General features: G+C 38.4%; 2 protein-coding genes across 3 annotated transcripts; both read left to right on the top strand.

The window, feature by feature from the left end:
• The first annotated feature begins 15,357 nt into the window (after positions 1–15,357).
• On the top strand, positions 15,358–17,354 carry LOC149159978 (uncharacterized). The gene is given in 3 exon segments (XM_089434484.1): positions 15,358–15,777; positions 16,308–16,433; positions 17,307–17,354. Coding segments are annotated over 3 exon segments (594 nt in total).
• A 9,475-nt stretch (positions 17,355–26,829) lies between these two features.
• LOC149159977 (uncharacterized) lies at positions 26,830–118,732 on the top strand. 2 transcript variants are annotated; one of them, XM_089436597.1, is made up of 4 exons: positions 26,830–27,523; positions 28,245–28,386; positions 117,162–117,241; positions 117,871–118,732. In XM_089436597.1, the coding sequence occupies exons 1-4, from the start codon at positions 27,326–27,328 to the stop codon at positions 118,531–118,533; spliced, it is 1,083 nt and encodes a 360-aa protein (XP_089292723.1). In that variant the 5' UTR covers positions 26,830–27,325; the 3' UTR covers positions 118,534–118,732. The 2 variants fall into 2 exon arrangements, with proteins under 2 accessions (XP_089292723.1, XP_089292722.1); XM_089436596.1 differs by having other exon boundaries at positions 26,832–27,523; positions 28,245–28,382; positions 117,158–117,241.
• The last annotated feature ends 25,447 nt before the right edge of the window (positions 118,733–144,179 follow it).

Below are 144,179 nucleotides of genomic sequence, written 5' to 3'. Positions count from 1 at the left end.
CTTGAAATCTTATTTTGCACTTTTGCACATGTGCCTAATTTCAAAAAGATAACCATAAACAAAACTTCTGCTCAATGGTGCGAGAATTCATGCAGTTGCAAGTTCTTTGCATAGGCCTAAGAGGAGGGGGTGCAAAGGGGCTAAACAAATCTCCAAATAATATTATTATGTTATTTTGTTGGGTCCCTATAATACTAGTGATTACCCCATTACTATTGTAGTTGTATCCCTTATTAATATTGTTGTGCCCCTATTGTCCCCATATTGTTATTACTGTGCCCCATAGAATCCCTCTATTGCTATTTTTGTGGCTTTATATTATTATTGTGACTCCTTAGACTCCTATATATAGAAAGGAGGTTTTGTCATTTGAATCATCCAAGAATTGTTCATTTATGTAATGTAAAGGAGGTTGCCCCCTCGAAGAGGCTAAATTCTAAGGCGTTGATCTATCTTTTCTATCTTTTTTTGAGTTGGTTTCATAACATTTGGTATCAGAGCATTGGATTCTAGGTTTCGCTGCTCCAAATAGGGCATCGTGGCATTTTCGCTATAACTTTTTTTCTGCGACGTTTCAGAAGCTAAAAAAAAAAAAAACCCATTTGAGAAGAAATCATGTTGAACCTAGGGTCCGAATTTCAGAACTTTTCGCGCTATATTTGCGGAGATATGATCTGAGGAAGTTGGTATTTTTGTAGACTCCCGAATTACATTCCAAATAGGGGACTTGGGAAAAATCGTCATAACTTTCTCTCTGAGCATCAGATTGAAATTTCGTAAGAAGGTACAGAAAGAGGACGGACTGTAGTTTCTTGTATATATTTTTCAGAGCCAAAGGTTGAAATAGTGATTCGTGGCACGTTGTACAAGTTCGCTCTACTGAACTAGTCTATAATCAGGTCACTGTGGGAGATTTCGCATAACTCTTCCTTGGAGAATCCAATTTGGATCAGACTGGTGGCATTGGAAAGAGGACATAGAGGGCTACTACAGGTCATAATTTCAGAACTGGATGATCTGAAATTACAAAGATACATTAGAGGCAATATCGAGCTCCTACAAAGTGAAAAAAGGTGTGTAGATTTTTTCAAATTTTTGCGTTGAGAGGGATCAAATAACTTGGGGTGAAAAACTTCTTTTTGGAGTGTAGAATAAGGAAAGGTTTGCACCTCGAGTGCATGACAGATCTAGAGTGAGATGGATCTTTCAAAATTAATATTGGATTTAATGATGTTTTTTACAACTTTGACGTGGAAATATTTGTCTTTGAATATTTTAATATATCCATAGGATATGGTTTTTCATTTTAAAGATTTATTTTACAAATATTTAATTAAAATAAATATTAAAATATTTTGGAGCAAGATTTTACATTCTTTATGTTGAAATGTATTGTAGTCTTTTTATCTATATGGTTATTTTCAATTATTTTTTTGGGCCAACATTAATTCTTTTACTTTTTTTATTTTTTTATTGAAGACTTGACATACTTGCACATCACCCTCATACTGGGTTGTAGAACGCACCTCTCGGTGCAATGATAATGAAAAATAAATTGATGAATATTTATGAATACATTTGCACCAAATAAGGTGTTCAAGCACAAATCTAGATGTTCCGTGGGGATTATGAAGGCAATCTGTCCAAGCCTCATGTCCCTATCAACATTTTAGGCTAGGAACAAAACCCATGAACCAGAATTATGGGATGGAACGGCCATGATTTCAAATTGTAGATAATCGTGAATTATTGTTCATGGGTTCATTTCATGCATGATTTGAATGCAAGGTGTGAATGTAATTTTTTCCTGTGAAAGAGATTAAAATGTTTCAAGATAATCATTTCCTTAACCAATACACTTAACCCAAAGGGTGCATGATGGAGAAAAAGGTTTGCCACAGGTAACCTCCAAAATGGTTGCATGAGCTAAACACTGGAGAGATTTTAACACCAAGTGATGGAGTTGTGACAACATGTAAAGCATGATCATGAGAAGAGGCCTTATGGAGAAAGAAGAAAGGTTAGATTTAGGTGCAGTATTGCAACGATATACAATACTTTGGATTAGAACATGGAGCACAATTTCATAATGCAAGCCATATCTCTATGATAAATTGTTCACAACACAAATAACTATTAGTTCACATCAATTAGAATGAAAGAAATGGAGGTGCCAAGGACTACATAGAGAAGCATAAAATATGCATTCATAGTCTATGTGTTGAGAACAAGGTGAAAAAGGGAGTTTGTGATGAAAAACTACAAAGGTCTTAAAACAACCGTCAATTTGGTCCCATATTTTAGTTTTGGTAGTGGACAAATAAACATTTATAATGACATGGTTATTATCTAATTGGTACTTGTGAATAATGTTTTTTCTATTTTTTGAATTTTGCATGTAATTCACTTACCATTCATTATTTTACCTCTGACAAGCATATCATACATTTAGTGCAGAGGAAATTATGGTTTATAAGCTATCTTAGATTTTGTCATATGAACATAGAAAGAGACGGAGGTGAAAGAACAAATGTATACAACATCTGATGTAGGGAACGATAAGTTTATGAAGAATTTGTTATTGAATGAGAATATGTACAAAGAGTGGTTTTGGACATGTATATTCATAACCTGGAGAACAAGCCAGAAACCAGAAGTTTGTGATTACAAACTGCAAAAGTATTGAAATTGTTGTCAATCTAGTCCCACATTCTATTTTTGGCACTGGACAAATATAAACTTATATAGTGATTGATCTATTGTCTAATCGGTTTTTATGAGCAATGTTTTCTTGTTTTTTGCCTTTTGCATGTCATTCACTTATTATGGTATTGGGCACACAGACCAAATTTATTGCAAAGGTAACTATGGTTTATAAGTTATATTAGGTATCTTATACAAACATGGAAGGAAAGATAGATGAAGGAACAAATGTACACAACTTCTCATGTAGGAAACATGGAGAATCTATTGTTGAGTGGGCATCTGTCCAAATAATGGTTTTGGACATGATTGTTGTTGTTTCTTAGATAATATAAGTCAATGGAAGGAAGTATGTACTTCTACATAAAACTTTGTAATATTTGGCTCTCTTCAAATGCAGTGAAGAAATATTTGTTTTGTAGGCAAACTTAGTGGCCAAGGCATCTAATTTATCAACCACTAACAATAGAAAGATCATGCATGTTATTGCACAATCACTAGCATGTTGGTGAACCCCATTTTAATTAGTTATTGAGTTGAAGGAAATCGAGGATCACCTGTTGAATGCCCTATGATTAAACTGACGATGCCTCTTGCAACAAGTATCATAGGATATTGCTTTATTCTCCTCTTTCTCCAATATTTCTTACCCTAATACCATTCCATTCTCTTCTCTCTAGAATATGAAACAATAAGCCTAACAATGACAATGTTATATGCAATATTTTTCCTTTTTAAAGAGCTTGTAGGTTCTAAGAGAAAAGTGGGCTCTCAATTATTAAAACATAATACCATTTCCTTGTCAGTGACTCTACTAATTATCATAATTTATATGGATGGATACTTTTCTCTTATGTTCACTAGTAGTGATATAATAAAACCAACCTAAATCTATCTTAACTTGAGATCTACTAAACACAAAGAGGGATCAAATATTTTTTACTGTAAAAAGAGTTTGCATCTCAAGAGATTTGATACCTCTCAATGCATGGTAGATCGGGATTTAAAATGGATCTAGGCTAGTTTAATTATTAGTTATAAATATAATTATTAATTTTATGTCCTTTATTTTATTTTATTTTTTAATTTAATTTAATTTTAGTTTTGTTTTATTTTGACCAAGTCAAAATGTTAAACAGGAAATTACATTACATCTCTACCATACTCAACTAGAGAGAGTCTCCCAACACAAAGGCAACTATCACTTTCTAAATAAAGGGTTTGTCCTCTTAGTATTTTATCCCACTTAAATAATTAATATGGTGTTGTGTTTCTAGGTAAGTCTTTAAGTAGTGTTTGAGAAAGTACGTCTTAAGTAACCTTTGAGTTCAAGAAGGATCTCTTTAATGTGTTGACTATAAAGAGAAATGGTAACTCCATAGTAGACAAAGTATATATATATATATATATATATATATATATATATATATATATATATTTTTTAAGTAATGACTCATATCAGTGAGTTTGGTTACATTGGGTCCATTTGATGCATATGTACAAAGAGTGGTTTTGGACATGTATATTCATAACTTGGAGAACAAGCCAGAATTATGAGAATTATGAGATGGATAGGCCATGAATTCAAACTGTAGATAATCATGAATTATGGTTCATGGGTGAATTAAATATAAATACAATTATTAATTTTATGTCCTTTATTTTATTTTATTTTTTTAATTTAATTTAATTTTAGTTTTGTTTTATTTTGACCAAGTCAAAACATTAAACAGGACATTACATTACATCTCTACCATACTCGACTAGAGAGAGTCTCCCAACACAAAGAAAACATCACTTTCTAAATAAAATGTTTGTCCTCCTAGTATTTTATCCCACTTAAATAATTCATATGGTGTTGTGTTTCCATGCAAGTCTTTAAGTAGGATTTGACTAGTTAGCCTTGAGTAACCTTTGAGTTCAAGAAGGATCTCTTTGATGTGTTGACTATAAAGAGAAACAATAACTCCATAGTAGACAAAGTATCTCTTTTAAAAAAAAGTAAAGTAATGACTCATATCAATGAGTTTGGTTATAGTGGGTCCATTTGATGCTCTTTCACATGTACCAACAGTGCTTACAGAGACAATGATTTCTTTCACATGTACCACTAGTGCTTGCAGAGACAATGATTTATTTTTTGCATCACATAATATCAACAGTGTTCATGTCATCATGTTCCTCTTATTGCCATGTTGTTTACTGTCATTGTTGTCACACAGGTATCTTCTCAAACATTGTTTGGACATCAATAATGGTGACTCTCAATGAAAATGCAAGGAGATGACAGAAGTAAATGGACATAAATTCTAGCAGACTGGAGCAGATTGTCTTTTGAGACACTAGCAAAAGTGTGGATGCAAAAAGAGCATTGCAAGAAGACTAAAAGCAACACATTCTTACTCAAAGATAATAACAGAGGAAATTGAGGGAAGCAAAGAGAACCACAAGGAGATAGAGACCATTGGTGGGAAATAGACCCATTTCGTTCCATTCAAAGAACCATGAGCAACATAACCACAATTTAGTGATATGTTAGAGCACATTTTTTGTGTGGAACAATGTCATATACATTGCATCACAACAAAAACATGAAAAGAAATGCACATTATGTATAATATGATCAACTAGATGTACAATATTTTTTGGTGTCTTTATGAAAATTACTAAATGTATGATCAATAACTAGATGTATGTACAATATTTTGGTGGGAAATAGACCCATTTCATTCCATTCAAAGAAACATGAGAAGCATAAACACAGTTCAATGATATGTTAGAGCACATTTATGAGTAGAACAATGCCATATACATTGCATCACAACAAAAATGTGAAGAGAAACACATACAATATGATCAACTAGATATACAATATTTTTTCCCTCTCTATTTTTGGGTGTCTTTTTGAAAATTATTGTGTGAAAACTTTAGAATATGCTTGCTTCTTGATGTAAACATTGATTTCAAAGAAAGTTTCATGTGAGAAAGCATAGTGAGCAAAACATACACCTTATCGTGGGAAGCTAAACTCAAGGAACAACAAGTTACACAAGCATGGCAAGAGGAAATATTTTGGTCACAAAAATTAAGAATAAGGTGGCTTTAGATAGAAGATAGTAACACCATTTTCTCAAGTAATACAATGAACAAAGGTAGCTGGACAAAATTTGAATAAACAACAATACAATAATATTTGGAAATATATTGCTTAATAACATATAAAACCATTGTCATAATAAAAAATGTAACTCAAACAACTTTGGTTCCAAATATAGGCCAAACATAGGACTGCATTAAACTAATAGGTATTGGACTACCAAAGGGACCCGCATGCAAACAAATGAATAGGCCTGTAGGAAAGATAGTGTCGGTTAGAAATAGATTACAAGTATCCACTACAACATTATATGGAATTTCCTCGCTAAGATGTAGGGACCAGAGAGTAGAACAAATCCCATTTCATTCTCATTTCTAGATCCACTGGCAGGAGTATACCTAGTAGCAGACCCACACCAATAATAAAAAAAGCAGCAAGCAATACAATCCTCCATTTTTCTCTTGTTTCTCATACCGTTTAGGACTATTAGGAACTAACAAAGTGCACATATACTAGGTTTTAACATATATTTGCATACTTGTTGAATTATCACACTACGCACAACTGAACAACATTCTCTGGGCATCAAAATATGCAAAACTGAATGAATTCTCCAGGTGCAATTTATATCATCGCAAATGCTCTATGAAATTATACATATATAACAAACTATAGGGTACTAGAACAAATAGGTTAGGCATACCAAGTGTGCTAACTTTAATTCAGAAACATGTAGTGCCTCCACTTTTTCGTGGAAGCTCTAGGTACACAGCCTTTTGAAAGAGCCTCCCTATTGGATCCTGGTAGATACATGTTTGAGCCAATGCCTAATCCATAGTGAAGGGTTCCATCAATATCAATCACATATATACTACGTGTAAACCCATGAAGAATACACTCAAGTTCTGGCAGCTCATCCAATAAAGATTATGCAAGTGCTCTAGGACGGGTTTGTAACTTGAATTTTAGTTTTAATAATGTTTTTCAATCCAATAAAGTTGAATCCTGAGAATCAAATGCACCACCCAATCTAGAAAAGACTTTTTCTTGCACTTCTTCATTTGCAAGTAAACCAATCGAGAATCATTGTTATATAATCTAATCATAAACTTCCATTTTTGTCCTACATGTTGCACTTACTAGAAATAATTGTGGTGCAATGAAATAGAGTTGAAAGGAAACAAAAACTAGACATTTTAACATCTTGTAAACTTATTGTCTTGTATTTTTCATCTTTCATCATCATTTATCTATGTCAATAATAACCCTCGTCCTCTATTATACCATTTTGAGATCTATTATTGCATGTCAAAGGTTTAGGACTCAGTTTCAGAAGTTCTATCAATGACCTCATGTGTGATACCATAAGGACTTTACTAGAAACAATATATTAGCACCAATATATCCTCATAATATACCTAGACAACAACTGAAACTGAAGCCAATCAAAATTTAAATCATGGCAAGCATGACTTGTCAAATAATTTAAACTTAAGTTACATTGGCAATAGAGAAGTCTATTTTTCCTAAAATCAAATCAATCCACCATTGTCACTGAGGCTTTTATTCCATGTGCATGTAATGAGTCCAAAACACTCAAATGATAGTCAAATTATTATTTTTTAAATTGCTTCAAAAAATATGCCTTAAGGAGTTGCCCAACAAAGAGTGGATTGCATTAAACTAATAGGTATTAGACTACTAATGGACCCGCGTGCAAGCAAATGAATGGCCTATAGGAAAGATAGTGTCAATTAGAGATAGATTACACGTATCCATTAAAGAATTATATGGAATGTCCTTGCTAAGATGAAGGGACTAGAGAGAATACCAAAGCCTGTTTCATTTTCATTTCAAGATCCAGTAGTAGGAGTATACCTAGTAGTAGACCCTCGTCAATGACAGGACAAGCAACAAGCAATACAGTCTTCCATTTTTTTCTTCTTTCTCATAGCATTTAAGAATGTTAGGAACTAACAAAGTGCAAATGTACTAGGTTTTAACATATATTTGTATACTTGTTGAATTATCACAATATGCACAACTGAACAACATTCTCTAGGTTTGAAAATATGAAAAACTAAATAAATTCTCCATGTACAATTTATATCATCCTACATGCTCTATGACATTATACATATATAACAAATTGCAGGGTACTGGAAAAAATGGGCTAAGCATAACAAGAATGCTCCAATGTAACTTCAAGTTGGCAACATGTAGTACTTCCTCTATTTCGTGGGAGCTCTGGATACATAGCCTTTTGAAAGAGCCTCCTTATTTGATTTTGGTAGCGACATGTTTGCGCCAATGCATAATACATAATGAAGGGTTCCATCAATCTCAACCACATATATACTTTGTATAAACCCATGAAGACTACACTCAAGTTATGGTAGTTCATCCAATAAAGATTTTGCAAGTGCCCTAGGATGGGTCTATAATCTAAATTTTAGTTTTAATAATGCTTTGCAATCCAATAAAGTTGAATCCTTAGAATCAAATGCACCACCCGATCTAGAAAAGACATTTTCCTGCACTTCTTCATCTGCAAGTAAACTAGTGGAGAATCATTGTTAGATAATCTAATCATAAGCTTCCATTTTTGTCCCACATGTTGCACTTGTTATAATTAAATGTGGTGCACTGAAATAGAGTTGGAAAGGAAACAAAAATTGAACATTTTAACCTCTTGTAAACTTATTATCTTGTATTTTTCATCTTTTCATCATCATTTATCTATGTCAATACTAACCCTCGTCCTCTATTATACCATTTTGATATCTATTATTGCATGTTGAAGGTTTAGGACTCCATTTCAAAAGTTCTATCAATGACCTCATGTGTGATACCATCTGGAATTTACTAGAGACAATATGTTGGCACCAATATATCCTCATAATATACCTAGAAAATAGCAGAAATTGAAGCCAATCAAAATTTTAATCATGGAAAAAATGACTAGTCAAATAGGTTAAATTGCATAGGCAATAGAGAAGTCTATTTTCCCTAAAATCAAATCAATCCACCAATGTCGCATGAGGCTTATATTCCATGTAAATGTAATGACTCCAAAACACTAAAAGGATAATCAAATTTATTTATTTTAAAATGCTTCAAGAAACATGCCCCGAGGAGCTGCCCAACAAAGAGTGGGTTGCAATACTCTAATAGGTATTAGACTACTAGTGGGACCCTTGTACAAACAAATGAATTGTCTGTAAGAAATATAGTGTCAGTTAGAGATAGATTCTACGTATTCACTACAACATTATATGGAATGTCCTTGCTAAGATGAAGGGACCAGAGAGTAGAACAAAGCTCATTTCATTTTCATTTCTAGATCCACTAGCAGGAGTATACCTAGTAGTAAACACACACCAATGATAGGACAAGCAACAAGCCATACAATCCTCCATTTTTTGCTTGTTGCTCATAGAGTTTAGGACTATTAGGAACTAACATAGCGCACATATACTAGGTTTTAACATATATTTCCATACTTGTTGAATTATCACACTACACACAGTTGAACAACATTCTCTAAGCATCAAAATATGCAACCCTGAATAAATTCTCCATGTGAAATTTATATCATCTCACATGATCTATTACATTATACATATATAACAAACTGCAGGGTAATAGAACAAATAGGATAAGCATACAAAGCATGCTTCGGTGTAAGTTCAAGTTGGCAACATATAGTGCCTCCTCTATTTTCATGGAAGCTCTGGATACAAAACCATTTGAAAGAGCCTCCATATTGGATCCTAGTAGGAACATGTTTGAGCCAATGCCTAATCCATAGTGAAGGGTTCCATCAATCTCAACCACATATATACTATGTGTAAACCCATGAAGACTGCACTCAAGTTCTGGCAACTCATCCAATAAAGATTATGCATGTGCTCTAGGATGGGTTTGTAATCTGAATTATAGTTTTAATAATGCTTTTCAATCCAATAAAGTTGAATCCTAAGAATCAAATTCACCACCCGGTCTAGAAAATACTTTTTTCCTACACTTCGTCATCTGCAAGTAAACCAATTTAGAATCATTGTTAAACAATCTAATCATAAACTTCCATTTTTGTCCCACATGCTGCACTTACTAGAATTAACTGTGGTGCACTAAAATAGAGTTGGAAAGGAAAAAACAAACTGAACATTTTAACCTCTTGTAAACTTATCATCTTGTATTTTTCATCTTTGCATCATGATTTAACTATGTCAATACTAACCCTCCTTTCAGTCCTCTATTATACCATTTTGAGATATATTATTGCATTCCGAAGGTTTAGGACTTAGATTTAGAGGTTCTATCAATGACCTCATGTGTGATACCATCTGGACTTTACTAGAGACAATATATTGGCACCAGTATATCCTCATAATATACCTAGACAACAGTAAAGTGAAACCAATCAAAATTTAAATAATGGAAAACATGACTTGTCAAATAATTTAATCAAAAAAGCACCATAGATTAAGTTGAATAGAGAAATCTATTTTTGCTAAAATCAAATCAATCCACCAGTGTTGCATGAGGCTTATATTCCATGTGCACGTAATGACTCCAAAGCACTGCTTCAAGAAACACGCCCTGAGGAGCTGCCCAACAAAGAGTGAGTTGCATTAAACTAATAGGTATTAGACTACTAATGGGACCTGCATGCAAATAAATGAATGGCCCATGGGAAATATAGTGCAAGTTAGAGATAGATTCTATGTATCCAATATAGCATTATATGGAATGTCTTCGCTAAGATTAAGGGACCAAAAAGTAGAACAAAGCCCATTTCATTTTCATTTCTAGATCCACTAACAGGAGTATACCTAGTAGCAGACCCATGCTAATGACAAGACAAGAAGCAAGCAATACAATCGTCCATTTTTTGCTTGTTTCTCATAGCGTTTAGGAATGTTAGGAACTAACAAAGTGCACATATACTAGGTTTTAACATATATTTGCATACTTATTGAATTATCACACTACACATAGCTGAACAACATTCTCTGGGCATCAAAATATGCAGAACTGAATAAATTCTCCATGTGCAATTTATATCATCTCACATCTCTATGAAATTATACATATATAACAAACTATAAGGTACTAGAACAAATAGGTTAAGCATGCCAAGCATGCTTTGGTGTAACTTCAAGTCAGCGACGTTTAGTGCCTCATCTATTTTCGTGGAAGCTCTAGATACACAACCTTTTGAAAGAGCCTCCCTATTGGATCCTGGTAGATACATGTTCGAGCCAAAGCCTAATCCATAGTGAAGGGTTCCATCAATCTCAACCACATATATACTTTGTGTAAACCCATGAAGACTACACTCAAGTTCTAGTAGCTCATCCAATAAAGATTCTACAAGTGCTCTAGGATGGGTTTGTAATCTGAATTTTAGTTTTAATAATTCTTTACAATTCGAAAAAGTTGAATCCTCGGAATCAAATGCACCACCCAATCTAGAAACTTTTTTTCCTGCACTTCTTCATCTGCAAGTAAACCAGTGGAGAACCATTGTTAGACAATCTAATCATAAACTTCCTTTTTTGTCACCCTTGTTGCACTTACTATAATTAATTGTGGTGCAATGAAACAGAGTTAGAAAGGAAACAAAAATTGAACATGTTAACCTCTTGTAAACTTAACATCTTGTATTTTTCATCTTTGTGTCAACATTTATCTATGTCAATACTAACCCTCCTCTGAGTCCTCTATTATAACATTTTGAGATCTATTATTGGATGGCGAATATTTAGGACTCAAATTTAGAAGTTTTATCAATGACCTCATGTGTGACACCATCCAGACTTACTAGAGACGATACATTGGCACCATTATATCATCATAATATACCTAGACAATAGTAGAAAGTGAAGCCAATCAAAATTTGAATCATAGCAAACATGACTTGTCTAATAATTTAAACAAAAAACCACCATAGGTTAAGTTGCATAGGTAATAGATAAGTCTATTATCCCTAAAATCAAATCAATCCACCAATGTTGCATGAGACTTATATTCCATGTGCATGTAGTGACTCAAAAACACTAAAAGGATAGTCAAATTTATCTTTTTTAAACTGCTTCAAGAAACATGCCCCGAGGAGCTTCCCTGCAAAGAGTGGGTTGCATTGAACTGATAGGTATTGGACTACTAGTGGGACCCACGTGCAAACAAATGAATGGCCTGTAGGAAATATATTGTCGGTTATATATTGATTCTAAATATCCATTATAACTTTATATGGAATGTCCTCACTAAGATGAAGGGACCAAAGAGCAGAACAAATCCCATTTCATTTTCATTTCTAGATCCAATAGCAAGAGTATACCTAGTAGCATGACAAGCAACAAGCAATAAAATCGTCCATTTTTTTTTATTATTGCTCATAGTATTTAGGACTATTAGGAACTAACAAAGCACACATATACTAGGTTTTAACATATATTTGCATACTTGTTGAATTATCACACCAAGCACAGCTAAACAACATTCTCTTGGCATCAAAATATGCAGAACTAAATAAATTCTCCATGTGCAATTTATATAAGGTACTAGAACAAATAGGTTAAGCATATCAAGCATGCTTCGGTGTAACTTCAAGTCGACAACATGTAGTTCCTCCTCTATTTTCGTGGAAGCTTTAGATACACAACCCTTTGGAAGAGACTCCCTATTAGATCCTGGTAGATCCATGTTTGAGCCAATACGTAATCCATAGTGAAGGGTTCCATCAATCTCAACCACATATATATTGTGTGTATACCCGTGAACACTGCACTCAAGTTCCGGAAGCTCAACCAATAAAGATTCTGCAAGTGCTCTAGGGTGGGTCTGTAATATGAATTTTAGTTTTAATAGTGCTTTGCAATCCAATAAAGTTGAATCCTGAAAATCAAATGCACCATCCGATCTAGAAAATACTTTTTCTTGCACTTCTTCATTTGTAAGTAAACCATTGAAGAATCATTGTTAGACAATTTAATCATAAACTTCCATTTTTGTCCCACATGTTGCACTTACCATAATTAATTGTGGTGCATTGAAATAAAGCTGGAAAGGAAACAAAATTTGAACATTTTAACCTCTTGTAAACTTATCATCTTGTATTTTTCATCTTTATGTCATCATTTATCTATGCTAATAATAACCCTCCTCCCAGTCCTCTATTATACCATTTTGAGATCTATTATTGCATGCCAAAGGTTTAGGACTCAGATTCAAAAGTTCTATCAATGACCTCATGTGTGATACCATTTGGACTTTACTATAGACAATATATTGGCACCAGTATATCCTCATAATATACTTGGACAATAGCAAAAAGTGAAGCCAATCAAAATTTGAATCATGGAAAACATGACTTGTCAAATAATTTAAACAAAAAAGCACCATAGGTTAAGTTACATAGGCAATAGAGAAGTCTATTTCCTTGAAATCAAATCAATCTGCCAGTGTCGCATGAGGCTTGTGTTCCATGTGCATGTAATGACTCCAAAACACTGAAAGGATAGTAAATTTATTTGTTTTTAAACTGCTTTTAGAAACATGCCCGAAGGAGCTTCCCTACAAAGAGTGAACTTTCCTCAGGTTAGATGCGAGGTCCATGTTGTCGTTATTTAACCAAAATTGTAGGGAAGAAAATATTAGCCATCCTTTGAAACTCATACATTAAATGACGACCTAACACTCCATTGATCTCACTAATGAACTAATGCCCCATGTGGTAGGATAACCATGGTTGAAATTTTATAAAACTAGATCAAAGTTATGCTCGTGAGATTAAAAAACATGCATACTAACACATTGGAAGTTGTTCAAACTCTAAGGACTTATCCAATGGCTGCCACTGAAAATGCCAACCATCAATATCAAAACCATGGAAGGAGAGCATGATTGTCTTTCACATAAAAATAAAGGTATGGAAAACATAGACATCAGTCACTTGAAACAAAATTTAACCTTACTTGAGGATATCGATAGAATATAAATGGAAAATGGGTCAATTTTCTTCTCCAATAGCAACAAGGTTTTTCAAGAACAACTTGCATTGAAAGAAGGAAACGTATAGATTAAGGACTTGTAAAGATTTCTTTTAGAAAAATATGAACAAATTGCTTTGTTGGAGAGATCAATTTTGGAGAAGAACTCAACAATGTCAGCTTTTCATAGGCAGAATGATGGATTGTTGCAGATAGTACATGTTGTCAGAGATTGTACAAAGAGGGGAGAAACTGAACATCAGGTAGTGCTTAATGATCTTGTGGGAAGATTAGATACAAGAAGTTCTCTGGATTTATCCTTGCCTCAATACAAATGTTATGGGGAAAAGCTGATATCAGAAAATCAGATTTCTAGTTCTCATTAAGAGCTAGGACTATTGAAATTTGAGATGTTAGCAAAAACTTTGAGTAGGAATTCCAATGCCATTTGTTTGCCATATTTTCATGCAGAAGGGAATAAGAAGACATAATCAATGTTCAGAGAAACATTTGGGCAATGGAGGAAAATTCTACCATTAATGGGACAACAAAGATTGTTGAAGACCATGTTACTAAAGACCCATATCTATCAGACAATTTATCTATAGAGATTGCAGATATTATTCTAGAGTCACCATTGAAAAGCGCGTCAAAAGAGAAACTAATATCTCGTTATATAAGGGTGGTGACTACTTTGAGAAGAGATAAAGAGTTACTTTTGTCTGAAAAACAGAAGAGATTTACAGGCTAAAGAGGCAACGCTTGAGAGAAAGATGCAATCGTAGAGAGATAGTTGCACTCAAAATAAAGCTTGGTTATACGACTAAAAAATTGGATGAATTTATTAAGGGGAATGGACAATTGGTTGTGTCAAGAAGATTTTCAGATTAGGAGTCTACCATTACTTCTGAGTTGGATGATGAATTGCAAGATAACAATAAAAGTATGTTGGAGCTTATTGCATGGGAAGAAAAGGAATACAAAGAGTTATTTGATAGGATAGGATCATAATAGTCATCAAGAGAATGTTACTTATTGGTGCAGATAGAAGAGTTGGAAAATGAGAAGGAAGATATCAAACCAACAAACAAGAATGAAATAGATATACTGATTATTTGTTTGAATGGACTATCAAGGACCAAACTATGTCCTTAAATTTGGCCATTAAAGAATCTGTAGAGCTGAGGGAGAAAAAGAATATGCTTGAAGATATTATTTGTGACAAAGACAGGACTTTGAGTTTAGCTCTAAAGGAAAAAGAAAATTATAAGCAACAAATTAGTTTGAGGGAGAAACTGCTAGAAGAGAAGGAAAATGAATTTAAAAAGCAACAAGTTTTGTTACACCAATCCCTAAAATAATGGCAAGAGTTGAAAGAACAAAACAGTATGCTTGAAACTCTAACATAGCAAAAAGAGAGAACCTTGAATTTATTGACAAAAGGAACAGGAGGAGATGAAGAAGTAAGTTGTTTTGTTGGAGGAAGTTGTGCAAGAAAGTAAAAATTGTACAAGGGCAACCTCAAATGATTTGGAAGGGGCAGGGAAGGAGAAAATTATGCTTGAGGAAACTATTAGAGAGAATAAAAGAACATTAGATCAAGTTATGAATGAGGAAGAAAAGAGAATGGAAATTGAGAGAGTCATTGCAGAGCAAGATATTGCCTTGACATTCGCTCAAAAAGAAATTGAAAATCAAACAAATGAAAAAGTTCTACTCAAAGAATGTCTTGAACATAAGGAAGTATCACTTGAGTGGGAATTGATGCAGATAAAGGAAAAAGAGAAACAAAAAGATTTCTTTCATGCAAAGGTGCAAAAGCTTAAGGATTGCATCATAGACTTAGAAATGAATCAAAAGTGTAGTGAAATGAAATTAACAAGGTATGTTAGGAATGTCATGGATGCATCTTTGAAGTTTGAAGAAATGACATTGGAAAAACTCCATCACAACTTCCTAAGGTAATGAAATTTGACTGTCAACATTTCTCAAATCATCAATTTTCCTATCGTCACTTGAAACATGACAACATTCATGGCAACTGAAGTTTGAGTCATCGCTTTACCAAAGTACATATTTATCGTCTATTTGTAGGACATGTTCACTTGCATTAAAAGAAAAGTCTATTTATAATTTTATAACATTTTACTAGCAAATAAGATTATAGTTTTTCTTTTTAGATCAAGATTCTTGAAGTAAATTGTCCATGTTGATCAATATTTTATGACCCAAAAATATTTACACAAGTTGGATTTTCTACATATGGCCAGTATGGGTTGCTAAAGTGGTTATTGGTGTTTAATCTGGTCTTTGTAGATTGCATGAATTTGTTTTTATGCAAATTAGTGGACACTACAACTAATTGTTGAATGTGATGGTTGTGTAAGATTACAGTATGATTATTCTTCCCTTCATTGTCTTGAAGATAAATGTCAGATTGTTCTCTTATCAAGAGTTAAATTAGTTAAGGTTATTTGCATTAGCATTGGTTAATGTTCTTTCTCAAGTTGAAAGAAGTCGAGCAACAACTTGTCATGCTTAGTGGGCTAGTTAATTCATTTGCGGCAAGGGAGTCACATTATATAAAAATGTGTGACAAAAGATATTGCAATCTCCATAAAGCTAAGGAAGAGGTAATAAGAGTTCTATTATCTCTATCATCTTTTGAATATAATGATAATAATTACCTCAACTAGTTACTTTTTTTTCTTCACTTTGAAATGTATTAACTAATGTAGCAACTTGGTAAGGTTTCTCTAATTTTGCGTGCCTTTTGTCCATCTTTCATTATTCTTTGGTTTCTAAAAACATTAATTTGAGTACAAAAACTACATATATATATTGATATGGCTTAGCAATTGATGGGTTTGCTATGCACGTGTACTTACAATTTACACTGAGACTTAACTTGTATTTAGTGTTCCATTGGGATGTGGCTCCCTTGCTTCCCATGCTTCAACTGAATAGATAGAACACACCTTGATTTCAATTTTCAACATCTTTAGAAATGCCTTTAATCCACCAAATCCATCCAATTACCCCCCAGTTCATTGCTTACCATTCATATTAACAGGAAGTGGTAAACTCTATTGCACACATTTCAAATACTAGAAACCAGTTCACTAGCTACTCCAATTACAAGGGGTCTGCCTTGAGAAATGTCTACCCATGCACTCCATTTTTCCAAATGGGAGGAACATTTCCCCAATGTGTAGACTGTGTTTCCCAAAAAAGGGGTTGTCTGAGCAACCCCCCAGGAAAGGGGGACACTTGGGTGCTCACTTCCTCTGTCCCCCACCAATTTTTTGCCCAACAACCCTTTAAGACAAAACAAGGATAGGGGATTGAGCTTTAAGGAGTTCGTGATCTTGGTACTTAATGGTAATATTAAATTCTTAAAGTAAAAGTTGACATTCTCCTTTATCTTACCTTTTCTATCATAGGTAAGATAAAGGAGAATGTCAAATTTTACTTAAATTTTTAACATTGCCATTAATTGTTTCCAGATGTTTGAGAGTGGTTCCAACGTGATTGGTCTTCAATGGAGAGTATAGTTTTACATTCAATTCAGAGTTAATCAAACTTAACATTTTTCAGGATTTTAGGATTGGAAGGATTATAGCATCTCCAGTGGATTCTAGCATACATGAAGGTATGGAATTGGCATTAGCCAAGACCACTAAGCTATGGGATTTTTCATCATGTAATCATGTACAAGAATTAATATAGAGTCTAGACATGGGTCTCCCTCTAAGTTATCATTTATGTATCATTCTTATTTTCTTGCAAGATAATGTGTTATTTAAAAGAAAACTATATATCTATTTTTTATATATTACATTTTTCCCATATACCCATTTTGAAGGGGTTCATGTTTTGAAAACTTGTACACATTTTCGCATTTCATGCAACTTGGTTGGAACCACTCTCAAAATGTTGGAACAAGTGATGGTTAAAAATTTAAGTAAAAGATGGCACTCTACTTTGACTTTTTAGGATGACATTCTCCTTTATCTTGTCTCTCCTATCATTTTGCATTAGGAATTTATTGTTAGCAATAATGACCAGTGTAACAAACTCCTTAGAGCTAAATGCTCTATTTTTGTTTTGTTTTTAAAGGATCCTTGGTGTGATAGGGTGATATTTTCCTATGGATCCCACGCCCCTTATGGGAACTTGGGTGGGCTCATAGAATTCCAAAAAATCACCTTGAACATCACTAGAAATTGTCAAAATGCCTTGGAAATGTGGTAGATTGTTTTATATGAAATTTCCAAATCTAGAAATGTTGTACAATATGGACAATAATGTTTCTAGGGTCTTTCCTACCATTTTAGTATTTCTAAGCATTTTGGGTGCTGGAATGTTGCTTGGGTAGGCATTTCCTGCAATATAGATTCGTATGTAACTTATGCCAGGAGTATGGGCACTTTATCAAAGACTGTTAGGAGAAAAACCATTGAATTAACCCATCCCCCATATTGAAGAAGGAAGTGGCTTCAAAATGGTGTCAAAGTAACAATAAATAAATAAGTACTCCAAAAGTCCATGAGAACAAGAACATTAGCCCCATAAAATCTCAAAACAAGTACAAGGTTGTGAATATTGATGAATAGACAAGCTAGGGTGATCCCTTTTAAGGCATGGTGAGGACAAATCCTCATATTGATCCAATCATATTGGAAACATAGGATAATGAAGAAGGGAAATCCTCGCTAGTCATTTAGACCCTTCATAGAATGAATATGTTCATCCCACGCATGGGGGGTGCTCTAAAAATACAATTGTCTCCAACTCTCCCTCAAAAGAATGGAACGTCCCTCGTTTGACTTTATCTGGTCCTATAAAATTTGTTTGGTAATGGTATCCTTTGTGACCAGATGAATATGGAGGCAACAAAAAACAAGATGGAAATGGGGAAATGATGAAAGGGAGTTGGAAGCAACAAAAGTGAAGCTGTCAAAAAACAAAAAAATAATAAAACAAGATTTTGATATTCGAAATATAGGGAATACATCTCATAAAATAGGATAGACATCTCATGGAATTGTAGGTAGTTGGCTAGCCTAGAAAAAAGGAGAATTCTAAAAGCATTTATAAAATAGGAGAAGTCAGTGATAGTTCTTCTGCAAAAAATCAAGTCACTTAAGTCTTAGTAGGAAAAATATAGAAACAATATGGAAATGACCCAAATGGATCATACAGGAAGCTAAAGGGTTTTTGGAAAGTCTTGCCATCCTTCGGGATCCTAGTATCATTACTATAGAAAATCATTAAATATCTGATTACAGACTCGGGTGGAACAACTCATATTGATCACCATTTTTAGATCATCAATGCTTGGGTGGTAAAAAATATCATGGAAAAAAGAATTTCCATCTCTCTCGAAGAATTCATATCAAGTTTTTTCCCAATTAACAAATTTATTACTAGAGAATTTAATTTGTTTTTGATAAAAAAGGAAAAGAAAGGAAGGAACATCAACAGGTTCCCTTGAGGGAAGATGGTGAAAGGTATAATGCATGGTTGGGGTTTGAAGATGTAAACTCTAAACATGGTGTAGAAATTTTGGATCTCTGAAATTTCCATCTCATAAGAGGTTACAGATCTACACCACAGAGATTTCAACCCTATTGATGAATCTTATTTCTTTGGAACACCTGCAAGGAACTTCAAATTTTCCACAACACTTCACTTCCAAGCAATCTTAATGTGTAGACACCATAAATACATCAAACTTAGATCTATTCAACACCCCTAAGGGTTAGATCTAATTAACAACACAAAACTGGAATCTATAGTGACATGAAACAATAATAAAACAACCATATACCAAATCTAAAATTATAAAATGGCTTGCTAAATTAACAAAAAAAATAGCCTAGGTTGCCCATTAAATCAACCCAAAAACTAAGACATAAACAATAGAACTCATATTTCAAATTAGTTGTATAACATTAGTTTGTGACAATAATCAATTTACTTCTCATTTACAATAATGAAGATTATAGTACAACACCTTTGTGCATCACAAGCTGGTACACATATGTCCTTTCAACTTATCCCAAGAAACGACTCTTAAGGTTTGGGAATCATGCCCAATCACAACAAACCCTAACCAACAATATGTTAACCAAGCAAGGTGTCTCGCTAAGCTCTACAAGCTAACCCTCGTAGCTTGAAAATAAATCAAAATCACATTCACTGATTTACTCCAGCATAAGCAGACAACATATTGTGACTTTGATTGTTATTCAGGGACAGAAAACTGCACTAAACCTTGAAGAAAAGTGCACAAGATATGTTGTTCAAATTCTTGAGCCGATACTCTGCAATTTCACAACAGAACCAAACATGGCCCATTTTATTCTGATTCCATAGAGCCTAATTCCTCTGCACTATCACATAAGTCATTCTCCAGGGAAAAGCATGCAATAACTAAAAAAATGACTTTAATTGAATGATTAATGTGAGATCAACTGTGTTTATTACTCAAAGAAACAAAAACAGACAATGATTGTCAATGGGTATCCATAAGGTTCAAATTCCCCAAAAACATGTTTCACCTTTTGGGTTTTGTCTGTACCCACCAACTGTTTCTTGGATGAAGGGATCTTCCTAAAATGTTGTAAATTGGATGCATTGTAATATTGTCAAATTAGGGTAGGGCACTTGGAAAATCTGATAAAAAATATATACAAATAAAAAGGGCAAATGACAAACCAAACGATAACACAATTCAATCAATTATTACTACTAAACGCAATTCAAGAGAAAAACATGTACACAGGGTTCATAGCTAGAACTACTAAGTGTGAACTGGTTGCTAGTATTGAAGCCAAAAACAATATCATAATAATATGAAATGCATTTGCATGTGCATGTTGTATAGGTATTTTTTGTGCAAAGACGCGGATGGTGTTTTGAACACATGGTAGATAGAAGAAAATAAATGTGAAAACAAAAACAAAAGTTACTCACCACTTCACAGCCATCACACTGAATCATGAAATGGTCTTGATTATAAGGTTGTTCGCATTTATAGAATCTGAAAGAGAAAGATGAAAATAAAAAATTTGGCCTCCAAGGGTTTTGAAACTAAAAGAAGAAGAAGAATGAAGTAGAGCAAAAGGGAGGTAAAGGTCAAAACATAAATAAAGAAATAAAAGAAGCATTCACAACCTCAAATCCAAGTCCATGACAGATGAGGACTATGAACCACAACATATCCAAATCCACACAATTACCCTAACTAGGGTTCACATACTTATAAATGAATTATGTTTCTTATTATTTATGGTCTTTATACTCTTGAAGTTGTCAATTTTGAATCTGCTACGACTTCCTTGAGCCACCACAATTCTTTTCCTACTGCCAGATTACATTCATTCTATTGGAGGATCCAAGTTGCAGAACAATTTTGGATTTCAGTGAATGTTCTCACTAGCCTGTTCAGGGGTTCTCTTCCACAACTCAAATATAACCAGGCTCGATGGTTTTCAGCCATAGTCAAGAACCAAATATAACTAGGCTCAATGGTTTTCAACCACAATCAAGAGCTAAACTTTGGCAACATTGAAACCCTCCTCGCTATGAATAAGTCTTGCTTCAGAAAACTAGGGTTTGGCTATCCCAGAACTCGACATCACAAATGGTATTGTAACTTCGCTGCATGAGGTCTCCAATAGGTTTGGCTTCCTCAAGATGAAACCCTCATTGATTTTCTTAACCCATTTTCCTAATAACACAGAGGAAAATGTTGCGCTTTCATACTCCATGATATTCCGCGTGTTTTTTTCCGCCTACCCCGCTTTTTTTGGCTTCCGCTTGGCCAATATATTGAATAAATAAACCTTATAATACCAATATTATTATATAACATATAAAAGCCCTTTCTCCCTTATTATATAGTTAATATATTATTTTATGTTTTCTTCATTTTTTATGCCCCAATATGAATGCACATGATATGGTATTGCTTTGCTAATGAAGTCCCCGTGATGGAGAGATGCATTATTTATAATTAAAATATTACCAATAATATCGTATGGATCCACCACTTGCCTCAGTTATTGCAAACAACAAATATGGATTATTTAATACTAAAATATTAGCAATAAAAGCCTTTAGTGTAGAGTGTGGCGATCCGCACATGAAAACTTGAAAGCTTCCTCCACATAATGGACTTCCACACTTCTGCACATGTGCCTAATTTCAGAAAGATAACCATAAACAAAGCTTCTGCTCAATGATGCGAGAATTGATGCAGTTACAGGTTCTTTGCATAGGCTCGGGCAAGGAGGGGGTGGGGGGGCTGAACAAACATGCAATTAATATTATTATGTTTCCTTGTGCAACTATGTGCGGGAGAACGATCCAGGACTTTCAGAAAATTCAGATTTTCATTGTAAAGAATTTTGTTTGCACTTTGCACAACCTTTACTCAATTGACTAATGATATTCAGAAATACAAAGATATGCATTATTTATAATTAAATATTACCAATAAATCGTATGGGTTTATCGCCTGCCTCAGTGTTATTTCAAACAAAAAATATGGATTATGTAATACTAAAATATTAGCAATAAAATCCTTTAAAGCGGAGTGTAGAGATTTGCACAATGAAAGCTTGAAAGCTTCCTCCTTTCTTCGCACTTCTACACATGTGCCTAATTTCAGAAAGATAACCATAAACAAAGTTTCTGCTGAATGATGCGAGAATTGATGTGTTGCAGGTTATTTGCATAGGCCTGGAGGGGGTGGGGGGGGGTGCGGGCCTGAACAAATCTCCAATTAATTTTATTATGTTTCCTTGTGCCGCTATCAATGGGAGAATGATCTAGGACTTTCAGAACAATTCGTATTTTCATTGTATATAATTTTGTCCAAACTTTGCACAATCTTTACTCAATTGACTAGTGATATTCAAAAATAAAGAGATATGCATTATTTATAATTAAAATATTACCAATAATATCGTATAGGTCGGTTCTCCCACACATACGTTGTCCTCCACGCAATAAAAACTCCGCACATGGAAACATAATAATATTAATTCGAAATTCAAATCTAGAAGCATGATTTTCAAAGCATTAAAATATTAATACTAACTTAGACTTTCAAAATAGCACAAATGCATATGTGTGGGACTACGAAGGAAATCCATTATGCGGAAGAAGATCTCAAGCTTTCATTGTACGAATCTCTGCACTCTGCACAATCAAAGCTTCCTCTACACAATGGACTTCTTCTGCACTTGCGCACATGTGCTTAATTTTACAAACCTAACCATAAACAAAGCTTTTGCTCAATGATGCGAGATATTCGCAAATACAGGGATATGCATTATTTATAATTAAAATATTACCAATAATATCATATGGGTCTATCGCTTGCCTCAGTGTTATTGTGAATAACAAATATACTAAAATATTAGCAATAAAAATATGTAGTGCGAAGTATGAATATCTACACAATGAAAACTTCCTCTGCATAATGGACTTCCTCCACACTTCCACAAATGTGCCTAATTTCACAAAGAGATATGTCTTTGTTTCTCTAGTTGGAAAAAGAGAAACACATTCTTATATTATAATTACTTTAGCATAAATGTAGATCAGGTGTGTATCAAAACTTCTATGAGCATGTAAACGTCTGCCATTGGGACTATCTAACGCTAGTCTTGCATATACAAAAATACAAAGATATGTATTATTTCTAATTAAAATATTACCAATAATATCATATGCGTCCACTGCTTGCCTTGTTGTTATTGCGAACAACAAATATGGATTACTTAATACTAAAACATTAGCAATAAAAGCCTTTAGTGCAAAGTGTGGTATGGATTGTTCTTTGCATAGGCCTGGATAGGGGGCAAGAGGTTGGGGGAAGGGGTGGCTGAACAAATCTTCAATTAATATTATTATGTTTCCTTGTAGAACTATGTGTGGGAGAACAATCTCGGACTTTCAAAACTGTTTGGATTTGAGAAACGGGAAACCATACAGGGCAATCGACATTTTGCCTTTGTTTCTCCAGTTGGAAAAAGAGAATCACATTGTCGTATTATAATTACTTTAGTATAAAAGCAGTTCAGGTGTGTATCAAAACTTCTATGAGCATGTAAATGCCTACCCTTGGGATTATCTGACATCGGTCCTGCATATACAAATATGGTATTTTTAGTAATTCCCTGTCCCACACACCATACTTCCACTCATATTTGAAAGCGTTATGTTGTCATTTCCAAGCAAGACAACCCATCTCTGACCCCAACTGTAACAATGATTATTTAATAATGTTAAATCTAATGTCTATTATATATAGGATGTTTTTTAATTAAAATATTAAATATACATTTATTATTATTATTATTTAAGAACGTGTTTCACAAGGAATTGTTCTTGCCCACGACATTTGGGACCCACATCAATTAGTAACAACTTCAAATGTTAATGACTGACCGAAAGGCATTATTGAGTACGAAAGTCATTGTGGAGAGGAAGCGTATGCGGAGGAAGTTGTGTTGAGGTGGTTGTGCACGTGCAGAGAAAAATGCATGTGCGGAGAGCTTTCAATGTATGGAAAGCTTTGTGTGGGGAGAGTCAATTAATTAGCGGTAGAAGCAATCAAAGCTTCCTTCGCACAATGGAATTTCTCCACACTTGTGCACATGTGCCTAATCTCACAAACCAAACCATAAAAAAAAGCTTTTGCTCAATGATGCGAGATATTCACAGATACAGAGATATGCATGATTTATAATTTAAATATTACCAATAATATCGTATGGGTCCACCGCTTGCCTTGGTGTTATTGCAAATAACAAAGATACTAAAATATAGCAATAAAAACATGTAGTCCAAAGTGCGGAGATCTGCACAATGAAAAATTCCTCCGCACTTCCACACATGTTCCTAATTTCACAAAGATAACCATAAACAAATAAGAAATACAGAGATATGCCTCTGTTTCTCTAGTTGGAAAAAGAGAATCATGTCTCATATTATAATTACTTTAATATAAAAGCAAATGAGGCATGTATAGAAACTTATATGAACATGTAAACGCCTGCCCTTGGGACTATTTAACGTCGGTCTTGCAGATACAAAAAAATGGAGATATACATTATTTATAATATAAATATTACCAATAATATTGTATGCATCCACTGCTTGCCTCGATGTTATTGTGCACAAGAAATATGGATTATTTAATACTAAAATATTAGCAATAAAAGCCTCTAGTGCGAAGTGTGGTATGAGTTTTCTTTGCATAGGCCCAGGCAAGGGGGGGGGGATGAATAAATCTTCAATTAATATTATTATGTTTCCTCATGCTTTCTGTGCGGGAGAACAACCCGGGACTTTCAGAACAATTCAGATTTGTGAAACGAGAAACAATACTGGCCAACCGACATTTTGCCTCTGTTTCTCCAATTGGAAAAAGAGAATCAAGTTCTCGTATTATAATTAGTTTTGTATAAAAACATATCAGGCATGTATCAAAACTTCTATGAGCATGTAAACACCTGCCCTTGGGACTATCTGATGTCTATCCTACATATATAAATATGGTATTTTTAGCGATTCCTTGTTCAACAAACCATCCTTCTGCACATATTTGAAAGCGTTATGTTGTCATTTCCAAGCAAGACAACCCACCTCTGACCCAATTGTAACAATGATTATTTAATAATGTTAAATCTAATGACTATTATATATAGCATGTTTTTTTATTAAAATAATAAATATACATTTTTTTTTTTTAATTATTATTAGGAACATATTACGCAAGGAATGATTCTTGCCCACGACATGTGGGACCCACATCGATTAGTAACATCTTCGAATGTCAATGACTGACCTAAATATATTATTGAGTACAAAAGTAGTTGTGCGTGTGCGGAGGTGGTTGTTTGAAGGAAGCGTGTGCGGAGAACAAATACATGTGATGATAACTTTTAGTGTGCCGAAAGCTTTGTGTGGGGAGAATAAATTAATTAGCGGTAGAGGTAGGGTCTATGTTGTATGACAATTATTAATCTTGTTTTTTTTTTAGTTTATCAGTGAAATTTGATAAAGAGCTAGGATTTTTCTTTATTATTAATTATTTTTTAAAATCATAATTTTTTGAATATTCAAAAAACAAAGATAATTTTTTTATACTTACTACTTTTTTCATTTTTAATATATTGGGAAAATCTATTATAACATAGTTGTGAAACCAACCATGGAGACAACCATTATTCATTACTATCTGCAAATACAAGTTGACTCATCACCATTATCCAAGAAAAACCACGCCACTTGGAACTACCTGTTGGTGGTCCATAAGGGGGGCAAAATTTCACTCTCGCTAAATGCCTCTAAGTCTTGGCCCATTAACTTTTTTTCTTATGTTCGAAGAAGCTGAGCTCTTACCACCCCTCTCATTTGTATAATATTTTTAATAATAATTTTTGATAAACCTATATTAAACTATATATTATAATTTTTTTCATGAGAAATTTTTTATATCTCATATAAAAAATAAAAAATAAAAATGATTTCTTAATGATTGCGACGCCTAGATCATTTGATTTGAGTGGAGTTTAGTCCCTACTATGTCTTATGTTCAAACTTAATGGAGAGAAATTAAAAATGAAAACTATTTTTGAGAAATTAAACTATCCCAAAATCAATCTAATTACACAAAAAAAAATCCATTTACACTTACTACATTTTTAATATAATCTCATACATATATATATATATTCAACATTTCAAGCTCCACAGCTTTAAACATCAAATGTTTATTATCACCATCACTAAACCACATTCATTTTATCTTTTATTTTTAATAAATCAAAACACATCAAACTTCCACCGATTCCACACTCTTCGCCCTTATTAACACAAATGGAAAAAAATAAATACAATGGTCTTCGCCCTTCTTAACACCAAGGAAAATGAAAATAAAATAAAATACAAAACTCTTTAATATAAATTACCACACTCTTCACCCTTCTTGACACCAATGCAAAAAAATATGAAAAAACATTTGTGAAACACGTTATTATTATTATTCTTCAAATCCATTGCTTTGTGGTTAATATCTCAAGGTTTCAGATCTATATTAGTTTTTTTGGAAAGAACTGTTTAGCACAGACTTCTTCCAGCGTTTGGAACGTTGTCTACTATAGTCTGAAACGTTTTGAGCCTCCTGAAGCATCTTTCAGAGGTTTTCTGAACGTGTTTTTAAGTTCATGAAATTTGTTGAGCTTCTGATCAATCTGATCTCTCAGGGGAGAGGCCTTGATTAATTTACTATTGCGAGCACTGCTTTCTCTGTTTTGGGGCGCTGGGGTTTATGGGTATTCACAGGATTATGCAATGTAGTTATCCCTTGTGATAAGTGTTTTGTGCAGCCATGCTAGCTTCTGGCTCCTAATTTCAATTACCATTGCGAGTTTTGGAGTGATGGTGAACTTTTGACACCTGGTTTGAATCGGGCTTTTGCCAGTGGGGATCTATCTACCCAATGGCAAATCTGTCCCAATACCTATGTGGGCAGTCCTGGGTGTCCCCTCCGCCTGCGATTCTGCATCGTTCAACCAAGGATTCCAGTGTTAAATTGCGGGCAAATTTTGTTGTAATTCAAAAACAGAGGTTGCTTCGAAGACCCTTTTGCCCTGTTAGCTGGTGGCAGAAAGATGGTTCTCCTCCCAAAATAAGACAGGTAGACTTGCAGACCCTCTTCTTTTTAAAATTCAAATAAATTTTGTTTTGGCAACTTTACAAACATTGGCATATCTTCAAAAGAATTGCAATGGGGGCATTTTGTGTCATAATAAGGTTGTTAAACCAGTAACTGGAAACCTCAGGTCTTGTGAAGTGCAATGGGGCATTTGGTTTAAATAATAAGTTTGTTCATTCAGTGACTGTAGGGCTCAGGTCTTGTTCTTGTAGCATGTTTTTCGAGGCGGGTAGCAAAATTGAGGTTGCTCTTTTTAATTTTTATTTTTAGATTTACAATTTAATTTTAATAAGTTTTATCCATTCTTAGATCCCTCGCCAAGTGGCCTCACCGCAAAGAACAGACTTCCGTTGGCTCAGGTGCCAAGTTTGAGGAATAAATATTACAACAGGGAGTTGCACCCGACTTGATCCTTTGGAAACTCATGCCATATGGGTTAGGCTGAACCTTTGCTTGACACTTTTGTTGGTCTCACCTGTGAACGAATGCCCCATTCACTATATCAATTGCTGTTAGAATTTGGTGTCGGGAACCCTTATTTTTTCTCTGATAATTTATCATCTGTAACGATGTTCTTCTCTATGATGTTATGTACCAAGCACAGTAACAAAAAGCACATTTTGTTGGATTTGTTTTCCTTCTTGCTGAATAATATAAGGTATCCTATCTCCACGAACTTAACATTCTTATTATGGCTTGGCAGAAATGGCGATTTTTCTGGTGCAATACACGTGACCCAGCCACCTCCATTACTGATGCCAAGAGCCTTTCACAAGATTCGCACAAAAGCAGTACTGCTTCGTCACACTTAGATTTGGAATGGATTCGAAATCTACGAAAGGCAAGTTCCCAACTTTTGTTTTTCATATAGTTCTCCCGATACTATGTTTTCTTCATTTATATTCGAAAGGGAGAAAGGTAATACATACAATGTCATCAGCTGGCTGTCCAAAACGAAAGTTCTACAGATTGTGCACAACATAAAACATGGCTAAGGACTGTTAGACTAACAGAAACAACTTTAAAATACTGGAAAACCAAAACTAGTCTCATGACTATAGTGCAATCAACTAAACAAAACTCACGTGTTCATCCAAAATGCTAGCTTACCACAACCCACTGGGTGTAGAGCAGATGGTGAGAGGATGTTCTATTAAGGCATTTCATGCTGTAAAAGTCACCGGTTCGAAACTCCGTGGGCAAAAATCTAGCCATGCTAAGGGTGCGATCCCCGGGTGATTTTGATGGCTTAGATGCCCCTGGGTTGCAGCTACACAAACCACAGGTTAGTCGTGCCAGTGCCAGTCATCTTGGGACTCACATAAACTAACAGACAAAAAAAATGCTAACTTACCAGTGCAAGAAGGTTTAAAATGTAAACAGATTAGAAGGAACAGTCCACGTTAGCATTTTGATCAACGTTCTATTCTGCATTTGGTTCCCTAATGTTGCGTTCACATTCTTTCACTGGTTGTCATCTGGGACTGGTTTTTGCTTTAGCTGGGATGTGGGGAAGGCACCAAGTTGGTTCTTGCTAGTAGCGACTTTTCAGCTGTTGGGGACAATCCAGTATGCACTTGCTGGATTGGCCAGCCATCATCATGTCAAATGATTCTGATTTTGAGCTGGCCAAAACTCAGGTCTCAAACATAACTTGGTGCGTGTTAGTCATTCAAGTCCCACGCTCTCACTGTGGGATGTCCATTCCAATCCCTTCCGAAACTGTCAAATTGTTCAATGCCTCAAGAATCGAGATCGGTTTAAATGTACTTAATTTCACAGTTCCAATGCCGGTTCAGATTCATTCCAGATATTCTTGTAAAGAAGAATCTCCGTGTCCCTGTCCTCAAGTTTATTTGCGAAGTCTTCTCTAAAGCTTTCAACGAGGTTCTGCAGTTCAGTATGTATTCTTGGCTTGTTCTCCTAACCTATGCCGAATGGCAATGTATTTCTATCGTTTTGGAACCAGTCCCTTGTGAATTGACAGTTTTTTTGTGAATTTGAGTACGTTTGGAGTTTCTTTCTCAATACCTATGCCTCTAGATGTTGATTATATGAAAGACGGTAGATCCCTTTGAACCTTGCATTTCAAAATATGTAGAAGTAATTTAATTATAATAGCTTTTCAACTGACTTGGAAGAGAGTTTGCCCAAGCTGCCACTAGAATGACTTCTGTCAAGCAGTGAAGCAGAATTCCCAGTTCTATGTACAAGATACTCTGAGAGATCCTACATGAATTGGCAAACTTGAATGCCAGCCTCTCTTGTTTTGTCTAACTCTGACGAGTAACTAGCAATCCGCAGCAGACTAGAATTCTCAAAACTTCCCACAAGCAAGTAGCAATCTACCACAAACTTCAAATAATGTGACCCACGTTTGTTTGCTCTGGATTCGTTGAATGGTAGTTAGTATCTACAGCACAGACTCGTGGGTGTTGTATCAGTTCTCCAACTTCTTCACTATGGTGAGATAAACTACTAATTTCGGAATTGACTTGAATCTGGTTTAAATTGGTCCAATGTAGACGTTTTTGTTGAATAACCTGAACCGTTCTGTGTAGCTTGGTTACCAGAACCAGATGAACCAGACATGCATAGGCATTTTTAGAGTGATTTGTGGGTTTCTGGTTGGAGCAGGTCAACTAAACCAGTTTCGTTTGGGACCTGAACTGTTTGGTTTAGGACAAAACCAGCTGGTTTGACTGGTTATGTACTGATGCAGCTCCACCTCCAAAAAAAGTGAAAGATGAAAAAAAAAACAAAAAACAAAAATGCCACAACTACCATAATACCCAATTTTCATCTATTCACTGATGCCCTCCTTTATCTTGGATGGACTTTTCCTGGATTATCTTGCAGCCACTTCCACTGCCACAGGATGGATGGACTTATCCTGGATTGTCTTGCAGCCTCTTTGCCACAGGGTACAAACATTGGTGTTGGACCAGGGGTCTTGAGTCAAGATTCTGAGCATGCCCATGTGGAGAATGTAGACGATCTAGATTTGGATAATTATGTTGTGTGATTTGAATGTAGACTGTAGGATGATTATTGTGGTATCCCAAGGGGATTTTTCTGCCCTTAGGGTTTCAAACATGGAAAAATATTGCACTAATGTCACAAGAATCCTTACAACTTTCCACAATGATGATTAAAAAATGCAGTAGTGAGAAGTACCATCCATAGAATGCATCAATTGTAACTAAACTATAGATAAAGATAATTAAAAATTCAGTAACCTTTATTGGTTCCACAACCGTTTACTAGGGCTGTTACACCCTGACAGTATTGATCCTTTTAGTACTGATAATGTAGTCACAAGTTAATGCTACCCAATTCAGCAGTTGCTACTATTACCCTACAGCACCATAAATCATCAACTTCAATTAACAACTGATCCCACACAACTTTAATCAATTCACAGAATAATTGGCTAAGAATTCTGTTATACTAGTGTTGCCCTAACTGGGCTGGGTATCTTGCTTCCCTGACAGACTTCCTTTCGAGACCCACTTGCTTATTGTTCACTGCTCTGATCAGACTCCTCTGCCCTGACTGGCCTGCTATTCCAAATCCGAAGTTGAGGTATGATGATGAGCCTGTTTATGATTCACTGCCAGAAGTGGGACCTGCAGCCCTGCTTGTGGCCCTTGGACCCTAGATGAGGGTTTCTCAGGCCTCTGCTGACCCTTGAAGACTGAGTCTATTGACTAGTGAATTAACCAAAGAACTCCTTCCCTGCTAACCTGAACATAAGCCGAGCTGCTACAAGAGAAATAAGTTGTAACATGACAGAAAAGGAGTCTAGCTAGGGTGGGATCACCTTGACCGAAACTAGACAGGAGATTAGCTAGGGTGGGATCATCTCCACTGAAACTAATCAAGAAGGGGTTTTAAAATCCCCAGAGCCTCAGTCTCAAGAAAAACAGAGACAATTCAATTCCAAATCGATGATCCAAAATGATTCCAACTCTCTTTTATTTATAGATTTTCTCATGGGGTTTCCTCCTCCTTAACCTGATGTGTGGGGTTCATGTGCAACCCCCAATTTGGGCTTTTTTCCCCCAACTACCCCAAAATTTACCCAATGTTGCCCCAAAACAATGGATAATGGGTTTCTCCCTTTATCAACTATACCGTACGGGGTTGGATAAGCTAATTTGTCCTCCCTTGGGCATTTATTCCATAGGGAACATTACAGTCCCCACCTTCCCAACATTGCTTGTCCTCAAGCAATTGCATGTTCAGGTGCTGCATAATTTTCCCTTTCATCAAACTTTTCACCCATACATATCCTACACGGCTTTCATCACTTTCAGTTCTACCAGTGCAATGTCTGTCAGCTTCATTGCCCTCATTTCCTAGTTTGCCCTTGGATGTTCATGCTCATCTTCTATGTCTTCTAGATTGGCTGTAGGCTCAGTTTTGAGCTCACAGGAGACAGAACTATCAATAATGCTTTCATTCTTCAAATCTTCAAGCTTCATGGATACTTCAGGAAGTGAGATTACTATATGATTTCCCTTCTCTGCCATACTTGGATCAGTCTCACTGGATTGGAGCACTTCCTCCCATGGGAAACCAAGGGGTTCCCTTCCTTTACCTGTTCCTCAGGTTCCTGATCACCCACCATTTGGATAGGCTGATGATATTCTTTCCCTTTTTGTTCGGGACCTTCAGCTTCTAATTCTTTAAATTTACTCCTAGGCATCAATTCTAATCCAACAGGGGTTGGATTGAAACTGCTTTGATGACTCTCCGTGGCTACATGATTCACTTGTTCCTTGTCTGGCATTATTTTAAATTGTTGTTTCTCCTCCAATGGCGTGTTTGACACAATTTATATAGACCCTTCACCATATTGAATTTGAATAGCATCAACTGATGTCGGATTCTGTTTACACTGAGCAGCTTCTAATAATTCAGAATTGGTTGTGTGTTCAGATTTAACGTCTTTGGAAGTAGAACATGAACTAATATACTGACTCTGCACATTTTCAGGTCCTAAAAAGTATTCATTCACCATCTGCTGGTCATGCAAATTTAAATCAGTCTTATCCAATTTAGATATTTGATCAGTCTGAGATGCTGGAGCATGTTCTTTGATCTCTGCCTCTTCTGACTCCTGTCCACTTGAAGCCATGTCGTGATAGTATGTTCTTGTATTATGTTTGAGTTGATCAGCTTCTAATTCTTCAAGATTGATTTTGATTTAGATTCAAAAGCATTCACTGGACAACTTAAACTAATATACTGATTCTGCATATACTCGGGTTCTCTATGTTCTGTGACTGAATTAGGATTAAACATTTGCTTGCAATCATATTGTGGTTCTGTCTCACTCATTTTAGGCACTTTATCCTTGTTATTTTCATCATTTATGCATTCCTTTCTGTCTGCCCTCATTGAGGGGGCATAGTCCAACCTTTTTTCTGCTACAAAATTCTCATCCTCCTCAAAATTTCGACCATCTTGCCCAGGCCATGAATGCATGTGCACACCCATGTTGTTAAACATTGGTTGGCCCTTTTTTTTTGTCTTCTTGTCATATGCTAAAATAATTTTATCTGGGACTTTACTGTAGGGGTATTTGAATCCTTGGTGCACTCTTGCACTGTCTGGTTTTTCAGAAATGTGTTTTATCCTCCTATATTTGCTTTTAGGTAGGCCAACATAAGCTTCTCCAATAAGGCTGACCCCTTCCCATCGACTCATAGCTTGAGGATAAAGGGGCAGTCTAGATGTTGTTTCATAGCCTTGAATTTTGCTCAAAGGAGTATTATCTTGCTTCATTTGGGATTGTTCATTCCTTAGGATACCCCTTGGAAACTGTTTCCAAACTCCCTTAGGGTCCCCTTTTCTATTTTCTAGATTTCCTTGGATTCCGGCTTTCCAGTGCTGATTTGGGATGGAAAAGGACCCTTAGTGGGTGCCTTTAACTTCAGTACACCTTTACCGACAATTTTTGCAGTAGTTAGATTCTTTTTTGGATAAGGGGATGTAGACAAACTCAGTCACACCTTGACTTTTAAAGGATGTAGCCCTTTTGCTTTGGCTATGAGGGTGGTCACTGAGCCTTACCCATCCTTGAGGATTCAAATTGATGCTTTGAATACAGAAGGGGATCCTGAGGTTCAGCTTGTAAAAATTTCTTCTGATATTTGCTGGAGTACCAAATTCTAAGCCTTTCTTCTACACCTGCCCCTAGAAGACAACTTTTCCAGATCTTATGCATCTCCATAAAGTTATTCACGATATTATTGTGATAATTCTTCAATGAATAGTAATGCAACTTCCTTTGCAAGTACAGCGATCTTTCCATGTAACGAGATACTTCAGGGGGGCACAACCCACTTTTAAGTCTATCAAAGAACTTTGCCAGAAGACTGATAAAATTCCATGTTTCTTCTCCAAGCAGTTGCTTAAAGTTAAGAGTTAGGTGGAATGTTTGCTGGTCCATGTTAGGAAGGTATTGTAATATTGTACCTATCCTCCTCCGTCAAACAAATATTCCATGTTTCCAAATACAAAATTTGCTTCAAGTCTGGTAAGTCAAGGAGTTCATAAGGAACTGAACATGTCTGATCTCCACCCATACATAACTCAACTCCAATTTCTGTAATGTCTGAATCATCTGTAGTGTCAGATTTTGGCCCAGAAGTCTCTTGATATGGAGGGATTTGATGTTCAACATTGGTGGGTGAACTTGAATGAGTTTGGGAGTGGCCGCCATTTCTGGATACCTTCAGATAACTCTCTAAAATAGCCATTTGAATTTGAAGTTCTTGATCAACCACTTGGCCTGGAGTCTGAAGGATACTTGTGCCTTCAATTCCAACTTCCTCATACTTCTTGTCTACACCACTCGAACCACTAGATATAGTTTCACCTTTAGGACTTTCCTCCTCCTGAGATGTTGCAGCTCTTCTGTTCAACTCTCCCAATTTTGCAAGAGCCCTTCTGTTCAACTATTTCAATTTTGCAAAAGTTTTTGCCTTCTGCTTTTCTGTTTTCTCTTCTTATTTTTTCTGTAGCTGTTTTGCATGTTGTGACACAATTTCCTTTATCCTCACACGCAGGGCCTCATAATCCATATTTCTTGTAGTATCCAGCTGATTATTACTGTGCTTAAGTAGATGAATGTTATCCCTCAACTTAAGGGTTTTTTGTGGGGCATTAATTGACCCTGCTTGTTGATCAAGTGCTTTGGGTGATGTCATCTTGGCATTTGCCTTTGGAGTCAACAGAAGTGTTGCCCTGACTTGCATAGGTTTTTCATCAACGGCCAGACTAGATATTCCATATTGAACAAAAGGAGAAGGCTGCCCTATTTGACCAATAGTCATCTAAGGCATTGCCTGAAGAGTGCCAAATGGCTTGGTTCCATGTTGTGATGTAGTGACCAGAAGCTGATTTATCAATTGTTGGTTCTGCTGCATTTAAGCAGCTATAGTTTGCCTGGTTTTTTCATATGTTTGCTTTTGCCAATCCTCCATTGAAACCTTCCCTGAAGATCTTGGTTAGTGACATTAACCCAATTTCTCACAGGTTAGCAGGGTGAGCCAGCTCTGATGCTACTCTAGTATCCCAAGGGGATTTTTCCACCCTTAGGGTTTCAAGCATGGAAAAATATTGCACTAATGTCGCAAGAGTCCTTACAACTTTCCACAATGATGATTAAAAAATCACAAGAGTCCTTACAACTTTCCACAATGATGATTAAAAAATGCAGTAGTGAGAAGTACCATCCACATAATGCATCAATTGTAACTAAGCTATAGATAAACATAATTAAAAATTTAGTAACCTTTATTGGTTCCACAACCGTTTACTAGTGTTGTTATAACCTGACAGTAGTGATCCTTTTAGTACTGATAATGTAGTCACAAGTTAATCCTAGCCAATTCAGCAGTTGCTACTATTACCCTACAACAACATAAATCATCAACTTCAATTAACAACTGATCCCATACAACTTTAATCAACTCACAAAATAATTGGCTAAGAATTCTGTTACACTGGTGTTGCTCTAACTGGGCTAGGTATATCGCTGCCCTGACAGACTTCCTTTCCATACCCGCTTGCTTATTGTTCACTGCTATGGTCAGACTCCTTTGCCCGGACTGGTCCGCTGTTCCAAATCCGAAGCTGAGGTTTGATGGTGACCCTGTTTATGATTTGTTGCCAAAATCAGGATCTCATGCCCTCTGCCCTGCGGCCCTGTGGCCAATAGTCTGCAGCCCTCGGACTGTAGATGTGTCTTGCTGCCTCAGAACTTGCTGTCAGCTTTAAGGGAGATTCGAGAGGGTTTCTCAGGAATAGGCCTCCGCTGGTCCTTGAAGACTGAGTCTGTTGACTAATGAATTAACCACATAACTCCTTACCTACTAACCAGAACATAAACTGAGCTTCTACAAGAGAAATAAGTTGTAATAGGACAGAAATAGTTTAGCCAGGGTGGGATCACCTCCACCGAAACTAGACAGGGGATTAGCTAGGGTGGGATCACCTCCACCAAAACTAATCAAGAAGGGCTCTTAAAACCCTCAGAGCCTCAAGCTCAAGAAAAATAGAGGCAATGCAATTCCAAATTGATGATCCAAACTCATTCCAACTATCCTTTATTTATAGATTTCTCATGGGGTTTTCTCCTCCTTGATCTAATGTGAGGGGTTCATGTGCAATCCCCAATTTGGGCTTGTTTCCATAGCTACTTCAAAATTTAACCAATGTTGCCTCAAAACATTGGATAATGGGTTTCCCCCTTTATCAGTGACTATATCCTATAGGGTTGGATAGGCTAATTTGTCTCCCCTGGGCAATTAATCCATAGGGAACATTGCAATTATGTTTGGACTCTAGCAGCCATTCAGAGCCTCAATGCTTTATGTATATTGGTTCAGATATGTATTGCACTTGGTGCCATTTTGCTATGTTCACCCATAGGTGCTATATACATGAGAACCTTTGCATATTTGGTGTCTAATGGTTTGGATTTACATTTGTGTACATGAATATATATTTTTTTCAAAATAATAATTTTTATGTATTTTTTAGTTGACCAGCTTTTTTACCTTTTTTCTTTGTAAAAAATCAGACGATGGGAAACAGATTCTGCACCCAGGAATTTAATGTAAAACCTTAGATAGCTAGAACTGAACACCAATCAAAATTAAAGCTACAAAATACACTAACCTACAAACACATACTGCCGATATTATGAACAACAAACATGAAAAAATATGAACTCTTAAAACAACTTCAATGGTTTTATATTAAATCCGGAAACATTAAACTAAATGCAATAGCTCAAAAACAAAAACTCTTGAACCACTGTAATGGTGTGCCCTACTTCTTAATAGACTAAGAAGAAGAAAAGGTACAATGAATATGGACACATGCTCAATGATGCCTTAACTAAAATGTTCAAACCCTAACCCTAATCCTAATGTACCTTTCTTGCATGGGTAGATGGGCCAAGTGAAGTATGCCTCTACAAGAGATGAATTGAGGCATGCAAGCATTCCTCCTATCGAGAAATATAGCTTGAGCAAAAGCTTCTTGCATAGGTTAGGTGTGAACATGCGAGAAGTAGTTCAAGACAACTTATAGTAACAGCTTAGTAAAAGTGGGAAATAATATCATCTTATAATTTCACTTAAATACATACAAGTGAAAGTGTTGGGCATGGAATCCCCCCACAGCATGTTTTTGGGGCTCAAAGCCCAAGTTTTGGTCAAAGGTTTTGTAAGACTCCGCGAATTGCGGGCGTGGAGTGCGAAAAATATGATTGAGTCATAGGGTAGTCCGCCCTAAGTTATGTAAAATAGTATGATGTAATGTCGGCCTACCGGACCATGGGATTGTATAAATAGAGCGAGGCTCTAAATTGTAAGAGCAGAAGATAGAGGGAGTAGAGTAGGAATGGTTCATGGATAGAAGAAGAGTCTAAGCATATTGGGTTGTAGTAGTAGAAAGAGGCTCTGCAGTTGAGTGCGCAAAGGCCTAGTAGAGTCTGCCACTGAGTGTGCGGACCCCTGCAGCTGAGTGCGTAGGGTGGAGTTGAGATTGTAATTGAAGGAAGACTTAATAAAGATAAGGTTGATTCTAAATACTGTGTATCTGGGTTTCCTCTTACTTTTATGCATTTATACTGTTTGATGATTGCGCGCACTTATATGAATGTTGAATGATAAATAAGAATACTAGGCTCACACAGATAAGTTAAGTACTATAATAATACTGCAGTAAGTATAAGGAATCAGGGTAATGCTCTCTTCATGCTACAAATAGAGCTGTGCAAAGGCAACTTCACGGTTGCAAGGGATAGATAGCTGCGCGAAGCAACGCGTGCAAAGGGTCGAACCGAAAATCATCAAGACATCCCTAGGGTGCGGAAACCTGGTTCTAGCACCCTCCCATATTACTTCGGGTGAGATCTCAGTCCGTGCTCCGCGGACTGTTGCCAAAAGGGCTAGTAGTTACCGAGATTTGTTTGGCTAAATCACCTCTGAACCTGAGTTAGGCCCCAACAAGCCAACAAAAAGTCAAATTTCCTATATTCTCGTAGTCTTAGTGTTGAAAATGTAACTAGTATTGGTATTCATAATTGTTGTATGGCTCATGACATGATGAAATTTATATGTATTTGTAAAAGAAGAAAAGAAAAATTATTGTAAAGATAAAAAGAAAATTATTTTTTCATGTCCTATTTATTATGTTTCTAGTCTAAGCACCCATTGAGTGCTTCTAGGGTTGTGTCATGTGTCAGTCCTTGTCATCATGTAATAGACCTGTTAAAATTGGCAACTAGGGCCAAATTCCACTTTGGACAGCTCATTTGATGGAGATAATTATTGCATTAAATTCCTCTTTTCGAGAGGACCAAAATCGACCTAAAGATCATCAAATTTGGTCAAGGAGAAATGTGTTTTCGAATTAAAGCCCTCACATGTGCAAATTGACAAGGTCTGCTTGGGGTAAAATAATCTAGTGGAACCCCTCTCCATCTTCTATAAAAGGAAGAGTCCTCCAACCTTATTTCACACACCTAAAAAGTAATTTTTCTTCTCTTGGGTAATACTTCTGAGGCAGCCACAGATTGGAGAAGCTTGGAGGATGAATTGTTTGGGTCTGTTCTTTGGTGAATTTGTCTTCCACAGGTCCGAGTTAGGAGCAGGCTGCTAGCCGCAGGCTTAAGGACTGTTCTGGGTGGTGGTTTGGTATGATCCTTGGGTGAGGAACTCTCCAACAGCCGGCCGCATTCTTTGTGTGGAGACACAGGTGGGCTGCGGGTCTGGTTGACTTGGAATAAGAGGGCCGAGAGGCAATTCTGGGCTACAGAATAGGCCATAGGCCTGTTTCTCCTGCTCAGGTAGGTGGATGACATGCTGGAGGGCTAATTACTAGCCTATGTTGGCAGCGAAGAGGAACAGAAATGATTGAAGGCAAAACCACAGTGATTAAAGAGGGCTACAGCAGGCTGATAGCAAACCCTAACCAGTGATCAGAATAGCAGATTGGTTGGGTCATTGTCTTCTCTAAGGTCCATGTTATTAAATTGTCAATTTGCAAGTCATTCTTATTGTACTCTCTCTCTGCTGAACATTTGATATTAATAATAAGAAGAATTGATAAAGGGTTTTCCCCATGTTGGGGTTTTTCCTTGGCTTGAGCCATATTCTGGTGTTCTCTTGTCTTGGCTTGTCTTTTGCTTCGATTGTTTATGTTCTTTCTTAAATCACTATCAATGTGATAATGATTCATGTGATTGCTAATAGAAATGAAAAGGACTAACAAATGGGTTAATATGGAATTTGAAGTACCTGTCTTAAGCCAAGAATATGTTAACCTAAAATTAACATGGTGTCAGAGCTAAGGTGAGGACAAGCCCAAGCAAGAGAAAATGCAATCACTAAGATGGCTTCATCACATCAAAAGATAGAAGCATACCCAGTGACCGTGTGACTTGAGGAGAATTTCTGTTTATTTTTAAAGCACTTTTGTTTGGTTTCGCTGGAAATTAAGGTGACAGTCTTTAAGGGGATATGAAGGGTGTTTTGAAGACTATCCTCTAGTTTCATTTCTATTTTTGAACATCTGCGTTGGATCTTTGATGAGGGCTGTCATATTCTATTCAAGACCTATACCTTTGTATAGTTCGTTGATATTTCTGAGTATAAGGATTGATCTATGTGACCTTGATTACCCTCCGAGGCATAAATTATCCTTTGCGGCATACATTCTGAGAAATCTTTCAGATCGAAGAAGCAATTCTGGGTGAAATCTAAAGTCTGTACGTTAACCAAATTACACTAACTCCCGCAGCAGTCTTTAGGGGATATATATATACACTCATACATCTGTCACAGTTTAGAGCCAACCTTTGTACAAAAGTCTGTGAAGGGACTAGGGAGAAAGGAAGATGTTTTGATTGCTTGGTATTTGGCTTTTACGCAATAATACCTTTCTGCTTGATGCTATCTCTGAGGTCTTGTGTGGCCTTTTTCTGCAGCAAACTAAGCTTGATTTGAGGAACTCAAACTCTAACATTGATATAATCCTGGCAGTGTTTGATTTGATGACTCTTTTATGATTAAAGCTTTAAGCAATTTCAGGCCTATTGGTGTTCTTCAAGCCCTAACCTGTGATGATATCTCGGCACATTGTTTGGATCTCAAAGTTCTCTTCAAAACAGTTGTCTACTTTATAATTTTCTGTTTGATATGAAAGAGTCTTGGGCTATGCTTAAGGTCTGATCTGTTAGGGTTTTAAGGCAGCCCAAATTCTGTAATAAGGGTTCAATACATTAATTTGACGTTTAAGTTTGAGCACACGGAACAATAGCTTTTGTAAGGGTTTTTATTTTTAATTAACTAGAGTTTTGCAGCATCTCATCTCTTGTACGATGCCTTGCCCTAACCCTTACTTCAACAGTGACAGAGCTTATCATATTATGGTGTATGGCTCTTGGTTGACAGACCTATTTGGCCTCCTCTCTCCTGGAATCTGGAATAATTCAAAGCTCAGGTTGAAATGAAACATCTCTTGGAGTGAATTCGAAAGGCAAATATATCAACTTGTTAAATAGAGCGTCCATTTGCAGCATATCAGTGACAACAGATTCAGGTCCATTTTCTGAAGTTAATCAGTGACTAAAATTCAGGTTGACTGCTTGAAGAGTTGTCATGACAATATGATCACTTGTGTTGATAAGTAGTAAAGGTTCCCTTCTTGTCGTTGTTTGTATCACTGATACACGTCATCAGCAGAATGTCACAGTGAACTTGACAGAGGCCGTAACATTCAGATTAGGGTCAGATCTTGCTTCACAGGTTGAACATGAACAGGGAAATGTAGCTAGGGGTTTGTTATTACAGGACTTATATTAATATAATTATTTCAGGAACAGTGCTGAGAAGCCTTGTTAACAGAACAATGCCTGTATGGACCATGATTATTACCTATTGATAAGTAATTGACAGTGTTGATATTTTGGGGTAATGCTAGGGTCTTCCTGAAAGCATGAAGACCTGTAGCTATCAAGGATAGAACCCTGTGCAGTAAAGACTCTTGGTTATATGCAGCATCAGTTCTACTATGTGTGGCACTACCTATGTATGACATCTCAACATATGCAGCTAAATATCATTTATGTTCTAGCATTATGCTCGTTACATGTCCAGTAATAGTAGTGATATGTTGCAGACCCAGTAAGTCGATGACTCTGTTATAGTCTTGTTCACAAATGAAGTTGTGAACAAGACAGATATAAACCTTGATAGTCTATCTTTTATCCACTACTATGAAGAAGCTACAAAATAAATTGGAGCACCTTCTGTCTTTGGCAAGGGATACAACACTTGAAGCTTTTGAAGTTCAGCTAAGAGAAGAAGTGCATGACACTGAGTTGAAATAATCATGAGAGGATTTCTTCTCCCGATTAAAGAAGAACCATGACAATTCTTCAGTCCTCTTTGACCTGAAGCTTCCTAGAAGTTTGCTCTTGCAGTTGCCTCGTGGAAAGTCTCATCTCTTGCATGAGAAGCTAATGATTGAAAGCTAGATGATCACGTGAAACAAGGCTTCAGAGGGAGCTATAGAATCTTTGGCACTATGACCCAATGACTCTTGCCCAATGTTTATTGATAAAGGCAATGACTCTGATATATCCTTGTTACTTGAAAGTCTGCATGGAAGCTGTATTATTATGTTTGATGACTTTGGCACATGGACCTAAGGAGCTCTTTTGGCAAGGTCACTTTCCCTATATTTAGAGGAAGTTATGGTCGAGCCATGTTAATTGAAGATGCAGCTATTGATGATATCTGATTGATGACCCTCTCGTTTATCAATGTAAGAGGGAGTTGAGCTAGCCTTGATGAACTAGTCCATGCACTTAAAGATCTGATGAAGAAACTTCTGGTATACATATGCATATCTTGTGGGATCTCCGGTGTTCTAGATAAATACCCTATCTGTCATATGCCTCGTTATGAAGACTTTGAGTTGATCTATGGATGAGCCTCACATATTGGATAACTGCTTATTGAGATATCTCTATGATTCTACGATCTATAATTTGAGGTACACTGTTGAAATGTAAGATTCCATGAATATTCTGATGCTGGCTCGGTTGGCAGTATGATGGATGGAAAGAGCACATCTAGTGCTATATCTCTTGATTCGGTTGCTCTGAAAGCACTATTGAATCTGAATCTTTATAGCAACAAGTATGGCTTATTATGAAGAAAGTTGGTTGAGGAAGCTCTTCAGTAAGCTATTTAAGCATGTGCTGATAACCATTGTTGTATATTGCAATATTCTTGAGTGGGATTCATTTTTCAGAGAATCAATGTTCCATGAGAACTCCAAGTATTAGGTACCACTTTACTTTGATATGGTACATTAGAGAGCTACCAAGCTCCATCATTGTTGGCTGAATGAGCAGATTATTGTCATAACCTCTTGGTAAAGTCAAGATTATCTTCAAAGAGAGGCTGGGAGTCGTGGAAATCACGCTTGAGTTGGACATTGAGCTTTGAGCATTCCTGGGGGCTTGAAGTACCTCTTGGAGATATGAGCAACCATAGGGTGAGTGGTTCACCTTCCCCTATAGGTGCGGCGTGCGCTATGTACAGGGTGAGTGGTTCACCTTTTCCTACTATTGATGACATATGCATAGGATGAGTGGTTCACCTTCTCCTATGGCATATGAGTAGGATGCGTGGTTCACCTTCTCTTGTAGATACCCTAGTGAGAGATGCATATAGGCATTTGTTGGTTGTCACATGTGAACATGTCGGTGGGACGTGGTTCATCTTTTCCCCACATGTAGGATGCACCTTTCCCTATGTTCAGTGGTTGACATGTCGGTGGGATGTGGTTCATCCTTTCCCCATGTGTAGGATCTTTCCTGTTGGAATTTCTAAGTCTAACAGTTAGAAACCCTCCATGCACTTCGCTGATTTATAATTTTATTCCTACCTACTTGTCTTGTTAATTAACAAGTTATTTACCATGTAAATACTGGAAATAAATACTAGTGCATGCTCAACACATTACAGATCATCAACTGAAGGAAACAGAAACAAGCACACAAATGACATTATTATTTTTGGACTAATGTCCTCGGAGAAACCCAATGCGGGAAAACTAGTGCAACTATCTGAGGGTTTGATTTATTAAGTAGTTTTAGAATACAATCTAGATGCCAAATTCGGCTCACTCAACAGAGAAAAATCTCGGTAGTAGCACCTCTCAATTTGAGACAGATGTTCCGGCTGAAACCCCGGATAAACACTCTAGCAGCTCCTCAGCTCCAATCTGCCCCACGAAAAACCCCAGCATCAGCCTCTAGGGACTGCGTCAGCCTCTTTTGCCATCTGCGTTAGCTTTCTCGGTAGTTCCGATTTTTGCCCTCTGCGTCAGCTTTCCCGACAGTTTTGGTAGTTTTGGCTTTTGTCCTCTGCGTCTGCTTTCCCGGCAGTTTCGGCAGTTCCCGACGGTCCCGACAGTTTCGGCTTCTGCCCTCTGCGTCAACTTTCCCGATTGTTCCGACAGTTCTCGCTGTTCCCGGCAGTTTTGGCTTCTACCCTCTGCGCCAACTTTTCTGGCTGTGCAGTTCTGGCTTCTGCTCTATGCGTCAACTTTCCTGGCTGCTGCGTTGATCCTCCCGACACTATCTCTGCCTCTTTGCTTTTGTATTCACTGCCCCTCAGCTGCAACTCTGATCACTCTCTCAACTTTCTCAGCAAACTTAGCCCCAGAAAGTCGAAATCTTGATCTCTTGGTGTGTTCTCTAAGTGACCCTCAAGCCTCCTCTTATACTTTTCTCGTTGACAAATCAACGACCGAGATTAAGTCCCTAATCAACGACTAAGATTAGGTCTAGCTTGATCCATGACTTTTGGACCATTCTAACATAGTTTTATATTAATTCACATTAATATTCTAATTTCGCTAAGTTTAGACTTAGGGACTCCATTAAAAATATTAATTATTTTAATACTGTTTAGAATCTTCCCAAACCCTTTCTGGGTATTGGAGATCTCATGTGCCTTAGCCTCTCCACCAAATTTCGTGGCTAGAACACATCCGATGCTACCCCAAATCAACACTCCCTCTTAGCGAGGACTGTGCTCTATCAATACTCCTTATTGAGTATTACTCTGATCATCTGGGATTGGTCCCTGATGCTAGGCTTGCTGCCCATCATCTGTATTGCTGCATCTCATACTACTACCCATAGCTTTGCCACTGCCACTGCTGCATCTGTACGACAGCTTCCTCTGCATCCGTGCTGCTGCCCATGGTCCTGCCACTGCCATTGCTGTGTCTGCACTGCATCCCCTCTCATCATGCTGCCCATAGCATCGACACTGCTAAATACTGCACTGCAACTCAGTTACTGAGAAGTAAGTAATTGATCCCCCAACTCTGACATCTTTGTCAGGCTAGAGACACTCTCGACGCTGAAGCTCCCTCTGTCGCTGACAAGTGCTCCCTCTCTAACCTCTGTGCTGCTGCAACAACTCCCTGCATCTATCACCGTTGCACACCTCTCTGTGCCATCCCGCACTGGTGCAACACTCCTGTGCCTTTTGCATGTTGTAGCGTGCTAGCCTTGCGCTGTCCTGGGAATCCTGCACTGTAGCTTTCTCTGCCGCTACATCCTCATCCGTCTCTACCGACATCCGCCAGTTCTGCTACTCCTCTTCGGGGCTCCCATAGCCAGGTATAATCCAAGAGGCTGGGTACCTTGAGGATCCTGCCCCTTATCGCTTGTAGTCTGTCTGACTACAGCTCGATGTCTCCCCACTTTTGCTCAAGTGGCGTGTGAGCACTCATGGCACAGTGATCATCTGTCTCCTCTGTTGACTCCTCCGAGTCTCTATACTTTCCACTTGGAAGTTCTCGGTTCGACTTCCGCTGAGTCTCTCCACTTCCCGTCTGGAAGTTCTCGGTTCGACTCTTGCTGAGTCTCTCTACTTCCAGTTTGGAAGTTCTTGGTTCGACTCCTGCTGAGTCTCTCTACTTCCTGTCTGGAAGTTCTCTTCTGGACTCCCTTTGAGTCCCAATTTTCCTCCTAGAAATCCTTTTGCCCATGTCAAGATGCCCCCCACTTTGATCGTATGTGCAGCCGCACCATTGATCCGGATTTCTCGGCTAGAAACCCTCGGTAGCAACTCCCTCCTCCTTGGCCTTGCCCTATTAGGTACTGTTCTGACAACAGTATCCCACCAGCTCCACTCCGCAACTTACCCACAGCCTCCTAAACCCCAGCAGCCTGAAGGTGAGAGCTCCTAGGCTCTACATAGTCCCGACACCGACAAACTAGCTTCCTCAACCAACTGCGTTAGCCCTCTTGGCCTCTATGTGAGCCTGTCTTTGCCTCCCTCAACTAGTGCACAACCTCTTCTTGGCTCGAACTTGATGATGCATGCATTGCGTCACCCCTCCCTTGCTGCTTTGCTGCTAGGAACAACGTCTGTCACTTGGGACAACTGTTTTCTGCTGCTACTGTTTTGCTTTGCTGATGTCCTCAGTTCTCCTGTGATCTGCAACCACGCTCTGGTACCATGTTGGAATTTCTAAGTCTAGCAGTTAGAAACCCTCCATGCACTTTGCTGATTTATTCCTACCTACTTGTCTTGTTAATTAACAAGTTATTCACCATGTAAATACTGAAAATAAATACAAGTGCATGCTCAACACATTATAGATCATCAACTAAAGGAAACAGAATCAATCACACAATGACACCGTTATTTTTGGACTAATGTCCCCGGAAAAACCCAATGCGGGAAACCCGGTGCAGCTATCTGAGGGTTTGATTTATTAAGCAGTTTCATAATACAATCTGGGTGCCAAATCCAGCTCACCCAACAGAGAAAAATCTCGGTAGTAGCGCCTCTCAATCTGAGACAGATGTTCTGGCTGAAACCCTGGATAAACACTCCAGCAGCTCCTCAGCTCCAATCTGCCCCACGAAAAACGTCAGCGTCAGCCTCTAGGGATTGCGTTAGCCTCTTCTGCCCTTTGCGTTAGCTTTCTCGGCAGTTCCCACTTCTACCCTCTACATTAGCTTTCCCGTTTGTTTCGGCAGTTCCCGGTAGTTTTGGGTTCTGCGCTCTGTGTCAGCTTTCTCGGCTGCTGTGCTGATCCTCCTGGCACTATCTCTGCCTCTCTGCTTCTGTATTCACTGCCCCTCAACTGCAACTCTGATCACTCTCTCAACTTTCTCAGCAAACCCAGCCCCAGAAGTCGAAATCTTGATCTCTTATTGTCTTCTCCAAGTGACCCTCAAGCCTCTTCTTATACTTTTCTCGTTGACAAATCAACGGTCGAGATTAAGTCCCTAATCAACGATTAAGATTAGATCTGGCTTGATCCATGACTTTTGGACCATTCTGACACAGTGTTATATTAATTCACATTAATATTCTAATTTCCCTGAGTTTAGACTTAGGGACTCCATTAAAAATATCAATTATTTTAATATCTCCCAAACTATTTAGAATCATGCCCAAACCCTTTCTGGGTATTGGAGATCTCATGTGCCTTAGCGTCTCCACCAAATTTCGTGGCTAGAGCACATCTGATGCTACCCCAAATCAACATTTCTTACAATTGTCGATTAGCATGCATGTAGGACGTGGTTCATCCTTTCCCTTCTCTCGGTGGTTTGCATGCATGTAGGATGTGGTTTATCCTTTTCTTATGACGGTTGTGACATGTGATTGTAGGATGTGGTTTATCCTTTCCCTATGTGTGGTTGTGAGTAGGATGTGATTTATTCTTTCCTTGTTGTAACCCTAGCATCATCCTACTCATGTAGTCCGAGACACATGGGAAGTACCTCTCATTTGGCCAATGAGTTGGAACAAGTGGATAGGGACCAAAGCACAACTGATGGATGCATCGTGTACTACCGTACTCCCTATGTCTAGGATGCTGATGTTCAACCAACTTGATCACTTGGGATCAAGTCCGATTGGGGTTCAACCCCTGGTTATGTGGACTGACTTTTGTTAGTGGAGAGTGGCAAGGTCTTGTGACTCACTCTCAGTTGATTCTTCTTCATTATCTATATCAATGTTCAACAGAGTTGAGACGATATGCAGAGATGGTTCATGGCGTCAGGATGGGATGATGATCGATGGCAATGGTTGAAGGTTTGGCAGGTGGAATTTTCCCTAGTTGAGAGGGAGTGTTAAAATTGGCAACTAGGGCCAAATTCCACTTTGGACAACTGGTTATGTGGACTGACTTTTGTCAGTGGAGAGTGGCAAGGTCTTGTGATTCACTCTCGATCGATTCTTCTTCATTATCTATATCAGTGTTCAACAGAGTTGAGACGAGATGCAGAGATGGTTCATGGTGTCAGGACGACATGACGATCAATGGCAATGGCTGAAGGTTTGGCAGGTGGAATTTTCCCTAGTTGAGAGGGAGTGTTAAAATTGGCAACTAGGGCCAAATTCCACTTTGGACAACTCATTTGATGGAGATAATTATTGCATTAAATTCCTCTTTTTGAGAAGACCAAAATCGACCTAAAGAACCAGGGTTGCGGGGGAGCCCCCCCCCCCCTGTGCCCTGCCTTCGAATTCGCGCCCCGGTTGGGAGCGCGCTCTCGAAATTTCTCCTAAAGAGGGAGCGATTTCGGGAGCGTTTAGTTTTTTTTTTGCAGTACCATTCCAAATGCAAATTTTTTTCAAAGAAACAAATAATTTTTGAGTGGGGCAACCTAATGATCAAGCCTATGGCCCTAGTATTGATATACGATTCATGGTAATGTTAAATTCTTAAAGTAATGTTAATTTTCATTTTCATCCTTTTACCAAAATTTTTAACATTACCATGAAATGACTCGTGATGTTTGAGAGTGGTTCCGACCCCATTGGATTTCATACGGAGAAAGTAGAATTTTAGATCTCATTCAAAATCCAACAGACTTATCAGTTTTCATGATTGGGGGAATTGCAATGTTTCCATTGGATTTTGTCATGTATTAGGGTATGGAACTCATATTTAATCAAGAGCACCAATCCCTCTATGTACCTTGATGTTAGTGACATTGGTTGTCGAACTCCTCTATCATGACCCTCCTAAAAATGTAAGCATCACTCAAACAAATTCTTGACTTGACATGCTATGCTTTTTCTATCTTATGTTAATGCTTAGAGGGCGATATTAATGATAAAGATCCTTATTTTGTAACAACACTAAAAAATTAGACATTTCTCGTGGCAACAAGAGGCCCAAGCATTAGCAATAGATAATAGATTTACTTGTCTTTTCTAGTTTCTAGTAGTTTTTATAACTATTGACTTTTTCATATTTATTATGATATTTTTTGTAAACAATATATGACAATTTAAGTTTGAAGTTTGAAGTTGGCAATTATAACTCATTAGTAATGAATTATGAATATGATGCTTCGTGAAAGTTGAAAGTTGTTTCATTTCATTTCATTTTATAACATTTCATTTCATGTTAGATATTATTTGTTGTAATGGTTACACTTAGCTTACAAGTATAACTTTTGTGAGCACTGATGATAAATGTTATATATTGAATTTTGAAAGCTTGAAACTTTAAGATTGATGAATCATGAGACTCAATATTTTGTATGTTACTAACTCGTGGACGTGGTTGATGAAGATTGTAACTTCTAGATGATTGTTGTTATATGGTTCAATCTATGTTTTTTTTTATAACTAATTCATCATTCTACATGATTTTGTTGAATACATCAAAATATAATATATATATATTATATAAAAAATTGCTCCCCGAATCACTCCCAAACCAGGAGTTTTTGAAAATGTCGCTCCCGCTCTCGCTTTTGCACCCCGTTTTCGCTCCCCCACCCAAGTAACCTTGTAAAGAACAACAAATTTGGTCAAAGAGAAATGTGTTTTCGAATTAAAACCCTCACATGTGCAAATTGACAAGGTCGGCTTGGGATACAATAATCTAGTGGAACCCTTCTCCATATTCTATAAAAGGAAGAGTCCTCCAACCTTATTTCACACATCCAAAAAATATTTTTTCTTCTCTTGGGTAATACTTATGAGGCAACCACAAATTGGAGAAGCTTGGAGGAAGAATTGTTTGGGTTAGTTCTTTGGTGAATTTATCTTCCACAAGTCCGAGTTAGGAGTAGGCTGCTAGCCACAGGCTTAAGTACTATTTTGGGTGATGGTTTGGTATGATCTTTGCGTGAGGAACTCTCCTACAACTGGCCACATTCTTTATGTGGAACCACAGGTGGGCCGCAGGTTTGATTGACTTGGAATAAGAGGGTTGAGAGGCAATTTTGGGCTACAGAATAGGCCGCAGGCTTGTTTCCCTTGCTCAGGTAGGTGGATCACATGTTGGAGGGCTAACTAATAGCCTATGTTGGCAACAAAGAGTAACATAAATGATTGAAGGCAAAACCGTAGCGATTAAGGAGGTCTGGAAGTGGAGAAAAGAGGGTTGCGACAGGTTGATAGAAAACCCTAATCAATGATCATAATTGCAGATTGGTTGGGTCATCGTCTTGTCTAAAGGCCATGTTATTATATCGTCAATTGGCAAGTCATTCTTATTGTACTCTCTCTCTCTACTGAACATTTGATATTAATAATAAGAAGAATTGATAAAGGGTTTTCCCCATGTTGGGGTTTTTCCCTGGCTTGAGCCCTATCCTTGTGTTCTCTTGTCTTGGCTTGTCTTCTACTTTGATTGTTTATGTTCTTTCTTAAATTACTATCAATGTGTCAATGATTCATGTGATTGTTAATGGAAATGAAAAGGACTAACAAATGGGCTAATATGGAATTTGAAGTAACTGTCCTAAGCAAATAACATGTTAACCTAAAACTAACAAGACCCTTATTGTGCATTTTGTATCAAGGAAGAAAAATTATTTTATGTAATTTGGTCATGTAAAGGTCCACCACCAAGTTGGCCTCATTGAAGAGATTCGACCACACCAAAAGACTATATATAAGTAGTTTATTCGACCTATTGTGCATCCATCCAAGTGAAGTTCGATCTGCAATTACAAGGAAGTGCGAAGGCAAGAAAGAAAGGTGAAAAAGGCTCGAAGAAGGAAGAAAAACCCTAACGAAGAAAGGAGGAACCCTAACAAAGGAGAGAAGCTCATTTTTCTCTTGTTTTCCCTCACACGTGCGAGACTCCTAAGGAGGGTCAAAGGTTGCAAATCTGTAGTAGAGGCCGAAATTCTGATGTAGGAAGCTGAAATCTGAAGTTTGACTTAAACATGAAGGAAGTTGACTTGTGTTGATTTTTGGAGATCTTAACTAGAGTTTGACTAGTCATCTTGGGAGGCTAACTTGGTGGATTGGAAGAGGTCTTATTGTTGGTTAAAAGGTCTTGGCTGTCTCATTTGATTTGGTTCTTGATCTTCATGCTTTTGGTTTTTGATAGTTGCTTGATGATAAGAATGTTAGAAAATTTGAAAGGCAGAAAGATTTTCTTATGTTGATAATTACTTGTGATATTCTTGTAGTTTTATTATCTTCTCTTTATGTTCTTCTTTTATCTTAGTTTCATCAAGCAGTCATCGAAACAAAATATGAAGATCAACGAGACCAGATGTAGGCACTCTGCCTGGGCTAAAACCCCTCTCTAGGGGAAAACCCAATCAAACTTTTCCACTAATCAAGTTGAGATAAACCAAGACCTTAGACCTGACCAAAAGACCTTCCCCCTTCACCATGTTAGCCTTCCAGTATGATTCAACAAACTTCAGTAGTCTCTTCTTGTCTAGCAGCTATAGCCCAACAACAACCCATAATGTCGACCCCCAACTACTCCAGAATTTTGACCCAACAACAATCCTGAATTTTGACCGTGTGAGACAAGGAGAGAGAATATTTGACTTCCTTTTGCTTGACAAAACCTTCCTTCTTCTTTGCTAGGGTTTTCTTCCTCTTCCTTGAACTTCACATCTTTTTCTACCTCCAACAATTGCAGATCGAACTTCTTGAGTTGATGCTCCAAATGAGGTCAAATTGCTTCCTTTATATAGTGTTTGTGTGATGTCGAATTCCCTTGATGAGGCCGACTTGGTGGAGGAGGTCTAAATGACATATTTTACATAAAAATAATTACATGAAAATAAATTTCTTTCTTGATTGATAGAGCCCAAGAAGGGTCTTTTACATTATGACTTGGATAAGGACACTTGACATAAACCCTAGAAGCGTACAATGGAGGCTTTTGCCTATTAACCATTGACCCAAGCATGAAAACTATACTTTAATAAGTCAATATCTTTCTTTTGACAAATACATTACATCATGCCTAAAATATAATTATGAAGACCGACACTAGTTACATTCTTCAACACTTCTTAACTAGGGATGTATTCATAATTACATATATACAAAGTTACATGGAAGATCTCAAAGTGATATACTCTATGAAGAGTCACAACACTCGCAATGCTATAGATTAGATACCTGACGAGGGTACTCTAATCAAGTGGGACTAAGGTGTGTTCCAAGCTTCAACCTCTATGAGTACCATCAGGCTTCCACTCTAACACCAACCCAGGGATAGGTGCGTATCCAAGATTAGAGCCATATGATCAACACCACCCTCCATACTTCGGGATCTAGACATCAACACATAGGCTGACTAGATGTCCTCCCAAGCATCTTGTTGCCACAAGATGCTTCATCTCTCCTTATCAACTAAATTAGATATATACCCACCACTCTAACCATGCTTCAAACGTTCAATCTTTTTACAAAGAGATCTTGCACAATCACAACCCCAATTAGTAATAAACTTTTCAAGTATATATACAAGTAAATGCAAACCTTCAAGATCCTCAATCATTTTGATGCTACTCATATCATCATCAAGTTATCTAAATACAACTTGTATCTAAATACAACTTGTTGGAAGATTTCTTCTTCTTTCACTTTTTCAGTAGCACCAAATACAACTTCAATTTTTCTCAAGTCCTTTTCATGAACATGTATCTGTAGTTCTTTTATTCATTCTTCAGTTTCATTCTTTCTTCAAGGTACTCATTATAACTGTCATAATATGCCCTCCCTCTCAACTAGGGAGATGTACCTTTTCTAAGCTCCCTCTCAACTTAGGGAGAACAACAACATCATACATACTTCATTCTTCCTCATTTCATCAAGGTCATCTTGATCATCATCATTCTTATAGCTTCCTTCATCTTGCTTATCATTATTATCGTCTTCAATTACGTACATTTTCAACATCTTGAATATTATGTACTTGCAATACTTTAATAACGAGTACAACCAAATACAATAATGTAGATGCATGACATTAACTATATCAAAATCATATCATTACAATGGAAGCATCAAATACCTAAACCTAGTTAGGTTCATATTCAACAAGGGTTACATTTTACATACTATACTTCAATATCTTGCTAGGGTTTTGTCATAAACCCTAGACTCCATCTTGGAGACATAAAACCTTAGATATCAGTAACTCAATCAAAATATCAAACTAGACATTGTACTATATATTTAAGGTTTCAACAATATGCTTTTACAATTGCATGATAGACTCTACTAGGGTTTGTTGCAAACCCTAGGTTTTATCATCAAAGCTAAATCATATCATTAATAATATCATCATGTCCTAGAATATCAATCTCTACTAGGGTTTTGTTATAAACCTTAGATTTCACAAACTAAAACATGAGTATCAACAATCAAGTTAGCATACTTGCATATACATATGTAGGATGCATTTCATACATAGTTTTAAAAACCGGAATTGGTGACCAGACTGATCCACCTAATAAACCAGGTTTCAAACCGGAACTGGTCAAACGAGACTAGTCAGATCTCAATGAACCGGTCTTTAAAAAAATACATGAAATAATTAGTTTTTAATAAAAAACTATTTTTAAGATTTAAAACCATGATTCCAAACCAATAGAGACAAAATATGCAAGGTTTTCTCATCTATATACCATGTAAAGGTGAATATATCAAAATGGCGCTGATTGCAATACATATCAACAACAAAATACATAATCAATGAGGCTCTAAATGGCCTCTAGAGTCTGAAAACAATGCTCTAAGTTATGGGGCCATTGACCTACTACAAGTCTATATATCAGTGATCAACAACATGATCACTCTTCATCATGATCAAACTCATGATCACTCTTCATCATGATCAAACTCATCACCGCTACTAGAGAAGGGATCATCAACATGAGCTACATAAATAATATGGCTCAGAGTTTGAAGACTCCTAAAACTCCTCTACAACTTTAGTAGTAGTAGTAGTAGTAGTAACAAACATAAACATCAAACCTACAAATCACTAATCAACATGGTCACTCATGAAACTCATCATTGATTCAATGCTACTAGAAATGGGATCATCAACAAGAGATACATAAACATCATCTAGCTCAAAGTCTTCAAACTTGGATTGCTCAACCTTATAACATGATAGAAATTGAAAAAGTTTAACATGCCTAACCAATGATTTTGGTTTGGGTGAAGGGTTCATCTCCTCAACCTTATAATGTGGTGGAAAAATATTAGCATGCCTAACCAATTGTTTTCCTTTGAGTGAAGGGTACATTTTTGTTAAGGCAATGGTAGAGGAGTTCAACAATCAATACCACCAACATTAACAAAGTTCAACAATCAATGGCACCAACATCAAGGTTCTTAAAGGGCTTCATGCTCTTGATCAAATGTCAATCTCATACCCTCACGCATGATAGAATCAAATGAAGACATTGCAAACCCCAAAACTTGAAACCTTGAAAACCATTAAGTATGCTGAATTTTGAGTGAAATCTAAAATTCTTGTTTCTCCATATGAAATCCAGTGAGGTTGAAACCACTCTCAAACATCTTGAGTCATTTCATGGTAATGATAAAAATTTAAGTAAAAGGATGCAAATGAAAAATAAAGGAAATGTCTGATTTTTGTGATTTTTGGGCAAAGTCAGCCCTTAAACTGGGTTTTTTGCCTGGTTTGACCCGGTTGCCTAATGAACTGATCGGTTTGACCGGTTTTCGATTCATGCCGACGTATTTTTAAAACTATGATTTCACATCAATATCTACTTAGTAAACCCAAGACACAAACATCAATACGTCAACGTTAGATATACAACAATTTTGATCAGACCAGGGTTTCAATCATGCAAAAGAATATACACCTAGGATTTCTTTCCAAGGATTTTACTATAATTAGTGCAAGGGTTTTGTTCATAAACCTTAATTCACCAAATCCTAAAAATATAGGGTTTCATTATATAACTTGGACATTAACAATAAACCCAAAAGGACTAGGGTTTTTATCATGACATTATCAAAACCCTAAACTTCAAAAGAATAGGATTTCATCATATGTTCTAGACTTTATTAACAAACCCTAAGAAGACTAGGGTTTCATAATCAACATTGACATACCCTTAGCATCAAGAGGCTAGGGTTTTACAATGAACCCTAAAGGTTAGGGTTTCACAAGAATGATCAAGTATAACGAGGGTAGATTTAATCTAATGATTAATCACCCTAACACGAATCTATATGATTCAAAACCCTAGACATAAAGATGTTAGTAATGTAAAGCAAATTTCAAAAGAGAATGATCATACATTTTGTATGGAGAGAACCTTGTAACAAAACTTGTAGTCTAAGACATACCTTGAGTTGTTCTTTAACAAACCTTGTAGGGCATCAATTCTTGAAGGGCTTCCTTTGCAACATAATTTCTTCCATGCTTCGAGTCTATCCTTTGAAGTTTCCTCCATAACTTTTGTGTATTCAACAAGCTTTTCCTACCAAGGAAAATATAAAGAAAGGTTATTAGTATATAATACAAATAAATCTTGAAGTGAGGAGGAAACTAAACATGAAAGATGAAATAGAGAACAATATACTTATCTTTTTGTTAGAGTTGTGAAGGCTCCCTCCAAATCTAGTATTTTTGAGGGTTGCCTACAACTTAAACAATCCAAAAGTTCTAACAAGATATATTAGATCTATGAATCCTAAAAATAAAAAACATAAAACATTACAAAACTTAGAATAGTAGATTTAGAAGGATATGTAAGAGAAGACTCAATAGTATGTCTTTGAGTTCGGATTCTTCAGTCTTGTTTTTTTTGGGTGGAGCTTCATCGACAACATTTGCTTGTTCTCTCTCTCTCTCTCTTATTCCTTGGATTTTCAGGACAATGACTTTTGTAATGGCCCGTCCTATGACAATTGAAGCATTCAATCTTGGATAGGTCAACTTTCTTAGGTTCTTTAAGCTTCTTGAATACACCCTTCTTCTTGTGTTGAGCAGTGTAGGCATTTGAAATGTTGTCTTCTTCATCCTCCTTGTTATTTTCTAATGAGATGTGTGCTTCTTCTTAACTGCATGCATTCCACATTTGTTCAAAGGTAGATGTGTCTTTCCCATTGCGAATTCCTGATGCAAAAGAGCTCCAAGATTTCGGTAGACTTAGAAGTGCAACAATCGCGAGTTCTTTCTCAAGTACAATTTCATCAATTGCTTGGAGTTCATCTCTTATTCTAGAGATCCTTACAAAATATGATGACACAATATTGTCTTTTGTCATCTTTATTGTCCTTAGTTCATTCTTGAGGCTAGCTATCTGACCAATATTCTTGATGGTGAACAACTTGGAGAGGGCTTCATACATTTCTTGAGCGGAATCTATATTGGATATGTATGGGATTATATTGTCCTTTACTCCATCTACTATCAGATTCATGGCCAAGATGTCGGTTTCCCTAAACTTTTTCTTTTTTTGCATCATCTGTAAGTTTCTTAACTTTTCCTTGAACGAGATCCAAAACTTTATGCTTAGCGAGAATAAGATCTATCCTCTTCTTCCATGCCTTGTAGTTGGAGGCTCCTTCTAGCTTGTTTTTTGTCTTCATTGAGGTTGTCATAGTCTTTATAGATAGAAGCTTCTCTTCTTATATGATCCCTCTCTTTAATGACGTTCTTTTGTTCCTTCCTCTTGTTGAAGCCACTACAACACCACCCAAAATTTCTTTGGCATATCCAGAATTTTGGGTACCCCAATGCTCGCCCCAGGCTACTAGGGTTTCGATAAAGCCTTAAACCAATTACTCTCCCCTCGACCCTTTCGATCAAACCCTGTTGATGCACCCACTCACGCTTTATACCTTGCATCCGCACATCATGTTTTATCTCAGATATAGACCTTAAGACTGCATTAGGGTTTTGAAGGTCAATAGCTTCATTGATGTGTTAAGAGTCTCCCATGATTTTGAAACACATCTCTGCATGATATTCAATTTGGCTTTCCTTACAATTGACAATATTAGGGTTTGGGAGAAACCCTAGATTATCAAAAGAATGATCCCCTCCTTCTTGTTACCTAATTCACATGCCTCTAGGGGCACATATTCATTGGCATTGCAGGGCATCATGGTGAGAGTCATTGCAGAACATTTTCCTCAGATTCTTGGCGGATCCTTCACCTTAGCATGTGCATTAGGGTTTGCGAGAATTATGTATTCCCCCTGCATCCTGGTAACCCTAAAGGCATGTAATTGCGGGCCCAAACCTGCTTTGAATTAATCCTCTCTCTCCAGAATGTGTCTTCACTTCGAGGCACTCACATTATAATTGCCTCATCAGCCCGGGAAACAGATGATGTTGAAGTTCCTTACAACAAGTAGGCCCATACCTCTGATGATTGTCAATCCCCGATGAGCCTCTCTATCACTTGTCTCAGTTAAAGTTTGATGGTGAGGATGGAATGTCCTTGACCAAGCACATTTTTGATTTCCTTAAGTTTTGCGAATCTTACGAGATCGACGATGAAGAGTTTGCTTGTGTGCTCTTCTTCCTCACCCTTGAAGGTCACGTCAAGCGATGGTGCCACACATTGCCAACAACTTCAATCCATTCGTTCGATCAACTCATTGGTAAGCTCCGACAAGCGTTTCACAGGTATGATTTTCAAGATATGTTTAGAAAGGTAAATGAGTTTAGGATGAGACCTGAAGAATCTTTAGAGGATTTTGCTTTTAGATTTGTACATCTTTGTTTTGAATTTCCTGAAAGAGATGTCGACTGGGTGTATTTGAGTGAAAATTTTCAACGGTTGGTTTTCGTTTCTTTGCAACATCTTCAATTTGAAACCAATCCCGATTCTCATGAGTATCATGATAATTTGTGTCCAGATTTTACCCCTAATCTTGTGTTTCCTATCTCTCTGAATCTGGAACAACCTCAAGCCTCCGAGGAGGAGATTACTGCTTGTGGGATTTCTCATCCTCCTCCTGATTTGTTACATAATAAGATTTTGGCTGTAAATGGTTCAGATGATGAAAAGTGCTTTCTGGGAAATGAATCGAATGGTCTTGATTCCAAAGCTCTCGTACATCCTTTTGATCTTGAATCTGAAAATTATGTTGATATAACATCTCTTCTTGTTGATGGAACCAAGATCAAGTCCATTGAACATATGTCTCACTATATTCCTAGATCTCATTCACCTGTCAGCAATGGCTTGGGTCTTATCTCACATCAAGTTGGTTGTCCTATCAAATCCAAGGACCATGACATACATGCAAATCCATTTCTCCCTCTAGCTGACACTAATGTGCAAGATGTGAGTCCTGGCCCGATTGGTGCCCCTTCATCTTACCCTTTTCATACAGGGTACCCTGATTTATTTCAGCAGTTTCTACAAATCATTCACATATTTATCCTACTCGTGTTGATTGCAATCATGTACATGGGGGTGATGTTTCACAGTCACAGTATGAGGATCTTGAATCTCTTGTTCCTGATCTCTTCCATCCGCAGTATTTAACAGGTGAAGAAGAAGGCTTTACATCTCGACCAAGTCAAGATGGTTCTCTCACTGCTTCCTCTTCACTTTCAATCCAAGAAGAGCCCTATGTGCCAGATACCAAACCTAATCGAACCAGTGGCTTCAGCGGTTGTCATTCTATCAAAGACATATTCGCCCATACCTCTGATGATTGTCATTTGTATCCACCTATTGATCTTACGAAGCCACCAGAATTTGATGATGCACCTTGTGAAGGTTTAGGGACTCATCAAGAAGTTGAGGCACTTTAGCTTCTGCTGATGGTTATGTCAGGTTCTCACGTTCCTGATGAGACCCTTGAACCAAGTCAAATTAGGGTTTATGAAATTAGGGTTTTTGTACATCACTCTCCTCTCAGTGTCATCTTACCGGATGCAAGCTCATCTCAGAAATCCTTTGATTCGAGTAAGGTTTCTCCGAACACATCTTTCCACCCCCTATCAGCCAACATGCATCAACCTCTATACCCTAATTTGTTTGCTGAAGGGAGTACTCTGGCCATTGTCTCAAATCTTTTTGACTGTTGCCCAACCAGTACAGTTTGTCAACGTATACAATCAGATGATGTCTTACAATCTCCTATATGGGAAGGTGCTAATCACCTAACCTCTCCTTTGCCTGAGACTCTTCCAGTTGATTCAATTCATTCTTGGGAATCTAAAGAATCTGATATGTTGAACTGCCAATCTATCAATATTCAGATATCTGATCCAATCAACAATATTTTCACTGATAGTTGTCTAGTCACAACTAATGATAACCATATGCATTCACCTGCCAATCTTGCGAAACTACCGATATTTGATGGCTTGTCGTTTGAAGGTGCAGAGATTTGTCAGGGCGATGAGGCACTTCAGCTTCCATTGATGGTTATGGCAAGTCCTCACGCCCTTGACGAAAGCTATGGACAACTTCAAACTAGGGTTTTTGAAGTTAGGGTTTCTGCGCTTGAATCCTCAGGTATCTCAGTTACACCCGGCAAAAACCCCTCTTTTCAGAGTCATCAAGTTGATCATCCTATGTATCATGATAGGGTTGCTGATTGGATTGAAGGATCTTATTTAATGGATTCCTCTGCTAGCATGTAGCATCTTGCCTTACATTGGATTTAGGGTTAAGCATGAACGAATGTATGTCATGGCTGGATGACTATAAATTCCACGCTTGTGATTCTGTTTACCAGGATAGGGTTGTAGTTTGCCTTGAATGGTCTTTTTTGGCACATCTTCCTATACGTAGACATGTCTTTCTTGTTGTTGTGCATGTTTCATAGGTGAGCATTTTGGCTTTTGCTCGATTCGTTTTACATATTCTAATTGCTGTCATATTTGTTTTTGTATATCGGGAACTGCTGCGGTGGTTGCATTGGAAGTTTGATTTCACATAACCCGACCTCCTCTCAGATTAAATTAGGGTTTTAGGGTTTAGACTAGTTAGGTTTTAGGTTTTGCTTATTATTTTGCTAATAAGGGTTTGTTTATCAAAGTTTGCTTATTAGGGTTTCTCTGTCAAAGTTTTCTTACTATCGTTTGCTTCTATATGCTTTGTTGTGTTAGCTTTATCATAGGAACTTAGTTGTTGTATAACATTTGGAATTTAAGCATGCACTTATCATTTGCATTGAAATATTTACATATGCATTGCACTGTAATTGGCTGATTTCTTCCACACATTTGCATAACACAACATTGAATTGCACCATAAGCCTTACCTGCTGCATTACATCATGCATTTATCTTCTCGCTTGGCATTCACTCGCCTTAACCTAGCCTAGCTTTTCCCTCTATGTTGCATGCCACCGCATGAGCCTTCACGAACTTGAAGCCTTCGAACCTTTGGCACTGTGACTAGCTTTCTCGTACCTGTTTGCACATGCTCAAACCCTAAAGGAAGATTGCTCGGGCTCCTCGCACATATTGAAACCCTAAAGAGTTCCCCTGGTCACCTTGCCCTAGCATTGAAACCCTAGCCCTCATGATTGTGTGTAGTTGTGGTGGTTACTCCAGTAGGTAGCTTCTGTTAGAAGCAATCATCAAAGTTACATCCTGGATATCTCTCTTATGAGTCTCACTTTTAACAAGGAAGATAAGAACAAATTGTTCGTGGGGAACCTTGATCAGTTTGAATGACCTGTACCCATAACCTGAACCTTGTGCTCAACATGGTCTTGAGTGTTTCAATGACTTGTTTTCATTGTTCACTTGTTAACTGGAGATGAGATGTGGTAGCTTGGCATGAGGGCAAACATAAATCAGGATATCTCTTAGTTTTTGTCAAACAAGAAACAACCTATCTTGCTCGTAAAATAAGTCGGGATCCCTCATCCGCCCTAGCGCAATGAATGCCCAGTAATAAGTGCAAATGTACACATGAAAGAAAATGAAATTAAATAAAGGGAAAAGGATCGAGAAAGATTTCCTGTGCAGAGAGGTAACACGACGACTTCTCTGGGGTATTGACCAGGCTCGTTGCCGGCGGAGCAATGTCTGTGATTTCTTGAAGTGATTTCGTTGGGGTACTGTCCAGGCTTGCTGGCAGTGGAGCAACACCAAAAACTTATTTAAAAAAATTCTGAATACAATAAGTCCTCTGCCTCGTTCTTTGCATCATCATCAACCACTGGCATGTGGAAACTTCTAATTAGGTGTTTACTAACTAGCAAGACCTAGCTGAGACACAAAGGGAAGGCATATCTGCAAAGGTCGAGGCAACGCAAGAGGTACCCATAGCGACTGTTCAATATTCCCTTGCATCATTATCCAGACTCGAACTATTACAGGGATGTTGATAGAGATACTGGATTCTACTAGTGGTTCGCCAATTGTTGTAGCCACTACAACACCACCCAAAATTTTTTGGGCATATCCAAAATTTTGGGTACCCCATTGCTCACACTAGGCTAATAGGGTTTCAATAAGGCCTTCAACCGATTGATCTCCCCATGACCCTTCTGATCAAACCTTGTTGATGCATCCACTCACGCTTCATACCTTGCATCCGCACATCATGTTTTATCTCAGATATAGACCTTAGGATCACATTAGGGTTTTGAAGGTCAATAGCTTCATTGATGCGTTAAGAGTCTCCCATGATTTTGAAACTCATCTTTGCATGATATGCATCATGATCAGTAGATGCCCTATACTTGGACAAGCATGCATTCAATTTGGCTTTCCTTAGAATTGACAATATTAGGGTTTGGGAGAAACCCTAGATTGTCAAAAGAATGATCCTCTCCTTGTTGTTACCTAATTCACATGCCTCTAGGGGTGCATATTCATCGGCATTGCAGGGCATCATGGTGAGATTTTCCCCAGATTCTTGGCGAATCCTTCACCTCAGCATGTGCATTAGGGTTTGCGAGAATTATGTATTCCCCTTGCATCTTGGTAACCCTAAAGGCATGTGATTACGGGCCCAACCCTGCTTTGAATTAATCCTCACTCTCCATAATGTGTCTTCACTTTGAGGCACTCACATTATAATTGCCTCATCACCTCTGGAAACACATGATGTCAAAGTTCCTTACAACAAGTAGGCCCATTAGAGTGCCCAAATGTTGAGTTGGTTTCAAATTCAATCATCTCTTATTCTACACATAGAATTGATTTATAATTGTATTATCACCTCAAACCGTCTTAAATGGGTTTCTTTTAGTGTTTTAATTATTTATTCCATTTTTCTTTGCAGGAATTTAAATGGAGTTGCTTTGGACACACATCGAATGAAGAAGGATAAAATTGAACAATCTGCTGAAAGACACCACTTATGGAGGAAAGACTACCTAATAATATAAAATATCCACTTCATGAGGCCTTGTGAAGAACAACATGCCACAATCCAATGCATATTCTTGGTACATGACATGGTGGGTATTTACTTTAAAGGAACATGATTCATGTTTTTGTGTTCTAAAGGGAACCGTCGCCAGGAATAAGTCAAGGCCACGTGGCCACCATAAAACCAACAAGTGCTCCATAGTGAAGCATGAAATGTAAATTGTAAAGGGCGTTGGTGGGTTATGGTTGTGACAAGAGAACGAGTAGTGCTTGTCTTTTGGTTTATTTAAAGGCGAAAGACACTTTCAAAATTCATCTTTGAACAAGCTCTTCAAAGGGAACTCAAAGCCTTGACGAACATTCGTTATGATGGTGGTATATATATTTATAACCCAAAAGGATACCAAAGAGCGCTACCTCATTCTTTCTTTGGTAGTCACATTATGGAGAGCTGCTTTTCACGACAATCACGTTTTCCTTGACATTAGGCACGTGTAAGATCGACCCATAGAATACTCATGCTCCAAGTCCATTTTGCAATGCATACACAAACACTGTGAGCTGGCACACGTGTCACAGGTTAGGAAAACATAGGTGACATTGTGAAAACCCATACAATAGCTACGTAGAAGTCATGCTGATGATCGTTTTGGCAGAGGCATTACCTTGGGCAGATGTGTATCTATATGTCAGTGACCGCTTACCATGCATGCAAAGGAAGTGGTATTCTTGTTCCGTAGGCATATGTTCACGATAATAATGATAAATTTGGGCATGTGATATGAACGGTTCGCCGTTATTAATCGCAGGGGGTCACGATGGTATAGTTTGGGTATGTGATAGCGCAATTGGAAAGGCCCATACAAGTTTCATTTGGCCAGTCCACACGCCTTTGAAACTTACAAACTTGAATGCGCACGCTGATATTTGCTGGTGCTGGGGGACATCGCTATGAAGTTCTTAGTGTAGATCTTTATTGCAGATCCAGGATGCGTTCATCACTGCTATATAGCAATACGATCGAGCCTCCCTTATCCCTCTCCCAGGAAGTCGCATCATCGCCCAGGTCGCAAAGGTCGCAATCGTGAACCTCAAGTCAGTCTCCAGGGAATGCGACCTTTCCGATCTGCGACTGTGCGACCTCCAGTGAGTCACGTCTCAACCTAGGTCGCTGGGTCGCTCCTCAAGTCAGCCTCCATGGATTGCAACCTCTCCGATCTGCGATTGTGCTACCTCTAGGAAGTCGCACTTCCACCTAGGTCGCTGGGTTGCACGTCAAACAAACCTCCAGAGTTACGACTTTTACGAAGTGTGACCATGCGACTTTCGCCAGTCACAGTTCCTCTCCGTGGCATCCCTCTCAAGTTGCAGCATCCCTCTCAAGTTGCAAGATCGCATACACTTGTTAAAGAAGGTGCAGGCAAGAGGAATGTGGTTCTTGACAATTGCCCCAGAGACAATCATACAATGTGGTCATGCATACACCCTATGATAACTAGCCTAGATAAGGCACTGTGCCAAACATGTTGAAAAATGTGGTGGTCTTCTAGTATTGTCACATACTGTAACACTAGTTGTGAACTCATCTCTGAATTATGGCTCGACATCATCTGATATGGACTACGTGCCGAAACAACATTGTGTCACAAAAGAGACCATCCAAGGGTCCAAATTGGTGTTTCATTCTTAGTCAATATTTTAATCTTGCTGATATTTTTCTTTAACTGCCAATATGTATGTGGATAATATAATTTGCTTGCTTGCAGATCAGGAGAAAGCAGGAATGTGACCTAGAAGAAAGGAGCTAGGGTTTCCGCAAAAGCCACACAATTGGGGTTTCAACGAAGAAGACAACAAGAAGAGGTGATTGGATGTAAGCAAGGCACAATGACAAGCCATCCAACAATGCAAGCTTTTGCACTGTCACAACAATGTCGGCAGCAATGGACCAACCCTAGGGTTTCTTGAAACTCCTCTTTTCTCCTCACATTCTCTCTTCTATCAATGTACAAATGTTCTCATCATAATATCAACGTTATTGAGATCAATTCAGCATACACCAAGCAATAGGCATGAGAGAGCAATACGTAAGCTCAAGAGTCATGAGGGTTGCTGAAATGTCATGAGGGGAGGCCAAGGGTCACAACATGTGAATAGTCACCTCATCTCCATAAATGTGCCCTCATGCCTCATTAGAAGGGGGACTTTAGCACTTGAGTTGAGGCTAGGATTAGATAGCTAGTTTATGCTTGAGAGCTAGAGCCACTAAGCTCTTGGCAGTTAGTAGAGTGGAGTTGCAGTAAGGCTAGGGTTTTGCATTGGGAAATGGTATGAGCAGCCCATGTTCCACTATTGGGTTTTGACCAATTACAAGATATGTACTTGAAGTTGCAGCAACAATAAGATGTTCTTCATCTTTGGCATTGATTCCCATGCTTATTCATGGTGGTTGTATTGGCTCTCTGATACTTCACTATATTTGTATGTGTGCTTTCATATGCGCAATATGTTATGAACTGATTCATAGTTGTGGCATGTATGTTTTGCTTTCGAATCCGTGTTTACTTAGTTCTTGCCATGTCAGTGATCTATTGTGAATTGTTTTGCAATTAACTTCTGACATGTTCCCATTTATTGTATGTTTGATTGGGTTTTAGCTCACTGATCCCTCTCATGGCATACCTCTTCTTATTGCTGCTAAGACTTGTTTGTACCTCTTTCTGCAATATGTCAATCTTGGGTTGATTTTGTTTCACTGTCTGGGCATTTCGCCCTTGTCCCCATTCTAACACCTTCTCATTTGATAATCAAGAGCGGAAACATTCATGGTGGCAACTGGGCAGAGGTTTAATTGTGACTTCACACCGAGGAGACCCCCTAGTTGTTGGCATTAAATTTCAGCTCGTCAAAACATTCTTAACTCTTCATTCAATTGATGACCTTCAAGCTGCCTTTTCCTTCCTTCTTCAGCTTAGCTCTGATACCATGTTAGAAAATTAGAAAGGCAGAAGTATTTTCTTATGTTGATAATTACTTGTGATATTCTTGTAGTTTAATTATCTTCACTTTATGTTCTTCTTTTATCTTAGTTTCATCAAGCAATTATCAAAACAAAACATGAAGATCAACGACACTAGATGTAGGCACTGAGCCAGGGCTAAAACCCCTCTCTAGGGAAAACCCAATCAAACTCTTCCACTAATCAAATTGAGATAGACCAAGACCTAGACTTGCCAAAAGACCTTCCTCCTGCACCAAGTCAGCTGTCCAATTTGATTCAACAAACTTTAGTAGTCTCTTGTCTAGTACCTACAACCCAACAACAACCTAGAATTTCGACCCCCAGCTACTCCAGAATTTCAGCCCAACAACAATCCAAAATTTTGACCGTGTGAGACAAGGAGAGAGAAAATTCGACTTCCTTTTGCTTGACAAAACCTTCCTTCTTCTTCGCTAGGGTTTTCTTCGTCTCCCCTTAACTTCGCACCTTTTTCCGCCTCCAACAATTGCAGATTGAACTTCTTGAGTTGATGCTCCAAATGAGGTTGAATTGCTTCCTTTATATAGTGTTTGTGTGAGGTCGAATTCCCTTGATGAGGCCGACTTGCCCTTCTTTGAGGCTGACTTGGTGGAGGAGGCCTAAAGACCTATTTTACATAAAAATAAATTTATTTCTTGATCGATAGAGCCTAAGAAGGGTCTTTTACATTATGACATGGCCAAGGACACTTGACATAAGCCCTAGAAGCCTACAATGGAGACTTTGACCTATTAACCATTGACCCAAGCATGAAACCCATGCTTTAATAAGTCAATTTCTTTTATAATAAAATTTCTTTTTCTTTCTTTTGACAAATACATTACATCACGACTCAAATACAATTATGAAGACCGACACTAGTTACATTCTTCAACAAAGAAGATAAAGGAAGACATAAAAGAAGCTATTAAGAAATCAAATACATCACAAGTAATTATCAAGATAATAATTTTTTTTTGCCTTTCTGATTTTCTAACATGGTATCAGGGCTAAGGTGAAGAAGAAGAAAAAGGCAGCTTGAATATCAATATCTCTCATCATTTTAAGGAAGGATTCAAAGGAGAAGTTAAATCGTATCTATTGAACCTTTTTGAAGATCCATTAAAGGACTCCATTTGCAAGAAGGAAGGAAGTATTGAAAGATCTTATAGAAGTCTCGAAAGATAATAAGCTAAATTTACAAGGATATCTAGACTCCTTCATAAGAGTAACATTGACAAGTTTACCTATGGCCTCATTAATGAAATCCGAGAATAAGCTTCAACAAGCTTCTAACTTTAGAGCATGGAAGACAAGGATGGACCTCATCCTTGCAAGACTTAGTACAAGGAAAAGTCAAAGAACCAACTGATGATACTATAAAGGAGAAGTCAAAGTACCAACATTATAGCTATCAGCCTAATTGTGGATGGAGTTAAAGACAACTTGATTCCCTACATATCCATACTAGATACTTCAAAGAAAATGTATGATGCTCTCTCCAAGTTATTTACAGTCAAGAATATTGGATAAGTGGCAAGTCTAAAGAATGAACTGCGAACTATCAAAATGACCAAGGATGATAGAGTGTCCTCCTACTTTGTAAGAATTGCTTGTATAAGAGATGAACTACAAGCAATTGATGAAATAATCCTTGATAAGGAAGTTGCGATCGCTGCCCTTCTAGGACTACCGAAGTCTTGGAATGCCTTTGTAGTTGGAAATATTCTTCCTCCTTTGAAGAAATGTGGTTTGCCTATACTCAAGAAGAAGCTCGTCTTTCCTTGATAGGAGGTAAGCAAGAAGATGAAGAAAATACCTCAAATGCCTATTCTGCCCATTTCAAGAAGAAAGGAGGAAATAAGAAATTTAAAGGGTCAAAGAAAAATCATGGGAAGATTAACCTTTCTAAAATAGAATGCTATCATTGTCACAAGATGGGACATTATAAGAATCAATGCCTCAATAATCCTAAGAACAAGAAGAGAGAAAGAGATCAAGCTACAATTGCCATTGATGAAGATCCACCAAAGAAGAACAAAACTGAGAACTTTGAGGTCAAAGACTTATTCTATTAAGTCTTTAGGGATGTTATCCCTTGTATATCCTTTGATTATAATATAGGTTATTATTTTAGGTCTTGTAGAGTTTCTATTATGTTTGACTCTAGGATTAATCTTTCTTTTGATTCCTAGAGTTTATAGATCTAATATGCTTTGTTAGAAAATTCTTGAGTTGTTGAAGAAATCCCTCACAATGACTAGATTGATGCAAGATCAAGAGGGAGCTTCCACCTTTTCACAAAAAGATAAGTATCTTGTTCTTCATTTCCTTTACATTATTGTTGATCTCCTCTACATATCTAGCTTTATTTTTGTTGCTTGATTATAATTCTTTCCCTTGTATTTTCCTTGGAAGAAAGATTTGCAGGTATATTCTAAAAGAAAGGATTGTAGCTGGATTTAGAGGGAGCCTTCAAAGGGAGACTTGTAAGAAGCCTTGTTGCAGAGGGAGTCCTTCAAAAGAAAGCCCTACAAGTTTTGTAATAGTAGCAACTCAAGGTATGTATAAGGTTACAAAAATTTGTAGAATATCTCCATCATAAAAGAAGGTATAATCATTTTTAAGAATTTGCTTTATATTACTAATTCTCTCTTTTCTAGGGCTTTGTTATAGAATCATAAAGATGATTAAATAGTTAGGGTGACTAATGGTATCTAGGGCATATTATAAAACCCTAGTTTTTTAGGGTTTGATAAAAATATTTAGGGTTTATGGCAAAACCCTTTTAGAAGTTGATATAAGATTCTAAGGCATGAAAGTGTAACCCTAGGTGCAAATGCTTCTAATATGGTTGAAACCTCAACATGATTTAGTTATTGGATATCTAAGGTTTAATATTAAAGTTTTGATGATATTATCTAAGGTTTGTGACAAAACCCTAGCAAAGGTTGTTGTAAGAATCTAGGGCATTGCTTCCGCTATGATTGTGACCCTAACTAGGTTTAGGTTTTGAATATCTAAAGTTTAAATTCAAAGTTTTGATAACCTTAGATGATAACCCTAGATCGATAAAGTTAACTTCATTCTCTTGTATATTTGTGCTTGGTTGTACTTGTTGTTGAGATTTGCAGGCACATAGTTTGCAAGAGGTTGTAAAGAGGTATGCCTACCTCATACTTGATGATGACTTTATGATGATGTTGAGCATGATGGAAAAATGGAGTTGCAAGAACCTTGATGACATTGTTGATTGGGAGATGACCTTGCTGCCATATGAAGACAAAAGTTTTGGAAGGTCGAAGTTCTCCAATCATATAATGATGCAAAAGAAAGAGCCTATGTAGTTGAAAAGAATGAAGTTGTTGATGATGGACTTATCCCCTAGTTAAGAAGGAGCTTGGATAAAGAAAAATATATCCGCCATAGTTGAGAAGGAGGACATGATGTATAATAAAGACTATGAAGAAAAGCATAAGGTTGGAGAATGGCTAAAGCACTACTGTTGGTTGTTCTTGTTTGATGAGTGTTGAACAAAGTCTCTGTTGTTTTAAGAAGTGCTGACGTTGAATTTGGTGCTGCTTGAGAAGGTTAGAAAAGGAAGCTTTCGTCGAGACTTGTTTAGATATTGTGATGACCTAAGCAACATCAAAATGGTTGTAGACCCTAGATTTTATGCTAGGATATTGATAGTAAGTACCAATATATTGGAAGTTTGATACTAGTTGGGGTTGTGGAGCTATTGTATATTTTGGTGAATGAACGAATTGTTGATGTGTTGATCTCTCCCTGAGAATTTTGAATATTTGATAAGCATGCTTGGATTGGTGAATGTCACTGATTTGGTTGAAAGGGAGAGATGAGTACCTTAGACTGTGTGCCCGTACGATGGTACTTGTGAGGACATCTTGGCCTAGTTGGTATTGAGATCTCAGTTATAGTTTGTCCTTGATGATGTCTAGATCCTAGTGTGGGAGGGTATCTTGGTCTTGATGATTTGGAGCTTCGTTTTAGTGATGATATCTTGACCTTGATGATACCTAGATCCTTGTGAGGGTTGGTGCCTTGGCATGGAGGCCGATATGGTATCTATATCCTTTTGAGTTGATACCAGGGTTGTAGCCTGATGGCACCTATAGTGGCAAGTTGCCTTGATGACACCTCAGTCCTTGTTAAGTTGGTATCTTGGCATGTAGCCTTGATGACACCTGGATTGATGCCTTGGTAGTGTTCGGCCTTGATGGTATCAAACATTGTATATGTTGTTGTACTCTTCTTGGAACACTTCAAATTGAGGTCATCCTTGTATTGGTTGAAAAATTATGAATACATTCCCTAGTTAAGAGGGAGTGTTGAAAATGTAACTAGTATCGGTGTTCATAATTGTTGTCTAGCTCATGACATGATGAAATTTATATGTACTCGTAAAAAGAAGAAAAGAAAAATCATTGTAAAGATAAAAGAAAATTATTTTTTTATAAGCATGGGTTTCATGCTCTATTTATTATGTTTCTAGCTCTAAGCATCCATTGAGTGCTTCTAGGGTTGTGTGATGTGTCATAGTCCTTGTCATAATGTAATAGACCTTTATTGGGCATTTTGTATCAAAGAAGAAAAAACATTTTATGTAATTTGGTCATGTAAACCACCACCACCAATTCAACCTCATTGAAGGGATTCGACCACACCAAAAGGCTATATATAAGCAGTGCATTTGACCTATTGTGCATCCATCCAAGTGAAGTTCGATCTGCAATTACAAGGAAGTGCGAAGGCAGGGAAAGAAGTTGAAAAAGGCTTGAAGAAGGAAGAAAAACCCTAGCAAAGAAATGAAGAACCCTAGAGAAGGAGAGAAGCTCATTTTTCTCTTGTTTTCCCTCACACGTGCGAGACTTCTAAGTTGTAGGAGGGCCTAAGGTTGCAGGTCTGTAGTAGAGGCCAAAATTCTGATGCAGGAAGGTGAAATATGAAGTTTGACTAAATTTGAAGAAAGTTGACTTTTGTTGAATTTTGGAGATCTTAACAAGAGTTTGACAAGTCATATGGGGAGGCTGACTTGGTGGATTGGAGGAGGCCTTATTGTTGGTCAAAAGGTCTTGGTTGTCTCATTTGATTTGGTTTTTGAAGAAGAGAAGATAAGTTTTGGGTTTCTCATAGAAGAGGGTTTTGCCCTGGCTGAGAGCCTACCTACTGTGTCATTTGTTGTCTTGATCTTCACGCTTTTGGTTTTTGATAGTTGCTTGATGATAAGAAGATAAAAGACGACATTAAAGAAGCTAACAAGAAATCAAATACATCACAAGTAATTATCAAGATAAGAAACTATTTCTGCCTTTTTGTTTTTCTAACACTTAGAAATTTAAATGAAATACTCTAGAGATTCTAGAATATTATTGAATTTGATTTGTTCTAATCTTTGCCATACATCTCATTGTTGAGATAAGGTGGTTGCCATGATTAAGGAGATTAGCTGCTAATATTTCAAAGATTAGTTGCTAAGACTTGGGAAATTAGTTGCTAGGATTGAGGAGATTAGTTATCTCTCCCAAAGCATAAATAGGATAAGATGAAGGAAGCTGAAACACACATTTTTGTACACCAAGAGGACTCAAGGGATCAAGAGAGATTATTTGAGCAAATTTAGAGCACAAGAGAGGGGCTAAGGTTGAGAAGCAACCAAAAGCAAGCAGATTCTCAACTGTCCAACAGGCATATTCATCTTAGTGAGTGCAGATTTGATTTTTGTGTATATTGTACAACTGTTAGTTTGATAGCTTGCGGAAGTTTCCTTGTAAGCTTGGAATATTTAAATGAAAAGTTGATTTGAGGCTGTAATTATTGGTGTATTGTGTTTATGTTTTTGTTGTTCATTTTTAGCTATAGGTGTGATTGTTGCATGTCCATAAATATTTATTTTTGTGATTAAATAAGTTGAGATCTGATTTATTTAATTAAGAGAAACATAGGACAACAATCATATAGGGCTTAAAAATCTACATGGTACCAGAGTGAGGTTTTTGATTAAGATCCTCAAGGGTTTACAATAGTGGTTCAACTGTCATAATCAAGGACCAACAATTAAAGTGTTTCATCTTTGTTGCTTGTTGCACTCTTGTAGGGAATATTTTTTTGGTTTTATTTTCAAATCTAGGAAGTTTGTGCATATGATCTCAGAGATGGCAACAACTAACTTTAGATTTGAGGACATATTGGATAGTGCCTCCAAATTTTTGCCTTTGAAAGTAAGGGTGATAATGTTATTGGAAGAGAGTGATCTCTGGGATATTGTCAAGGATGTTGTGCCTCCACCTATAGATTTGTAGCAGATGGTAGCACATAAGAAAAGGAAGTGAAGGCCAAGTGGATGTTCTTGGATGCCATGAAAGATCAACTAATTCCTCACATATTTGAGAAGACAACAATGAAGGAGATGTTTGATACCCTTGTTAGCCTCTACTAGAGAAAGAACATTAATAGACAGATGATATTGCGGAGCAATCTTAGATCCATAGAGATGACTAGATTAGACACCGTTACCAGTTCCTTGATGAAGACCATGCAGAGCCGTGATCAACTTGCAACAATTGGAGAGAAGGTTACAGGTGCAAAGTTGGTGAACATGGCACTGAATGGATTCCCAACTTTATGGGAACCATTTGTCAAAGGTATCGGGGCTCGAGAGAACCTTCCTAACTTCAAGATGATGTGGGATGACTATATATAAGAGGAAACTTGGATGGAGTCAAAGGCCAACCCTAATTGGTCAAACCAAGAAGGGCAGAGGTAAAGGATACAACAAGGGTTAGGGAAAGAGTGAGGAGTTAGCGTCACAACTAGGGAAGGAATTGAGTAAAACCAATTGATTCATTTGTCATAAATTTGGACATTGTGCAACATAGTGTCTAGAGAAGAAGAAGGGCAAACAATAATAGAAGTAGGTAATAACCTCAAGAAAAACTTAGATGAGCTAGTTTGCTACCAAGTATGAGAAAGATTTGGTTCTCATAGAATGTGGATTGAGATTGACCACCAAATTGATTGATCTGAAAGGATTTGTTGGTTGTGTCATATCTGAGAGATTGAGACCAAGGAGTGTTTCATCTTTCATTGCCTTATTTATTATGAGATTTGTGGGAGATTTTATTGCTTGTTTAGAGGGATCTAGACTCTATCTAGTTTCATTCGAAACCCAAACTAGAGATGCCTTACCCTCTACATACAGGAGGCCCTTAGACGTTGTACCCACATTCTTTAGCCTGCTTCTAGACCTGATTGTGTTCAGTGGATTACTTCCTTGTTTGTGGTGCTCTTGTCAGTAAGGGTCACTAAGAGACATATTGATCTTAGCATTGCCTCTGACAAGAGATCAATGTAGGCTGGAGGGACCATTCCCCTTCCCTAGAGATCTCAACGACATTACCGGCCCAGATCCCTTACCAACATGCAAATGAGATCACCTAGACATTAACAAGGCTTACTTCTTCTAGGTAATCTTCCCCTAGCTTTTCCTCAAGGCACCATTCTATTTTGAGTTTCTTCCAGTCAACCTCAGATGTTAGGGGAGAGAGATCTAGTGGTCCATGACCTTGTCCATGGTGCTCTCCATTTGTATATCTCCCTTTCAACATGGTCCTCTCATATGAAGTCAAGGGTTCTCTAGGTTTTAGCATATAGAGCTCATGTCTTACATTCCTTCGTGTTCTTTATATAGGAGACATTTTGTTTCTCTTGCTCTGTATCAACATCATTGTACTCAACAATCCCATTGACTATCTTTGTGGTCATTTGTTGGACGTTAATATAATTATCTGATCTGATCTTATCAACGAGTATGGTTTCGAGGAATGCATGGTATGTGGAAAATGGAGCATCTAGGCACATGCCATCAACTCAAAAGTTATTTTCAAGCCTAATAGAGTAGTACTTGAGAGTCGAGGTTGAACTTTTTGATAATGCCAAGTACCCAGTAGTAGGACTTGGTACCATCCCTTTCCATCTCTAATCAGGTTAACTCTTTAGACTTTGATAATGTCTTGTTTGTTCTAGGTCTCAAGAAAAATTTGCTTTCAATTTCATTTATGGAGGATAAGGGTTATGTAGGAGAGTTCAAGGATTGACAGGTCCTTATCAGGTCAAAGGAGTCTAACCCAAAAATAGTATAGGTGATAGGGAAGGCAACTTGTACAAGTTACGGGATACACATGTTTGAACCCTAGTTCATAACATAGGCAACTTGTATGAGTTATGGCACAAGAGGATGTGGCACCTGCATTATAGAGCATTGCCTATTCTGAGTTTGATAGTTAGAGGTTTTCCAGAATTTAGCATTGAACAATAGGAACTATGTAGAGGGTGCATGCTTGACAAACCTTCCTAAGTAATGAGCACAGGTCTAAGGAGATTCTAGACTTAATTCATTCGGATGTTTGTGGACCGATGTCAGTAGCATCAATTATAAGGAGCATGTACTATGTTTCATTTATTCATGATTTCTCTCACAAAATGTTGATTTATTTCCTAAAGACCAAGGATGAGGTCTTTAGTAGGTTTCAAGAGTTCAAAGCTCTTGTTGAGAACAAAACATGAAAGAAGATCAAGGCTTTAAGATAGACTAGTGGGGGCGAATACATCTCCAAAAAGTTCGATGATTTCTACATTTAAGTAGGAATCAAGAGGGCACTGTCAATTTCGTTCAACCCACAACAAAATGGGGTTGTTGAGCGAAAGAATTGATCCATCATAGGGGCTTCTATGGCCATGATCCATGACTAGGACTTGTCCATTTTTCTTTGGGTAGAGGCATGCAACACAACAATCTACATCTAGAACAAGTGTCCTCATAGGGTCTTGGGGGACAAGACACTAGAGGAGGTATTCACTGGTGTGAAGCTAGACGTGAATCATATATGCATCTTTGGTTGTCTAGTTTATATCCATGTATTGGTATAAAAGAGGACCAAGTTGGAGCCCTCCAGTAGGAGGGTTTATTTGTGGGACATTATGACACTTCAAAATCCTATAAGGTCTTTATTCTAGATGAGAGGAAGACAATAGTGAATAGAGATGTAAAGTTTGAGGAGGATTTTGCATCTAGGAAGTAGCATGAGCCCATTCCAGTGATAGAGGGTGAGTAGGAAGCTCAGAAGGTTGATCTAGGGTCAGTAAAGATACTAACAACTTCCAATTTAGGACAACAACCTTTAGGTGAGGAGGAGGAGACATTAGCCCCTTCTATGCTTGTTAGGAGACCTCGATGGTTCACATAGACATTGAGGGATGCTCAAGAATATGTTGGGGCTCCTAGGAGGACATTGAGGGAGAACATGCCCCCAAAGAAGTTTCATACTTACGTGGCATTGATGAGCAACATAATTGATTTTGAACCATCCAGTTTTCAAGAGGCAATAGACCAACATGTATGGAAGGATGTGATAGTGGAGTACACCTCTGTTATGAAGAATGATGTTTGGGAGATAGTGTCAAGACTAAAGGGGACATAGTGTTAAGGCTAGAGGGGAGGCTAGTAGTAACTTCTAATTGACTCTAAAAAATCAAGCATGTTGTAGATGGAAGCATCGTGGAGTTCAAGGCGAGGTTTATGGCCATAAGGTTCTCTAAGAAAGAGGGAGTGGACTATGGGGAGACTTTTTCTCCAGTCGCTAGGTACAATTACATTAGAGTTGTTATGTCTATTGTCTCAGTAATGAGACGGAGGATGCATCATATGGATGTGAAGATAACTTTTCTTTCTGGGATCAGTGAGGAAGAAGTATACATAGAGCAACCTCAAGCCTTTGAGGTACATGGGAAGGAGTCTCATGTTTGTAGGCCTAAGAAACCCTTGTACAGACTTAAGCATGCTTTGAGATTGGGGTATTCTAGGGTTCATGGATATTTGTTGAGTATAGGCTTCACCAAAAGTGAAGCAAATTCTAACTTATATTATATATTTGTTGGGATTGATCTTATTATTTTGGTGTTATATGTAGATGACTTGCTTCTTACAAGTGTAGAGAAGCTCATTTTAGGGTGCAAAGTAGATATGGTAGTTGACTTCGAGATGAAATGCATTGACATAATGGATTACTTCTTGGGTATGAAGGTTTGGTAGAAACTAGGGGAGATGTTCCTTAGGCAGGGTAACTATGCAATTGAGATTTTGAGGAGATTTAGGATGGAGGATTTCAAACCTATGGCCACACCCATTATCACTAATTTGAAGGTGCCAACTTCAGATTTAGAATTTGTGGATCTCTTGTTGTACATGCAGTTGATAGGTTCATTGATGTATTTAGTCAACATCAAAACATATATATGTTTTGTAGTGGAGTCAATTCATGGTGGACTTGAGGCAAGAGCATTGGGTAGGAACAAAACACGTGCTCATATATTTTAGGGGCATAATGGAGTATGGTTTGAAATATCTTGGAGATGGTGAAGTGAAGTTGTAGGGGTATATATACTTATATCGGGTAGGTAGTGCAGTAGACAGGAAGTGCACTTTAGGGTGTTGCTTCAGTTTTGGATCAACAATGATATCCTTGTTCATCAAGAAGTAGACTTCTGTGGCACTTAGCTCAATAGAGGCGGATTATATGGTAGGTAGTATAGTGAGTTGTGAGACTGTCTAGTCCCTCTAGTTACTTTCAAATTTATTTGAGTGGGAGTTGGATCCCACAATGATTTACGCTTATAATCAAAATTGTATGAAACTCTTTGAGAATCCAACGTTTGAAGACAAGTCAACACATTGAGATCATGTATCACTTTATTCACAATAGAATTTAGAAAGGAGCAATGAAGCTCTAGTATATTCCCACTGATCAATGAATTGCTGATATTCTAACTAAGCTCTTTGCAAAAGGTGTTATTTCTTCACAGTGTTCTATGCTGTTATAATAACTTCAAACAATTTCATCCAATTTCATTCACCCCAGTAACAATCAAGAAATTATAAATAGAAGTAAACAGTGAATGCACAATAGAAGATAGCAAACACAATGAGACACAAAGATTTAAGTTAGAGACCAGGGCAAAACCCCACAAGGGGGAAAACCCATAATCAATTCTTCTTCTTCTTAGATATTCATCAAATATTCAGCTGAGATACAATCCAATAGTACATCCATAAACTAATCAAAGTCAAACTTTGGTTTTCCCAAGTCCACCAAGACAAATCCAATCAAATGAGAGACAAAGAGTCAAATATGGTCAACACATATTCTTGTGGAAAATAGTCAAATTTTAGTTAACGAACCCTGCAATTTTCAGTCAACTGTCATAGTCAAACCCTGCTGTCAATGCAGGTCAACGAGCCAAAACTAGGGCAAATATTCAGTCAAAGATATCACATAATCTTCGGTCTCTTTCTTAGTCAAAGGTTCAATCACCCTGATCCAAAATGATCCTACAATCTTCAGTCAAATGAGAGAGATTTGACTGCAGAGAAAGTCTAGTCAAACAGTGTGGTTAACCTCAGTCAATGGTCCAAAAAAATAGAGATAAAGCTACGGCCAATAGAGTCAAAGATTCTGGAATATTCAGAATCCCAAATCAGACAAAAACTTGGTCAAAGCTCCTCAGCCAATAGTCCTGTAATTCGGCAAAATCATAGGGTTGACATGTGGTCAACGTGCCCAAAAATAGATTGTAATCTCAGTCAAATAATCCTTGCAATTTTCGGTCTCCAAACATAGTCAAACTCTCGGTCAATAGAAGTTAAATCAGCCCAAGTCTGTAATGACCCATTTCAATCTATAAGCAAAAGAGTATTAGCATGCATACGATGTATGCATATGATAGCTACATATGCACACATCACATGCCTTGCACTAGTATACTTATTAAATAATTAGGAAAAATGTTTAAATGAATGAAAAGGGACTAAATACCTAAATTATTGAGAAGAGAGATATTACCTAAAATCCGACACTCAAAATATACATATTAAATACTTATAAGGTTGTTAAATAAAATTTACAATTCCAATCCTTCTAAAATAAATATTGATCATTATAGATTTTAAAGTTATAAGTTAATTATTGTTAATATATATAGGTACATAAATATATATTTATAAGTTAAAAGTTTCTAAATTAAAATAATAAACATTTGATATATAAATATATATAACTATTGATTATTTTATTATAATTAAATTTTATAAAAAGTTAAAAATTATTAAAGTTTAAAACATGTCAACATATCAAGATACGTATCCTTACCTCCCTTTACACATAAATCTTATATCTACCAAATAAAATTTGATGAGGGCGGTGGAAGAAGGCGGTGATCGCCTAGGAAATGTACTTATCCCAAACACACAAAGGCAAGAAGGGAGGGGTTTTTTGGGAAAGAAAGACTGGAAGGAGAATGGGAGATTTGAATCAGAGCCGAAGATTTGATTATTCTTGAAGATTTTAAGCACGGGGGACCAAAATACTCCAATTGAGAAGTATTTTGGAGCTGAGTACCAAGGCTGTGCTCAATTTGGCTGGGAGGATTTGGTCATTTGGTATCAGGAGCAATTTTGGCTACATCAAGACGGAATCAACGTCAAACTCGGAAACTAGGTATGTATATGTGAATTAAATTGATAATTTATGCCAGGGTTGTAATTAGTAAATCCTACAGAAATTAGTGGTTTAAATTGTGTTTGATCTTTACAAAGTCAACACAGGTCAAAAGAGAAAAGAAATGCTGGTCAATGCAGATAAGAAAAGGGTCCTTGCCCCTTTGCACGTGTGAGAAGACTTACAATTTCAGATCGAACTCGTGTGATGTGATGCTCCAAATGACCTCCAACAATAGGCTATTTATATACATCTTAGGAGGGGTCTTTTTCCACTTAAGGATGACTTGTCCTTCATTGGGCTGACTTGGTCAAAGTGAAAGATGATTTTTCTTAATGATTTGTCAATGGAAATTTGGACCATAGCTGCCCAATTTTCAACACTCCCTCTCAGCTAGGGAGGAATTTCCGGCTGCACCATAAGTCTCATCGCGGATTACATGTCTCAACATAAGAGGAGCTCATCTCTTCTCATCTCATCTCATCTCATAGAAGAAGAATGATCGACAATCAATGATAGGGGAGATCGATTTACCACAACCAAGTCCATGACAGTCACATTTGACCTTGGTAAAGATCACACACCCCACTGGTCTCCAGTTCAAGCTCCGTGACTTGAAGGAGTATATTTCATCTTACCTGAGCAATGATGTCTCGATCCATAAAAGAAGAAAAGTGATCCACATTGACAATAGGGGAGATCGATTTACCACAACCAAGTCCATGGCAGTCATAACTGACCTTGGTAAAGATCACACACACCCTATGTCCACTGGCTGACACTCACCCAACTTGATCCTCAGTGATCAAATGAAAGAACACCTACATCCAATACTTAGGGAGATCAATTTACCCTAACCAAGTCCGTGGCAGTCGTATTTGACTTTGATAAGGATCACACACACCTAAGTCTCCTCACCCACTAGCTAGATGGGCAGTAATCCCGATAAGCTTAACCATCTCAATATGGCAATTGGTCAATTAAGACACGAAGTTGACTTGCGGGTAGGATGCATATTGGGATGTGTAGTCAACTAAGTCCATTGCTTCAATTAGTACCCTATCACCCAGGAGCCTCGCTGCTCATTCCCCCCTCACCAAGCCCATGGCTAGTCAAAAGACTGGGGGAAGGGCATATGCTCAGTGTTCTCAATCAACGGTGTTCCCTCTTAGGGAGGAATACATTCTCCTGCACTCCAAGATGCTCTCTAAAGAATAAGAACTTTGCTTTCAACAAGGGCTTGGTGAGAATGTCTACAACCTGCTCATCAGTCGAGATGTGTTGGAGCCTCAGTACTCCTCTCTGTACCATATCTCTGATTTAGTGGTGCTTGATCTCGATGTGCTTCAACCTGTCATGGAATACTAGATTGTTTGAAAGTCTGATCCCACTTTGATTGTCATAGTGTATCATGGTCGTATCCGACGCATGATCAAATAGCTCTACAAATAGATTTTGCAACCACATTGCTTCACAACTAGCCAATTTTCAACACTTCCTCTCAGCTAGGGAGGAATTTCCAGCTGCACCATGATTCTCATCGCGGATTACATGTCTCAACATAAGAGGAGCTCATCTCTTCTCATCTCATCTCATCTCATAGAAGAAGAATGATAAAAAATCAACGATAGGGGAGATTGATTTACCACAACCAAGTCTATGACAGTCACATTTGACCTTGGTAGAGATCACACACCCTACTGGTCTCTAGGTCAAGCTCTGTGACTTGAAGGAGTATATTTCACCTTACCTGAACAATGATGTCTCGATCCATAAAAGAAGAAAAGTGATCCACATTGACAATAGGGGAGATCGATTTACCACAACCAAGTCCATGGCAGTCATAACTGACCTTGGTAAAGATCACACACACCTTATGTCCACTGGCTGACACTCACCCAACTTGATCCTCAGTGATCAAATGAAAGAACACCTGGATCCAATACTTAGGGAGATCAATTTACCCTAACCAAGTCTGTGGCAGTCGCATTTGACTTTGATAAAGATCACACGCACCTAATTCACCTCACCCACTAGCTAGATGGGTGGCAATCTCGATAAGCTTAACCATCTCAATATGGCCCTTGGTCAATTAAGACACGAAGTTGACTTGCGGGTAGGATGCATACTGGGATGTGTAGTCAACTAAGTCCATTGCTTCAATTAGTACCCTTTCACCTAGGAGCCTCGTTGCTCATTCCCCCTCACCAAGTCCATGGCTAGTCAAAAGACTGGGGGAAGAGCATATGCTTAGTGTTCTCAATCAACGGTGTTCCCTCTTAGGGAGGAATACATTCTCCTGCACTCCAAGATGCTCTCTAAAGAATAAGAACTTTGCTTTCAACAAGGGCTTGGTGAGAATGTCTGCAACCTCCTCATCAGTCGAGATGTGCTTGAGCCTCACTGCTCCTCTCTGTACCATATCTCTGATTTAGTGGTGCTTGATCTCGATTTGCTTCAACTTGTCATGGAATACTAGATTGTTTGAAAGTCTGATCCCACTTTGATTGTCATAGTATATCATGTTCGTATTCGACGCATGATCAAATTGCTCTACAAATAGCTTCTGCAACCACATTGCCTCACAACTAGCCAATTTTCAACACTCCCTCTCAGCTAGGGAGGAATTTCTGGCTGCACCATAAGTCTTATCGCGGATTACATGTCTCAACATAAGAGGAGCTCATCTCTTCTCATCTCATCTCATCTCATAGAAGAAGAATGATCGACAATCAACGATAGGGGAGATCGATTTACCACAACCAAGTCCATGACAGTCACATTTGACCTTGGTAAAGATCGCACACCCTATTGGTCTCCAGGTCAAGCTCCGTGACTTGAAGGAGTATATTTCATCTTACCTGAACAATGATGTCTCGATCCATAAAAGAAGAAAAGTGATCCACATTGACAATAGGGGAGATCGATTTACCACAACCAAGTCCATAGCAGTCATAATTGACCTTGGTAAAGATCACACACACCCTATGTCCACTGGCTGACACTCAACCAACTTGATCCTTAGTGATCAAATGAAAAACACCTGCATCCAATACTTAGGGAGATCAATTTACCCTAACCAAGTCCGTGACAGTCGTATTTGACTTTGATAAAGATCACACACACCTAAGTCCTCCTCAGCCACTAGCTAGATGGGTGGCAATCCTGATAAGCTTAACCATCTCAATATGGCCCTTGGTCAATTAAGACACAAAGTTGACTTGCGGGTAGGATGCATACTGGGATGTGTAGTCAACTAAATCCATTGCTTCAATTAGTACCCTATCACCCAGGAGCCTCGCTGCTCATTCCCCCCTCACCAAGTCCATGTCTAGTCAAAAGACTGGGGGAAGAGCATATGCTCAGTGTTCTCAATCAACAATGTTCTCTCTTAGGGAGGAATACATTCTCTTGCACTCCAAGATGCTCTCTGAAGAATAAGAATTTTTCTTTCAACAAGGGCTTGGTGAGAATGTCTGCAACCTCCTCATCAGTCGAGATGTGAGCCTCACTGCTCCTCTCTGTACCATATCTATGATTTAGTGATGCTTGATCTCGATGTCCTTCAACCTGTCATGGAATACTAGATTGTTTGAAAGTCTGATCCCACTTTGATTGTCATAGGATATCATGGTCGTATCCGACGGATGATCAAATAGCTCTACAAATAGCTTCCACAACCACATTGCCTCACAACTAGCCATACTAGCTGCAATATACTCTACCTTGGCTGTACTGAGAGCAACAAATTTCCGCTTCCTGCTCATCTAGAAAATCATGGCAGATCCTAAGCTAAAACAACACCCTGATGTGCTTTGCTTATCAGTGATGCTCCCAAGCCAATCTGTATCTATATATCCATGTAGTCTCAACTCATCATCGGAGGCATATCTCAGTCCATAATTGATCGTCCCATGTAGATATCTTAACACTTGTTTTGTGGCCACCTAGTGAGCATGTAAAGGTTCCTCTATGAACTGACTCAAGGTGTTAATAGCAAAACATATATCTGGTCTTGTGTTGACCAAAAACATTAGAGCCCCAATCAACGACTGTTACAAGGATCCACTAGATCTGGTCCTGCAGCTTCACCACATAACTTCTTGAAGTTTGCCTCCATCAGTGTGGCCATAGATTTGCAAATCACCATCCCAAATATCTCCAAGAGTTTGACAATATATTTTCCTTGGCTAAGGAAGATCTCTCCAGGTCTCTGCCACACCTCTAAGCCCAAGAAATAGTGCATCAACCTAAGATCTTTCATCTCAAATTTGGAGGCAAGCTCCCTCTTACATTGGATGATTAAAGGCTTTGCTCTTGTCAAGAATAAGTCATTAACATATAAAACCAAAATCAAAGGCATACCTTGGACAACCTTAAAGTAGAGGTTCAGATTTGCATTGCTTTGTTGAATCCAAGCTTCATTAGGTACCCATCGATCCAAGCATACCAAGCCTTGGGGGCTTGCTTCAATCCATAGAGGGCTTTCTTCAATCTGCAAACATTGATTTCCCTGTCGTGTTCCTCAAAGCCTTGCGGTTGTTCCAGGTGCACTTTTTCCTCAAGTATGCCATGAAGAAAGGTTGTCTTCACATCCATTTGAGACTCCAATCTTGATGCGCAACAAGAGCAATAATAGATCGGATAGTAGTGTATGAGGCAATAGGAGCAAATATCTCATCATAATCTTCTCCCTCTTCCTGGGAGAATCCTCTAGCCACGAACCTCACTTTGAACTTTTCAATGCTACCATCAACTGCATGATTCTTTGCATTTTGTAATGTATCACGAAGCCATAAAGGTCTCTTCCTAGAAGAGGAAGGATCACAAGGAGGAGGAACTAAAGGATCCAAAGGTGCCGTAGGCTCATCTGCAAGGTCAAGCTCTGGCAAGGATGGCTTTTCATCTACATCCATAGTATCATCTCCTCTCTCGGCGCTGGTAGGGACAGGAGAGTCCCTTGCTTTTCCAAGAGCAACATCTTCATCAAAGGTCACATCTCGACTAAACACAATGTTCCTCTAACCTATGAAAAATTCTTCAGGAGTCTTGTCTCCCAAGACTTGATGAGCAAGAGATGTCACCGGCATGAACCCACAAAGGTCAGAATGAATGAGTTGAAGGATCTCTTTAGATCTGTTGCCACTATAGGGGAATGGTCCCTTGACATTCTTTCTACTGGCACATCCCTGACATACACATTCATGATCAACCTGAATCCTAGGAATTCTAGAAACCATCCTGCTCAAGTTTGGCAAAGCCTTGTAATGAAGGTGATCAAATCTTCAATGCCAAAGCTCACACTGATTTAGTGGTATCATGGACCATTGCTTGAATTGGTCGTTTGCAAACTCTCTATAGGCCTTCATTTCTGACACCAAGTTTGAAGGCTGCCATCAAGTTAGATTTTCTTGGTCAAGCAAGGACTTTTCCATTAATGAATGCAACTCTAAATCCTTTGTCTTCCATGGTAGAAATGGAGACAAGATTCTTCTTCAAGCTTGACACATACAACACATCTTGCAGATGAAGGGTTTCACCTGTATTCAAATGAAAGGAAACAAGGCCAGACCATTTAACAGGATGAGTAGAATTATCTCCAAATATAATTTTCAAATCAGACTCCCTCTCAACCAAATTTGAGAGGACTTTACGATACCCAGTAAAATGTCTAGATGCCCCACTATCCACCAGCCAACTGTCAATGCTCTCTGAAGATGAGTAGAATGAGCAGTAACAAGATAATATTCAGATTTAGTACTAGCAACATTATCAACATACCTTGTGTTCTTGGACCTCTTTTGAGGGTGCTGAGTCTCTTCAACACTTGCATGGGCAGCATGACCTCCTCTTCTCCTTCTATTGTTGAAGTTGTTATTGTTGCTATTGTTGTTGCTGTTGGGCCTTAGAGTATTTATTCTTTCAGGACAATCTTGGGCTATGTGGTCAAATCTGTCACATTTATAGTATTTGACTTTGGACAAGTCCCTTCTATTATTGTTGAATGTTGGAGTTGGCTTCTTTGAATTCCATTTGGAAGGTCTTCCTTTCCCTTTTCCTTTCTTGACATTGGCTGCAAAGGTTGTAGGTTCTCCCTCTTCTTGTCTTTGAATTCTTCCTTTGGAAATGAGCTTGGATTCTTCTAGAGTGTAATTGCCCAAAAGTTCATCAAAGGAAGGGAGCTCTTTTCTACAACTAATGCTTGTAATGAATGTCTCCCAAGACATTGGGAGTCCTCCAAGGGTCATCTGCCCAAGCTCTCTATCAGGCATGACTTCTCTAATGGAAAGAAGCTGATCTCTTATTTGAGAGATCCTCATGAAGTAGGTTGTTATAGATTTTGACTTGGACATCTTGATGTCACAGAGTTGACTCTTCCAAGAGATGACTTTGTGAGATTGTTGATGTCATACATCCCAATCAATTTGTCATACATTTCTTTTGACTTCTTCAACTTGGACACATAAGTAATGAGATGGTCTCTAAGAGAATCAATGGTGATCTTCTTGGCCTTGATCTCACCCTTCTTGTACTTAGATTTGACACTGGCATTGGAATTCTCAAGAGGTTCAACTACTTGGCCCTGCACACTCCATCACATCATTCTCTTCAAGGGTAAGATCCAATCTAGCCCTCCATGCTGCAAAGTTGGAGGCATCATTCAACTTCTCTTCAATCTTGAAGTAGGAGGAAGTCATCTTGCCCAAGAAAGTTGATCACCAATCAACAAGAGAAGTGTCTCAAAGGGGTGTTCTCTGGTCTCCAATGGCTAATCTTCACCTCAACTCTGATACCATGTTAATTTTTCATAGTGTTCTATGTTGTTATAATCACTTAAAACAATTTCATCCAATTTCATTCACCCTAGTAACAATTAAGCAATTATAGATAAAACAATAAACAATAAATGCATAATAGAAGATAGCCAAGCACAATGAGACACAGAGATTTAGGTTAGAGACCAGGGCAAAACCCCACAAGGGGGAAAACCCAGAATCAATTCTTCTTCTTCTTAGATATTCATCAAATGTTTCGCTGAGATACAATCCAATAGTACATCCATAAACCAGTCAAAGTCAAACTTTGACTTTTCGAAGTCTACCAAGACAAATCCAATCAAATGAGAGAGAGAGTCAATCTGGTCAACACATATGCTTGTGGAAGACAGTCAAATTTTAGTCAACGAACCTTGCAATTTTCGGTCAATTGTCATAGTCAAACCCTGCGATCAACACAGGTCAATGAGCCCGAATTAGGGCAGAACTTTGGTCAAAGATATCACAAAATATTCGACCTCTTTCTTAGTTAAAGATTTAGTCAACCTGATCCAAAACTATCCTACAATCCTTGGTCAAAAGAGAGATTTCGCTGCGGTCAAAGTCCAGTCAATGGCCTAGAAAAACAAAGATAAAGCTATGGTCAACAGAATCAGATTCTGGAATATTTGGCCTCCCAAATCAGATAGAAACTCGGTCAAAGCTCCTCAGTCAACAATCATATAATTCGGCCAAAATTATAGAGTTCAAGATGTGGTCAATGTGCCCAGAAAATCAAAGAATCCTTGCAATTTTCGGCCCCCAAATGTAGTCAAACTCTTGGTCAACAGAAGTCAAATTAGCCGAAGTCAACGCAGGTCAAAAGAGAGAAAAGTGCTGGTCAAAGTAGATAAGAAAAGGGTCCTTGCTCCTTTGCATATGTGAGAAGACTCTTTCAATTTCAGATCGGACTCATGTGATGTGATGCTCCAAATGACCTCCAATGATAGGCTATTTATATGCATCTTAGGAGGGGTCTTTTTCCACTTGAGGCCGACTTGGTCAAAGCAATAAATATGTTTTTTCTTAATGATTTTGCAATGGAAATTTAGACCATAGTTGCCCAATTTCCAACAAAAGGGAAGTTTGAAGCATTTCAGAGATAAGTTTGGATAGGTGTAAACCTCCTTCCTCGTTAAGAGGGAGCGTTGAGAAATATAGTCAGAGTAGGAGCTTCTTGCATAGGTTAGAGGTGTTAATGTGTGAGAAGTATTTCGAAACAATTTCTAGTGACCACTTGGTAAAAGTGGGAAATAATACCATCTTGTAAGTAAACGTGTGAGTTAGGTTGTGTGATATTACTTAATACCATCTTGTAATTTCACTTAAATAAATACAAGTGAAAGTCAAATTTCCCATATTCTCATAGTCTTGGAATCTAAATGAAATATTCTAGAGATTCTAGAATATTAGTGAATTAGATTTGTTCTAATCTTAGCCATACTCATTGTTGAGATAAGGTGGTTGCTAGGAATAAGGAGATTAGTTGCTAATATTTGGGAGATTAGTTGCTAAACTTTGGGAAATTAGTTGTTAGGATTGAGGAGATTAGTTATCTATCTCAAAGCATAAATAAGACAAGATGAAAGAAGTTGAAATACACGTTTTTGTACACCAAGAAGACTCAAGAGATCAAGAGAGATTAGTTGAGCAGATTCAGAGCATGAGAGGAGCCGAGGTTGAGAAGGAAGCCAAAGCAAGCAAATTCATCTTAGTAATTGCAAATCTGATTTGTGTATTAATTTTCCACTGTCCTATGCTGTTACAATCACTTTAGCCCAATTGTTAACTTCAATTAGCAATCAATTCAATATTCTAGTAATAAATAAAAATTGTAGATAGAATAGTATATGCAATGTACAATAAAAGACAATCAGAAGCAATGACAAGATACACAAGAATTGGTCAAAGACCAGAGAAAAACCCCACAAGGGAGAAAACCCTTTCAAATTCTTCTTTTATTAGATTGTCATAAAATGTTTAGAAAAGAGAGTATAATGATCCAATTCATCAATGAGTGAAAGTCAATCCTTTGACTACCCAACAAAGTCAACCAACCAATATCAAATGATGGGCCAATATTTAAATATGCCCCAAGTGAAATCTAGTCAAAGTCAAGGTCTATGATTCTGTCAAAATCAACAACTACCAAATGTGCCCTAACCAGTCACAGGTCAATGGTCAAAACTGTCCTCCAAGAGCTCGACCAAGAGTGAAAAGGTTCGGCCTCCAATGTTGGTCAAACCTTAGTCAAAACAGTCCCAAAAATCATGGTCAAACTTGGTCAATGGAGAGAGAAGTTTTGTGGTCAAATTCTGAGGTCAGCTGTAGTCAACATGCCCAAAAAACCTCGGTCTTTGTGCCAATAAATGCGACCTTCCAAAACAAGTCCAAAGCTGGTCAAACCAAGTCAAAGAGTGCCAAAACAAAGTTGGTCAAAGTTTCCCAAACAAAAGTATAACTCGGTCAACGGAAAAGAAAGACTTCCTCCTTCACACGTGTGAAGAAAACCTTGCAATATTTCAGATGTACGAACCAATAGAAGAAGTGAGAGATGATTGATGTGATGTCTCCAAATGAGGTGCCTTACTTGAATTTATATGCGTTGGAAGAGGGCTAATTTGTCTTCTAGGCCGACTTGGACTTTTGTGTCGTTGTGGGCTTTTACTTTAAAAATTAATTTTTCCTTAATCGAATTAAATTCTTCCAAGGGCAATTTGAGGCTACTCTGGATGAGGAAGATTGTTTAATGGAGGGAATTTGTCCCTGAGCTGCCAAATTAACCCTCCCTCTCAGCTAGGGAGAAATTTCCGACTATATGACTCATCTTAAATATCTTGTCATCGTCAAGTCAAATGTTGTCTATGCTAATCTTTGTTGAACACTCTCGAATCTAAAAGAAGAAGAATTTGACATCATAAGGGAGCTCAAGCTACTACCCTCCATCCAATGACAATAGAGATCCATATACCAGGCAAGGATCACATCCTTGTTGTTGTCTAATCAACAAGCGAGATACAACTTGCCATAGAAGGTAATGATCACATCCATCCTATCGTCTAGTGACAATGGGCGAGATCCATCTACCAAGCAAGGATCACATCCATCCTGTTGTCTAATCAACAAGCGAGATACAACTTTCCATATAGGGTAGTGATCACATCCATCCCAATGTCTGTTGATCTTCCCACGTTGACCCTCAAGAGTCAAGTGGTAGAACACCTGCATCCTAATCACTTGAGCGAGATACCACTTGCTATGCAAGGATCACAACCATCTCAACTCATCCCAACCCATTGGCCAGATGGGGAGGAACAATCCCAGCAAGCCTAGCTTGTGGATAGGATGCATACTGTGGTATACTCTGTTAATCATGATAGGCAGAGATACCCAACTTGTCGTAAATGACAAGGATCACACTCACCCTATGGTGGCAATAGGCGAGATAATACTTACCACAAAGGGTAAGGATCACAACGATCCTATTGTCTAGAGATCCCTCAACCCTAGGAGATACCATTTGCTATGCAAGGATCACAACCATCTCAACTCATCCCAACCCATTGGCCAGATGGGGAGGAACAATCCCAGCAAGCCTAGCTTGTGGATAGGATGCATACTGTGGTATACTCTATCAATCATGATAGGCAGATATACCCAACTTGTCGTAAATGACAAGGATCACACGCACCCTATGGTTATAATAGGCGAGATAATACTTACCACAAAGGGTAAGAATCACAACCATCCTATTGTCTAGAGATCCCTCAACCCCAGGACCTTTCAAGCTCAATTCCTCTCCTGTGTGCTCCAATACGGGGGAAGAGCATAGCTCAATGTCCTCGATCAACTGGGACCCTTACTCATGAGGTTCACATCCATCTGTCCAAGCTTCTCTTTGAAGATCAACAACTTCCCTTCCGGCAAAGCCTTGGTGAGTATGTTTGCTATATGCTCATCAGTTGATATATGATGGAGTCTCACTGCTCCTCTCTACACCATGTCTCGAATATAGTGATACCTGATCTCGATATGGTTGGACTTGTCATGAAATACAAAATTCTTTGCCAATCGGATCCCACTTTTTTTGTCGCAATATATCATGATTGTATCTAGGACCTTCTCAAACAACTCTCGAAAGAGCTTTCTCAACCAGACTGCCTCACAGCTAGCCATGCTAGCAGCAATGTACTCTTCCTCGACCATGCTTAAAGCTATGGACTTTTGTTTCCTGCTCATCCAAGATATCATAGTAGACCCCAAGCTAAGGCAACACCTTGATGTGCTCTACCTGTCAATAATGTTTCCATCCCAATCCGCATCGCCGTACCCATGAAGTTGTACATCACTGACAGTGTATCTCAAACCAAGATCGATTGTCCCTTGCAAGTATCTTAGAATGCGTTTGGCAACAACCCAATGTGCATGAAGGGGCTCATTCATGAGTTGACTCAAAGTGTTGACTACAAAGCATATGTCTGGACGGGTGTTCACAAGGAACATCAATGCACTAATCAACTGTCGATACTCAGAGGGGTTCGCCACGTCAGGTCCAACAATGTCTCCACATAACTTCTTAAAGTTCAACCCTATTGGTGTGGCCAGGGACTTGGATTATGTCATTCCAAATCTTTCCAATCACTTCACGACATATTTTCCTTGAGAAAGGAAAATCTCTTCGGGTCTCTGCCAAACCTCTAGTCCTAGGAAGTAATGCATCATACCAAGATCCTTCATCTCAGACTCAGAGGCCAACTCCCTCTTACTCTGGAGCATCAGGTGCTCAACTACCTGTCAAGAATAGATCACCAACATGTAGAACTAAAATCAAAGGCATACCTTGGACCACTTTGAAGTAGAGGTTAGGGTCAATGTTGCTTCTTGTGAATCCAAGCCACACGAGGTAACTGTCAATACGGGCATAACTGGGTTTGGGGGCTAGCTTCAAGCCATATAATGCCTTCTTTAACTTGCAAACATGAGTCTTTGTTACTTTTGAGTTAACACATTCTTTGCTTAGGCCAGTTACTTCATTAGCCCATAATTAACTCCATTAATCCATTAGCAATCACATTAACCATTAACTTATGACAATAATTGATGAAAGAGCATTCAACATAAATACAAAAGACAAGCCAAGATAGGAGTGTTGGAAAATGTAACTAGGTTCGGTTTTCATTAAATGTATTTGAGTCATCATGTAATGTACTTGTCAATAGAATAAAGAAAAGAATTATTATTATTATTATTATGACTTATTAAAGCATGGGTTTCGTGCTTGGGTCATCTTGTTTTAGGTCAAAGTCCCCATTGAGGACTTCTAGGATTTATTATGAGTTAATAGAGTCATTGTACTTTTAAAGACACCCTTCTTGGGATTTTGAATCATGTTAAAAGGTTAAGTATTGAGTCAAATATGAATTATGTTGCCTCCACACCAAGTCGACCTCAAAGAGGGCTATTCGACATAATCAAAGGACTATAAATGAATCAGTTCAAATTCCATTTGAAACACTCATGAAACACTCTAGTTCGATATCTCTTGAAGCAGGAAAAAGGGCGAAATAGAGGAAGGAAGAAAAGGAAGTGCGAGTTTGGTCTAGGAGAAGGAAAGGAGGAAGATCGAAATTTTGGTGCTTCTATCTCTCTCTCTCTCGTGACCTGGTTTGGAAGATTGAAGTTCTCTTGTTGATGCCGTAGCCAGTTGCCGTATGTTGCTGCTGCCAGATCAAAGTATAGGTCAAAGTTGCGGGTGCTGTTGCCTTAGGAAGTTGTATTGGGCCAATATTGAAGTTCCTATGTGAAGATCGAAGTCTTTTAGTGAAGATCGAAGTCTCCAGAGCAAGGTCGAAGCTGCTGGGTTGAAGAAAGTGCTGTTATTGTTGCTACTGCTACTAGGTCAAGTAGGATAATTTACAAGAGAAGAGGAAGGTTGACTTGGCGTGGAGGAAGGTTTGTGTCAAGGTCTAGAGTCTTGGAATATCTTTAGAAAACTATTGAAGGAAGAATTACTAACTGGGTTTTCCCTTGGAGAGGGGTTATGCCCTGGCTGTGAGCCTATATCTCGTGTCCATTGTTTTATGTGCTATTGCTTTGGTAATAAGAATTCAAGAACATCACAAGTAATTATCAAGTATAAGAAAATCTTTCTACCTTTCTGATTTTCGAACATGGTATCAGAGCTTTGGTGAAGAAAGAAGAAAAAGGCAGTCTCAAGCACTTGATCAAGGAATCATTCAAAATGATTATTCAAGGGAAGAAGTCTACTATCTTTAAAGACAATGTCTAACACAATCAAGGGAGAAAACAAACTTGAAGGAGCCTCTAACTATAGGTCTTGGAAGAAGAGGATTGACCTCATCCTTGAACAAAACAAGGTTCTAGACTTGGTCAAAGGAAAAGTAAAAGAAGCCTAAAGATGACTCCAGTGATGCTGATAAACTGAAGTTCAGAGAATTAGAAGTAGTTGCCATGACCTTGATGGTAGAAGGAATAAAGGACAACCTTGTCTTGTTTATAGCCAACATTAATCATGCTCAAGAAATGTATGAGACTCTGTCAAAGTTATTCACTATTAAGAACATTGGTCAAGTAGCAAGCTTGAAGAATGAACTAAGGACCACAAAGATGACTAAAGAAGACACAATGACCTCCTTCTTTGTGAAGATAGCAAGAATCAGAGATGATCTTTTGGCCATTGATGAAATTGTTCCAGACAAAGAACTTGTGATCATTGCTCTATTATGATTGCCACCTTCTTGGGGTGCATTCGCTGCAGGACTTAACAATTGGAAGGAAGCTCCTACTTTTGAAGAACTATGGACTGCCTGCAATTAAGAAGATTTAAGGATCTCACTAGTTGCTAATCCTGAAGGAGTTTCAAATGCCTATGCTCCTCAACACAAAGAAAAGAAATTGAAGGGACTAAGAAAGAAAGTAGACATGTCCAAAGTAGAATGCTATCAATGTCATAAGAAGGGTCCCTACAGGAGTGACTGTCCCGACAATCCAAGAAATAAGAAGAGAGAAAGAGATCATGCTAACATTGCTGAAGAAGAAGAACCAAAGAAAGCCATGCCTGAAGAATCTGACATAAGGAACTTACACTACTAAGTCCTTTGCTTTTAGTCTTAGATATCTTATTTTATATTTTTGATGTTTAGGGTTTATAGGATTTTAACATGTTTTTTTGGAAAAGACATTTTCTTTTGTTTTTATAAGTTTTTAGGTATCCCTCAAGCTTTGGAGGGAGCCCCCAACATCTCTGAAAGATAAGTATCTAATTTCCTTTCAATTTATGGGTTCATGTACTTATTTAAGTTTTGATTATATTAAATACGAATCACCATTCTCCCTCTATTGTCTTGACTAGGAAAACCTCTGCTATATCCTCAAGGAATATGAAAGAGGACTTCCCAAGACAAGGTTTGTCAAGGAACAAAGGTATGTCTTAAAACTACAAAACATTGATTTCTTCATAATAAACATTTATTCATTTGATTTTCTATTACTAACTTGGTTCTGTCCAGATATATTGAATCATAATGATTCTTGTCTTGGGTGATTCATCACGTGATAAATCTACCTCCCCTCTCATATTCTTAATTGACTTTATAGAACCCTAGACAGGTTCTCTGGACAACCCTAACATAAGTGTATGATAATGCTAATGCTTGAAACCCTAAAATTGCTTAGGGTTATTAGGAAATGCTATTTGAAGTTTTTATTGATGATGTCATGTCTGGGGTTTTGGTATGATCATGAAAACCCTAACTTGTTAGGGTTGAAATGATGTTATCCAAAATCCCACCTCCTTTGAAGTTTTGGTATAGTAGGATTTGCTTTTCTATGTTATGAAACCCTAGATCTTTAGGGTTTGGTTGGGTCTATAAGAAAAACCATTGTTATGTATTTAGAGTCATAGGAATGAAACACTAGGTATGTGTCCATTTGGTTGAAACCCTAGCTTGTTCTAGGTCGGTATATGTCTAACATTTTAATATTGCCTGACATATGTTATACTTATGATTGATGATGAATTCCTAGATATGTGTGTTGACCTAACTATTGGTCATAAGTCTTAGGGTTTAATATAAGCCCTTGACTGAGTTTGATATTCTAGGATAATGTTTGGAAATTTGGGGTTTTGTAGCTAAACCCTAGTAATAGTTTAAATTCTCTAGTATATGACAAACTGAAATTTATGGATCTATATAGTGATTGCTGAGAAAATGTAGATGGAAATCTAGGGCTTACATCAAACCCTAGTAGATGCTAGTCATGATGTTGATGACGCTTTGATCGGTTTTAATTGTTGAAGCTCATGTATAAAATCTAGGATATGAAAACCTAGTGAGGAATCTAATGTATGAATTCTGAAAGTTGTTAGATTCATTGATTTGATTTGTTTCTAGGGTTTGCTATATGAAAGAACTTGTCATGTCATTAAAAGAATATTGAGACCCTAGATATAATGAGTTTGATATCTTGATGAGCCGTGGATGTGATTTAGGGTTTGTAACAAACCCTGGGCAAGAAGTTGAAGTATTGAAGTATAGTCTCTTGCTGACTAAGTTTGTAAAGTCTAATGCTTTCGTTATTGTAAGAATTTTGATATGGCTATGGATAACTTCATGCTTCTATAGTTTCTGTTGTACTTGCTATCCAAGTTGTACATGTATACAATCTTCAAGATGGTGAAGATGTTCGTAAAATAAAGTTGACGTGTTAAGCATGACGTGAATAGTGATGGCAATATGGATGGAAGCCACATAAGATTCTCCAATGTCGAAAAGAAGAAGCTGATCTCCCTAGATTAAGAGGGAGCCTGGATAGAGAAATTCCCCCTGATTGAGAGGGAGAGCATAGCTATGATTGAGAATGAAGGATATGTTGCTGCATGTGAAATAGGAAAGGGAATTGTATGGTTGAGAAATCTTCTGTCAAAGATTTGGTTGATAGTCCTATTGCGTTGATAAGTAACCTCTGTTGTCTAGAAGATCCCGAAGGTTTGTATTTGATTATGTACATGTGAAAGCATATTATTGATTGGGGTTGTGGTTGTAGTGGTAAATCTCTCGAAGGATTTGATAGCATGCTGGTTACCGATCAGTTTGATAGAGAGAGATTTGTTTTCCTTGATTCGTTGGATCAAGGAGTGCTTAGACTTTGTGAGTGAAGCATTGCCTGGGAGGACATCTGGCCAACACATTGTGTTGATGTCTAGGTCTCGAAGTTGGAAAGGTGGTGTTGGTTATAGAGCTCTGTCTTTGATACACACCTGGATCCTTGGGTTGATGGTTAGTAAGTAAGCCTGATGGTATCTAGAGAGGCTGAAAGCTGGAGTCCATCTTAGTCACACTTGGATAGATTGTCTTGGTCAGGAATCTAGTCCATGGCATTCCGGTGCGTAAATTGTTGAGAGACCAATGGATAGATTGCCCTGGTCAAGAATCTAGTCCATGACATTGTGGTGCCTAAAGCTCTTCATGGTTCATATAGTTGAGATCTTCCTTGTACTTGTATGTGATTAATACCTCCCCAATTAAGAGGGAGTGTTGGAAAATGTAACTAGGTTCGGTCTTTATTAAATGCTTTTGAGTCATCATGTAATGTACTTGTCAAAAGAATAAAGAAAAGAATTATTATTATTATGACTAAATAAAGCATGGGTTTCATGCTTGGGTCATCTTGTTTTAGGTCAAAGTCCCCATTGAGGACTTCTAGGATTTATTATGAGTTAATAGAGTCATTATACTTTTAAAGAGACCCTTCTTGGGATTTTGAATCATGTAAAAAGGTTAAGTATTGAGTCAAATATGAATTATGTTGCCTCCACACCAAGTTGGCCTTAAGATGATCGAGTCAGCCTCAAAGAGTGCTATTCGACTTTACCAAAGGACTATAAATGAAGTAGTACGAATTCCATTTGAAGCACTCACTAAACACTCTAGTTCGATATCTCTTGAAGATGGAAAAAGTGCAAAATAGAGAAGGAAGAAAAGGAAGTGCAAGTTTGGTCTGGGAGAAGGAAAGGAGGAAGATCGAAATTTTGGTGCTTCTATCTCTCTCTCTCGTGCCTTGGTTTGGAAGATCGAAGTTCTCTTGTTGATGCTATAGCCAGTTACCGTATGTTGTTGCTACCGGATCAAATTATAGGTCAAATTTGTTGGTGTTGGATTGTTAAAATTGGGAACTAGGGCCAAATTCCACCTTATTACAGCTTATATGATGGAGATGATTATTGCATTCGATTTTTCTATTTGAATTCGATCTGGAGGGAAGAATTCCGATTTTTGGAGGCCGCATTGATTGGCACGATTTTCAAGGTGTTGGGATAGTTTGACCTAGTTGACTTCAACGTTGAATTTCTGATTTGATCGTAAAAATTACAGCAGGGTTTGATTGGGTTGACCGAACTATTTTTGGGTTGACTTTGACTCTCTTGGAAGGTAGAATTCTTCGGCTGTTGACCAAGCTGCTTGGAGGACATTTTGGGGCTACTTTGACCACCGTTGACTTTCTGGTAATTGACTGCTGTTGTCTGTTGATTTGGCAACACTGTTTTGGGCATGTAATTTTGATATTTGTACTCTCTCTCTTTGTTGAACTATTGAAGAATAATAAGAAGATTTGATCAAAGGGTTTCCTTGCATTGGGGTTTGTCCCTGACATCTGCCACATCTTGTGTCCTCGTCATGGCTTGTCTTCCGCACATGTTTTTATGTTATATCTGCATTTACTATCAATGTGTTTAAGTTAATGTGATTGGTATTGAATATAATTGGAAATTGTCATTGGGTTGATAAGGAACATTGAAGTAAACTGTGTTAAAGCATAGAACATACCATTATTATTTAAAATTAACATGGTATCAGAGCTCAGGTGAAGACAAAGCCCAAGTAAGAGTGAAGCAAAATAATCACTAAGAGAAGTTGTTGGACAAGGACTTGGAACTAGTCCCAATGACGACTACATCTTACTTCAAATCTGAGGACAAGCTTAAGGACAAATCCGACTATCATGCATGGAAGATGTCTCTAGATTTGACATTGGAAGAAAATGATGCTATGGACTATGTCAAAGGAAGAGTAGTGGAGCCTCCTTCAAATGTATCTGCAACTGCACAAACAAAGTACAAGAAAGGTGAGGTTAAAGCTAAGAAAATTATTGTTGATTCTATTCACAAGCCTTTGGTTGCCTATATTTCTGATTTGGAAACATCTAAGGAGATGTATGACAAGCTGGTTGGGATGTTCAAAGTAAATAATGCAAATCAAGTTCTCTTTCTCAAGAACAAGTTGAAAGACATCAAGATGGATAGAGGAGAATCCATCCAATCCTACTTCATGAGGATCATCGAGATCAAGAATGATATCCTATCTATTGGAAAAGTCATTGGTCACAGGGAGTTCACTCTTATTACACTTGGAGGCCTTACAAGAGAATGGGATGCGTTCAACACTACCATCTTCAACAATGATAGGATTCCGAGATTTGATGAATTGTTGGCTAAATGCACTCAAGAAGAAATAAGGATGATGGAAAGAGACAAGCCCTCAAATGGAAACAATCCTACCACATTGTCCATTCATTCTAAGAGGAACAATGCTGGTTCAAGGAATCAAGGTCAAGGGTTCAAGCCAGGTTTCAAAGAAGGAAGGAAAGGAAGATACTTAAATTGTAACAGGTTTGGCCACTTCGCTAGAGAGTGTCTTCACAAGAAGGATACTCCAAGAGATGATGACAACAATAACAACAACTTCAAGGGAAATGGAAATCAAAGGAACAACAGGTTCAATAACAAAGGAAAAAGGAATGCTCTCGCTGCTCGAAATGGAAATGGTTGTCCTCCCAAGAAGTCAAGAAACTCCAGGTATGAAGAAGTTAATGTTGTAAAGCAAAAATAATTTTATCTTATTTTTGCCCTAACCACCGCCTCTTCTCCAGATGCATTGGATCATTGGTTGATTGATAGTGGTGCCTCAAGGCACTTCACTGGGTACAAAGAAGCTCTCTCAAACTTGGTTGAAAAGAAGATGAATATGGAGATTATACTTGGGGATAATGCCACTTATCTCATGAAAGGAATTGGGACTGTTACTTATCACTTAAATTAAGGTCAAACCCTCCACTTACAAGAACTCTTATATGTACCTGATTTGAAAATGAACTTGGTCTCTACTTTTGTAGTGGAGGATAAAGGTTTCAAGGTGACATTTATTGATGGGAAGGTTCGTGTTTGGCAAAGGAACCCAATAGATGCATTCACTCTTGGATTCAGGTTTGAAGGTCTCTATCAGGTTGGAGGAAGTCCATTGGGCGCAATAACTTGTGATACTTCTCTTCAATCCGAATTATGGCACTTGAGATTTGCTCACTTTCATTTCAAAGCCTTACCTAATGTAAGGAAGATGGTCACAGGTATGCCCGAATTCAACTTAAATCATGAAGGTGTTTGTTAGGGATGTGACACAGGAAAACATTCAAGGGGATCATTCCCCTCAAGTGAAACTCAAACCACCGATATTCTTCAATCGGTCCATTTTGATCTATCAGGTATGTTGCCCGTGACATCTTTGGGTGGATATTTGTACTATGCTATTTTTGTGGATGACTTCTCTTGCAAAACATGGAACTATTTCGTAAAGAAGAAGGACGAAGTGTTCAAATGGTTCCACTCTTTCAAAGCCTTGGTCAAGAATCAAACAGGGAAGCAAATCAAAATATTGAGGACTGATAATGGGACCGAATATGAGTCAAATGAATTCAAAGACTATTGTAGAGAAGCTGTCATTAAGAGGGAGACCACTACCGCATATAATCCTGAACAAAATGGTGTTGCCCAAAGGAAGAATTGTACTATCATAGAAGCAACTCGTGCCATGCTTCATGACCAAGGTCTACCAAAGTTCTTATGGGGAGAAGCTGCCAACACCACAATGTATGTCCAAAACCAATGCCCATATCAAGCTTTGGACTTCAAGACACCAAGTTTTCAGTGGTAAGAAACCTGATGTTTCTCATTTTAGAATTTTTGGTTGTCCCGTATATTTTCATGTGCCAAAAGAGAAAAGAAACAAACAAGTTGCATCTAGGAAAAAAGGAACGTTTGTGGGCTACAATGAAACTTCGAAGGCATATAGAATCTCTGTGTCTGGTCAAAGGGAAGTGGAATTAAGTCATGTTGTCACTTTCGATGAAGATTCTGCTCTTAGAAAGATCTGAGATTTTCGTATCCCTAGGAAGGACAATGATGATGCTGATGCAAAAAAGCAAAATGAACCTGCGTCTGATGAACCAGTGCTCGATGTTGAAGGTCCGATGGATCCCATTGATCCACCTCCTAGTGAACTCTCTACTTCAAGAAAAAGGCTTTTGTGGCTCAAATATACTCTTGAAGATGCTGAGAAACATATTCCACCGAGGGGGACATTTTGTGAAAGCAAGAAGCTGAATAGGTACCAAGGGTACTTAACTGCCATGAGTACCATTGTACAATCTGAGTCTTGCACATTTGAAGAATCCGTGAAGCAACAAGTTTGGAAGGATGCGATGAATGAGGAGTATGAGTCGATCATGAAGAATGATGTCTGGGATGTGGTTCCTAGACCCAAGGACAAGATTTTGGTCACTTCAAAATGGTTCTACAAGATCAAACATGGAGCTGGTGGGAGTACTGAAAAGTTCAAGACTAGATTTGTAGCTCGAGGCTTCTCTCAAAATGGAGTAGACTATGATGAGATATTTGCACCGGTTGTCCGATATACCACTATCCGTTTGATTATAGCCCTTGTTGCCTCGCAAGGATGGAGCCTACACCAGATGGATGTCAAAACTGCCTTCTTGCATGGTTCACTTAAAGAGGAAGTCTATGTGGAACAACCTGATGGGTTTGAGGTTCAAGATCGTGAGACACATGTATGCAGGTTGAAGAAAGTCCTCTATGGGTTGAAGCAAACCTGAAGCAAGCCCCTAGGGCTTGGTATGAGAGGATCGACAACTATCTTATGAAGCTGGGATTTACAAGGAGTGATGCTTACCCAAACGTATACTTCAAGGTTAAAAAGGATAGACCTCTCATTCTTGTCCTTTATGTGGATGATTTCTTTCTGACAGGTAATGACCCTCTCATTCATTAATGCAAGAGGGAGTTGGCTTTCGAGTTCGAGATGAAGGACCTAGGATTGATGCATTATTTCTTAGGGTTGGAGGTTTGGAAAAAGCTAGGTGAGATTTTCCTTGCTCAAGGAAAATACATTGTGAAGCTACTTGAGATATGTGGAATGGAGGACCGCAAGTCCGTGACTACTCCGATGGAACTCAACTTCAAGCAGCTATGTGGAAGTGTTGCTGGGCACAGATTAGAAAACCCTACCGAGTATCATCAACTTGTGGGAGCCTTGATGTTCTTGGTAAACTCCTGTCTTGACATATATTTCGCTATGAATACGTTGAGTCAATATATGGTCGAGTCTCATCACATTCACTAGATTGCTGCTAAGAATCTCTTGATATATCTCCGGGGTACAATCCACTATGGACTGAGATACACTGCCGGGAACTTGAGGCTTCATGGATATTCAGATGCTGACTGGGCTGGCAGTGTGGTGGATCGTAAGAGCACGTCTGGGTGCTGCTTCTCTTTGGGGTTTGCTTCAATATCTTGGATGAGCAGGAAGTAGAAATCGGTTGCTTTAAGCACCACCGAAGCCGAATACATTGCTGCGAGTATGGCCTATTGTGAAGCAGTTTGGTTGAGGAAGCTCTTCAGTGAGCTGTTTGAGCACGTGCTGGATACCACCGTGATCTTCTACGACAACCAGAGTGGGATTCGCCTATCAGAGAATCCTGTGTTCCACGACCGCTCTAAACACATTGATATCAGGTACCACTTTATCTGGGATATGGTACAACGGGGAGCAATAAGCCTCCAACACATCAGGATAGATGAGCAGGCCGCAAACATTCTCACAAAGCCTTTGGGGAAGGTCAAATTCTTAACCTTCGGGGACAGACTTGGAGTCGTGTAATGACCCTCCTATGAGGGTCCCGTATGAGTTGGACATAGAGCTCTGGGAGCTCTTGGGGGCTTGGGGTACTTCTTGGAGCTATGAGCGACCATAGGGTGAGTGGTTCACCTTCCCCTACCCAGACACATGCATGTAGGGTGAGTGGTTTACCTTCCCCTACGATTGACATATGCATCGAATAGTGGTTCACCTTCTCCTATGGCATATGAGCAGGATGAGTGGCTCACCTTCTCTTGTTGATGCCCCGACACTCATCCTACCCATAGAGTCCGGGCCTCATGGGAAGTACCTCTCTTCTAGCAAATGAGTTGGGAAAAGATGGTTAGGGACCATAGCACTACCGATGGACGCTTCGTGTACTGCCGTACTCCCTATGACTAGGATGCATGGTGTCCAAGAACTTGATCTGGGATCAAGGACTGACTTTTGTCAGTGGAGAGTGGTATGATCTTATGACTCACTCTTGATCACTTCTTCTTCATTATTACTTCATGGTTCAGTAGAGCAGAGTAGGGCAGTGATGACAGGGATGGTACATGATGACATGATGGCATTATGTTAGATGGATTGGCAGGTGGAATTCTCCTTAGTTGAGAGGGAGTGTTAAAATTGGCAACTAGGGCCAAATTCCACCTTAGGACAACTCATATGATGGAGATGATTATTGCATTGGATTCCTCTTTTCGAGAGGTCCAATTTTGATATAAATATCATCTCATTCTGACAAGTAGAAATGGAATTTTGAATTTATTCTTTCTCATGGACAAATTGTCAAGGTCAGCCTCAGTCAAATGTAGGCTCATGAAGCCCAATGGATGTGTCTCCTCACCCTCAACGAAGTGTATAAATAGGAGTGACCTCTATCTCATTTGGACATCATCTCAACAAATCACATCATCATCTCTCTCCTCTCTTGATTGGTTCATACAACTCAAGGACAACCTCTCTCTTCTTTGCACGTGTGGCAGGAGGCCGAAATTTTCAAGGAACAGGGCAGCGTTGACCAACATTGACTTGGGATGTTTGACCATGCTTTGACTTCGATTTGGAGGGCAGAATACCGATTTCTGGGGGTCATATTGATTGGCATGGCTTTCAAGGTGTTTGGTACAGTTTGATTGAGTTGACTTCAACGTTGACTTTATGATTTGACCGTAGAAATTACAGCAGGGTTTGATTGGGTTAACCGAACTATTTTTGGGCTGACTTTGACTCTCTTGGAAGGTCAAATTCTTTTGCTGTTGACCGAGTTGCTTGGAGGACATTTTGGGGCTGCTTTGACCACCGTTGACTTTCTGGTTAAGGCTGCATTGACTGCTGAATTGGTAGCACTGTTTTGGGCATGTAATTATGATATTTGTACGCTCTCTCTTTGTTAAACTATTGAAGAATAATAAGAAGATTTGATTAAAGGGTTTCTCCACATTGGGGTTGCCCTTGGCATTTGCCACATCTTGTGTCCTCTTGTCTTGGCTTGTCTTCTACACATGTTTTTATGTTCTATTTGCATTTACTATCAATGTGTTAAAGTTAATACGATTGCTACTGAATATAATTGGAAATTGTCATTGGGATGATAAGGAACATTGAAGTAAATTGTGCTAAAGCATAGAACATAACATTGTTATCTAAAATTAACATGGGTGCTGTTGCCTCAGGAAGTTGTATTGGGCCAAGATCGAAGTTCCTATGTGAAGATTGAAGTCTCCAGAGCAAGGTTGAAGCTGTTGGGTTGAAGAAAGCGCTGCTATTGCTGCCAGGTCAAGTAGGATCATCTGCAAGAGAAGAAGAAGGTTGACTTGGTGTGGATGAAAGTTTGTGTCAAGGTCTAGAGTCTTGGAATATCTTCGGAAAACTATTGAAGGAAGAATTACTGAATGGGTTTTCCCTTAGAGAGGGGGTTTGCCCTAGCTGTGAGCCTATATTTGTTGTCCATTGTTTTATGTGCTATTGCTTTGGTAATTGCTTGATGAACTAAAAGAAAGAAGATATAAAGAAATCTAATAAGAATTTAAGAACATCACAAGTAATTATCAAGTATAAGAAAATCTTTCTGCCTTTTTGATTTTCTAACAAGGAGAATATAAGGATGTGGTTCAAGCCAGGGAAAAACCCTTGAACAATTCTTCTTATTATCAATATCAAATGTTCAACACAGAGAGAGAGTACAATAATTTAAAGTCAAAATGACTTGCCAATTTACGACCCTTAGACAAAAGACGGGCTTGATCAAAACTGTAATTCTGGCACCCCCTGCATGCTTCATCTTTGTAATTCAGATCACAGGTTAGGGCACAAGTGCGGTCTGCTACAACACCCTTCTATTGACTGCGGGTTCCATCAACCAGTCCTTCCAACTATACGCTGCCCATTAACCTTCTTCTAGGCTACAAATACGAACCACACAACCTCCATATCATGCATTCTAGACTGCGACATCCCTGCTGTAGCTTCTCGATTTTCATAATAGGGTGTTCAAGACCTGCGACCCGACTGAACGGGACTCAAGCTATTGCTGCCAACTTCTAGAAGAGATTCACCATGAGGATCATGCCCAAACTATAATTAGATCAACCCTTATGCAAGGTGGTAGCCTCGGTTCCAAATTCAGACTTGTAAGAAACAAGAAAATACTCCAAAACGTAGAATGTAGACGTGCCAACCTTCGGTGCCATAACTTCATCAATTTCGGCAGGGCTTCATAATGTAGACGTGCCAACCTTCGGTGCCATAACTTCATCAATTTCGACAGGGCTTCATAATGTAGACGTGCCAACCTTCGGTGCCATAACTCACTTTGATGATTGGTGTTGTGGACCGTTGCTGGCAGAGGTTTTCCATTGACTCTATAGAGTCCTTCAACTCTAGATCCCAGGGTAAAATCATCCCTCATACGAGATTCCATAGGCCATGTGAGAACTTTTCCTCTTATGAACGCCACTCTCATCCCTTTGTCTTCCAAGGTAGAAATAAATACCAAGTTCTTCTTTAGTTTTGGAATGTTCATCACATCATGAAGAACGGATTCCCCAAAGTCCAAATGAAATTTAACAGAACCGAAACCCTTAATAGGATGAGTAGTGTTGTCCCCAAGAATGATTTTCAAATCTATCTCCCTCTCAATCAGGTTTGAGAGGACTTCCCGATATCCAGAGAAATGTCTAGAAACCCCACTATCTACCAGCCAACTATTATACGAATCCGGAGGGGAAGAACTAGAAAGGGTAGAAATACGAATATATCTAGATTTACTAGCAGTTGCATTATTTTCATACCTGGAGTTCCTTGACTTCTTTTGAGGATGATGTCCTTCTTCACAATCATCTAGAGCATCTCTTCTTCTATCTTCTCCTTCTCTTCGATCATCTCTTCTTCTTTGATCATCTCCTCTTCTTCTATTATTGAACCTGCTATTGTTGAAGCCACGATTGTTGTTGTACCTTGACCTTGAAACATTCCTTTTTTCCCGACAATCTTGAGCATGGTGGCCAAACCTGTGACAATTATAATATAAAATCCTTGACAATATCCCTGTCTCTTCTTGATCTTCTATTCCCTAGATGCTGGAGTAGGCTTTCTTGAATTATATGAACCTCCTCTACCTTTCCTTTCCTTTCCTTGTCTTGAGCAACAAAAGAAAATGGCTCTCTCTATTCATGTTGTTGAATCCTTCCTATGGAGATCATATTGGTTTCCTCAAGTGCATTTTCCAACATGCTCATTAAATGTTGGAAATTGATTATTGTTGCTAATAGTAGTGATGAGAGTTTCCCAGATAGGATGAAGACCTTGTAGAGTGACCATTACCAACTCTCTCTCAGATATAGGCTCACCAAAAATTTGCAATTGATCCCTACATATTCCCCCTTGTTCATCTTCAATTCATTGAGTTTATTCTTCATGGAGAGGATGTGGTTCAAGTTGTTGTCTTGATATATCCTACCAACTTATTATAAATGTCCTTGGACTTCCTCAAGCTACCAACATAAACAAGTAAATGATGTTGCAAACCATCAATGAGAATTTTCTTAGCTTTGATCTCACCTTTCTTGTACTTGGACTTTGTGGCAGTAGGAGCATTTTTCAGAGGCTCAGGAACTTTTCCTTCCACATATTCCATGACATCATTTTCATCCAATATCACTTCCAACCTGATCTTCCAAGCTGCAAAATTTGAAGAGTCACCCAACTTCTCAGAATCCTTGAAGAAAGAGGTAGTCATATTGATCAAATTAGATGGGGGCTCCTTTAGCTTCTTTCAAAGATGATTGCTTTAGTCGCTTGTCTCTTTTGGGCTTGTCTTCACCTTGGCTCTAAAACCATGTTAATTTTCTATTGTTCTATGTTGTTACAATCACTTTAGCCCAATTCTTAACTTCAATTATCAACTAATTCAATCTTCTAGAAATAATAACAATTGTTGATAGAACAATAAATGCAATGTACAATATAAGACAATCAGAAGCCATGACAAGAGACACAAGAATTGGTCAAAGACCAAGGAAAAACCCCACAAGGGGGAAAATCCTTTCAAATTCTTCTTCTTATTAGATTGTCATAAAATGTTCAACAAAGAGAGTACAATGATCCAATTCATCAATGAGTCAAAGTCAATCCTTTGACTATCCAACAAAGTCAACCAACCAATATCAAATGATGAGCCAATAGTCAAATTTGTCCCAAGTCAAATCTAGTCAAAGTCAAAGTTTGCAATTCTATCAAAGTCAACAATAGTCAAATGTGCCCTAACTAGTCACAAGTCAACATTCAAAACTGCCCTCCAAGATTTTGGTCAACAGTCAAAAGATTCAACCTCTAATGCTAGTCAAACATTAGTCAAAACAGTCCCAAAAATCACGGTCAAACCTGGTCAACAAGAGAGAAGGTCTACGGTCAAACCAATGCTCAATTGCAGTCAACATGCCCAAAAAAACTCGGCCTTTGTGCCAATAAATGCGGCCTTCCAAAATAGGTCCAAAATTAGTAAAATCAAGTCAAAGAGTGCCAAAACAAAGCTGGTCAATGTTGGTCAAAGTCTCCCAAACGAAAGTATCACTCAGTGAACAGAAGAGAAAGAATTCCTCCTTCACACGTGTGAAGAGAACCTTGCACTATTTCAGATGTACGAACCAATAGAAGAAGAGAGAGATGCTTGATGTGATGTCTCCAAATGAGGTGCCTTGACTTGAATTTATAGGCATTGGAGGAGGGCTAATTTGTCTTCTAGGCCGACCTGGACTTTTGTGTCATTGTGGGTTTTCACTTTAAAAAATATTTTTTCCTTAACCGAATTAAATTCTTCCAAGGGCAATTTGAGGCTTCTTTGGATGAGGAAGATTGTTTAATGGAGGGAATTTGCCCCTGAGCTGCCAAATTAACATTGTGTATACCATACAATTGCTAGTTTGATAGCTTGTGGAGGTTTCCCTATAAGCTTGGAATATTTAAATGAAAAGTTGATTTGAGGGTGTAATTATTGGTGTATTATGTTTATACTTATGTTGTTCATATGTAGTTATAGGTGTGATTATTGCATGTTTAGAAAGATTTATTTTTGTTATTGAATAAGTTCAGATTTGTAGTGTGCTTTATCTTGTAGAGCCACCTAAAACTCACAATAGACCTCCCCTATGGTCTTGGCATTATGTTCCAAACATCATTCTTCATGATGGAGGTGTACCCCTCCACCATGATATCTTGTCATACCTACTGGTCCGCTGCCCCTTAAGCTTTGGATGGCTTGGAATTTAGAATGTTTCTCATCAATGCCATATAGTCTGAGAACTTCTTTGGAGGTCTACTTTCTCTGAATGTGCTCTTAGGAGTCTCAACATTCTCTTGAGCATCCCACAATGTTTCACTGAACCATCGAGGTCTCTTCGCAAAAGTAGAAAGGGCTTTTTCTCCCCCTCTTTACCTGAAGGTTGTTTTCCTTGGAAATCATTGGTGACCTCGATTCAATCTTCAAAGCTTCCTACTCCTCCTCCTCTATCATAGGTATCTAATCTCCTTAGAAATATGCTCACTTCTTAGGAAAGCAACCTTGGCATGCTTGCTAAGTGTGCACCTTTTTCATACACCATGTTTCTCAATACTAAACTCTACAAGACTTGTGACTATCTCCCTCAAAATAGGCAATGACTTGTGATGTAGGTGCTCCATCATCTTGTGCCACAACTTGCACAAGCTGTCACTGTTATGCATCAAGGCTCTAATAGGTTCACCTTGCAACCTGTACAATTTAACTTCTCTAACGCATATTACCTACATTGTATTTGGGCTAGATTCCTTTAGTCTGATGAAAACTCGTTGGTTCTTGAACTCCAATAAAAGCTCTTATCTTCCATAATTGAAATTGAGAGCAAATTCTTTCCGAGACCCAGAGGAAACAAAATATTGTCAAAATCTAAAAGGTTACTTCACTCAAGCTGGAAAGGAATAGTACCAATTTTTGCTATTGGCTAGTTGACATCATCATCAAGCTCAACTTGTACCCATGAGTCTTGATTCTTCACACTATAACATAGTTTCTAATATGATGTCATATGTCGAGATCCCTAGCTACCTACATGTTGAAAATGTAGCGAGCAAAGGTCTTTTGGATTGTGCCTTAGCTAGTGAAGAGTTCGAAGTGTCCTTCTCCCAGTATGATTGCGTGCTCATGAGTTAGACTTTAGTTAGGATGAGTTATTTCCAATTTACTGGAAAAATCATCAAGTTAGCACACGTAGAGTTGGAGCTTCAGTTAAGTGGAGTCCTTACTAGTTTGACTATAGAACGAGGTGGTAGTTACAAGTTTAGTTAGAACAAGTTAGTCTTTAGTCTTGATTGAAGGAAGAATGAGTTAGTTTCTAGCGTGGATTGGAGAGAGAATGAGCTAAGAACTCCATTGTTGATTGGAGAAAGGACCAAAAGCTCATTCAACCATAAGCTCTGATACCATGTTGAAATTCGTTTGCAAGCTAGAATTTCTGATCTTGATAATTACTTGTGAGAGAATTATAGTTCTTTTAACATTTCCTTGTTTTTCATCAAACAATTATACTTTAGCAATTTAATCATTCAAGTATAAGAAAAACATAGAGCACAGTGCACAAGAGACAAGAGAAAATTTTACACTAGGAAAACCCAACAATCCTTTCCTTATAGAATCATTGTCAATAGGAGAGAAATCCAAATCATAGACAAACTGACCAATATAGAGGCAAGTCACCCAAGTGCCAAGTCAGCCCTCCACCAAGCCTTTGCAAGCCAGGGAAACAACCTCAGGAACATCGCTTCTTTCCTCGGAGATGGGGCCTCAAAACTTGTATAACCAGAGAGAGAACTTGCATAATCAGAGAGAGAAAGGAACTTCGTATAGCCAGAGAAAAATCTCCTCGAAACTTCACATCAAAGCCTCAAACATCTCCGAATTTCTTCTTCACAGATGATGTGTGAATTGGTTTCCAAAGGGTGGACTAATAATGCCAATATATAGTGGTTTCTTCCTTCGAAAAGGTGCCTCTAAACGCTGAGCCGACCTGTCTTTTGGAGGGCTGACTTGTTCAACTTGTGGACAAAAAAATCAATTTTACTTCTTTAAAAATGTCCAAATGGGACATGATAAAAATAATTTTCTTGACTCAAATAAATTCTTTTTGACTCTACAAAATCATAATGATAAAATATAAACTATGAAGATTGAACCTAGTTACAATTTCAACAAGAAGAACTCTCAGTTAGCTCTCAAATGAAAATCCGACTTCTAAAATAGTACTGGGCCTCCTTGCATGTTCGAATTGGGTCTATTAAGAAGAGGAAGAAGGCACAAGAATTGATAAGTTTTGTGGACAAGATTTGTGAGACAAGACAATTCACGAGTTTGTGAGAGCATCTTTGATTTTGGAGAGTGTAGAGCTTGTGTCAAAAGAAATAGGAGATCACAAGTGCGCTAGAATTTAGGAGATTGATTGTGCACAATTTTGAGGAGCTGGAGTCCTAAGAAATAAGAGGCAGGAAGTGCGCAAGGAAATAGGAGGACTTGTGCTAAGAAATAGGAGCGAAAATTGCGCTAGGAAATAGGGGATTTGCGCAAGGAAATAGGGTTGCCAAGTGCGCAAGGAAGGAGGAGCAGGATCAAGCAAGAGGCAAGGCAATTCAAGGAGACAACTGGGGAACAATTGCATGCTAGAGGACCAAGATCAAGTAGTGATCAAGGCAAGCCGAGATCAATTGTATTAGTTGAGAGTTGTGAGAAGTAGAATGCTTTCTTAGGGAGACAAATTGCTTTGTAATAGATCCAATTGCTCAAGAAAAATCAATAAAATACCACATCAAGGAAGCAAGTTTTCCCTATTGGTTTTCTTGAGAAAACAATTGTGTCAATTTGTGTGCATGTGTCTTTATCATTGTTTTACAACCAGGCCGAGTCAACTCGGAAACGGCCGGGTCATACCGAGCCATTAAAAAAATTTGCGACTAGGCCAGCAAACCGGCTCGGTTGACCGAGTCAACTATGACTCGGCCTAGTCATCCAATGACCAGGCCGAGTCATAGTTGACTCGGTCAACCAGGCCGAGTCCGTATTGACCAGGCCGGGTCAATGAAAGACGGCTGGGCATCGTAAATCATGAATTTTTTTCACTTTTTTTTGGATTTGTGGTAAACTTAAAATCAGTTTATGGATTCCAAAGGGTTTAGGTAAATTGTTAAGTGCTTTTGGGGTCCATTTCCCCCTCCCAAACCCTATTTAAGACAGCCAAATGCTCTCATTCACTCACAGCAGTCTTATGCATTTGAGTGAGAGTCTTCTTTGAGAATTAGTGAGCAATTCTTGAGCTTGTTTTGGAGCAGCAGTGAGGAGTCTTGGAGGAGCATTGTAGCTGGAGTGAGGAGCTTCTTGGGCAGCCATTTGGAGCAGCATTGAGGAGCTGATTTTTGGAGCAAGCTTGAGGAGGCAGTTTGTGCCTGGAGGTATTTTTTTCCACCCTTACAAATCTGTTTTTGCTTAGTAAATTTTAGGTGCATATCAAGAAAGCTTAGAGAGTGTTTTTTGTCAAATAAATGAACATTGAATCAATTTTTTTTTTTTTTTTTTTTTTTCATTTTCAGATTGTTTTCCTAGTCAAAAAATGGCACCTAGAGCAAAAGATCCTGCTTGGGCATATGTTGAAATGGTTGATAGTCAGATGTGTTGCAAGTTTTGCCATAAGAAAATTAAGGCAGGTCCTGGGGGGATTCATAGGCTGAAACAACACTTGGCAGGGATTAAAGGCCAAATTACCGCATGTCCCTCTGATGAAATTGGGGAGATTAGAAAGAATTTGGTGGAAAGCTTTGAAAAATTTAAAGAAGATAAGGCTAGGCAAAAAGAGATACAGGATGAAATTGGGAGGAAGAGGGAGATACAAAGAATGATGGCTACCAACCCCCACTATGATTTTGAGGGTTCTTCCTCTATCCCTCAAACTGAGGCATCCAACCCTTTCCGTTATGTTCCTCCCTCTTTTGGTTCTGTTCAAGATAAGGGAAAGGGTAGAATGAAGGGTGATGTGACTATCAAAAGTTATTTCACTCCCTCCTCTCCATCAGATGCACATGGTCCTGAAGTTAGTAAAGGTCAAATTCAGCCCACTTTAGATGACCATTGGAAGAAAGAATTGAGGGAGACTGCTTGTGACTACATAGCTAGATGGTGGTATGATGCTGATATCCCCTTTAATGCTGCTCGTTCACCATATTATGAGCCTATGTTTGATGCCATACATGCTGCTGGAAAAGGCTTCAAAGGCCCTACTATGCAAGAGCTAAGGGGGGTTCGTTTGCAGAAAGAAATTCAATCCATTAATGAGTATTTGCAAGAGTTCAGAGACTCATGGGCAAGAACAGGGTGTACCATCATGTCAGATGGATGGACTGATCAAAGAAACCGTACCATCATAAACTTTCTTGTCTTCTGCCCACAGGGAACCATGTTTTTAAAATCAGTTGATGCATCTGATAAGGTAAAAGATGGCCACTTGTTGTTTCAGCTATTGGATGAGGTTATTGAGGATGTGGGGGTGGCTAATGTTGTTCAAATCATCACAGACAATGCCTCTAACTATGTTCTTGCTGGTAAACTGTTAGAGGAAAAACACAAGACCATCTTTTGGACCCCATGCGCTGCACATTGCATAGACCTCATGCTTGAGGATATTGGAAAATTAGATTGGGTCAGAAACACTGTAGATAATGCCAAAAGCATAACAAAATTTATCTACAATCATACACTGGTTTTGAGTCTCATGAGGAAACACACTGGAGGCAAGGATATTATTAGGCCTGCCATCACTAGATTTGCTACACATTTTTTGACATTGCAATCTATGCTTTCCCAACATAGAAACTTGCAAAAGATGTTTTCCAGTGATGAATGGAATCAAACCAATTGGTCTAACAAACCAGAAGGCAGAGAATTGAAAAGGAAAGTCCACGATGAAACTTTTTGGAGAAAGGCAGCAGAGATTGTGAAGCTTGCTGAGCCACTGGTTAAGGTGTTGCGGTTGGTGGATGGGGAAAGGTTGGCTATGGGCTTCATTTATGAGGCTATGGATCAAGCAAAGGAGCAAATAAAGACAACATACAAGGATAGAGTGGCAAAGTATGGGCCCATTTGGGCAGTCATTGATGAAAGATGGAACAATCAACTCCATCGCCCTATACATGCAGCTGGGTATTTTTTGAACCCACGGTATCATTATAGAGCTAAGGAGTCAGGAGCTTTGAGGGGGGAGGTCAGAGATGGACTGGTTGATTGCATTGAACGCATGATCCCATCGGAGTCTGATCAGCTGCAGATACATCAACAGGTCACATCCTTCAGCAATGCAACAGGTACCTTTGGGAAGAACCTAGCAAAGATTGCAAGAGAAGCAGATGAGCCAGGTAAACAAAAATTTCAATTTTCAATTTCTTAATGGTTTTACAGTTTTACTTTTTTTATTAAAGACTAAAGTTTGTTAAATCATTTATAATTTGAAATTTAGATATAATTTGTAATTTTGTTGAGCTTCAGCCTTCATCTAACTCATAATTCATTACACTCCTATGTTTTTTGCAGCACAATGGTGGGAGGCCTTTGGTGGCCAGTGCCCTCAATTGCAAAAGTTTGCAATTCGTATTTTGAGTCAAACTTGCAGTGCATCTGGGTGTGAGCGCAATTGGTCTGTCTTTGAGAGGATTCACACAAAGAAGAGAAACCGTTTGGAGCAAAAACGGTTGAATGATCTAGTTTTTGTCCAATACAACCTTCGGCTCAGACGGAACCAATTGCTGAACAAAAGACCTGATTCAGATCCCATTGTGTTGGAAGACATTGATCCAACATCAGATTGGGTAGTGGAGAGTCGTGCACCAGAGTTTGATCCTGATGAGGATCTTGATGAACTTGAACTGGAACATCCACTTCAGCCTGTTCAGTTGAATGTAGATCCCGATCCACCAGCCTCAGTCTCACAGCCAGCAAGGACTCCGAGGAGTAGGACTCCAGTTGTAGGTGCTTCCTCTGCTCAGCCACGACAGAAGCGCAGCCGCATATCTACTCTATCTCAGCTTGCATCTGCTAGTGGTACTGGCACCACTTCTACAGTTGCAGTTGGAGACGATGATGATGAGGAGGAGGCATGGGGCCCCTTGTCTGACTCTGATGATGATGATGAGTCTGATCCAGAGATTGGTCGAGATGATCTTGGCTCCTCTGGCAGTAGCCAGTAGTACTAGTATTGGAGTCTGGTCATCATCACAGTTTACTTTTGTTGTAGAGGCCATTTCTAGCCTCCTTGGTTATTTGTATTTTGTTTTGAGTCTTTCACTTTGATCATGTATGACAGTTGACTATGTATTGCCATTGGGTACCATTTTGATATAATGGATTGGTTCATGAGCCTACTTTGATCATATGTTGTCTTCCATCTATATTATAATGCTATGTGTTTGGAAACATGAAAGAAAATCTTTAAAATTATGTTTAAAATATTTAAAATTATGTTTTTTTATAAAAAAAATAAATATTTAATGTATTTTTTACAACGACCGAGTCATTGAAATCGACTGGGCCGAGTCATTACCGAGTCGGAGTCGGAGTCGGAGTCGATCCTCGGCCGAGTCGGAGTCCGAGTCGGAGTCGTAAAACACTGGTCTTTATCTCTAGTTTTTTATTTCACTGCTTATAAATTGTTAAGAAACTCCGTATCGTGGTGAAAGAAAAATTGGTTTCAGTATTTAGTTGCCTAGTTTTCAGTTATTCATCTAAGTAGTAGTTTCATGGAAATTTAACACTACATACCATGCATGTCTTGGAATTGTGTTGGTAGAAAGGTAAGATAGCAATAAGAAATCCTTCTTGAACTTCATAGCAAATTTATTCATTTGAGTTTTTTTAGAGGTTTCTATTTTCTTTTGTTATTGCTCCCCTTTACACATTGCCCACAAAAATAACATTGTGTTGCTACTAAAGTCACATTGAACTCGAGCTTCCATAGGTTGCTTAAGAGGTACGCCTGTTAAAAAAACTAGAAATAACAATTTTCCGCTTTATGGTACGATTTTATGAACTATCTGACTGCCATACGACCTTGCTATATGAATTTCATATGGTTGTTCGAGCAGTTGTATGGACCTCTGTACAACCATATGGATGAACGAACATGTTTTGGACAACTGGATGGAATTGTGTGCTACTTGAAAACACCTATTTCATGGTAGCCTATACTCTCTCTCTCTGTCTTACTGGTTCAACTGCTCAAGTGTGTATGAAAACCTCTACCTTGACTTGTCTTTGTACTTTTAGCTAAGACCAAAAGCCTAATCTATTTTTGAATTTACTCTAAGTCATGCATGCGTGAGATACATTTTTTTAGACTTAACAACTAAATATAAGGCTTTCACTTTTTTACTAAAATGAATTAGAAAATGGGATTACTCTTCCAAAAGTGTAATTACTTTCGGAAAATATCTCGAACTACTTCTTGCACGTTCACAATGAACTTGTGTGGAATTTCCTAAGTTATAATTCTCAACACTCCATCATTATAAGCCTCTCCCTGAACATATAAAACTTCCCCTTTGCTAGGGGTTTGGTCAATCTATCTGCAACCCGTTGATTTGTAGGAATTTATTAAAGAACTTGTTACCTACCAAAAGTGGGTAACCCTAGGAGGGCTTTTCTCCTAGTCATCTTCTTCGAGTCGACAACCAGCAGCTTGTGCTAGCCACTTTGTAGCCGGTGCGATGTGCCACTTTATCTCTGCCACTTGCATTAGTTGTATGTTTCCTCGCCCATTTGTCAAGATCATATGTTAGAAAGTGGGCAATCCGACTCAAAAGGTTTGTTTTTCATTGTGCGATCAGGTGCTGATGCTTGGTTTTCATTTGGACACTTTGGGCATGGATTATTGGGTTACTTGGAAGAAGGAAGGGCTTTGACCATGTTTTTTTTCCCTCACCTTCAATGGGGGGGGGGGGGGGCAATCTTCAGTCCTAGTCCTGTGGGATCTCTCCTATTGGCCTATGGCTTTAGGAAGGTCACTACTTGGGAAATTCTTATTTTGGTTGCGTGGTCATGTTTTCCCATTGCATGATTTTCACCCTCCTCCACACATTGTAAGCCCTATTCCACCATTTCCCTTCTCTGGGTCCATAAGGTACTGGCACACCCCCTCCCCATGTCCACATATCTGGGTTAGGCATGGAAACGTTGCCCCAGAGGTTAATGCAACTAAAATAAAGTTAAAATCATATCATTGCCATAAGCAAAAAACAAAAAAAACAAAATCATAGAATGCAAAAGATGGTCAGGACATTAAATATAGCACGTGGGCAAAAGCAGAGCATGAGCTCTCCCCTTTATCGTTATGGCCATCACCCCGATTCCTAGCGCCACTTGTTTCCCCATCACATCATTAAAGGAACCCATGCACGTCCCAACCCCTGCTGGGAAATGTACTGCTCGACCTTTAAGGGGGTGAGAATTGCTTTACATCAGTGTTGATAATTTCGACCTTTTTTCGTGAAATATCGTGATACTTTGCGGCAAACAATATCTCTATTGGAAAATATCATGATATTTTCTCTTTTGAAAATATCGTGCGATTTTCAAAATATTGCTGATATATTGCGCGGCAATGCAAAAAATCGCCGGGCACGTGGGGGCCGAGCTACCAAAGTGTTTTTTGTGGTTTTTTTTGTCATTTTGCTTTGTTGGTCTTGGGGAAGGAAGGGGAAGAGCTTTGTGGTGGTATTCAAGAAGGGATTGAGGATCTAACAATCATTATCATCACCAACCAAAAATATTTTGTATATCAAAGATTCAAAATCAATGAGACAAACTTCATTTCTTCCATTAACAAATATGTTCTTAAAAACCCTACGTCAATGATTTTTTTCATAGAGTTAGGGTTATGTTTGCTTGCCTCTTTTCCTACCAACATTTTGCTTTTTTGTTTTTTTTCCATTTGCCATGATTTTCATTCCATGAGCCAATGCAAGGGTTTTCTCCATGTTTGGACAACAAGCTTCATTTTTTCAAAACTTTCTTATGCACCCTCTTATTGCCATTTTTCATTGCAAGTAATGTAGTAAAAAAAAATATTTTTTAAAATGAGGTGGCTGTAATTTTTTGTGTATGGAGGTTTAATGCCAATTTTTCGTTTTTTTGGTCTCTAGGTTTGAATTAATCCACTACAAATATGCCAAAGCCCTTGGACCCATTTTGGGAGTATGCGAACATGATGGTGGGACAAATCATTGAATCAAGCGTATCTAACATGCAAATTATGTGGGGACAAGATGACAAGAAGGGTTATGCGATTGAAATACCATCTGGCCAGACTCCCAGGACATGATGTTGGGCTTTGTTCGGAGTCTAGTGCAGAGCTTATACAAAAAGCTCTTGAAGCAATTGATGAAAAAGATAGAAAGAAAGAAGAGGCAGAAAGAAACAAGGTTGAACGTGCAGGCAAATCTTTTGGGATATCTTTTTCCGATTTTGAGGCTGAGGGTAGTGGGAGGGGCTCCATAGCGACATCTGCTAGTGCTAATGTTACTAGGAGTGGGAGGTCATCCTTTTTTGATCCATGAATTGGACATGGAGCGTGTTGTTGCACAGAATGTCCAAGCACCGCGACAACGGCTCAGATCGGGTGTTGTCACCCTGATCCCCAATCTCTCTGTTTAAATTGTCTCCCTACAACAGACTAAGGGGGGTGGACCCTACAGAAATGGAATGAAGGAGGACTAGTTGGGAACCAACCAGTCCGGGAGACATAGTTGAGCGACCAAATACTTGTTTAGATCTAGCAAGACTTAAATGATTCGATTTATACAATTGATACCAGTGCCTTGTGGAGTCAACTATCTTGCTAAGAAATTTAGGACCAAGTACATGATGGACAACTGCTGCTAAGGAAAATGTTATTATGATGAAAAGAGATGCAAGATGCGATTAGCAAAGGGATGAGTGAGTAGTCTTGAGGTAAGATCGTTTAAGACTCAAGTACTTAGTATTGATTAACTTTATGACAAGAGTACTTAATGAAATGAAGAGACAATCTTATACAAGACAAAGTGCCAAATATCTCAAGTGCCAATAAGATACACAAGATATATGCTCTTAAAGAAAGATCACTAATACGCCAAAAAATTATAATAACCACAAGCCAATAATGATATTAATGTCAAGAAAGAGAACTAGAGCATTTATCCAATTTATGCTTCAATGACAATTACTTGAAAATTCCAAAACTACTTAAGAGATATTCAAATAGCCCAAGTTTTCTATTAGATCCAAATCGAATGCAAGCCTTTTCAATGATACTTAGCTCAATAGATTTCAAAATATTTACCATTCACCAAACAAGAAAACCTTTGGGCAATTTAAAATATTAGACTTATCTGTTCCAAGTGTGTGAAATGAATTTCCTTTAGGCAATGAGTTTGTGTATGTGATTCGGAAACTCAGAAAATAAGAGTTTAAACTTGGATTTTATTGCCAATAATTGTACCAAAAATCTGTTGACGTGAACTTATGCAAACAGTCATCCAAAAGTGTAGGTTTTAACCCCGTACAGAAATTACATGCATACAAATTCTAAAAACAGAAAATAAACAATGGCGAGAACATAATACATAAAACAAATATACATAGATCTAGAATTGTAGTTTGAAAGAACTGCAGCTGGGCAGAATCCTCGAGGAAGTCCACCTCTTGGATCATTACTTTGCTACAGGAGTCCATATCAGTAGCAACAGGATGGACTAGTGTCAGTTGGTGCAGAGGAGTGGCGGAGTGACAGTTGCAGTAGCTAGGAGCGCTAGAGACTGAGCAACGCAGAGGCTTCAAAGGGTCAGCGCAGAGACTAGCAGCAGTCAGAACTCTAGCAACAGATGCATCATACTGAACAACTGTTCAATAATTTTGGATGCTTTTCCGTTGCTGATGCAGTAGCAGCAACAGTTGGAGAAGGTTGCAGTGTAGATGTAGTGTAGGCAGTGGCAGTGCCGACAGCAGCACAGATGCACAACTTATGAGGGTTGCAGTATAGATGCAATGTTGGCAGTGGCAGGGTCAGTAGCAGTACAGATGCAACATTTGCGCAGTAGTTGGTGGGCAGCAATGTCAGACATCAACAACGCAGAGGGAGATGTTACAGAGAAGGGTGATGCTTCAACAGGTTGCATTACTAGAGCACATTCCTTGCTAATAGGGAGTGTTGATTTTTGGTAGCATCAAATGTGCTCTAAGCCTCAAAATTTGTAGGGAGGCTTGGACACATGTATTCCAAAATACCCAGAAATCGTTTTGGAAAATTCCACCCGGAATCAGTTTTATTAAAATAATTAATTATTTTTAATGGGCTCCTACGTCTAAATTTAGGAAATTAAAATAATTAAAGGGTATTAATCAAATTGTGGGTGAAACTTCTAGAAGAAGACAAGGACCAAGCCAAGATGATCTGAACCATTGATTAGAATCTAATCTGGGCCGTTCGTTCTCAACAGAAGGATTATAAGAGGCTTGATGGGCATTTGGAAAACACATCGAGTGGGAGATCAGAGATCGAATTTCTGAAGAGAGCTTCACAACAGTTGCTGGAGAGAAGCTCGAAGTGATTTCTTACAGTGAGGGGCAGGGATGGTTCCAGTTGGAGATTTTTCCTGATCCGGGAATACTCAACAGAGGAGGCAGAGAGAGATCTGGGAGAGGCAGCATAGAGGCTACATTGGGCAGCGTACATTGACGCAGAGGCAACACAGAGCCTTGGGGAGATTCGTATTTTTGCTGGAGAGGTTGAGTTTTAAAGCTGGAAGTTGGGGTGTAATACTGGGAAGACAAATTCGAAGTCTCAGAGGCAAATCAATCAATAGAAGGGGTGACGCTCTCCCTAGAAGCTGTGATGTTGGGCCTACACAGTGACTATGCAGAGGCAGAAAGGGACAAGCCATTCTGTGGTTGGATCAGTCGGGATCGCCAGTGATGGTATGAGGTATTTCTCACTAATCCTTTGTCAGTCATATTCTCTGTACTAGATAGACAGCAAGGCATCTAGAGAAGGTATTCAGAAAACTACTGCTTAATAATACAAATCCTCAGTCGCTGCATCGGTTTTCCCGCATTGAGTTTTTTCGGGGACATTTGTCCAAAAATAATTGTGTAATGTGTTGTGTATTTCTTTCTTGCTCAGTTATTTGTTTCCGCATATAATTTTAATTGGTGAAGTCTGCAGTGTATTAGTTTCGATATTTATTGTAGGAAGCAGTAAATAATTTGTTCAGTAATTAACAAATTGAAGGAACTTAATCAGTGGCTGTGGTAGAAATTTGGACTTCCAAATTTTCAAATGGGCGAGGAAACATATAGGTTATTTCCATTTTTCCCGTTATTATCTACTGTCAGAATTCTAATGAAACCTGCAAGGACGTGCATCTATTGTAGAAAAGTTGCTGAGTTCAGAACCTGTTTAATGTGTAGATTCAGTAATGGTGCTTTCTCTGTACAGGTAGATTTCTTGGATGCAATTCTTGGGTTCTCAAAGAGTCATGAACCTTGGACAGTACCATGGACGGGAGGAACCATCATACAGGTTTGTTGTTTATGCTTAATTTTCATTGCTTTGTGCCATCAGGCATTTTAACGTGTGCAATGCATGTATATGAAGTGTGGGAAAGAAAACAGGGTAGAATAATTATAGTCAAATGGTGTTAGATTACTGTATGAGTCTTGTGTTCAGCAGAGGATTACATGTGGTAGATTGATGGAAGTAAAGGAGTTGTTGAAGGATTTGAGAGTACCTTAATGGAATTGCTGTCTTCGTGTTTTCTATCCTTTTTTAAAAATTATTTCAGCAGGGATTAAAGGACAGTGGGTTAAAGGCTCAATGGCTCACTACTGTTCTTTTTTGTTTGCCTTTTGTATTCCCATAATCTGCATTTGTCTTGTGCATTTTAATATTCTGTGCAAGGACCAGCAATATAATGGTTATGCTTACTGTTCTGTAAAATGTGTTAATAATCCTAATTCATTTGACATACAGGTTATGTTTATTTGGTTCTTTTCCTTTTGGCTTGTTGGATCCTGGATAATTCCATTTGTATTCCCATAATCTGCATTTGTCTTGTGCATTTTAATATTCTGTGCAAGGACCAGCAATATAATGGTTATGCTTACTGTTCTGTAAAATGTGTTAATAATCCTAATTCATTTGACATACAGGTTATGTTTCTTTGGTTCTTTTCCTTTTGGCTTGTTGGATCCTGGATAATTCCATTTGTGGCTCACACCGCTGGTTTTCGCAAAGACTATATGACATACAGAGGTCAAGCTATGTACAGTCTTGTGATAGATATTGCGGAGGGAGCTGTTGGACTGGCAATATTGTACCGATGCTTAGCTCGTTTCCACCCTCTTCCAAATAATTGGTTTCGTATCAGCTGGAAAGGAAATTGGCATATAGATGCTTGCTTGGGTTGCTTGATGTTCCCCTTGGTGAACATGTTATCACAAATTAATCTAGACTTGCTGCCATTTCCATCTCCCATTACAGCCTCCCACGTAGAGAAGTCAATAATGGCTCGAGATTCAGTTGCCATGCTTCTTTATGCCATAGTTGTCTCAATCTGTGCACCTATCTGGGAAGAGGTGATATTCCGGGGATTCCTTTTGCCCTCTCTAACACGCTATATGCCCATCTGGAGCTCTGTACTTGTTAGTGCTATTGCATTTGCATTAGCTCACTTTAGCATGCAACGTTTACTTCCCCTTACATTCTTGGGCCTTGTCATGGGTATTGTTTTTGTACGCTCACGCAATCTTCTTGCATCAATGCTCTTGCATAGTTTGTGGAATGGATTTGTATTCCTGGACTTATTGAGATGACGTCCCTGCAATTTGTAGTTCACATTTGTGACTGTGCAGTGTATATAGCAAACATTAAATGGTCAATGCAAAACATTTTGGCAAAAAAATATTATTTTATCAGAAGGGCACTCTAATACTTTCATTAGAGATCTTAACTATTTTTACTGTAAGCTGTGGGAGTAGCAATGTTAACCAAAATTGGTGATTACTTGAGTAAGAGGTTGCCTGAATATCCTTGGTGCGTTTAATTTTTTTTAACTAAACAAATAATATTTACAAAGAGCAGAAATATTATATGGTATATCCAAGGGGTGGAGGAGAAAAACATATCAAAACTTTTTCCTTACCTCTGCTAAAGCTGAGATAAATTCAGAATAGGCTAAAGCATCTAAACCCCTGACATCCTATATTAGGAGATAGCACTTAGCTTGCAGTTGGTTACATATCTCTTCCTACCAAATTCTACAGAGTGAAGAACAGAGCTATCCTCATTGGCAAAAATACACTTACATCTTAGTTTCCTGATAGAGAACAAAGCAGCATTTTTGAGGCAATTCCGCAATCCCATAAATGCTGAAAGAACTAACTGTTTGGAATCACCTAACAGGGTTTCCCTTGAAGGAAAATCCCTTGACACATGAAGAAACCTGCATCTGAACCTGCTGCCAACAGCCTATGGCTATCTGGCATTTCCACAAAGTGTGCTTCAGAGATTCTGTTTATCACAAACTGACACTGAGCATCCATGAAATCACTTTCCACTAGATGAGGTTTTGTTGGCAGTCCTGGTAGATGACCGGCCAAGCAAAAACTCAGGATCTGAAGATGTCCTTCCAGCATTGGAGATGGGGGCCAAAGGGTGTTTCTGATGAAATAAGGAGTAAAGTTTATTCATATCATAGTTATGGTTGGGTTATCAATAGGGTCTTGCATTTGGATATTCATCTTAAACGATTCCTCAAGAGGGATAAACTTTTGGATTTCCTAGATGGGCAGTCTGTCTAGAGTAAAGAGAGTTTTTTAATGAACTAACACCCTCCAAACCATCCATGATCTGGGGTTCAAATGCCTTTCCTGGTGATCCTGTGAGCTTGATGCCGAGCATTTTCTTCAGTACATTGGCCTTGATCCTTTCAGCTCTATATTGGATGCTAAGTCCCATCTACAACTACTACCCATCCAGTTTCAACTCACGTACTTGGCAACAACCTTCAAGCAGACAACATGCTCTTTGGGATAGAAGATCCTCTGACCTAAAATATGTGGAAAAGAGAACGTCACATAAGATGAAGTTACCTTGGATTCTGTGAACTTTCTTAGCCTGTAAAATCGTGTATCTCAATAAAACTTGCGAAAGCGCTGAACACTCCAACCACCTCAGAATCCATTTTGCTGCTCACATTTTTCGCTGAGACACCACCAATCAATCCCAAGCTATCCTTGAAAAAATACTGACATCCCATATGATCAGCGACAACTTTTGGTCTCCACCATATTTGGACCGTGGGAATGTCCTCAAAATCTTTTCCTGTCCATTAAAATAAGTCTGACTTGGCAACTAACAAGATTACATAGTAAATATTTAGGGATCTGGCCTTGTGTAATTATTTGATATTTGGCGATCCTTTTTAGTACAGATCTTGGTCCAGCATGTGGGAATGGCTTCTTTACTGGCAATTCAAGGATTTACCTCTGGCAGGTAAGTTAACAGTCATTGGTTTTCCATGGTAAAATGTTTGATTTGGTAGGCTGTCTCTTATTATTTAATTCTGTAACTTTCCAAAGGCTACTAGGAGAGAACTTTAAATATGATGTTCAAAATTTTTGCTAAAATTTTGTGGTAACAAATAAATCATAATTTTGACATTCATCTTTGTTTAATTTAGTTAAACATTGGTCCTTGATGTGGCTATCAGGAGTGTCGTAATGTTATGTATATTTCAAGGCATGAATAAGGAGTTGATAGGATAAGGGGGAGCTTTGTTTACCTTTTTAATTTTACAGTCATGGAGGCATGGCCATTTTAGATCTTGTAAATTTTTTACAACATAACATTGCCATTGCAGTCTGCACTGTCTGTATCACAGCAGTCTAGAATGTAAGAATGGAAATAATACAATATGAAGGCCTAGTGCTAGTCTTAAAGAGAGCATGTTCCTATATTTAGTGTTAATGGCAAATTTTTTTGAATGGTTGAATTATCCGAGGTTCAAATATTTATCACGTTTTTTTATGCTTTGGCATCAAATATTTCCATAAATCTTTTGTATCTCTGTAATTTGCCAATACAGTTTTTTTTTTTTTTTTTTTCTAAATAAGACTATACTATTATTCACATTAAAAGAGTAAAATTACAACATAGTGAGCATAATGAGCCAGCTGGCCTGAAAGGAAGGCCGCTTGAAACAGCAAGTGTCCAGAACACAGATGTTGGACAAGACTTTGTTTTGCAGTCCCGTGCAGGGGATCCAGAGGAACACAAACAGCAAAAAAACACAGCAGAAACAAAAGATTGACCTCGACACAATAGCAGAAACTAAGATCGACACATTTGACAAAAAAGCCCTCTCAACTGGGCCGCAAAACCTGTTAAGAAGCTGCAAAGCTTGATTAAACATCCGGTATCTCCTCCACGATCCTGCACCACCCCCCGTCAGCCAGGTCCTGAGCTTGGGTCGCCTCATTTTCGTGCGTGACTGGAGGAACATGAGCCATTGTAGTGTCCTTGACAATGCTGGTCGGCGGTTCCATCTCTCGCAGTGAGCTTGCAATTGGCATCGGAGCACTGGATTCACCCTCTTCTTGGGCTTGCTCTAGAAAGAGGACTGAAACATGTGCAGTGATCCTTGGGCGATTAAGGGAACAGTTGAAGGTGAAGATTGCTGAGCTGAAGGAGGGCGAAGACGAGGAGCCTGGGGAGCTGGGTTCGAGAAATTGGTTGGGCCTCAGAATGCTCCCTCTTCCGCTGCGAGAGCGTGGGTACTGACTCGAGGCGGCATCACCGGAGGAAGGGCGAGAAGGAGCGCCCCGCGCGGTGCCTCTGCGGCTGAGCATCCTTTGGCGGAGCCGAGGCATGACAACACCGTGAATGTTTACAGAACAAACCACAGGAGAGGTGTAACGCAGACCAAACACACAGGCCTGCGGACGGGTGCCCAAAGCCACAGCGGGGGACGGTGAAGTAGAGCCAGAGCCCAACCACCACGGAGACTTCGCGCTAGCAGCACCCGCAACCATCCAACACAACACAAGAAACAACAGAGTGTAACCATGGCGGAAACTGGTTAATAAGCATTTTCCCCTGCCTCGAGACCCTCCCACCATAACTATGGCATTCATGGGAGCCGAGAGCCGATAACAGTCAGCGCGTGCGAGGAGGGACGGCGAATTAATGTTAACCTCAAACATTCCCTTACACCCTGTTAAACCCACCTGCGTATGATCCTCCCTCCACATGGCTTTCGGTCCTCTGTACAAGGCTGGCAGGTGGCGTCTCGGCTCCGCCCACTCCAGTCCCATCGCAGTGAATGCAACGCTAAACACCCGCATCCGGGGGGGCAGCATCTCTTTGGACCAGATGATTGCATTCCTGTACTTGATCATGGTTCGATATTATGTCTAGAGTTCCTGTGAGTAGAGTATGTTCACTTTCCACACCCACATTGGCTAGGAGGTCAGCGACCTTGTTGCCCTCCCTCTTAACATGATTGAAGATTATGGCTCTGTTGTTGAGAAGCGCTTGTTCTATGGCTTCCAATCTAGCCTCGAGTCTCCAACTAGTGGCTATTTTCCTAGCATGAGATCCATTTAGGAGCTGCTTGGCCATGTTGATAAGGAGCATGGAATCACCTTCGACCTCCAGGGGTTGGAAGTTGTGTTTCCATGAGAGGAGGAGACCTTGCCATAAACCCTCCAGTTCAGCCGAGTTATTGGTGTCCCATCCAATGTTTCCAAAGTAAACCAGAAGAGGCAATCTTGCATGATTTCTAAAAATTCCACCATAACCTGCTTTTCCAGGGTTGCCCTTTGAAGCTCCATCAAAGTTGAGCTTGAAGGTGTGCTTCGGAGGAGCTGTCCAGGAATCCTTTTTTGTGTTAATGCTTCTTGAGGGGGCTTTAATGTAGGTTTCCTGAGGGAGTTGCATATTCCAGTTCGCCCAGATGGCTTTCTCATTATCGAGAGAGGGAAGGTCCTCCGGAGTCCAGGAGCGTAGCATCAGAGTTTCTTTGAGATTCATACAGAATTTGCTCCAGATGATTTCTAAGGGAGAACTTTGATCTTTAAATATGCGCTTGTTCCTTTCTTTCCAGACGCCCCAGATGAGTAGCCCTGGAATTATCCTCCATAAATGGTTAAGGATTTCACTTTTGTAGGGTTTCTTTTGCCAGTGACGTAGAGAATTGGTGATGTCCTCCGCCACTCTGCATCTTCTTTGACACCTGAAGCTTGCCTTCTCCCATAAATGATTGGCCAGGGTGCATGAGTCTAGAAGGTGCTGGAGGGTTTCCTCCTGGGATTTACAGTTGACACATATTGAAGGGCCGTGGTAGTTTCTTTGCCTCAACCTATCCCAGGTGAGAATTTTCTGATGCCCGACTAGCCATAGGAAAAGGGAGACTTTGGGCCAGATACTTGAATCCCATATTTTCCCCCAAATGGGATCGGGGGGCGAAGGGTCAATACATATTAGTTTGTAAGCTTCTGAGGTAGCAAAGGTACCTTTAGGCCTGTAGCCCCATCGTAAAATGTCCCTGCCTTCAGAGTATCTTATGCATCGTTTTTGGAGCTCCTTTTCCAGATCCTTCATAAAAGGGTGATCCGCATTCCTGATTAACCCGTCACCTTGCTTCCATTGTCTGTATCCTTGCACTGTCTCCTGCGTCCAATGCTGCCAAATCTTTTTCTGTTGCTGTTCCTCCCCGATGTGGCTTGGAAGTGGGTGGAGAATGTTATTGAGCTTTGGCATTTGGTTCCAGGCATCTGTCCAGAATCGAGTTGTTCTACCATTTCTTACTTCCCAAAAACTATGTTGCTGAATCAACAAAAAATGTTGCTTGGCAGCATTCCAAATGAGGGAACCTTTTGCATTGGGTGTGAGTCTTATAAGCTCCTCCTGAGGTCTATGATTGGCGTATTTGGCTGTCCATATGGCGGCCCACGGCTTGTCAGGGGAAGAGAGCCACTGCCACCAGATTTTAGCGCACATTATAGCATTGTTGTGATTGGGATCCCTCAAGCCTATGCCACCCATTTCTTTAGGCAAACAAGCTGTGGTCCATTTTACCAGGGCCTATTTGCGGTTGGTGGCTGCATTCCCCCGTAGGAAGTTACGCTGTAGATCCCTTATTCTTTTAATTACCCACTTGGGCGCTGCAAGGATAGAGAATAAATAAAGCGACATTGCCTGAAGCACAACTTTTATGAGCACCACGTGACTTGCAATGTTTAGTGTTCTGTGCGTCCATAGATTGAGACGGGATTCCAGCTTCTCGATGAGGATGCGCCAAGAGGAATGCTTGATGGCAGAATCAATGAGGGGGGCTCCAAGATATTTGGAAGGGAGAGTGTCAATGGGGAAGCCCAATATACGAGCTATAGCATGCTGCACGACAGGGGGAGTATGGAAGAAAAAGATCTGTGATTTGGCTTTATTGATGTTGGTGCCTGAAGCCTCAGAGAAGTCATTGAGCAGGGATTTGAAGAGGGAGGCTTCCTGGACTGACGGGTAACCAAATAGCATGTTATCATCAACAAACTGCTGATGAGTTATAGCCGGGGAGTGGTGAATGGAGAGACCTTTGAGCTGCTGGGTGATGAGGGCTTGTTTGATGTGGCGTCCCAAGCCTTCAGCCATTAACACAAAGAGGAAGGGGGAGAGAGGGTCGCCCTGCCGAATTCCTCTGGATGGACTAAAGGGACGGGAGGGGATGCCGTTCACAAGAATGGAGAAGAAGGATGAGGAGATAAGACTCATAATCCAGCGTACCCACATGGGAGAGAATCCGAAAGCATTTAACATTTTTTGAATGTATGTCCAACTTAGCTTATCAAAGGCTTTTGAAAGATCAAGCTTAAGTATCATACCTGCCTGTTTGGAGTGCTTGAGGGAGTGAATAATTTCATGCGTGAGGATTATGCCGTCTAGAATCTGTCTCCCTTCCACATAGCCGGATTGTTCAGGCGAGATGAGCAGGGGCAGAAGTGGCTTTAACCTGTTGGCGATGACTTTAGAGATCACTTTGTAAATAACGTTGCAGAGAGCTATTGGGCGGAATTTGTCCGGTGTGTTAGATTTCTCCTCCTTTGGAATGAGCGCAATAAAAGTCGAGTTGAGGGAGGGTAACAGCCAGTGAAGAGCTCTTGATTCCTCCACTACTTGCCACACCTCAACTTTTATCAGCTCCCAGAAATTGTGGAAGAAGGTGGTCGTGAAGCCATCCGGGCCAGGGGCTTTGCCCTCCTTGAGTTGGTTCATAGCTACATCCACCTCCTGGGGCAGAATTGGGCGAAGAAGAAGCTCGTTGTGTTCCTCAGTGATAATTTTTGGTACATTTTGGGTTATTTTTTCTATAGCAGGTCTTTTGTCTGCCAAGGGCTCTTGATGAACTTGCTTGAAATGCCTGAGAAATTCCTCCTCGATTTCATCATGCTTTTCCACTCTTACCCCTCCCTGCTTCTGTATGAATGAGATATTGTTGTGCATTCTTCTTTGGACAGTGGTTCGATGGAAGAATTTGGTGTTCCTTTCCCCTTCTTTTAACCATCTAATCCTGGATTTTTGCTTCCATAGAATCTCCTCCTGCTTTCTCCTTTCCTCCAGTTGAATGTGTATGCGCTGCTCCTGTTCTAAGGTCCATTCAGTGTGTCCCCCAGTGATTATTTGTTGCTGGAGATCGGCCATTTCCTTGTTTAGTTCTTGTTGCGCCTTGAAGATATTTCCAAATGTCTCTTGATTCCAGCGCTTTATTTGGGATTTTAGATATTTGAGTTTCTGTTGGAACTGAAACATTTTGGATCCTTCAGGTGGAAAGAAGGTGCTCCAAGTTGATTTGACGAAGTCCTTGAATGCGGGGTGAGTGAGCCAGAACTCTTCGAAGCGGAAAGGCCGTTTGGTGGTATTGCCTGGTCTTTGCCATTGGAGGGAGATGGGCCAGTGGTCTGAGCCTGAGTAAGGGAGAATTGCTGCCGCTATATCCCCTCCCAAATGAACCGAGTTGTCTGATATGAGGAATCTGTCTAGTTTGGAAGCGATTTGATGCTTCCCGGCTCTGCGGTTGCTCCAAGTATGAGTGCCATTACAAAATTGCAGGTCGATTAGAGAATTGTTTTGGATGAAATCTTTGAAGTGGACATTTTCCTGTTCCATCCTAGTTCTCCCTCCTTGCTTTTCCTCCAGCTTGGTGATCATATTAAAGTCCCCTCCAATGATCCAGAGAGGATGCCTTCTGTTAAGGCTCAGAGCTTCTATAGTGTTGAGTAAAGCTATTTTATTTCCTGCTTCCTGTGGGAAGTAAACATTTGTAAGGTGGCCATGAATATTAGTTCCTGTAATGTGAAAGGTGGCTTGGATAATGTGGTGAGAGGCATGAAAATCAGAGAGAGTTAGCATTTGCGAGTTCCACACTATGGCTAGCCCGCCCGATGCTCCTTCAGCGTCCACAGCAACCGATTGGCATCCTGGCCATGCTCTAGAAAGGATGCATCCTAGAGTGCTGCTATTGCACTTTGTTTCTTGAAGAAAGCATATTTGCGGCTTCTCCATCTTTATCATGTTTTTTAGAATTCGTAGTTTCCCTGGGCTATTGAGCCCCCTTAAATTCCATGAAGTAAGCTTCATAATTCACTATTGATGGAGGGTTTGTAGTACTTCGTCAATTTTGCATACCTGCCTGAATCCACCAGGATTTTCCCTACTTCAATTGTTCGCTGGAGATCTGTTCTCCTCCCCCTCTTTTTGAAATCTTTTGGAGGGAGGCCTCCATCCTAGTAACTACTTGGCTGGATGCCTAGCTGTTTCTGCTGATAAGCCTTCGAGAGGACAACTTCTAGTTTGTTGAGTTGCAGCTCTGGGATTTTATCATAGTCCTTTTTACATGCTAGTTCAAGCTCATGAATGTCCAGTCCTTCCATATCGAAATTTTCTGGATCTTCATCCATCTGCTGCATCTGACTATTTTCTACTGTCGCTGCTTCTAAGCTTAGGGGTTGGTTTGGAGTGCCATCTACTTCCATTTCATTTACTTTTCCATCAAGATCTTTTTGACTTTCCTTGGGGGTTGCATTTTTATCCTTTGGGAAGAGGGAAGCAGGGGTGGAGCTAGAGGGGGGAGGGAGTACAGAGGCAGAGATGGGTATGGAGCTATGCTTTGAGTTCAAGGGTTGCTCTTCTGAGGCTTGAGCCAGAATTTCAAAACTATTACTCGTGGAGGGGATAGAAGCAGTGTCTTGCTGGGGTTTTTTCCCGGAGGCAGGTTTTTTGTGCGCTCGTTTGCGGCTAGGAACTTTGGTAAAGCCATCTTGGGCCGACAGATCAGAGGGGTCGGATACATTGGCTTTGGCATTTAGCGGACAGTCCCTAAAGAGATGCTCGTGAGCATGACATTTACGGCAGCGAAAAGGTACATGTTCATAATCCAAAGGTTGAATCCATTCATAATCATCATGAGAGAGACTTACCGAGTCTGGCAGGGCTTTGTCTAGGCGCATGAAGACACAGATGCGGGCATAGGATGTGTATCTTCGAAGCTTCGTCTCTTCTGCTGCTTTTATGTATTCCCCCAACCCATTTCCAATGTCCTTGAGTAGCCCTTCATCCCAGTATTCCTCTGGAAGTGAATACATTCTGATCCACACTAGAGCCCAGGTGAGGTCTTCCTTGTCCGGGTTAAATCTTGCTACCCAATCCCTTAGATACAATCCTGCTGAGTTAAAAAAATATGGTCCCTCATCCATGATTCTGAACTTGTCTTCTAAGCACAAAAAGATCACAATAAAGAACCCCTTCGGTCCTAGCTGCAATGTGATATGGCCTTTGGGTTTCCACTTAGCCGCGATCCAACCATACAAGGCTTTTTCTGTCGGCCAAAGTCCTATAAATTTTCCGATGAGTGCATGATCCGTCATATACTGTATTCGCTCATTGATCTTCTGACTGGGCAGTTCTATCTTGGGTCTTTCAGCTGCTATTGGTTTGCAGGTTTTCGATGTGACTTTGGTCATTTCCTCTGGCTTATCTTTTCCTTCTGGTACTGCATCTTTCTTGTCTGACTGACTGGCCGAGTCTTTGGACTTATTCTGCTGCGGTATCTCATTATTGTTCGTTTCTTCATGGATCGATCCAAAGATGAGGGACCCCGAATGCCCTGGCGGCGCGATATTGGACAGAGGGGAGGGCTTTGAGGCCCTCCCCTGGGGGATCCATGTGCGCTGTAGTAAACCCTGTGACACTTTGTCGAGCCCAGGAGGTCAGACCCTCGGTGGATGCAGAGCCATGCCTGACTGCGTCGTCTCAGAAAGTTACCAGAACCCTAGTTACAGAGCTCCTTCTCCCCAAGCGATATTGCCAATACAGTTTTAAGAGATAAGACCATAAACTTATATTTTGCTCTAGAATCTCTGCCACCCTGCTTGACATTTGACCATAATAATTAGAATCATTTGCCATGTTTGACTTTTCTGTTATGAATAAAAATATATAAATAATGTAAAACAATAGTAATAATAAATAATGATTAATTAGTAACTAGTTAATGAAAATGTATGTCCCAAATGAGATAATGGTTGGTGAAGAGGTACTTGTCTACGGTATATAAGCAGGGTCTCACCCTCATTGTAATCATCTAGTCTCTTAACAATTTTTATGTAATATTTAATATACAATTACTTTTTCTACAATGGATGTGTTTGTCTTCGAAGTATTTTAAAGATTTCCGCTGCGTATACGAACTTTGTTCTTTATATTGGTATTAGAGCCATGTTGGCAGTTCCCGGCGTTTGGGCATCAAATTATTGTCACAACTAAAGCGTTTCGTTACACAAGTTGGAGTTTCTCCATTTTCGGTTAGACCCTTGGCCACTTTAAAAAAATAAAAAAAAATTGAAGGAGAACATTCATATATAGAAAAAGGTTTTACATTATTTATAAAATGTGCATGATAAAGTCAAAAGAGAATCTTTCCAAATATCTTTAAAACTATACGTAAGAGAATGAAGAGTAGATAAGATTATCACGATCCTTAATTAAGTGGTTTACAAGCTCATCGTTTTAGTAAACTATGTAATTGCCCATGGTATTTTCAAATACAAGATCTCTTTATGTGAATGGTAAGTTTTGCTTTTTACATGGAGAAAATTCACCGAGTCAAAGACACATAAGTGGACATATATTTTATATTATACCCCAAAGAGGTGAAGAATAACCACGTTCCACTAGGGTTGCAACTTTTCAAAAAGAAAAACAAAACGATTATAAATATATATAGAATTTTTTTTTTTTATTTAAAAAATAAAAAAAGAAAGTTAAAAAAGAAAAAGAAAAAGAAAGTTAATTTTTTTTTGAGAGTTTAAGAAAAAACCAATTGGGAGAATAAAAAAAATGTATATGTATTAAAAATAAAAATAAAATAATAATAATTACCAAGGAAAGTTATCAAGTCAAGAAAAATAGAGCTTAATTCGAAAATAAAGGATGAAAGATTCTCCTATAAAAGTATTCTAATTGTAGAATTTACATTATTCACATTAAAGGGGTGTATCAAAGGGAAATAAATTAGTATTGCTATTAATCCAAACATCAAGGGTAATTACATCAATATTAATTTGACAAATCAACTATTAGTTCTAGAGCTAAATATAGGTGAATGAGAAGGTATTTTTGACAAAAAAGAACATGAAATTAATGATTTATAAGTGACAATTGATCATTATGAGTACATATTTCAATTTTGTGTCGTAACTATGCTTGACAAAGAGGTTGACATAATTCTCGGTCAACTTTGGTTCAGGTAATTAGGGATGTTCTTGTTGAACATAGAAAACAAATTCTTATTCCCTTACAAGAAGAAGATGGTCATGTTTCAAGACATGATAACGAAATCATAACTGATAATGTCTTCATCAAAAGATCGTAAGGGTATTTCGAAATTAATGTTTTAATATAATCCAAAGACAGTGGCAAAGAAGCAAAGAGAGATTGAAGAAACCATATCCAATGAAAACGACGAAAATTCATGTTTGAAGGAGCATAATTAGAAACTACTTACACAAGTGAAAAAATGTAAAGCTAAGAAACACCATTTAGAATAGGAGAAAGAAAATTTTGACAAGAAACTCAATGAAAGTCTATCAGGAAAATAAGATAAAAGTTTACGTTTAAAGAACATTAACCAAAGGTTATTAGAACAAATCAAGTGTTTAAAAGATGAGAAGCTTGAAGGCCAAAATAAAGACGATTCAGAAAATGACGAACTTTCACGTCTAAAGAATCATAACCAAGCCCTATTTATGCAAATGAAGAAGCTTAAAAATGATAAAAAATCACTAAATGCCAAGTTAGAACAACTTCAAGGAGAAGTATTGACGCCTCCAGTCATTTTGGTCCACGTTGAAGATAATTGAATAAATACTGATCCACTTTATATCACAACTCAAGAGGATAAAAAACCAAAAGAAGTTAAAACATATTCAAAAGTTGCAGTTCAAATGATGAACATTCTAAATGATGATGCCAACTCAACAACAACACCATTTAAAGGAAATCAGGGAACTGACACTAACATGATAAGGGAAAATCCAACCAACAAAATTTTTCATTGACATCCATACCATAAGACCAGACAACTAAGTTAGTGTATATATTTAAATCATTTAGAACAAAACAAACAGATTTATGTTTCAAGGAATACTAAAGTTTGCGGAATCCAACCCTATGATAACAATTCATTACAAAATTCCAGTGATCGGAAGATTCCACAGAGGGTTAATCTAGGATGGTCTGATCCATTCTTAGTTCGACAATTTTGTTTATCACTCAGAGCATCAAATTGTCTTGTATCAACGAAGATAAAAGTTCATAGATGAGAAGATATTTGAAACGAGAAAAGAGATCAAGCCCTTTCATCAATAAGCTTTGAGGACAAATCTTTTTGAAGAGGAAGACAATGTATGAATAAATATATATAAAATAATATAAATAATGTAAAGCAATTATAATAATAAATAACGATTAATTAGTAACTAGTTAATGAAAATGTATGTTCTTAAGGACATAATTGTTGGTGAAGAGGTACCTATGATAAAAATTCATTACAAAATTGCAAAATCCAACCATATGATAACAATTCATTACAAAATTCTAGTGATCAGAAGATTCCATAGAGGGTTAATCTAGGATGGTTTGATCCATTCTTAGTTCGAAAATTTTGTTTATCACTTAGAGCATCATATTGTCTTGTATCAACGAAGATGAAAGTTCATAGATGAGAAGATATTCGAAATGAGAAAAGAGATCAAGCCCTTTCATCATTAAGCTTTGAGGACAAATCTTTTTGAAGAGGAGGACAATGTGTGAATAAATATATATAAAATAATATAAATAACGTAAAACAATAATAATAATAAATAATGATTAATTAGTAACTAGTTAATGAAAATGTGTGTTCCTAAGGCCATAATTGTTGGTGAAGATGATTACAATAATTATCAATAATCCTCTCTAGCACAAGAGACTCAATAAAGAAGTATGAAGCATTATAGAGTCAATTATTAATGGATCTGCCAACTTTGTCAAAAGTTGGGATCCAGATATTGTGGGGGCACTGGTAGGTACAATCAATATAATCATACATTTTTTCCAAATTAAGAAAAAGCCTACAAAAGTCAGGCCTATTGGCCCAACCTCTCTAAATATAATATCAAGACTCTGACGTGCAACAACATCATTATATGTAGACAAAACTTGACAACCTAAATTAGCTTGTTGATGGTCCATAAGGTAGTAGACTCACTCCTGTTAGATGCTTTTGGGTTTTCAGTGGTTAACCTATTTTCTTATGTTTGAGGAAGAGGAGCTATTAGCTAATCAAGACAGTTTTAGGTCATACCTATTCCCTTTTTGTTTAGGAAGACAAGCTTGTAGCTAATTAGAGGCAACTTTTGGTCATTTTCTAGGACTAAAAGGCAGTTTCAACCTAGATAGTATGTGCCATAAAGCTAATGCCCCTTGTGGTCATTGTTGAGATTAAGTCAAGTGGGGTCATGTGATTTCTAGTAGCATTTAACCTTAATTCGGTTGCTGTAAAATCTGGCACCTTAGTGTAAAGCCTCATCAAGCAACTTAGTTTGAGTGCAAAAATGGGAGTGCTACCACTATCAACTCAACAAAAAATCCTCTTATTTTGTGATAGACACAATTCAACACAAGGGGGGCTTCCCTTGTAAATCTTGGGGATCAAGTAACCAAATTTAGCTTAGGCTAAATGCCCCTTGTTTCCATTCATATTAGCAACATTGGCAAGGTCTAGTCAAGGTGCTAAGTAGTGAATACACAGGAGATGGACCCATTTACCTCCTAGTGCAATTTCCTCTCACTTTAGGTTGAATCATACAGTGGCACATGAAATATCCCAATCTACACATTCTTGGAAAATCGATTAGGGCAACATTTAATTTACTTTTCCTTTCATGACATTTACTTGTGATATTATGTTCTTGTTCTTAATTATGATTATGTTCTTATCATCAAATAAATGCCAAAATAAGATCACAACCATAAACAATGAACATAAGATATTGGCTCAAAGCTAGGGAAAAACCCCTCCAAGGGGAAAACCCAAAAGAACTTCTCTTCTTATAGAATCAATTTCAAAGGAGACTTCCAAGACCAAACCTTGGACCAAGGCTACCGCCAAGAACCAAGTCAACCACCCAAACTTCCTTCTTCAATGCAAGATAAGGCCTTCCAAGAGTAGCAAGACAATATTCCTTCAAAGCAAGGCTCTTTTAGCCTTTTGTTTCTCCAAGCAAAGTCTACAACTTATCCTGTGATTTTCGGACTTGAAGTACATCCAAAACACTTGAGCTTCTTTCACGTGTGAGAAAAACCATGCAAATTCAGGGCTTCAATTTGTTCAAGGACTTCTCCCTTCCTTCACTAGCCTTCTCTTTCTTTCCTAGGACCCTCGCATTACTTAACTTCAGACCGAACCCAAGATGTATGTGTTTTGATGTGTGTAGCAATAGGTCAAATGCTCTCGTTTTATAACCTTCCTTAGGGCTCAAATATCCCTCACAAGGTTGACTTCATGTATGCTAGTCGACTTGGTTCTTAGGAGCCTTCTAGACATTTCCATATACAAAATAATTTTCCTTTCCTTGATACAAGTGCCCGAAAGGGTCTTTTACAATATAACAATGACTCTTTGACTCATGTAAGCCCTCGAGACCTATTGAAAAATAATTTGAGTATGAAACCCATGCTCCAAAAAATAATTTACTTTTTAATTCTTTACATCATTTTTTTTTTCTCCAATAAGATTTACATCATTATATGAGTCAAATGGCAATTATGAAGACCGAAACTAGTTACATTCTTCAACACTCGCTCTTTACTAGGGAGGTATTCATAATTGTCCAACTGGTACAAAGGCAATACTCCCTTTGAGAAGTTCTGATAAGAAGAGTCAGATTGATAAGCCAACTATAAGTATCAACATTATGATCAACCAACATTGTCTTTGAGGCCTAACTAGACAATCTCTACTTCATTCAAGAGCATTATGCTGGGAGGCTTTACGTGTGATACCACACTACCTCTACAAGGCAGATACCCCATCTGGATGTCCACAAAGTGTGCCCTTTCAGAACTATTCTTGTCATGGATTCTTGGGGTTGAATCCTCAAAAAACATCGATCCCTTTGCCCACTCTTATCTTGGATACCTGTCACGTCCTCAAAGAGTGTCGGTCCCTTTGCCCACTCTTATCTTGGATACCTGTCACGTCCTCAAAGAGTGTCGGTCCCTTTCCTTTCTTGGATGTTCTATCCTCAAGGAAACCACAAATGCTTATCCAATCCTTTACCATTCTCTCTCCAAGGCCTTCACTTAGACTTACAACTATTAGTCCTGGTCAAGTGCTTGACACACGAAGTAGAAAATGCACATGTGATGTCCAACATCACTCCCTCTCAATTAGAGAGGATATCCCTATTCTCCTTTTAACTTGAGAATAGATCCTTGCTCCTATTCAAGGAGACTCCTTTACTTCCCCTCAATTTTAGAGGTGATTCCTGACTTCCTTTTTAATTGGGAAGTCATATCCACAAGCTTTCTAGCTTGTCTTCATAAGAGTATTAGTTGCCAATTCTTCTTTGCTGTATGGCTCCCTATTTTCTTTGCATCTCATTGTATTGAGCTTGTTTTCTTTCGAGGTATCATGGAGCCATATTCTTCAATATTGTGATAGGTTCCAAGTCATTAATTTTGTACATCACTCTCAACTTGTCAATTTCATTGAAGGCATTGTATTGAGCCTTCCCAAGTTTCCAGCTGATCATAAATTCCACAAGAAAGTGATCTCCTTCCACCTTCAAGTTATCTTTTTGCACTACTACCTTTCAATCCAAAGATGAGTGTTTTCACAGTTTCCAGGTACCATATATTGAGCTCCCCTCAATATTCTTCATACAGTTGAACTTACCTCAACTGTCATTCTACAACATTCTTCTTGTTAGCAAGACAATATGTTAACCGGATAACAAACAATAAATAGTAACATCAGACTTACGTCATTGTGACAACATCTTCAAGGTCCATCTCCATACGATTCTTCCTTCATGCATCAGAGCGCCCAAGGATCGAACTTGATTACCATGTTACCATTTGCTTATGAAGATTATACTTGATGTTGATCATTAGTTAATATATTCTAGCGAGAAATTCTTAGCACTCTATCCATTCTAGAGTGAGTTAAATTCATCTACTTAGCATCATATAATTAAATGAAAGATTCACTATGCATGTGACAAACCTTTTTTCCAAGACTATATGAATCCTACCCAAAGGTTACTTTTAAACATGAATTCCTAACATTTCACACAATCATCTAGTTATATGTATTTCACAATGAGCCTGCAACTTGACCAACTACATTCCTTCATACTTTTTAGAGTGTTGTTTCCATATGATATGGAATATATACTAGTCTTGTCAAAATGATTTTTTCATGAGCCTTCCAAGATGATGACTCTTACAGGATCATGATGATCCACCTTAGCAAAATGACTTCCTCTAACATAGTGTTAAAAAATGTATGGATGAACACTTATGCAGAATGGTCCCAAATCTTTTCATTCTTTAAAGGACTAGATGATTTCTACTAAGCAGTTCAAACAAGTATACTTTTAAATATGCTACTATCACATGCTTCTATCTATGATGCCATACTAAAACAAGATTCCAAAATGATACATGCTTACTCTTTTGATGACCTTGATAGCATCAGTGTCTATAGGGTCCTTACAATTCCCTCCCTCCATCATTCTTATCATTACCAAGCATAAGGATTGCTTTGATTATCCATCCTTCTCATTTTTCTTCCTTTGCAATGTACTTACAACATTCACCGACAAGCACAACCAAGAAAAATACAAGTACAAGGGAATGATAATGACCTAGGGTTTCATGGTTTTCATAAATGGTATTCTCCTAGGATTCTTAGAAATAAACCATAAATTATTTTGACATTTATCATAGAAACATCATCTTAGGGGTTTTGATATCATATCTTAAATTTCAATTCCACCCTCTCTCAAGATTAACGTATACCCTATCTACAAAACCTAAAATTGAAGAGTCAGGGTTTCTATGAAGGAACAAGTAGATTAGGGTTAGGGTTTTCACATAGACTAGGGTTTCAAGTTTCATCTAGGGTTCCTAGATACCAAAAATTGCAAAGTTCATGAACCCATAGATTCCAGTCATACAAAACATGTTACAAAACCCCAATCACTTTATCGATCCTTTCTTTAAACTAAACAAATATACATACCTTAAGGACTATGTACCTTTGTCTTCCATGATCACTTGGAAGCTGCTACAAGACCTTCTTCAAGGTCTCAAAATCTTGATCAAAGCATGATTACTTTCGTTTTTGTCACGATCTTTCCATCAACATTTCCTTCAAGATTCAACATCACCTTAAATGATCCCAAGATACTTGATGCTAATTCAAGATGCCAAGCTGTTTCTTCTTTTGTTTTCTGCTTAGGGTACACTGTAATTACCATTACAGTGCTTCTAACTCATGCTTATCCTTCTTAAAGTAATTGCAAATGACTTCTTTTAATTTGTTTGTTTTAACAATAGGTTTAGTACTTATTTCTCATATCTATATATATATTCATACTCCTGAAGCCTTTTTTGAACTTCAAACCTCAAACTAAGGCTTCCATTACAACTCCTTGCTTGAAAGACTCTTCTTACTTCGGTGCCTTCAACAATAGATTCAAACTTGTGCTATTACTTTGCAACCTCAAACCTTTGGATAGGGATTTTTGTTAACACTGTAGTAGTCTTGATACTAGGATTGAAAATGGTTTTATTTAGTGCAACTTCCCTTATTCTTTAAGATAACCTCTTTTCGGGCCCAATAGTCCTGATCTGAATTTGATTTAAGGCTTTATGACCCCTTCAAACAATCCACTACAAGACCCATGATCTTTCTACAAACTTCACAATAAATGAGACCCGATCTTGCCACCAAGTCTTCTAGAAACATTTTCCAAGCCTTCGCTCTTATTACAGGGATATACCTTTCATCAAATTGTGCTTAACTTTTTCAAGCGACTCTCTTTTGACCTTATTTTAGGGCTACGGTTTCGATGTCAAGTTTTGATATGATCTAGAGCGAAAACAATGATGAAAACATGCCTATTCTAGGCCAGAAACATGGTGACCTTATCTCAGAGAATTTAGACCCTCAAAGATATTACAAATAATCCTTACTTCTTGTCTTGAAAACTCTTCAAACTACAATGATCTTCCAGCTGCCTATGATACTGACCTTAGCTTTGATACCATGTTGGAAAATCAATTAGGAAAACATTTAATTTACTTTTCCTTTCTCGACATTTACTTGTGATATTATGTTCTTTTTCTTAATTATGATTATGTTATTAACATCAAATAAATGCCAAAACAAGAAGATCACATCCATACACAATGAACACAAGATATAGGCTCCAAGCCAGGGAAAAACCCCTCCAAGGGGAAAATCCAAAATAATTTCTCTTCTTATAGAATCAACTTCAAAGGAGACTTCCAATACCAAACCCTAGACCAAGGCTACCACCAAGAACCAAGTCAACCACCCAAACTTCCTTCTTTAATGTAAGATAAGGTCTTCCAAGAGTAGCGAGACAATGTTCCTTCAAAGAAAGGCTCTTCTAGCCTTTTATTTTTCCAAGCGAAATTCGCAACTTATCGTGCAATTTTCAGACCTGAAGTGCATCTAGAAACCCTAGGTTTCTTGCATGTGTGAGAATAAACATGCAAATTCAGACCTTCGATTTCTTCAGGGGCTTCTCCCTTCCTTCGCTAGCCTTCTCTTTTTTCCCTAGGACCCTCACATTCCTTAACTTCATACCGAACCTAAGATGTATGTGTGTTGATGTGTGTAGCAATAGGTCGAATGATCCTCCTTTTATAGCCTTTCTTAGGGCTCAAATATCCCTCACAAGGCTGACTTCATGTAGGGTGGCCGACTTGGTTCTTAGGAGCCTTCTAGACATTTCCATATAAAAAATAATTTTCCTTTCCTTGATACAAGTACCCAAAAGGGTCTTTTACAATATAATAATGACTCTTTAATTAATGTAAACCATAGGAGACCTATTGAAAAGTAATTTGAGCCTGAAAACCCATGCTCCAAACAATATTTTTCTTTTTAATGCTTTACATCATTTTCTTTCTCCAAATAAGATTTACATCATTACATGAGTCAAATGACAATTATGAAGACCAGAAATAGTTCCATTCTTTAACACACACTTCACCAACCGACCTAAGAGACCAATACTTAGAAACACTAAGTATGATGAACGTTAGGATTTAGTTGAAACAAAATTCTAAGTTTGTTATATGATTTATAAATGTAGAAAATACAAACCAACATGCAAAACTCACTCAAAACAACTAATAAGTAGTAACCTCTAATGCTTGAGAGTGAGGGAAAGGTACAAATAGCAAGTGAGATGAGTTATCTCTGATTATCACTTGACTTATATCCTGGTTTATACATGCTTTTTTTTGCCCTATACTTCCAGATCTACAAAATTGACAGAAAACACAGAAATACTTATTTGGGAGTGTCCTTGAAGCAACCCAAAAATGTGGAAACAGAATAGGGTGATAGATCCTTGGGTGCTTGAACTTGGGTGTTGAAATATGAGAGAAAATACAATCCAACTATGAATAAATGCAAAAAATTGACAAGTTACAACAATTTGATCCAAACTTGCATGAAATGGGGGTCCAATCTCCCTAGGGTAAAAAATAAAAAGTGCAATCAAGATATTTTTTTGTAGCACCTAGGTAAATTTCAAATCTTTCAAATATTGATAATATGAAACAAAATCACTTTGGAAATACAACTAGGGCTTGTTGACACCTAATCTTCATGATTGGGGAATTTGTAAAATAGATAAATCAGGAATGTGAACAGTCATCGGAAGATGAACTGAACAATCACTCCTAATGTATAAATCAATAACATACCTATGGAATAAACACACGAATCAGTTTTTCTGAGTTTTCTGCCAAACTGGAGTTACTGCCTGGCCTGACATGGTATCAGAGCCAGTTCTAAAAATAGTTGTAACTCCCTTATCTCTGCCACTGCCTCTGTCCTGAAATGCTATGCCTCCATTGCATTGTATTCACCTGATTACTCTGTCCTGAGCGCTGCTTCTGTCCTGTGTCTCAACAATGTTGATTCTCTGCGCATGAATGTGTCGGTTATACCTTGACTGGTTGCATCGAACGAATCATTACGCTCTGAATCATTACGTTGAATCCCGCTGCGTTGAATGCCTTCCAGACATCTCGATCTTTGATGGAATATGCGGCCAGCGACATCACTCCTAACTCGATTCCTGTAACAGAGCGAGGGCTGAAGACCCCGCGATCGAATCCCCGCAGCATAGCGATCTTTCTGTAGCTTCGCATTCAACGAACATAGAGGTGGAGTCAAGATGACCATTGTGGCCATTTATGCCTCCCGCCTGAACTGACTGAAACCCTCGCCAGAGAGAGCGCGAGCAAGCGAAACCCTCGCTTTGCTTTCCTCCTTCCCCTGATTCCTTCTATTCAGAACCAGTCGCTCGCATTCTGATAATTCGTTCTGGCCTGCCCGTCGACTTACGCTCTTGGTTTGTTATCTGCTACAGTCCTGTTGGATCATGAAAACTCTCCATTGATTTCTGAGCATATCAAATCGTCATTTCTCAAGGTATCTATGGAGCAATGGAGGTATATGTATCCTGTTGCAAACCCTGATCAGAACTGCAATTTTTGAATCTTTTGTTAAGTCAAGTCGAACTGTGTAAATTGCTTCGTCGGAACAATGGTGACAGAAATGGGGATATAAAGTCATTTCCGTTGCAGAAATTGCAAGGCAGTGGAATGTTTGTGGGGCGTTCTCTACGTTCTTAGAGACTGTCATTATATGATATTCCAGAGGTAATTTCTTTGTCGTGATGGTATTAAACAAAATCCACTACTTTCACTTTGGGACAGAGGCCTGATTGATGTGTGAACTAGTGCAATGGTTATACTTCAATATGATAAGCTGCAGGCTTCATTAAAAATTTTCGTATACTGAGATAGAGGAATACTCTGTTTTCTCAATACACAATTTGTATATTGATATGAATAGTTTATTTGTAACGAAGGTCTACAGTTATATGTAATGCTGATACTTCTATCAAATATTAGAGGGATTTAAAATATATATATATATATATAGTGCATAAGGCTGTAACGTAAGGAAGTTTTTTTTTATTAGCAGAAGTATTTTTTTTACAGAATGCATTCAATCATCTCTATGGTAGGAATAGTTCTCACTGGCAAAGAGAACTATCCTGAATGGTCCCGAATGATAAAACACACCCTCATCTTCAATGAGTTGTGGAAAGGAGTGTGTGTCGGAGAAGGAGACAATGACCTAGTGCAGCCTACATCAGACAAAGAGCTCGTCATTTGGGAAAACAAGAACAACAAAGCCTATGCATTAATCGCAGCATCTATAAATGAAGAAGTAAGTCGCCATATTTCATCATATTCAACTGCCTTTGAAGCTTTACAAAAACTGAAAGAACTCTGTGACTCACATTCTGCACTTGAAGTTGTTCAGCTCATGATTAAACTCTTCACTCTTGAACTGAAAAATAATGATCCTCTTGCTCTTGCATCTGAAGTAAAATCCATAATGCATGATATCAAATCCACTAAGGTTGAGCTGGATATCCCTCTTATTGCTTTTCTCAAGGCACTCTATCCTACTTACTCCAATTATCTTGAGTCTTTACAAGCAAATGGAAATCTTAAAGATATAACCTTTGACTCTCTTGTGAAAAAGTTTGCTGAAAGAGAGAAAGCCTTTGGAAAGAAGATAGTCCCTGAATCTTCTGAAGAGACTGTTTGCCTTGCTCATAAAGAAAAGCATCCTGCTCAAGATTCTACAAGAGGAAGAGGTGGACGAAGAGGAAGAGGAAGATACTTCAGAGGCAGGGGGGGCAGACATTCTCAAGGAGAAAAAGCAGATCTGCATTGCATTCGCTGCAAACGAAATGGATCACATGATGCTTCTACATGCAAACTACCATGGGACAAAATTGAGCAGAAAAGAAACCAACAGAAAGGTAAAACTGATGATACAGACAAAGGTAAAGCACCTGAATCCGCTCACTATATTGAGGCACAATGTAACATTGGAGTAAATGAAGATTTGTTTAATGCTTCACTTGCTTCTTCGAAAAATGATTGGTTGCTTGATTCAGGAGCAACCTGTCATATGACTCATAGGAAAGATTTTTTTGAAGATTTCACTGACAATGTTGATGGAGTAGTATACTTTGCAGATCAGTCAAAAATCAAGCCATCAGGGCTTGGCACATCCAGGCTTAAACTGCCTGGTCTTCCAGACTTTCTTCTGGATCATGTTCTATATCTCCCACAGCTCAAGAGAAACTTGCTGTCCTTGGTCCACATCCGTCAGCAAGGTCACTCCATTCATATGTTTGATGGCAAGCTTGAGGTAAGAAAAGCATCTGACCACTCACTTGTCATGAGGGGAATAGAAGAAGAAAGGCTTCTCAAACTGCAAGGAACCTCTGCTCATGCACAACATTTCTCATATATTTCTCATCATGAAGAAGGTACACTTCCATCAAGTTTATTATGGCATGCTAGATTTGGACATTTAAACTATGACAGTCTCCGCTTATTGAAGAAAAATGGTGTTGGTGGTTTGCCTACAATTCCTAGGAAACATAAGCAATGTGATGCTTGCATTCTAGGAAAGCATAGCAAACAGTCTTTTCATGATTCACATTCAAGAGCACATAGGAAGCTTGAACTCATTCATTCAGATTCATGTGGTCCAATGCCTGTTCCTTCTGCAAATGGAAATAAATATATCATGACATTTATTGATGATTACACCAGAATGTGTTGGGTTTATTTATTGAAGAACAAATCTGATGCTTTTCAAACATTCAAGAATTTTCATAAATGGATTGAAAATGATGCACAATCTCATATTGGGTCTATTCGCACTGATAATGGAAAAGAATATACATCAAATGAATTTGAAAACTATCTTCGCCAACATGGGATCAAACATCAAACAACTGTACCTTATAATCCCCAACAGAATGGTGTAGCAGAAAGAATGAATAGAACAATTTTGAATATGGTACGATCCATGCTTTTCTTCAAAAATGTAAAGATAATGTTTTGGGCTGATGCTGTTCTATGTGCTGCATATATAAAGAATAGATGTCCATCTAATGCTATAAGAAACAAGACTCCTTATGAATTGTGGTATGGACATGTTCCTTTGGTAAAAAATCTCAGGATCTTTGGTTCCACCTGTTATGCTTTGATACCAAAGGTACATAGAAACAAACTTGGTGCTAGAAGTCGTAAGTGTATCTTCCTGGGGTATTCAAACACCTCTAAAGCATACCGCCTCTATGATGAAGTAAATAAAAAGTTTGTTGTATCTAGAGATGTCATTTTTCTTGAATCATCCAAATCTGACAATGTTGTTGAGTGGCAACTTGATCACTTGGATAGATTCGCAAAAACGAAATCATTTCAAGAATTTGATAATCAGATTCCACATCTTGAAGGAGGGATTCCTATACTAGATCAACATGTGGAATCTTTTTCTGAAGAACAATCTCCCCTGCATGAAACTCCAACAACGGATGATGCTTTAAGTGATGTAATTGATAGAATTGGGAGACTCAATCTTGATTCAGTCCCAACTCAATCAACAGAGCAACCTGGACCATCTCAGAAAGGTCCCCCAAAGTGGCTGACAGAGACACTTGAAAGTGTTCATCCTGATGAAATTGGAAAAACAGGAACCAGAAATTCAAACCGACAAAATGGAGGTGATGTAGATGACTCTAATTCACCTGTTGATATGGATGTTACTTATGATTGTGAATTGAACTTGTCTACAGATTTTGAACCAACTTCCTTCAAAGAAGCTGCTTCTCATGATGAATGGAAAGAAGCGATGAAAAAGGAGTATGATGCCCTCATAAAGAATGGCACTTGGAAGCTGGTTGATCCTCCATTTGGAACCAAACCAATTGGCTGCAAGTGGGTCTACAAGAACAAATACAAAGCTGATGGCTCACTTGACAAGCACAAAGCTAGGCTTGTGGCAAAAGGCTTTGCACAGAAGGAAGGGGTCGATTATGAAGAAACTTTTGCCCCCACAGCAAAATGGGCCACCATCCGGACACTCTTTGCACTAGCTGCTCAGAATGGTTGGAAAGTCCATCAAATGGATGTAAAAACTGCATTCTTGAATGGAGATCTAAAAGAGAATGTTTTTATGTCCCAGCCTGAAGGATTTGCTGTGAAAGGACATGAACATAAAGTATGCAAACTTGTGAAATCCTTGTATGGCCTCAAACAAGCACCGCGAGCCTGGTATGAAAAACTAACTGAGCATCTTCTGAAACTCAACTTCAATCATTTTGATCTTGATGATGCAACTTTATTTGTCAAGAAAGTTGGTAAAACAGTTGTGTATCTTGTGGTATATGTAGATGATCTTTTAATGACAGGGAACAATGAAAGCTACATTGCATCCATAAAGAAGGAATTAGGGAAAAGTTTTGAAATGACTGATTTGGGCTATGTTCATTACTATCTTGGCATTGAAGTAACCCAACATCCAAAATCCATATTTCTTTCTCAAAAGAAATACATTGGAGATTTGTTAAACAGATTTGGCATGACAGAGTGCAATCCTCTTTCTACTCCAATGGAACAAAACTTAAAGCTCACATCTATTGAAGGAAATGAATTTGAGGATGCAACAAAGTATAGACAGCTTGTAGGAAGTCTCATCTACCTCACTACTACCAGACCATACATTTCATTTACTGTTGGAATCCTCTCCAGGTTCATGCAAAAGCCTTGTGAGGGACATTGGTCTGCTGCAAAAAGAGTTCTAAGGTACTTGAAGGGAACTCAAGACCTTGGAATCAAGTATACACAAGTGGACGACTTCAGCTTGATTGGATACTCTGATTCAGACTTCGATGGAGACAAAGAAACTGGGGTATCTACTTCAGGATATGCTATGAGTCTTGGATCAGGAGCTGTCTCCTGGAGATCACACAAATAATCAGTTCCAGCAGATTCCACAACTGAAGCAGAATACGTGGTAGCAGCTGAAGCAACGAAAGAAATTGTGTGGCTCAGGAAAATTCTTGAAGATTTGCAGGTAAAACAAGTACAATCAACTCCACTCATGATTGATAACACCTCTGCAATAAAGTTGGCCAAGAATCCAAAGTTCCATGATCGAACAAAGCATATCAATACTAAATATCATCTGATTCGACATCATGTCGAGGCCAAAACAATCCATCTCCGTCATTGTTCCACAAATGAGCAAATTGCAGACATCTTCACCAAAGCACTTGGAAAGGAAAAGCTTGAACGATTCAGAATGATGCTTGGACTCACCAACATCCCTTCAGATTAAGGGGGGGAATGTTGACACCTAATCTTCATGATTGGGGAATTTGTAAAATAGATAAATCAGGAATGTGAACAGTCATCGGAAGATGAACTGAACAATCACTCCTAATGTATAAATCAATAACATACCTATGGAATAAACACACGAATTAGTTTTCCTGAGTTTTCTGCCAAACTGGAGTTATTGCCTGGCCTGACAAGGGGGTTAGAATCAACATCACACGAAATCCCCTAGGCAAGGAACCTCACTAATCCTTGAGAAGCTATTGCCGTAAATAAATTTCAGAATTGTGAAGAGTCAAGATGCCTTTAAACCCTCAAAATGATGTTAGATGAACTTTGAAAGCATAAAACAAGAAAGAAGTTTTTTACCTAG

This window comes from Pinus tabuliformis, chromosome 5_2 (genome assembly GCF_031772625.1).
Source record: "Pinus tabuliformis cultivar Carrire ecotype Pingquan chromosome 5_2, CPIR1, whole genome shotgun sequence".
NCBI classification, from domain to species: Eukaryota; Viridiplantae; Streptophyta; class Pinopsida; order Pinales; family Pinaceae; genus Pinus; species Pinus tabuliformis.
Note: the sequence above shows the minus strand (reverse complement) of the source record. Positions and strands in the feature narration are given on the sequence as shown.

Excerpts from the sequence above, each read along its gene's own strand:
- LOC149159977 (XM_089436597.1), top strand. The coding sequence starts at position 27,326 with ATGGCAAATCTGTCCCAATACCTATGTGGGCAGTCCTGGGTGTCCCCT. Across the intron at positions 27,524-28,244 it reads CTCCTCCCAAAATAAGACAG|AAATGGCGATTTTTCTGGTG; the intron begins GTAGACTTGCAG and ends ATGGCTTGGCAG. Across the intron at positions 28,387-117,161 it reads TCGAAATCTACGAAAGGCAA|ATTTCTTGGATGCAATTCTT; the intron begins GTTCCCAACTTT and ends CTGTACAGGTAG.